The following is a 135,231-nucleotide window of genomic DNA, read 5'->3' as shown; positions in this document are numbered from 1 at the left end:
TTTCTAAAAGTTGCAGTTTCACAATTTCGGAACAATTATATCAATGTGTTAAAAATTGAAAAGAACAAAGCCCTGAGGAAAAAGATTATGAAGCAAGGATCAAAGAAGAAGAAACCTATCACTGCTAAAGAAATTCAGGAAGATAAATCAGAAGGCAAGGAAGTAAGTCAGCTAAGATTAAAAGCTCTAGCTATGGAGGATCATCAGTTTTACAAACAATTCACAAAACAAGAACTGAAAGACATTGGCAAACTATATGGACTATCTTTTAGCACAAAAAAGACTGTAAGTGATATTGGTGAAACAATTCTTAAAGTTATTTTAGAGAGTAAGCAGATGTCTGCCAGTACCTCATGTGCTGCTGTTTCTTCGGAATCTGTATCTTCAGAGAAAAACAATGATCAAGTCACACAAACTTCCCAGTCTCCAGTTCAGCCACTATCCAGTGCAGAGTTACATTCTAATCCTGTTCAAAGAGAAACAGAAAAAACTGTTGAAAAGCCTAGTCATCAGAAGAGGAAGAAAAAATCAACATACAGTACTAAAGGAAGAAAGAGAAAAAAGGTTTATTCTGGAAGGAAAAAAAGAAAATCAGCAGAAGAATGTGAAAAGAGTGATGAGACTTTGTTTTGTTCAGTGTGTGGAAAACTGTCTCAGGAAGACCAAGACTGTATTTGTTGTGATGATTGTGATTCATGGTATCACAGGAGTTGTGTAGGACTGGAGGATGAGAAACTGTGGGAAGAGTTAACTAGTGAAGATAGCAAGTACATCTGTCCACTATGTTTATAGGTATATTTGTGTATGTGTTATTTTTGTGTATTGTGCATATAAAAGAGTTACATAGTACTTGTACTTACATTTTAGGCAGTGATACTGTTTTCATTGGGGATGAGTTACTTTTTCTTTTCAGATGAAATGGTTCACAGCCACTACCAGCTGACCCCCCTGTATTACTTTTCCTTGAAATTGGAGTTTCCCCAAGAATGATAGAGTTCATGCTGCTACAATAATGCTGGTATGTAGGATTACTGTTGCTTCCATTATGTAAACCTCTTTGCTGTGAAAAAACATTTTCAATCACATCACTGTTGATTCTGTATGATAGATCCCCCGCTCACTTTCAGTTTTTCTTTGCAGAACTCATCAAAACCAAGCAACAATGATGCAATATCTTCCCTACATTGAAATGAAAGCAAGGATTTCTCTTTCTCTTTAATTTCATCATTACTTTTATTTTCAGTTTCCCAACTCTGAAACCATGAGAGGACATCTCTATTCTGTTGTAGTCGAGAATCCCCATAGTCTTTTACCGGTCTACCGTCTCTAAAAATAGTAACCAATACTGATGTGTTTTGTAGAAGTTCAATGGTGCCTTTTAATTCAGCAGACTTTGTGGCATCTGACAAGGACTTTTGATAACAAATCATCAGATGCAGCATATCCTTATCCAAGACTTCCTCGGCCAAATGGTTCCTCATTTTAGACTCAGAGGTAAGGAAGAAATGTTCCTGTGTTAATTTGCGGTGAATTGGATAGGGGTTTTCAGACACATCCCAGTTAAATGCTTGCACCCAATGATCCCACAAAATTAGTGAAGAACTGTGAGTCAGTTTTCTCTTATGTGCAGATCTCATACCACTTTTACAACAGTTGTTTCGAATTTTCTTTATAACGTGAGAATAGTCCATTATTACAGAGATTTTTGGTAGTGAAGGTCTGAATATATTTGTTACTAACATGGTTTTAAAAGAGTCAGTCTTTTTCTCAAGAAGTAGCATTTTCATGAAATCTCTATTTGTTTGGGCACCATCCATGCTGACATAACGTACTATAAAACCGTACAATGCAAGCATTTTCACAGCTTTCCAAAATATGATGTACAATTCAGATGCTGAGATCTGCTTTGTGGGGAAATGAGCAAAGGGAAAACGAAACCCACTACTGCCTAAAAAAACCAACTGCAGCACATGATTTGCCAACTGTACTTCATTATTATTTGTCAAGATTTTTTGTATGGCAAAACTTTCATGATTTCCATCTACAAAACCAATAAGTTGAAAAATGCTACCCTTTTTTTTGATTGCCAGGTCTTCCTGAATGGCCATTTCGTCGATGATGAGCCCTCCTTCATAACCCTCTGTGGGCAGATTTTGGACAGAGGCTTCATTCCTCATCCATTCTAGGTTTTATATATTTGAATTAACCTGCTTGATGGGAGGCACAAGAATCCACTGTTCCGCATATCAACATAAGATCTTGGTGAACGGCAATACAGTGTAAGACAAAGTCTTATTATTTCAGGTTTCCATCTTCGTGCATGTGGTGTTGATTTTAGATTATCACTTTGTGATAACAGAAATGTCTTTGCCTTTTCTGGGCAATTGGGTAATACTCTATTCAAAATAGTTTTCATGTCATCATGATCTTTTTCATCTAACTCCACTGTGTCTGTATCATTATCAGCATTAATTTCTTTACCAGAGACATTCTTCATCTGTGTGACCCCCTTAAGTAATTTTCTGCACTTCTCACAGTAGGGCACCTTGGATAAGAATGTGACACACTGCAGACATGACTTAATTCTATAGAAAACAGAGCCTGAATTCTCATCATTAGAAAATGACCTATATTCTTTGATATAAGAATTGGTGTCAAATATGGTTAAATCTTTAATTTCTTTTTCAGGAATTCCGGGACACAGCCGTAAAGTTTCCAAGACATCAAATGTACTGCGCACACTTTCCTCACTTAAAGAAAACTTGTCAGATATATGAAGCCTTCCAAGATCAATAATTCTTCCACATAGTTTAATTTCATAACTTTTGTCCCAAGAAAAAGTAATTTCACTTAATAAACGGTTTCCATTGATGCAGTGTCCATTGACATGTCCCATTGTAATTTCCTTGTCAGTTTCTTTAATTTTAAAAACCTCATCCCCACCATGATATTGAATATCGGCAAAGTTTGTCAATTGTTTTTCTTCTAAGTCTTTAGATATTGATTTAAATGAAATGCCCTTGTATAAAACTGTTGTTTTGGTCCAATTGAATTTGTTTCTAACTTTTTTAGATGTTATGTTTGGATAAAGCTTTTTTATTATGCCACCTATGTGAGTCGAAGAAAATTTATTTCAAGCTTGTGGTGAATTTCAGAAAGTTGGATCTCTCCATCTGTATTTGGTCCCACATTTTCTGTCATCCTAAGAGACAGTAATTATACATATATTTTTAAATGCAATTACACTGCACAGTTATAGGAGGAGAAGAAGTAAAAATGTATTTGTAAAGAAAAATAAAAAATCTGCATTGGTTCCCTTGATAGTTGCAGAAAATCTTAGAGTCTAATCCTATCTGTCACATAGAGATTAACTAACAATAAGTAACATGTCTGCAGTTGATTTTCTTGGGTTTGAAGTTAAGGAACCTCAGTATTTTTTTTTTTTTTTGACTTAAAGGAAATTATATGAAGATGTAAATATGGAGCTTATCTATTTAATTTTCAACATAGGGTATCTGCCATGCATTTACCCCCAGGATAGTACTCAATGACCATGATGACTATGAACTGTTGGTGAACTGTAAATAACTGTTTCTTTCTTAACTTGGAGAAGAACATGCAAAGAAAGTGTTGAGTTAATTCCTCTAGGCCAAATGAAATGTTCAAAATGCTTCAATTGATTACAAATCCAGTAATAAACTTAAAATATTAATTTATTTCATTTTAGATCTAAGGGCAGATCACTCTTACTTCTTACAAGTTCATGTACATGTATATAATAACCATGGTGCAATATATATAGGGTTCCCACTTAACTTCCCAGCAATGATTAGTAGGTAATACTTGCATTTACTGATGAATGTTCAATACTTCATTGAAGTTCAAATTCACATTTCATTGAAGCATAATTTTAAGTAAATTTAAAATTGATTCATTTTTTTTTTGTTTAATTCAGATATTACTGAAATATTCTCTAATCACTGCCTATTGTAAGTACACATGTAGAAGGACACTGTAAAAAAAAATTCATAGTCTTCACAAATGTTGAATTTCAGTTTCAGTTGAACGTAGAGTATAGGGGATAAATTTATGAATTAGTTGAAAGTAAAATTGGGTTTCAATGAATAGCACCTTCTTGTCATTGCCTGAGCATTGGTGTTTCTTGATTAGACGAGTACATCTACTATAATAATTTTTCATTTTAATACTCATGGAAATTAACAACCAATAATTTATTTATCTTTTATAAAAACCACATATATAAATGTCTTGTTGTAATGTGTATAGATTCTGAGTTCCAACCCTTACATCTGCATCATAATTTGGGAGTGTGCCTTTGTATGGAGTCGGTGGTGGTGGTGGTGGGGGGTCTCCACATAAATTAAAAAATACTCAAATTTAACATGTTGTATATGTGTGTGTGTGTTGGGGGAGGGAGTGGGGGGCTAAACCCACCCCCCCCAAAAAAAAACTTTGGGGGGCTAAGTCGTATTTTTCAGTGCCTATATTATGTCTATCTCAGTTTGCAAAAAAAAAATTAAAAACAAAAAAAATAAATAAAAAATAAAGGTTATTTAAAAATGTGTATTTTTTAACTATGAGTTATTAATTAATTAACATAGTTCCCTTATACAGGTACTTCTGATAAAAACAGGTGAATCCCAAGGCCCATGATTTTCGTCTACACACATTCAGTGTATGAATATAAATAATATTCATATTTTTATTACATACATGATAATTTACTGTGTTATAGGCAGATTGACCTCTTTAATTTTGGCCTATATTACACTTTTTGGCTTGGAAAGTATTTTCACCATTCATTTCTACCTACCATGTAACCAGTTTTATCGGGGTTTGATCTCCTACGAAAGTTGACGACATTTTGCACGTTTTAATAGTTTGAATATTGGCGCTCTTTCATATACGAAAATTATCTGCCCCTTACGTCGTTTCCATGTACTCAACCGCCAGGCGTCGCGTTTTTGTAAACTTCCGTTCTCTCCAGGTCGATTTGAAGAGACGGGATGCCGAATCGATGAAATCGTATTCGTTTTCTGTTGACTGAACGCGCATTGACGACTGACAGACGCATCATCATTTAGAAAAATCATCACTGTAGGGAAGGGAACTGTGTCAACGAAATAAATAAATGCCATAGAGTCCAGAAATAGGTGCTGAAGTGGGAGGGGGTATTTTTTCCAAGATGTCAGCTTGCGTCCCTTTGAGAGTTTATGTATATAGGTGTAGTACTTTTTTTTTAAACATTAATTTTCTTGCCTGATCATGTCAGAATCTTTATTAAAGCAACATTTAGAGTGTATTTAATGTAGATAACATTTTTTTTAAAAATATTTTATATTTAACAATCCGGAAGACAAGCCCCTATGGTGAAACGCACTTAAGTGCTACGACCTGTTAGTGAAACGGTCGCCTATGGTTGGCCGTTCTACTCACAATTATTTATTTTTACTCCACTAAAATTATTTTTACTGCACTAAAAATAAAACACTGGCCATTGCTACTCACAATTAAATATTTTTACTCCTGTAAAAATATTTTTACTCCAGTAAAAATATTTTTACTCCAGTAAAATTATTTTTACGCCAGTAAAAATCATTTTTACTTTAGTAAAAATAATTTAATTTCTCACTGAAGTATGAATACTTTTTGGCCACATTACTCACATTTAATTAATTTTACTGCAGTAAAAATAAAACACTGGCCATCTTACTCACAAATTAATTATTTTTACTCCAGTAGAAATATAACACTGGCCTCTACTCACAAATAAATATTTTTACTTAAGTAAAAATCAACCAATAACAAAGTTTGTTACAAATTAAAAGGTTCCCGACCCGAAGCACCTGTGTTTGGATATTGAGTTAAAAAACCAAAGTTATGATGTCAAAAATGCGGAACTGTCTTCTATAATTATGTTTATTATAGAAACTTTTTCAATCTATAATTTCACAAGAAAAACTTCTTAAATTATATACATAGTCCTACTACTGTTGGCACAGCCATATATTTTAAGTTGGGCACACTATCAACTACCAGAAATTCCTTGTCACGCGGAAAAAAGGCATACGACGTTTAATTGATCTCTCCTATAGTATCACTACATGTTTTCTATACTCTCAATATACTATGTTTTCTAAAGATTATATAGTATACTGTATATCGGCAAATCCGTACAGTATAGTCCATTTGCAGTTACATTCTCTGTCTTAGGCGTCGAATATGGTTGGCCGTTCTACTCACAATTATTTATTTTTACTCCACTAAAATTATTTTTACTGCACTAAAAATAAAACACTGGCCATTGCTACTCACAATTAAATATTTTTACTCCTGTAAAAATATTTTTACTCCAGTAAAAATATTTTTACTCCAGTAAAATTATTTTTACGCCAGTAAAAATCATTTTTACTTTAGTAAAAATAATTTAATTTCTCACTGAAGTATGAATACTTTTTGGCCACATTACTCACATTTAATTAATTTTACTGCAGTAAAAATAAAACACTGGCCATCTTACTCACAAATTAATTATTTTTACTCCAGTAGAAATATAACACTGGCCTCTACTCACAAATAAATATTTTTACTTAAGTAAAAATCAACCAATAACAAAGTTTGTTACAAATTAAAAGGTTCCCGACCCGAAGCACCTGTGTTTGGATATTGAGTTAAAAAACCAAAGTTATGATGTCAAAAATGCGGAACTGTCTTCTATAATTATGTTTATTATAGAAACTTTTTCAATCTATAATTTCACAAGAAAAACTTCTTAAATTATATACATAGTCCTACTACTGTTGGCACAGTCATATATTTTAAGTTGGGCACACTATCAACTACCAGAAATTCCTTGTCACGCGGAAAAAAGGCATACGACGTTTAATTGATCTCTCCTATAGTATCACTACATGTTTTCTATACTCTCAATATACTATGTTTTCTAAAGATTATATAGTATACTGTATATCGGCAAATCCGTACAGTATAGTCCATTTGCAGTTACATTCTCTGTCTTAGGCGTCGAAAGCAAATTGAAAAGGGGGGAGTAAAACAACAAAGAAAAGTAAACCCCAATTTTTAATGCCTATAATATAATTGTTTGATACATTAAAAAAAGGGCGGGGGATAAGTCCCCCCCCCCCGGTTCCGGCGCCTATATATTTCATGTTGTATATTAGACCCTATAAACTCTATCCTCTATAGTTTCTAAATGTCATGTGTAAACACCCTGGGGAATTTTCCCCGTTTAGCTATCTAACATGGAATGTGATTGGTTGATTTTCACTTAAGTAAAAATATTTAATTGTGAGTAGAAATGGCCAGTGTCATATTTTTACTGCAGTAAAAATATTTTTACTTGGGTAAAATTAATTAATTGTGAGTTAAATGGCCACATTGTATTTTTACTCCAGTACAGAGGTAAATTATTTTTACTGGAGTAAAATTAATTTTACTGGAGTAAAAATATTTTTACAGGAGTAAAAATATTTAATTGTGAGTAGCAATGGCCAGTGTTTTATTTTTAGTGCAGTAAAAATAATTTTAGTGGAGTAAAAATAAATAATTGTGAGTAGAACGGCCAACCATAGTCGCCAGCTCCGGGGTGTTGCTAAAACGCGGAACGGAAAACGGAACGGAACGGAAAACGGAAAATTAATGTCAAGAAATAACCTAGATTTGATATAAATCACACATAAAAAGCAATATTCATGATATAAAAGGCACCTCTAATGAAAAATTATAGTAAAATACGATATATTCATTAACCTGATGCACCCCTCAGAAATGGCTCATGTACATGGGATGGTCAATACATATAGCCTGTGATATACTTGCTAGACTCAAATCCAGGGTAACCATGCATCTGAAGGTTTCGTTCAAATTATTTTTTTTTTTAAGAAAGCTCATTCATGAACGAAATATATGAATAGGCGGAAGGAAAAAACTACTAGTAAATACATACATGTATCTGTAAACATTGGCGTCGGAAGCAAATTGAAAGGGGGGGGGGGGGGGCTAGGTGTAAAAAAAATATATATATACCTTCAGGAAAACCTGACAAGCAAAAAAAGGAGGATATGATGAACATTTCCCAAACACGGGAATCCTATTTCGTGGGGGAAGGGGGGGGGGGGTAGGTTCGAACTTCAATGGCAAAATTTTTTTTCCAAACACCACCACTTTCCCCATTTTTAACCTATATATAATGCCAAGTGTTTGTGGAAAGTGGGGGAGGGGGGTTAAACCTACAAAACAATGTTCAATATCTATACTAGATATATGTTTGGAAAAAAAAGTTAGCCCCCCCGGTTCCGACGCCTATGAAAGACAAAAAACATGCACCCGTTCTGACATTCAGATTATGCATGCAGTGGCGTATCCAGGAATCTTGAAAGGGGGGTGGGGGCAGTTTGGGGTCGGAATAGGTGCCCTCAGCAACACAAAAATTGATTTAATAAATTTCATGTATATTATGTCACCAAAAATAGGTTAAGGGGGGGGGGGTCTTGGTCCCCCTAAATCAGTGACATGATATCAATGCATATTGAGAAATTAAAATATGAACATAAGAAAAAAGTTGTTGCAAATGAATTTAACAAATGAATTTAACAGCATGTTCAACTGTTTTCTTTAGTTGCTACAAATCAGATATGAGACGAAAAACAGGGAATCTGAAAATGTTTACGGGGTCATTCATACCCAACCGTCACCTCCAAACACACTTTAATTTCATTGACTGTACAGATGATACATAAATTTTGCCACAGTTAAGATTTATGACTCTTTCTATATACCCAGGATTAGATAGAAAGCAGCTCTATTTTGTACAAAATTTTAACAAGTTTTACACTCGAGGTGTTTATCCGAAAGGGGTACTCTAACAGTAATCTTAAGATATTTTTTTTAGATGTTTATTTCTCTTACTAATTAATATGATCCATTTAGATATCAAATGTTTGCCTCCCCCTCCCCCTTTTTTCCAGACATAAGGTTTTCATTATAGAATTGTTCATTGAAACCCCCAACACTTTCTGTTAAATTTATGTAGTAAGTTAGTGTAAAAATAAGTACTGAAAGAAGTTTGAGTCGGAATTTACCCCCCCCCCTTTCGAATAGAACAATTGTTTTCTTTTTTCGCTTGTCCAGTTCTTTTCAGGTACTAGTAAATTGATTGTTTCTTCTCCGACACCCCCCCCCCCTTTCGTCACTGCTATGTCAGCGGTTTTCGTGAATAAGAGACTTAACATGACTATAATCAACTTGCATTAATTAATGTGGGATTAAATATGCATAAGTTTACCGTTTCTGATAAAATCTGTGTAATCTGAATTATTTAATCTGAAATTATATTTTCCGTTTTCCGTTCCGTTCCGTTTTCCGTTCCGCGTTTTAGCAACACCCGCCAGCTCCGTACATCCCGACTCTTAAGTAGGTTAGCGGCTGCATGTAGGGCGTAGAGCTTGTCAAAATTGATAATTTGTAGCTATTAATAAAGAAATTTAAGGTACTGAATCATATTAAAATGCACTTTTTAGCAAAGACAGACATTCAATTATAATTGAACTTCAAAGGAATTTAAATTCCATAAATACTGATATCTTCGATCGAGGACTTAGTCGTCCGCGAGGCGCAGTGGTCAGAGTACATGTTCTAGAGTCGCGGAGTAAGGAGTTGATCCTTTGTATCCAACTGTAGGACTTGTAGACCGGTCCTTCAGATGAGACCGTTCAAACCGAGGTCCCGTGTCGTACTTTTTTTCAATTTTATGCAACCATTCTTCACGATTGCGAGGCTTTTTTAAAACAAGTTTTGCTCCATCTAAATCAGTAAATCAGGTATCAAAATTGCTTTGTTACTTTGCAAGTACTGTTCCTGCACAAAAAATATCCATACGATGATAATAAAAGGCTGCTGAAATTCCTTATCGACTACATTCATGTTCTGTAATAGTTTTTATTTGTATAACATTTTACGTCCCTCTCAAGAATTTTCACTCGTGGAAACGTCTTCACCACGAGCTGCAAATTTTGTCCTGTACCCGGCACTTTTGGTTATTGAACTGAGGGATCAAGTAATTCTGTGCCAGCACCAACTGCGACACGGGGCCCCGGTTTATGCGGTCTTATCCAAAGTACCAGTCTCCATGTGCCAAAGTGAGATTCGAATCCGCTGACTAAGAAACAACTCCTTACCTCGCGACTCTGCAGCAGATCGACGCTCCAACCCTTGCGCTTCGCGGGCGACTCTTTGTGAAATATGCACAGATGTGTTATAATGAAGGAAATGGAGATGGCGAATAGTATTTAATATGAAAGTTCATAAAACAATACAAAATAGAAGCAGAGCAAACCCGGGACCACCGAAACATCAGATGTGGGATCAGGTGCCATGGAAGAGTGAGTCCTAGTGGAGAATTAGTTGGACCAAACAATAAGGCCAGATAAATTCAAACTTTATATTCTCATCCTAAATTGCTAAAAAGAAATAAGGGGACCGACTGTGGTTTTCATTGCGCAATATTTCGCGCATCATAGTAAAATGAAGCGTATTTACTGTTTTAAAGCAACTTTTTTAACTTAAGTAATAAAACAAAATTAAGAAATTAATGGTTGCAAAATTTTATTATAATTTCAAATAGCTGATTTTTAAAATGATTTTTAAACTGAAAGGTATATTGGCGTCGTAGTAGTGTGTTTTTGACGTAAGATAACGCTACGATCTTAAAGATAGAGCAATAAAAAAAAACTAAAGTTAAAAAAAAAGTAATAAATATATTCTCTTGACATTTAAAACATAGGAATTTGATAACCTCTCCGTCATATTTATAATTTTTTGTGTAAATTCTTTGTATGCGTCATATTTTGTAGACGTAAGTACTCTATAAAAACCAGGAAATTCGTTATTTTTTGGCATTCTGAGATGCCCCCTCTGAAAACAAGGCGGTAAAATTTTGTGGTTCCGACATATAATGTACAATATAGTATTACTCATCATATATTGTAGTTTGAGCAAAAAGTCTATTGTAGTATTTGTATAATTTGCTTTAACGTGCGAAAATTTGGCATTTTTTCTTATAATCCTATAGTAAATGTACCCGTATTTTGAGACGGTCCCTTAAAAATACCTGGGCGGTAGATTTTCCCCAAATTTTTCTTATACACTAAAGTTAATGCAAGTTATATATGGTATAAAAATGAATAGCTTCGCTATTGTAGTTTTCACACAATAAAAGCCCAGTCGGCCCCCTTAAATTGGGGCGGGTGGGCTATTTTATGCGCATCGATCCGAGGCGTATAATTGATTTTGTCCTGTCTGTCTGCAACTTTTAACTTTCGCCATACCTTTTGAACCATGAAAGTTAGGTACTTCATATTTGGTATGCTTAGTCCGCTAGTAAAGCTCTTTCAAGTGACACCTAGATGATTGACCTTGTGACCTTGACTGTGACCTATATGCTAAAGATATCTTTGTCTTGTCAGCAAACTTTAACCTTCGATATGCCTTTTGAACCATGAAAGATAGAGACTTCGTTTGGTACATGTATGTATATTCTACTTATTAAGTTCTTTCAAATGACACTAATGTCAATGACCTTGACTGACCTATTTGCTAAAAATAGCTTTTTCGTACCTTCGTCATAACTTTTGAACCATAGGAGATAGAGACTGCATATTTAGTGTGCAAACTACATTAATTAAGCTCTTTCAAATGTCTCAAGAGGTCAATGACTGTGACCTGTATGCTAAAAATAGCATTTTCGTACCTTCTCCATAACTTTTGAACCATGAGATACATATAGATACTTCATATTTGATATGCATACTCCACGAAGCAAGTTCTTTCATATGACACCAAGGTCAATAACCTTGTGACCTTGACTGTTACCTATATTATTATTATATTATATAAAGTACTATGAAGTTGACATCAAGAAGATGCTTGAGTTTCTGATTGACAATATCTATGTGGTTTTTGGAGATCATGTATTCCAACAATCTATTGGAATTCCCATGGGTACAAATTGTGCTCCGTTATTAGCAGACTTATTTTTATATTCATATGAAGCAGAATTTATGCAAAATCTTATGCGTGAAAAGAAGAAAAAACTTGCTTGGCCTTCAACTCGACATTTAGATATATCGACGACGTATTGTCAATTAATAATGATAAGGCCAGCATTTTTTTTATTTTTAGGTTTACGAACATCAGAATGAAAAAGTCCCGTAGGAGGAGGAAATAAAAAAAAAATAAAATTATATTTTGGATACATTATCGACTTTTCTACATTAATTTTTGCTTCCTTTTTTATGCTCTCCTAACAGTCTTCTTGCCACTGGACACATAAGGGTTACAAAGGGGAAAATACAACCTTTAATTGTTTATTTCATCATCTACCAGTTGGGGGCAGTGATATAAATCTTTTGATGTTGGACAAAATACAGATTTAAAAAAAAAAATCAATTTTTTAGATCTCTTTTAATATATCTTCATTTTTTTAATGTGTATTAGGTAGAAATTATTCTAAAATATTAATATACTCGAGACTTATTAAAGTAATAATTCCTTTCATAAAACAGACAGGGAGTATTCCCAAGGAGTATTGAGGAGTAGGGTGGAAGTGTAAAATAATTTTTCTGGCTGCCATAAACGATACTACATGCCTGTATATATTTGTATATTCTTGTTTTTAAATAGTTGAAATATTTTATTTCTTTAGGCTATTGTTTATTTCTTCCTTAGATGGACTTAACTTCTCCCATAGTTTTATTCATTACATCTGATGCATAAGCAACTCTTTTCTGAAGAATGATGCTAAGACTGTAAGCTATGACAGAAACCTAAACAATGTCTCTGACAATAGCTACCATGGGCAGTTTTAAACCTGTGGGAGGAAAATAATTTACAATTACAGACAGTTACTTTTGAATACGCATACATAATTATCTCACCAACATGTCACTTTGCAACAAAGTCGTCAGCATTTTATTGTTCTCTGAACGGGTGAAACGTTTTGAATGGCACTCCTATCGATAAATGTTTACATTAAACCAAGCTTTAGTGCTGCTATGGACTTGACACAAATCCCTTCATTACCCGCCATGTTCACTTAAAACCGGAAGTACGAGTTCGTAAATTTGAAATCTCGATCCCGACTCAAATTTGACATCGGAAAGAAAAAATCTGCTTTTCTCAATTTTATTTTTTTTCTGAAAATTCAAAAACTTGAGCGGCGGGTTTGTAAACCTAAAAATTAAAAAAAATGCTGGCCTAATTTCCATTCCTACGTCGATACGATATATCCTGGTGAGCTTGAGATAAAAGATACCACAGAGTCCGACACTTCTGCTCATACTTGGATATTTTACTTGAAAAAGACACTAATGGTAATCTAACAACCGAGCTATATGATAAACGTGATGACTTTAACTTTTCTATCGTCAACTTCCCTTACTTGTGCAGCAATATACCTTCATCACCTGCATACGGAGTATACATGTATATATTTCAGTTGATTCGATACCGCTCTACGTATGAACAATTTCTACAACAAGGCAAATTATTGACAAGCAAGTTGATGAAACAAGAATATCAGCAGTCTCGTTTAAAGTCGTCATTTCGTAAGTTCTATGGTCGATACAATGACCTTGTCAGCAAATATAATTTATCATTGAGTCAAATGCTGACTGACGTTTTTCATACCAATTGTTAGTCCATTATTTGTACACTGAATTGACGAAGGATTTTTTCCGTTATTTCCTGATCATGACAAGGAGCACACGGCGGGTGTGACCGGTCAGCAGGGGATGCTCACTCCTCCATGGCACCTGATCCCACCTCTGATGTTTCGGGGGTCCGTGTTTGCTCTGCTTTTATTTTGTAATGTTTTATGGACTTTGAGATTGAATACTGTTCGTTATCTCCATATCCTTCTATATGTAAAAAATAACCTTTTTGTCGAATTCTGTAGCTGCTGGGCGCATAGTGTTTCACAAACACATCTTGTTTTATTGTGAAATATGAAAGTTTCATTTTCATACAAATATTTGACATTGTTTGAATTTCAATATGGAATATAAAAGAAATTATGTTCGCCATAGAAATTTTCTGTGAACTTTAAAGACACCTGTAATTACAAAAAAAAACAACTGATTTAACATTTTAATACTAAATATATATCTGATTAAAAAGTATTCTGTTTTAAGTTTTCCTATTAAACACAAAAACGTATCCTGAAATCATTTTAAATCTGATTTGTTGTTGAATGTAACAGTTTAATTTGTTCTCGTTTCCCCTAAAAGCGGGCAATTCCATTTTTTTTCTCGCCGTTCTCCAGCATTTCCCACATGCTCTTGTGCTTTAGAGCGGGAAACAACTCTAAAAATTGACTGAGGTTTGAGATCTCTTTTTAATACTGAATGAAATAATATACTTTTTGACAAAAACGCCCTCTCTCACACACAAAAATTACATTAAAACAAACGACAAGGCTTTTGGAGGGGCAAGCGGGGATTAGAATATTTAAATTTAATTTTATAGGGCTTAACTGACCTGTCATCGTAGAGAATTTGTTTATTTTAACATAAATATATCATTCATGTGTACAGTTTTCCCGAATCCCGTGGTTTCGCGCATTCTTAGCGGATTCCAAGCCGATGAAGTTTGTGTTGGTGGTTCCATCTTACTAGAGATTGTCTGTATTGAATAGTATCTAACTATTAGGTCTACCGATGGTGAATAGTGTACACCCTACCGTATCTCTGTGCTTTTGTAGATTTCATTTGAACCGATTTTTGCACCAATCGGTGTCTCTTTGCCTTCTTGTTTGTTCCCGATTTTTTTCTTCTTCTCTTTTCTTATCCAGTTTATCTTTCTGTCCTATTGTGAACTTTCCGGGCGATAAGCCGTCATGATTATAAACCTATTTTAAGGTGTTTCATGCTTTTGTAAATTATGAACTTTTTACTAAAATAATCAAATAAATAGTACATTATGTCGACAAAATAGATTAAGAATGGTTGGCAGATTTTGTCATGGCTTTATTGATTAATAGTCAAATCAATCATCAATACAATCAATAGTCAAAATCAATCATCAATATAATCAATAGTCAAATCAATCATCAATACAATGAATACAATGATGTACACAAGGTATCTCTACAATGATGTACATAAAGTATCAATTCAATGATGTACACAAAGTGTATATTGAATAATTAATACACAATGGGTACAATGATATTCAATGATAAACAATGATATTCAATCAATGATGTACGCAAAGTGTATACATGTATTTACACAATGGGTACAATGATATTCAATGATATGCATTGATATGCAATGTTATGCAATAATATGCAATGATATTGAATGATATTCAATGATATTCAATGATAAATGAATTGCAATGAGCAGGTAGCAATGTATTACAAAGACAATGGTCTACGTCGACTTTATCAATAGTATATGACGTAGAATCAATAGCAATGGCACAATGACGGAAGCTCAATTATTGGCCACTGGCCCTGGAAGATAACAGGATCAGCAGCGAGCTTCTAGCAAAATTCGATTCAGCATTAAAAAACAGCCTGTAAGAAGACCATATACTTTGCATTTCAATGAGACGTAACAAAGCCATGACGCTAATAGGTCCTTTTGGTATCCAAGGGAACTGAGGTTACGGGTCCTATCGCTGGTAGCCAAGGACGGCGGAAATGGATTCTTCTGCTTGAGGACAAGGGAATGGATGTAATGGATTCTTCTGCTGGTAGTCAAGAGAATGGATGTTAACTGAAAAAGGAAATCAAAGACAGCAGCAACATTTTGTTGACACAAGAGAACAATTCATCAAAATCTTGTAAATTGGGAGAGGTGGGTGGGATGCTTAGATTCAATGGCTGACGGAAGATGGAAAGGAAGAGCAAATGCACATGCGTAATGGATATGACTAAATGAAGTCAGTGCATTTGAGTGAGTTATCTCCCCTGAACTTTTTAACTCTATTTGTCTCCATAACGGGACTTAACTCATATTGAGTTAAGTCGGATTATGTCGACAAAATAGATTAAGAATGGTTGGCAGATTTTGTCATGGCTTTATTGATTAATAGTCAAATCAATCATCAATACAATCAATAGTCAAAATCAATCATCAATATAATCAATAGTCAAATCAATCATCAATACAATGAATACAATGATGTACACAAGGTATCTCTACAATGATGTACATAAAGTATCAATTCAATGATGTACACAAAGTGTATATTGAATAATTAATACACAATGGGTACAATGATATTCAATGATAAACAATGATATTCAATCAATGATGTACGCAAAGTGTATACATGTATTTACACAATGGGTACAATGATATTCAATGATATGCATTGATATGCAATGTTATGCAATAATATGCAATGATATTGAATGATATTCAATGATATTCAATGATAAATGAATTGCAATGAGCAGGTAGCAATGTATTACAAAGACAATGGTCTACGTCGACTTTATCAATAGTATATGACGTAGAATCAATAGCAATGGCACAATGACGGAAGCTCAATTATTGGCCACTGGCCCTGGAAGATAACAGGATCAGCAGCGAGCTTCTAGCAAAATTCGGCCATATGTCTTCACATGGGAGCTAATAAAGCGCAGCATGTGAAGACATCCGCCACATGCGGCAAATTTTGCCCACACCATGACAAAACTGCTACTTATTACAATTATGTAAAATTAATTACTGCTTTATATATATGCAGTATACCGTAGAACTAGGGAAATTTTTTACGAAGATCAATAATATATGTAAATATGTAATGATCAATAACTTTTCAATAGATCAATAGTTGCAAAGATCAATTATGTAATGATCAATAACTGTTCAATAGTTCAGTAGAACAATAGTTGCAAAGATCAATAATATATGTAATGCTCAATAACTAAATGGAAATGGTAGGTAGCACTGCAAATTTTGACAAATTATTTTGATTATGTCACACTGAATGGTATAGAGAATAATGGTAGAATGTGCTATATGGGAAAGGTGAACACCCTCTGGATTGATGAGCCCTGTTGAATATTGGGGTAGTGACTATACCCCCACCCCTTGTGGCAATGAACCAATATAATGAGCTATATATCCTAATGCAAATTGTGTGACAACATGGGCCTGAAATAATTTCTTGGCAGCATTTGTGACCCAATAAATTTTAACCTTGGTATTAAACATAATTGAAAACAAGACAGTCAATTTCATAAACTTTTGTAGATGGCAAAGGGACATGGAACCAATACTATTACCCACAATGTATCATTATGACATGTGGGTTGTTGTATTATGACACCAGAGTTCGAATATTTGAATGGTGGGACCTTTTTCCAGGTCATTCCTTGTTGACCAAACCATCTGATATGGATGTTGTATTGTTCTAAGTCCGATTCGCATTATCTAAATTGATGAATGTGTGATTTTTTGCATAATACTATTAAAGATGATGCAATAACCCATACAATGACAGAAGTGCCTGCAAACTTAGAATAAATTTAAAAACAGTAAAAAGGTGTTGTCAAGTGTGACTGTCAAGTGTGACTGTGTCTGACTAAAATTGAATGAAAGTCTGAAATGCATAGACTTCCATCTCCCTTTAATCTTTATATAATCTTCAGACCAGCCTGATAAATTCAAGTGTGTAGCACCCCCCAATTCTAAGAGTATTACCCTTAATGTTTTAGTGTCAAAGCCAAGAAATGAAATAAATTTCTGTAGCATTAAAGTACAGTGTAATGGAATGACGAGAAGACTTCACGCCAAATTAAGCAAAAACTGAACGTGGAATGTTGGGTCTAATTGACAAGTAGCTGTGAAGTATTTTAAATAATGAAGATGTTTCTTGAATGAAGATGTTTCTTGGTTTGACAAAATGTGGAAGATATATATACATGTATAATAATGCTTTTGCTAAAGCTGCATTTAAAATCAATCATTTTTTATTTATTTATTTATTTTTTTTTTTTTTTCATCTATTAATTAATTATTTATTTATTTATATATAATTGCCTATTTATTTATTATTATATTATAAACATAGTTTTTTTAAATTATGGGCTAAAGCTGCATTGTGAAATCTTCAGCTACATGCCACACTTCCTGATAAAACTTTACTGTTTAAAGAAAATTGAATGACAAATGCCACAGCATTGAACAATACTGCGTTTGAAAGGTGGGCTTATTGAAATTGACAATAATCAGCTAAACAAATTTTAACTTTTTACAAATGTGCTCTGGGATGAATATGTTTTGGCATAATTATATGTTTGTTACTCATACGAAAATTAATTCCGCCATTTCACGTGTATCTTGTATATTATTTTTTGTATATATTGTACATATATTGTTGAACGTCATGTACCATTTATATGGTTTGAATGAATAACTTGAACTTCCACTTGGCTTGTGGAACATTTGAACTAGATCAAGAAATGTTAAATTAGTGGTTGGGCCTTAATTTTAACCTGAATTAATTGAAATTTCTATTTCCTGACAAGTTTGTTAGTGTTTAGGTACATGTAGTTTCTAACACACTAAGGAATCCTTGAAACGTATTTATTCGTTTTATCTATTTTATGTTAAATACAATATGTGGCCTACAATTTTAAACTGATTAAATTGTAATTTTTTATTTCCTGAATTTATTTTTGTTCCTGTCCTGGTTAAATGTATTATAATATATGATTATTGTTGTCTATCTGCAGTTGTTATTTACTATTTAGAAAAATATTTAAATGTATTGTGACATCTGAACAATGACAAAATAGAGAAGTTTTGTGAACAATGCCATACGATCCCTTTATCCCATTACAGCGCGTGTGTCAATCCCGTGCATCTAAATCCTGTGCATCTAAATCCTCCCTATTTGTTTCCATTTGTATGTGTATCAATTATCGGTAATCTAAAACAAGGGATTGAAAACTGGATTAATTGAAATTTCTATTTCCTGACAAGTTTGTTAGTGTTTAGGTACATGTAGTTTCTAACACACTAAGGAATCCTTGAAACTTATTTATTCGTTTATCTATTTTATGTTATTATAATACGATATGAGGCCTACAATTTTAAACTGATTTAATTGGAATTTTTTATTTCCTGACAATTTTGTTGAAATGTTTAGGTAGTTTCTAAGAGTCTAAGGAATCCTTGGAATTTATTTTATTTTAAATAAGTGATTGGGCTTTCAATCTTAATCTGCGTTAATTGGAATTCCTATTTCCTGACAAGTTTGTTGAAATGTTGTAGTTTCCCACACTATTTATTTATTATTTTTTATTATTATTAATCCATTAATTAGATTTTATTTATTTATTATTTTATCTATTTAGTTATTAATTTATTTTTATTACCTACTGACTGACAATCCAATGGAGTTTATAGATGAAAATTTTTCCTAAAGTAAGACGTCTTTGAACACCCAAGGAGCATGCACTTACAAACGCTGGGCACTTAATATTTTGCTCAAGGAAATCATTCTATTTTCCTCGTAACTTTTAAGGATCGTAAAATAACATTTCATGCATTATATTATGCAAATCATCATAAAATACTTTACTTTTCACTATAAACATTTCAATTCCTAGTTTCCAAATGAAATTCTATTTACAACACAAATAGACATCACAATATACACAAACTTGCTAAACACAATCTTACCAAATCTATGGTTTATGAACATGATCTGTAGATGGTTCCCTTCTCAATTAGCCATAGCTTACCCTCAACTCTCACACTCCCTGTCAGATCTGTGACTCTTTCTTCAAAGATATTTCTCAACCAGTGTACAACATGGAGGCACAAACAATGGTGGTGATGATCGATGTGATGTCAATGCAAAAATAAATAAATAAACATTGAATAAATGGCATATATCAAGACAAGCACAAGTGTTACAACAAGACTGTCAAGATATGAGCTGATTGATGCACAAATAATTCAATTAAATGGCAAGTAAATATTAATAATTAAATTAACATAGTGATAAATGCAACTATGGTTGAATTCGCAGAAAATGTCTTTCTTAAGGTTCATTCACAGCCAAGTTCCTCGCTGCACTTAAAAATTAAAACAATTTTACCGACACATTTGTTTACACGGAATCCATGATGGATTGAATATTTTGCAGTCCGAACCCGATGATATGTGACACCGATCTATGTCGTGGCGGATCCAAGAGGCACGTGATCACTGCATAGTGGCTATTGGTAATGTCCAATGTATGTGGGCACCATTTGTAAAAGTTGGTTTTAATAACAACGAAAAGTTGGTTTTGATTTCACCAATGTATTAATACACTGAGGTCATGTTCTCAAACAAGAGTTCATCTACTGCGGTGGTTGCTGCACACGTGGTTAATATCGTCGTTGGGGATGTTGATACTTTAGATATGCTATGATAATATTCACACATCGGGTAATATGGATGGGCCCTTAGTCCACGATCTATTTGCCCTGATTATGTTCATATTTCCGACGTTGGATGGTCAAAGGAACACAAGATGAAGATGAATATTGTTGAGACTAAACTCGATGCTTAGATTCAATGGCTGACGGAAGATGGAAAGGAAGAGCAAATGCACATGCGTAATGGATATGACTAAATGAAGTCAGTGCATTTGAGTGAGTTATCTCCCCTGAACTTTTTAACTCTATTTGTCTCCATAACGGGACTTAACTCATATTGAGTTAAGTCGGATTATCAGTAGTTTTTTGTAATGTGGATACGGGAGTAATTATTTCTGTTGAAATTTTTTCTTCTTCTTTTTGAGTTTGATTTTTTTTTTTACTTAAAGTATTGAAAATCATAATTTTAACAATCGAGGGGACAAGCACTTTTTTACATGTCTGATTTATTTTCGAACGCAGTTTTTCTGCGATACCTCCTGTCGCGAGTCTGTGTGCTCTTGGGGCCTCAGTAGTTATAAGATAATTTATAGGTTTGTTTGCTTTTAACAACTTTTTGAACAATTTTAGATTACATCTTATTAAAGCACCATGACTTTTACATGTTTTACGTCATTAATGTTAATGTGACGTAATTTTGCAGAGGTTTAAAATTATCCGGAAAATTTAGCCAATTTTCGCGGGAAACGGCAACGATGTCTCAAAGAACATAACGTTATGAAATGTAGTCAGAAATCATTTTCTTGACCTTAGTCTCTTTTTGTGGCAAGATTGCATTAAGACTATAACTATAGGGTATAGCTTTAAGAAAAAAAAACAACGGAATTTTCAGTTTTGGTTTCCATGGCAACATCATTCATCAAAATCAATAAAAACAAAAAAATACAATTATGTATCTCAGTGTAGTCTACTTGCATGCCACATAATATTATAATCAGACTAAAACTGGATTTAGAGTACCATTTTTAAAGTATTCACAGAAATGTCTATTTTTAGCGACACCGGCAACACCGTTAAACGAAATCACAGTCCAATAAAAAGAATTATTTATCTTTATGTAGTCTACTTAAATGTGTCAATATCTATTTGAATCAGACCAAAACTGTAGGAGGAATAGCAATTTGAATGTATTTCACAGAAATTTCTGTTTTAGTAGCCACAGCAACACGGTTCATCGAAATCAAAAATCGATATACAGAATTAGGTATCTTATTATAGTCTACTTGTGTGCCAAGTTCTATTGAAATCAGACCAAAACTGTAAGGGTAGTAGCATTTTGAAAAATTGTATACAGACATATGGACGCATTACTATTGCATAATCTCTCCTGGTCTCTGACCAGTAGAGCTAAAAACTGCCCATTTATTAGAAATGACCCAATCTTGGCAATAGAATGGGTGTATAAGCATATCATTTCCAAAAATTAGCATGGCGACCATCAAAACCCGAGTCGTCTGTCTCTGTAGAGTCTAGTTCGAAATATCTTACCTTTCCAAGGCCTTTTCACGATTTTGATATTTTACTTACCAGGAAAACGTCAGAACAGGAGCCATTACGAAAACTTGGAATTCGCTGCCTCCACCTGGAGGTGGCACTTTCGGGTTGATTTTCGATACTTGCGAACCGCATTAAATACTGAATTCACAATTTATCAATGGCACAATTAATGCCTTTAGTACTCAACAATATCGTTATAGCCCCTGTTGAAAAGCGGCAGGGTATACAGGAATCGGTATGTCCGTCCGTCCGTCTGTTACGCTTTGGGGTACATATATCTTATCCGCAACTCCTCTCATACCACTGAATGAAATTAAATGAGACTTTCACAGAATCTTTGTTACATAATGTCATTGTGCACCTCCTATTTTACTTTTTGATCAAACAGATATTTTGGGTTTTCCAGAGCAAAACGGGCGAGGCCCGTTACGCATAAATTATCTCATGTTTCCCACCAGCGTTGATGTCCCTTGCATATACAGCAAAACTCAATAATAACGAAATCGCTGGGCCCTTCGAAATTACTTCGCTATATCCGTAATTCGTTATAACCGTATAAGATATTCATAAAATTTATATGGGGTCCAAAATGACTTCGATATATCCGTGAATTCGCAATATTCGTGTTCGTACTAAACGAGTTTTACTGTACTATACTAAGACAGTGATTCCTTATTTTTCCATTTCATTGTGAAATAAAATTGTAGATTTAGACTTTGATCCACTCCTATGCCAATTTCAATAGTCCACGCCCAATGACGTCAAACACAAAGGCAACCGCACGAGATTTACATGCATATTTGGCATCGTTAGTATCAGAGACAGAAGCGCATGAGATTTTAGTCCTCCTTAGCTACTGACCTATCGACCTGCTTGATTCACATTCCGGTATTTTATCAAAAAATCAACTCTGCTAACTTGCTAAGAGTTATCACAGAGAAACAAATCAGAAATTGGAATATTGGAGGATTTTTCAAATATCAAGCATGTTTTATATTAATTTTATATTTCGATTGATTGATTGATTGTATATTGTTTAACGTCCCTCTCGAGAATTTTTCACTCATATGGAGACGTCACCGTATGCCGGTGAAGGGCTTCAAATTTTGACCTTTACTCGGCACTCGGGGCCATCGAGCAGTGAGGGATCTTTATCGTGCCAACGCCTGCCGCTGACACGGGGCCTCGGTTTCTAAGGTCTCATCCGAAGGACCCGCAACTTTCACTTCATAGTGCCGAGCGCATGGCGAAGGAACAGTTGCTATCCATTTTATCAACTGGGTCAGTCGCGGCCGAGATACGAACTCACGACCTCCCGATCACGGAGCGAGCGCTCTACCGATGAGCTACCGTAAACGGTAATTTTATATTTCGAATTTCAAAATGAAAAAAGAGAATATGACAACTTCATCATGTCCATATAATTTTTTTAAATACGAGGGACATTTGGAAATTAATGAATACTGGTATTAAATAATAAAAACTGTTTAACATAGTTTTTCAGGAAAATTGATTGAAAAAAAAAATCAAAATTTAATCAATTTTCTACAAAAAGTGAAAAAATTAAATTTTCTAAATAACGCGAACCCAAGATCTTGACATGTGACGTAAACGACGTCTGCGATACTATAGCACGAAACAATGGCAAGTAAAGTTCCTAATTATTTAGAGCAAAGGGCATACTTTAAAACAAGGGCGCTTCTTGGTTATAACCCGACAGAAAATTAAGCTGATTTGAACAAAGTTTATGGCCCTTCTGCACTCTCCTATCCAACTGTTCTGAGATGGGTATGTCGATTTCAAGACGGTCGGCAGACGCTTGCAGATGACCCTCGTAGTGGAAGATCTGCATCTGCCATCACCAAAAATGAAATTGACACTGTGAAACAGATCATTGAAACTGATGCAAGATACACCATGACATTTCATCTTTCACTGGGATCAATTTGTCAGCAGTAATTGAAATATTAAAACACAGACTAATGTTGAAAAAAGTTTGTGCTCGATGGGTCCCCCATATTCTGACAGATAACCAGAAGAGGGTACGGGTAGAAATTTGTCGGCAGTTATTAGAAAGATATGAACATTGCGATTTCAGGAGTTTAAACGAAATTGTCACTGGTGACGAAACGTGGATTTTTTTTCGAACCAGAAAAAAACGAAATTATAAAGTTTGGGTGACTGATGTGAAGGACATACCACAAATTGCACGGCGTAGCCGCACAATGCGGAAAGTTATGTACGCTATTTTCTTTAATTCGAAGGGACCCGTCGTACAAATTCCTTTCCCAGAGTCTACCAGTGTCACTGGTAAATTCTACAAAGAAAAAGTATTAACCAAAGTTGTATCACATTATGAAGAGAACCGCCATCGCACTGGAACACGTGTCATACATTTACTACATGACAATTTCAAAAAATTAATGCATTTTCACTATATAATCAATAGAGCCCCGCCCTAACACCAGAAACCCTGACCCTGGGGCCATAAAATTCACAATTTTGGAAGAGGCACTCTTGCTCATCATAACTATGTGCTTACTTAGTTTATTTAATACCCAGGAGCAGAGAAGAAGATTTTTAAAGAAAAAATGCATTTTCACTATATAATCAAAAGAGCCCCGCCCTAGCACTAAAATCCCCGACCCTGGGGCCAAAAATTTCACAATTTTGGTAGAAGACTCAGTGGTCATTACATTCATGCTAATAGTTTGACTGCTTGATGTCCAGGAGTAAGGAAGAAGATTTTTAAAGATTGCTTTAATTTTAGTGGTTTTGGCCCCACCCCTAAGGCCCCAGGGGGGCAGGGACCATGATATTTCCCAATTTTTGTTCCCCTTTACTCATAGATGCTTTATGCCAAATTAAGTGTAAATTGGTTGAGTGGTTGCAGAGAAGAAGATAAAAATGTTCAAAAGTTTACGACCGATTGACGACGTACGACGACGGACGAAAACAGATAGCAATAGGTCACCTGAGTGACTCAGGTGATCTAATAAAAAAAAAAGAAAGAGAGGGTAAGAAAATGGTGAGAAAGAAAATAACCTGGGAAAGGGGAGACATAGGATATGGATATATATGGATAAAGAAGGGAAACTTTTCCTTTTCTTTTTACCTGCGTTAAATTATTCCCATGTCTTCTCGATTCCCTGCTCTTTGTTGGAGTGGGGAGAAGATAACTCTCTCATTCCCTTGCTGGGAGAGGGAGACATAGGATAGGGAAAAAGATTGGAAACTTTTCCCTTTCTTACCTGCCCTATTCCTATGTCGTCTGGACTCTCTGCTTCTGGTTCCCATGCTAGGAGAGAGTTCGGGGAGAGTGTGTGGGGGAAAGAGAGTATGTGTGGGGAGAGAGAGAGTGTGTGTGGGGGGAGAGAGAGTGTAAGGAGAGAGGAATGAGTGTGGGGAGAGAGAGATTGGGGAGAGAAAGTGTGGAGAGAGAGAGAGTGTGGGGGAAATAGGAGAGAGAGTGTGGGTAGAGAGGAAAGAGTCGGGAGATGAAAGAGAGTGGGGAGAGAGAATAGAGTGGAGAGAGAAGGGTAGTGGGGATAGAGAGTGGGGAGACACTCGAGAGAGACTAGTCAGGGAGAGAGGAGAGAAAGGGGGATAGAGAGGGGAATAAGGGACAGAGTGAAGGGGGAGAGAAGAGACATGGTGTGGAAAGAGAGTGAGTCGGAACAGAAAGAGAATAATGAGAGGGTTGTTTGTAGGAATATAATGGAGCAGGAATAATACCAAGAGAGAGGTGGAAGGGAAGAAAATAGAAAGCAGTTGGGATTGAGGAAGTGGTAGAGAAGGGCAAGTGGGAGAGAAAATTGTGGGGGGAGGGGGGGCAAATTCTACAAACATTGATTTCAAAACCTTACAGAAAGCCGAACATTTGAAAGTGTAGCTCTTCGTGTGTTCTTATACTATAGCTAGTACTAACAATAAAGGAAGAGGAAAACAGCAACTGGATCTGAAACCCTTTTTTCAGTCTCCTGTACCCAAAAGAGAGACAGTGTTTGGGATAATAACTGTCTGAATGTCTGTCGCTCAAATCTTTTTGATGTTCATTCTGTTAACTGTTCACTCAATACGGAACTTCCGAGATACGTAGTTACTGTCGTTTTTGGTTCAGTAATTAGAATATCTGTCACGTGATAATACACCAATTGTTAGGCAAACGTCATCAGAGAAAGTGAAAGTTGGCAGACGCGCGCTAATGCGGTTTGAAAGGCAAACGAACGGACGCAGACAAAGAAATCAGTGGATGGCCCCAGTTCATATTGGTGCTCTGTACCTGGCTGTACTGCCGATGATCGGAAGAAATCTAATTTGCTGCCTATCCATGGATAAAAGGTATGACATTTCATGTCTACCCCAAACCACATCGCAATGAGGCAATCCTTCGCTCTGACACAGATAAGTAGAATATAATGTTAAATAGTGTGTTTGGTTTTTTAATTAGTCTTTAAATGTTTTAATTCACTAAAGTTGATGACCAAATAATGCACCACGGGCACCTGATATTTTGTCAGTAAGCTGGAAAATAAACTTCAAGTCTTATAAAGCCCTACATGAAAGATTAAAAAACACGCAAAATATACACAATGTGTTTTTATATATTGAGGTCATTTGTGGAGTAGATTTTTAATATATTCGATCAATGCATACTATTTATGCAAGATATATTACTGTATTCAGCGGCGGCTCACACAAATTGGTCCGACCAAAATAGTTCCATCATGATAAGTAGATACAACATTATTGTTCATGATAAGAGTAAAGTTGTGTATGTCATACGTTAAAGAAATCAAAAATAACGTCAAAATATTATTAGAAAGTCACTTTCCCCCCAAAATGCAAATAAAAAATATCAATATTCCTAGGCTCGCTCCCTCCTCAGCCTTTTTTTTTTTTTTTTTTTTTTTTTTTTACATGTTTGATAACAGAGAATAATTAGGTCACTCTTCGATTCATATCTTTTCACCGATGAATTGATAATACTATATCAACAATTGTATTAAGTACATGTTTATAGTCCGTTAATTATCATACAATTTGCTCTTAAAGAAAAAATTAATCATTCTCTGTGTGTGTATTATTAAATGACGGAATTTTCAATCCCTGGCCTGCTCGTGTGTACACTTTGTAAACTGTAGGGTATGTGTGGCAAAACGAGAACTGGGTTGGAGATTCGGGTTCGTGTTGAAGTTCAGCATACCATTTATAGAACTTGAATAATGTAAGTAATTTCTGCGACAAATACATTAGTATATTTCAGTAATTTTCAAAACAAAAAAGTTTTCAGTTTAGAATTTTCCGACCCGGTCCTGATTTTCCCAACCCGGCCATTTTAAACACAAGTTGTTTCAGATGCAAATGTTAGAACAAACTAGATATAGTTCAGCAGGGATTGTATAATTTTTATTAATCAGAATTCGTATTTATATGATCTAATTAAGAAAAGAAAAGTTTTGTCTGCCATCGTAACTTCTCGGCAAAACAAAACGTGTTTCTCCGAGCTCGCTGGATGCGTTTGACAGCTCCATCGCACGTGTGTAGACCAAGGCTAATGTTGGTCTTGCGGACACAGGTACATGTAGGCCTATGTGTACTGTTTGTTAGGAGACTGGGTGACCGTAATGCTATGGACTCACGAAATTTACAACAGTTCCATAATTAGAAAGTGCAGTTTTTTTTTGATTAACGTCATTATAAACATTGTTAAACATATTAAATCTAACAGTCGAATATCTTTGGATATGGGGTAACCCATATCTATTCTTGTTTATTTAGGGCATTACTTGCAATTTATTGTTGAAAATACAGGATGTTTGTCAACACAGAGACCTTTGACAGAATTTATACATACACTACAAATATTTTAAATGAACTTCCAGTGCCCATGGTACATGCACATGTATTTACCACATTTGTGTATAAATCCTGTCACTTACTCACATTAAACAGAATGATAATATGATCGCAGAGGTAGACAGACTACTCGGCCCAACGACACCTCGGCCCGTGCTGGTTGACACCTCGGCCCTGACAGGTCGGCCCAAAATCGTTGACACCTCGGCCCATACCGAAGACAGCTCGGCCCAAGGAAAAAATTAATTTAGGTTATTTGTTTATATTGGTTTTATTTATATTTTTCGTATTTTTTTGTCGATGTAGATGTATGCATGACTAAACACGATACGTTTACTATAAATATACGATAAACAGGGGCAGATAATATCAGTATTTTCGAACAAACCACAGCACAACATCGAATTACAGTAAGTTGATTCCCAGGTCCATTTAATAATTTACTTTGTTGCTTATTACAATGCAACATTATCCATTATTGATATATTTATTAGCCATCTTTAAAACGTGTTTGGTTGCCCTCTCCCAAATGATCTACTGCAGTATATTGTACAGTTGAATTTACCGATCATTGTGTAATTAATATTATGTGTAAATCATCCAGTCTACACAAGTTTTTTTCCTGGACCACAAGATGTATTGTTTTGTTTATTTCTGATTTCTGATTTGTTTAAATCAGTTCAAAGAAATTTTAACAATGGGAATCCTTCAAGGAACTTTTCATTAACATACTCTATCATGATACTGTGTACCAGTTTGAAAACTGAATTAAGGACTTATGGTTTATGAAAAAAACACATGATATTAATATTTATTATTTATTATTTCAATAACAATAACAATATTGACAAAGAGACATATTGACATAAATATAATATTTTCATAAAGTCATATGAAATGATTATTATGAAATAGTCATTTAGTTACAATCACCGTCACAAAATTCACAAAACTTTTCTTGATGTGGTCACATAGGCACAACACAGTCAATGTCACAATTCATAACGGCACTTCAGAATTAATGTAACAATTCACAAAGTCAGTTAGTCACAAAGTTACACTAACAGTCTGCCAACATCCGAGAAATCTTCTTCAGTGCTTTCCTGGCAGAAAGCTCCCCAAGCGCCAGTTTATCCCACACACCAAACAAACGTCCCTGAAAACGTAGAGCGTTCTTCTTCTGTCTACGGCGCAGCTTCTCATTGGAGAGTAGACGAACTTGGAGGTTGACCAGCCGGGATTCCTCTCCAAGGAGCTGCACCGAGCAGTCTTTTGTTTGGGCCGAGCAGTCTCTTATGTGAGCCGAGGTGTCTGCAAATTTGGGCCGAGCCGTCGGGGCCGAGGTGTCAATGGGCCGAGCAGTCGTTGGGCCGAGTAGTCGTTGGGCCGACCAGTCTGACATTCATTGCAGATTATGCAGTGTATAATAGTTGTTTAGAAAGTCATAGTTTACAGTGCATGTACAAAACAAAAGGAACATAATAAATGAATTTTGGTTTATGATGTAGTAAACATTGAAACAAATATATGTAGTTTTTTTTTTCCTTTTAGGTGGGTGGCTCAATCAGATTTTCCAGGAAGTAAAATATGATCCTGGAAGTGTTTTCCTTATATTTCATTGATGGCTGCCCTGCCTGTCCATCTAAAGGATGTCAATAATAATGCTGCAGATTGCCAATCTCTGGTTTCAACATTGGTGTGTACTTTATGTAAAAGATAAGTACTAGATTTATTCAGAAACAATTTAATTAAAACTAGATGTAAGATCCACTCGCACACTTGCTCCACTAACATCTAACAACATCCCATTGAGGGTCACGTCAGAGGTCAAATTCTATTCACTACTCAAATTGTCGCCTGCAAAATCATTGGTTATTTGTTGAAGCGAACAAGTCTAGAAATGTTTCAAATATGACCTCAATGGGATGTTGTAATAGATGTTAGTGTAGCGAGTGTGCAAGTGGATCTAACATCTAATTTTAATTAGATTGATTCAGAAATTAAGTACATCAATTCACATGTTCAACCTACATGTAAGAAATGTTCTGTTCTGTTAATAGACCATAAAATTAAATGCAGGTTAGATTTTAATTTGATAAACAGTATTGATGTTATCTTTCAGCATTAATATTCTCTATGAGTATGTTGATTTTTTCAGAGTGTCACTGTACTTAACGATGGAAGTGTAATCCATTTGCCAACATATCAAGTGCACAGTCAGTACCGCCAAAGTGCAAGACTTCGCATTCATGTTGAGAGAGCCAATCAACGACTCAAGACCTTTCAATTTTATCGGATGTCATGCCTTTAACTTTGAAGTCAATCGGAAACCAAATCTTGGGTGTAACTGCTTTTCTCTGCAACAGTGATTCTTCACTTGTTAAAAAGTGAAAAAATGTACATTTTCCATTTAAGATTCTACATGGGAAACATCTGTTCTCCCTTGCATTTTCCTTGTTTACTTGGATATAATTTCTATTGAAATTTTAAAAATACATTTTTTGACTGCTGATAGTTTCTCTACATGTTCTAATGTAGTGTACAATATTTTGATTATATACATTCTTTTACAAAAATGGTGATGCAAGTTATGAAAGTAAAAGACTGTAAAACTATATTAACAAATTTTTATTACATCTGAAATTTTAAAAGTGGAAAAGAAAGCCATTCAAAATACAACAAGTTATCACAATCTAAGGCACGCCAAATTCACAAAAATGAGATAAACATAGTTTCACAGTCGATAAACTAGGTTTATCGGTTGCAAACTATAGTTTATGGACTGTAAACTATAGTTAACAACGTTAATCTATATTTTACATCCGTAAACCATAGTTAACGCGATAATCTATGTTTCACAACCGTAAACTATACTTAACACTGAAAACAATCATTTGCGATTGCAAAACATAGATTATCTGATAAATACAGTTTCACGATTTGTAAACTATAGTTTACAAACCGTTAACTATAGTTAACGATCTGATAAACATAGTTTCACGATTTGTGAAACTATGATTAACAACTCTTAACTATAGTTTACGATTGTAAACTATAGTTTACGATTGTAAACTATAGTTTACAAACGTGAATCTATGTTTATCAACAAAATCTATTGTTAACACTTATTACAGACAGATAAACTTAGATTATCATTCGTAAACTATAGTTAACAACCGTTAAATATAGTTTTACAGATGAAAACTATACTTAACGAATCGTTAACTATAGTTTACGGTTTGTAAACTATAGTTTACGGTTTGTAAACTATAGTTTACAGTCGATAAACCTAGTTTATCAATTGTGAAACTATGTTTATCTCATTTTTGTGAATTTAGCGTGCCATAATAATCTTATTCATTTCTGATCAAGCAAGTTATTTTTGATGTGGAGTTGTAAAAAAAACATCAGAATGTCAGTTTGTAAAAAAAAAAAGATCTTGAGTAAAAATTATCAATTGGACATATTATTCTCCCTTCAACATTCAAATCATGTTATGCTGTCTGGCTATATCTGGAAATATGGTGACCAATAAAATATTATAGCAAGCTATTAATTTGTTTTTCTAAATTTATAGATTGTATCAGAATGTGTACAGGATTATTGTTAAAACACAAGATGGAAAATTCTCTGTTTTGATGCTTCCTACAGTTATAATGAAATCCCTGTTATAAACATTAATGAATCCTGTTAAAAAATACCTTTAACATCTGCACAATGAAGGAAGTAAAACTTGAAGTCTCTGTGACCAGTACGTTTAACCTCGTCTTACTGTATTGTATACTTTATAAGTTTTGAATTTCTGCAGAAATATCAGAGAAGATGTACCGGTACATGTAATATAAAAAGTTGAAATATACTAGTAAACCATACCAATTAAGAATTAAGTTATAAACCACACCAATTAAGAATTAAGCTAATTTGTGTATTTTAATGAATGCATGGTATGCTTGAAAGAAAAATGTATACAACTTTTCAAGTAAAAAAAAATAATGATTTATCATGTCTATGATGCATAGATTTATTCATCCTGTACGCATTTTATTTTCTCTGTGATAGAAAAGTATTAATGTAAAGTCACACTTCAAAGAAAAATGTACACTTTTGTACAATGGAATTTAAAACATCACAATCAAATATTTAAAAACATTACAATTAAATTAAGTATAACTTAAAGGTAAGTAATCCTTGTTTGGTAAAACAAAATCGCACTATGACAGGGAAAGGATACCTAAATTTGAAGTCACAAAAATATTCTTTATATTTGCTTCATGTAATCCTAGAATGTCCTCACTAGTAATTTCATAATCAGATGGTAGGACAAGTGTCTGTAGTAAAAGTGAATTAGAGTCATTGCACAAATCAAAGAATATTTTTCAATTTACAATTCCGTGTTCATTCTAAATACTTTTACAAGGGTTGAATACAGTATGACACGGACCGTGTTGATCATTTTCAGTTGAGTTGGAGCTATAAACCTGTACATTCTGATTTTTTTCAGTTCGTGATGCAGAGTGTGATTTATCCCATGAACATAAGACATCAGTTCCGACTAGTGTGTTTCTGTCTCTGTAATTAAAAAAGAATATGGTTTTTAAATTTGTTAACATCAAGGAAATGAATATATTTCAAGAATTAAAATAATCTTAAACAGTTTAGTATTGGTGACCTTTTCTTTAAATGTAAATGATTCTTACGCAACACGAGCATCCACCTGACTGTATTTGTCCATTAAATAATGACTTTGGTGCTTTCAACGTGGTATGCTGAACAGTCAATAAAGTTGTTTTACCCCACATCAAGGATATTTCTGCCGATGAATGGTTGTCAGACTTAAAAACAATACCTGACATTGAGATTGGAGAAGTTCTGGTTTGGCTAGGCCTACTCCGCGTAGGATGGGATTCCCCAGGATTGAAACATGACAATAGGTACAAACTGTTTACAAGCTCTCATGTTCATATTGTCAAAATTCACCATTTCGCAAATGCAGCATGATTCTATGTTACGTATCAGACAGTTCCAGAGACCAGACAAGCAGCACCCTAGGCCTACACAGTACCCGTCATGGATTCTTGTCAGTGAACTGGTCAGCTGGTGTAGGTTATTTACGTCTTGATCTTCTAAATTAATTTCGACCGCCAATTTACATAATTTAATAAGATGTCTCTTCCGATAGATTGAACATGTAATACCCTTGGTTGATAAAGAATGCTTTAAAGCAGGTACTTGCCAGGAATCGAAATCGTTCAGCGATGTCGATGCCATGTTTCTGTAAACCGGAAGTGAGTATGCCTAACAATTAACACAAACAAAGCATACCACCCAGATCGGATACGTATCTCGGAAGTTCCGTATTGTTAAACTCTTATTGACCCTGAAGTTTGGCCTATCTTTCAAAAACTTATCCTTGGCTTTAACTTTTGAACAGGTGGTGCTAGGCCTTCATATTTCACATTTCTTATAAGAAGACCTTACTTTGGGTACCGACATAATTATTATACCACCCACTTGAAAAGCGGGAGGGTATATAGTAATCGGTATGTCCGTCCATCCGTCCATCTAGCTGTACGTCCGCCCGTCCGTCTGTTACGCTTTTTGGTGCCCATCTCTTATCCGCAACTTGAATTCACATAATCTTTATTACATATTGCCATTGTGCACCTCCAATTTTACTCTTTGATCCGACACATATATTGGGTTTCCCACAGCAAAACATGGACAGTGACATCATATTCATTTGGAAGGCGGGGAGGGGGGGTCATTTAGTGAGTTTATTGCTCACAATACCTCTTAGTTTAATTTGCATTTAAGAAAATAGAAAATTCTAATCTTCGCTATGTTGCCATACGAGGACATCAGTGTTCAAGACAAACACATCTTGTTCTTTATAACTTTTGATTGAGAGAGGTCTTTCATATTTGATATGTGCATTACCTGTGACAAGTACGGAAGCGTATTAGTGCCACTTGCACACTTCACTTTTTTTTGAATTTTTACACTTTAATCTGTAAATTTTACACTTGAAAGTGTAAATTTTACACTTTAAAGTGTAAATTTTACACTTTAATCTGTAAAATTTACACATTAATCTGTAAATTAAAGTGTAAATTTTACACTTTAAAGTGTAAATTTTAGACTTTAATCTGTATATTTTACTCTTTAATCCGTAAAATTCACACTTATATCTGTAAATTTTACACTTTAAAGTGTTAATTTTACACATTTAATCTGTAAAATTTACACATTAATCTGTAAATTTTACACATTAATCTCTAAAATTTACACATTAATCTGTAAATTTTACACTTTAATCTGTAAATTTTACACTTCAATCTGTAAAATTTACACTTTAATCTGTAAATTTTACACTTTAAAGTGTAAATTTTACATTTTAATGTGTAAAATTTAAATTTACACTTTAAAGTGTAAAATTTACAGATTAAAGTGTAAATTTTACAGATTAAAGTGTAAACTTTACAGATTTAAGTGTAAAATTTACAGATTAAAGTGTAAAATTTACAGATTAAAGTGTAAAATTTACACTTTAAAGTATAAAATTTACAGATTAAAGTGTAAAATTTACAGATTAAAGTATAAATTTTACACTTTAAAGTATAAAATTTACAGATTAAAGTGTAAAATTTACAGATTAAAGTGTAAATTTTACGGATTAAAGTGTAAAATTTACACTTTAAAGTATAAGTTTTACAGATTAAAGTGTAAATTTTACAGATTAAAGTGTAAAATTTACAGATTAAAGTGTAAATTTTACAGATTAAAGTGTAAAATTTACACTTTAAAGTGTAAAATTTACAGATTAAAGTGTTCAAATTAAAAAAAAGTGAAGTGTCCAAGTGGCACTAATACGCTTCCGTAGACAAGATATTTCCGAGCATGCGTTGATTTCTGACCCCTTCACTTTGATCTTCGCGATTGACCTAATTTTCAAAACAATCCACGTCGGTGATAACTTCTGAGTGACATACATGATAGGGTTTTCATATTTGACACAATATGTCATAAAAATGACGTCTTCCACAAAGACACGGAAAGCAGGGGACCACAATTCATTGATTTTGCTTGTTGTTACTGGGACCAATGCATCATGTTGTAAATTGATTTTGAATGAAATGCAAAATGTATCATGATATTAATCATGTAAATTTGGCATTTAATTTTTTTTATTTTTATTGAATGAGGGTCCATTATGACCCACCTTCCACTCGAATTTGTAAAGCCGCTAATCGAAGAATAACTCAGCATTAAAATCTAGTTTCCGTTGTAAAATTAAGTATATGATTTATATATCGTAGAGTTTTTTTTCAATCACATAATTATATACAATGTGATTTACATTTTACCGGATTTTGCATTAGGAAAAACTCTATTGGGAAGTCATGCGCGGATCTAGAGGGGGTCGAGGGGGGTTAGCCCCCACCCCCCCCCCCCTTGAATTTTAAAGGTTATTAAATTTATATACTAAAGCAAAAAAGTTACCTTGGACCCCCCCTCGGAAAACGCATACCCCCCTGGTAAATGCGAATACGTGTTAAATTGGTATGAAAAGTAAAAGGTTTCTGTTTCAAGCAGTAGAAGTCATCGACTACCCCCCCCCCCCTCCACCCCCCGACCCACCCCACCCCATGAAATAAGTTTTTGAAGTTTGGGCGAGTTTAGGTTTTTATTTTTATTTGGTCTGGGGTGTTCTGGATCCGCGCCTGGAAGTGGATTGGGATTGATGAGGTATTGCATGATTTTACATTTTCATTTATATTAATTTTAAAATTGATATCAAAATGAATGACAACACACCGTCAAACACTTATAATTATTTTTCTTTAATTTTGTATATACGTGGTTTTTCCAGTGTAGCTTCCCGATTTTAATAGTTTACACTGGGAAGATTGCGCTAGCTTTGTCATAAATAAAGCAATATCCAATATATATACCAGGAAAACTATTATATTTAAAAAAAAAATGAATTTCTCAGTTCATTTTAAAAAGACTCCTAACAACTTAAAGCTATATGAGCAAGTGGATGCAAAATTTTCCCCAAAATAAAAAAAAAAAAATTATTTAATTATTTAAAAAAATTATTTAATTATTTAAAAATTAATTTCGGGAATACATGCACTGTAAGCCCCCCCCCCCCCCAGAAGAATTAAAGTAAAATAGACATAAAATTAATAAACTGCATAGCTATTTCAATAAATAACTGAAACGTAAAATAAAAAAAATTAAAAATATCATATCATACATATGGTCAGAGACGTATGTCTCTGATATGGTATAATGTATAAAATAATCCAAGACACACAACCAGTGTTTAATTTCCTGTCTAATTACTTTTTAACGATCTAAAATTCATACATGTAAATACGTCTTTAATTTTTGTTGTATTAAAAACTTATGGGCTGTTGAATGCGGATATTTATTGAATTATCTGCCCCTTAAAAACCGGCTTCCGCTAGGTGTAAAGAAAGTCCAAGTGCCACAGAAGCATTTGGATTGAAAACCCGTTGGAGGGTTATAATCCATTCAAGGTATTGTATAGTGTGTTTTTCTTGCTATTAAACACGAATATCTATATCAGAATCTACAAATAATCCCATGAAATGTATTATATAGTTCACACTTTACCAAAACATCCTGGACACCCAGATTTATATGCGTGTATATTGAGGATTGCACATGCTGTTGACACATGGGTGTAATGACCATATTTCAATAAGTTATTCATAACCAAGGAGATTGGAGCCTTGTTAAGGTATCGGTATGAAAATCATGATTTTCATTTATTATTTCCAAAACAATAACACGAAGAAAATGATAAACTTAACGTAGATCTAATTTATGTATAGCAGCTGTGTACCCGAATTTCCTCAATGATTGAATATTGCAAGGGAAAGTTTCATAAAATCCTGCTCCACCTGAAATCTTGAAAGTACGTTCTTGCAAAATTTAATGAATCAGCCATGTTACCATGGTTTTTTCCCACAAAAAATTAAAAACGCAGAGCGTCTTGCTCTGTATATATGAAATAAACTGGAAGCTTTTATAATTCAAATAAACATCATAAACACAAGGAACTTAGATCAAACCAACAAACAACAAGGAAGCAGCTTAATATCCTAATCTTACATAACAATTGGAAACGATGTTTATTTTAATGTAAAATGGTGTACTTGAGACCGTGAGATCATCCCAAGCCAATTGACAGGAAACTCCTGCACAACTTTTACCATTGTTTACTCGAAAACATATGTTAAATTATTTACAGTGAATTAAAAATAAGAAAGGGACATTTATTTCACTGTCTATAAATATTACAAGTTGGAAATGTTTTAATTTTACTTTGAACTCATAGACCAAGTTTGAAAGATGAATAAGCAGAAAAATGTAGAATTTCTGAAAGTATTTTTGACATGAAAATATATATTTTATTATATTGTTGTTATCTTTTTTGTAGGCAAAATGTCCAGAAAAAATGACAAATCGACAGCTCCGGCTGACAAACTGACTCGTATAGCCATTGTGAGCAATGACAAATGTAAGCCGAAAAGATGCAGACAGGAATGTAAAAAGTCATGTCCTGTTGTTAGAATGGGTAAGATCTCTAAACCTAAATGAAAAGAGAGGACAATACTAAGTCACATAGTTTAGATGTGCTTACTTTTATAATAAATATCTGTATTTAGCATTAGGTAAAGTTACAGTTCATTAAAGAAGATTTGATTTTAAAATTGAAAGAATCTAATTTTAATTACTTAACATCTGACTGTTTAATATATGTTATTGAGACATTGTGGTTTATCCCAGTTTGAAAAAAAAGATTAATGTCACTTCTTTTTTAATCTTTAATAATAAAAATATCTCTTTCTACATGTTGTAATGATAAAGTTCTTCTGTAGGAAAATTATGCATAGAGGTCACTCCTGCAGACAAAATTGCTTTCATTTCTGAAGAGCTCTGTATTGGATGTGGTATCTGTGCAAAGGTAAGCTATCTCAGAAGATTTTTTTTATACATTATTGTCTTGTTATTTTAAATATTCTTAATTGACCATCAATATATCTGATATAAATTAAAAGGAGGCATCTTAAGAATATGCGATAAATCTACAATAAATGCACAGACAATTTAATTTGAACATGCAGATAGAGAATCATTCTGTATATCCAAGGTATGTAAATATTTCTTGAATATATTTTCTACTTCTTATGCGTTAAATTTAATATAAGATATCCTATAGAATTATCATAAATGCTTGTGAAACTATGGACTGATCATTTACACAGAAGAAGTACACATGTCTCCAAATCTTTTTTTTCAGAAATGTCCTTTTGAAGCTATATCCATCATCAACTTACCCAGTAATCTGGAAAAAGACACAACCCACCGATACAGTGCTAATTCCTTCAAACTTCACAGGTAAATCCTGCAACTCAGTAACAGTTTAAGATCTCATTATCTCATTTTATAAGTGATGTAATGGCCTAAAAAAGTACAATGCTTATCACACACAGTAAAAAGGGTTAGGTGGGGTAAATAGTGATGGAATGTTTGTTGGTCTACATTTATCAGTTTGTTTCAACTTGCCATTATAATTGGTATGGTAGTAGGGTATCATTGTAAGCTCATTCCTTACTGTAACACTGGCATTCACACTGACATTTATTTAGTTTATCAATTAGTTTAGTTATATGCACAAGTATTCTATCTTAATCAATATTTTCACCTTTTTTCTGTCCAGACTTCCGATTCCCAGACCTGGAGAAGTGCTGGGATTGGTCGGCACCAATGGTATTGGAAAGTCCACAGCGCTGAAAATTTTGGCAGGAAAACAGAAACCAAACTTAGGCCGTTTCAATGTAAGAATTAGAAACCATTTAATGTAAATGGAATGCATGCCATAGGGTATCCTTTTCTGTATTAATTCTTAAAGACCAAGGCACAGTTAAACTTGGTTACCAAGAAATTGCCTGTAGGAAAATGTATGTTATAAGGAAACTTTTATGAATCCTGTTGAAGGCTTTGCACTTTGTTTCTTATACAGATATAAAGATCTTTGATATACACTTGAATAGTTAAGCATCATAAGGAAGCAAAATTGGACATGCATAATTACAGGCATGAAAATTCATATTCAGTTGAAAAAAAAATTGAGAAATGTTAATATAACAAACATAATTTTCAAAATCTTTTCACAGAGAAAACGGTGGGAAATTATGATAATTTCTTATATTTAAGGAGTTTTACTGGCTGTGTTAATTGTATAGTGTTTATGTAGAGGTTGCTAAATGTTTTACATTTTACATATATTTCTGTGTTGTGTGTTTACACTTATTTTATCTCACTAACAGGAACCCACCCCCACCCCCCTCGATTTGTACATATATTTTTATACTGTGTGTTTACACCTATTTTGTCTCATTGACAGGACCCCCCTGACTGGACAGAGATCCTGACCTATTTTAGAGGGTCAGAGCTACAGAACTTCTTCACCAAAATCCTGGAAGATGACCTGAAGGCTATTATCAAGCCCCAGTATGTAGATCAGATCCCAAAGGCTGTTAAGGTAATTATCAAGCCCCAGTATGTAGATTAGATCCCGAAGGCTGTTAAGATAATTATCAAGCCCCAGTATGTAGATCAGATCCCAAAGGCTGTTAAGATAATTATCAAGCCCCAGTATGTAGATCAGATCCCAAAGGCTGTTAAGGTAATTATCAAGCCCCAGTATGTAGACCAGATCCCAAGTAAAGGCCGTAAAGGTACACTGCCCAGTTCTTCTCACATTTGTCTTCTTTCTAATTTGATTTCTTGGGGGGCTGTTTTATTACTTAATTTCTACATAAGCATGAATGTTTCAAAATGAGGTAGTGAAAATGTCTTTCTAAAGTTTACATTACCTCCCTTCCCCCTGTATAATGTGTTTTGAAATAGAATAACTGCTCTGATCATTACTATAGCATCTTGTTAACTTTACATTTCCACTGTTCTGTAAATTTTGGAGTAAGGTGGGAAAGAAATAATTTTTGTGTCTGGTTTTCAGGGATCTGTTCAGCAGTTACTAGACAAAAAGGATGACCTGGGAAATCAGACAGATGTGTGTGAACAACTCGGTAAGCTCAGGTTCTTAGGGAAATTACCATAAAAAAAGTACTTGTGCCTATAAGAGATGCATATTTTTTAAAACAGGAAATACCTGGTTACAGGACATATTTACCTGGTAAAAAAATATATGACCACCATTTAAAGTAAATAAATCAGTTCAATTAAGCAAAAATAGTGGTCTTGAAACCAATTATAAATTGATTATTTAAACTTTGAACCTTTGATGTGTATTAGCTTCTCAGCCAGTTAAATTATACAATTTTGTGAGGAATTGAATCTTTCATTGCATGTACATGTGTTGCCAGAATGCCAGTGAAAAATGTAAAAATATAACGACTTTACAGATTTGGTTAATGTAAAAGACAGAAATGTGGAGGATCTCTCAGGAGGGGAACTACAGAGGTTTGCTTGTGCCATGGTGTGCATACAGAAGGCTGATATGTAAGTGGTCTGTCCAACAACTTCAGGGATTATTTCCTGAAAATAGGGATTTATAAAACTTGATTTAATCACTTTCTTTGTTTGGTGTTTGGCCTATGAAAAAAGAGTTTTGTTTGTTTCCTCTTTCTATTCCATATACCCACTCCAAAGAAAAAAGAAAACAATAAGAAATGCTTTGAATTTGTAAATTATTCCATGAAGTAATTTGATATATTACTTACCATTCCCAATATTTTTCGTTATTTCATGAGCTAAAAAGCTCCTTTTCTTCCATATTGCATAAATACCTAGCATACATGTAGGTCAGTATTGTAAATTAGAAAGGGAAAACAAATTACAAACCAGACATACTGTGATACAAAAAAAGACAAAGAAAAAATGTATCTGCAGAAACAGACATCTACATCATGTAGATATTTTTTTCGGACCTCAAAATTTTAAAATTTTATGGACATGTTTTTTCTCTAATAGAAGTACAATTTTCTACTAGAACATACTAGAATACAGTGTACATTTATGCTTCCTCTACTGTAAATTCAAAATTTTCTTGCTGGTGATGATATGATAAATTGCTGTTCACATTCATAAAAATTGTGTTGACAACAATTGTAGCCTCTGAAGCAAGTTCCTATTTAATCAGATACCGATTTCAAATTGAAATTCTGCTGGTAGTTCTTTTGAATTTTAAGCGTTCTTGTTCAGAATTGTAGAATATTCTAACAGCAAAAATTGAGGGAAAACATTTCCAGAGATTCTTGTTCATTTATGAAGGGTGCATTAATAAGAGATGTGAGATAAATATTTGAACTTATGACTTTGATTCAACATGTCAAAGTTTCAACTAATCATAATACTACTAGATCACAAAACCAGTTGACTGCATACAGTCATGTACCTGTTGCATCAGATATTTGTTGGAGAAAATTGTAGATGAAAGCAGTGACATAAATAAATATTGAATACACAGTACGGTGTGTAGTCTAGTATAATTCTAATGTTTCCAGCAGCAGCAGCTTGACTGAAATTCTGTTAATTTTATGACTCTTGTAAATTTCAGTTTTTTGTGTTTAGTTTCATGTTTGACGAGCCCTCTAGTTACCTGGACGTTAAGCAGAGATTGAAGGCTGCCTTGGCTATACGACAACTGATTCATCCAGACAAGTTCATCATCGTGGTAGAACACGACTTGTCGGTGTTGGACTACCTCTCAGACTTTATCTGTTGTCTCTATGGAGTTCCCGGAGCTTATGGTGTTGTTACTATGCCTTTCAGTGTTAGAGAAGGTATGAATTGTTATCAAATGAACGTGATATTCAGAATTAAAGAATTTTTGTACTTGTATACTTTCAGAATATATAGACGTACCAGGATTCATTTTGTAGAACTGAGTCTGCTTTTTCATGCAAATATCGTTGAATTTTGTTGTTTTATTTTTGAAGGTTAAAATTTTTAAATTTTGACTAAGATCTCTGTAAACATGTTATATTGTAATGGCATTATATGACTCAGCTTATGGATTTGAATCAAAATTCATATTTTAATATGTTTTAAGTTCTTATGAACGTAAGAAAATACATCTTAATCCATAATTTTGTTTTCAGGAATCAACATTTTCTTGGATGGATTTGTTCCAACAGAAAATCTAAGATTCAGAGAGGCATCCTTGACATTCAAGGTGGCAGAAACAGCCTTGGAGGAAGAGATCAAGAGGATGTGTAGATATGAATACCCAGACATGATGAAGAAGATGGGTAGGTTTATGCGAGAAAATGGATCAAAATATAAAAAATTCACAAATATCACGAAAATTATATTTTTGTACCAGTTTATGTATTTTAAGTGTCCCCTCACAAATACCATATCTAGAAATTAATGCAGCATTCAGCATCAATTTCGATGCAGATTATTTCTCTTCCACCTAGCATAAAGGACAAGCTAACCTACAAACACACAAGTGGATCACTTTATCCCCTCTGACTTTGTTGCGAGGGGATATTCATGTCATGACAGTAGCATTATCTGTACTATTAGGATGTTGCATGGTGTTCCAGTATTTATTAAGGTGTATACAAGTATACTATCCACATTCTTGTTATTGTAGGAAGTTTCGAACTCCGAGTTGGTTGTGGACAGTTCACAGATTCAGAAATCATTGTGATGTTGGGTGAGAATGGGACAGGGAAAACAACATTTATCAGAATGCTGGCAGGAAAACTGACACCAGATGAAGGAGGTTTGTTATACATGTAGATAATATCAAATATATGTCTGACTGTATGCAAATACATATAATTTTAATTATCTTTAGGATATTATTGAAGTTCAAAGGATTACTACATTCAGTTTGGATTTTTTGCTCTGACAAGTCATTTGTTTTGCAAGACATTTCCTTGTCACCTTTTTCCAATGGTCCACACTATTTATGAAACTAATGATGAAGGACGAAATTCTCTGATGTTATTCATAGGTTTATCTTAAAAGGGTTAGAGAGCCTATTGAACTGTTGATTTTTTTTATTTTATTTCTTTTTCACATTGTTCATCCTTCCCACAGGGCCTTGTCCAATGTTGAATGTGAGCTACAAGCCACAGAAGATTAGCCCCAAGTCCCAGGGCACAGTGAGACAGCTGTTACATGAACGAATCCGGGATGCTTATGTCCACCCCCAGTTTGTGACTGATGTCATGAAGCCTCTCATGATAGAAAACATCATAGACCAAGAGGTAAGGTTGATTTATATTGTACTGTAGTTGTGCCTGGAACAGGCTACATTGCAGTTGGCATGTATCTACAAATAAGCAACATAATCATAAGTGAAAAGAAGCTTTTAATGAAGTGCCAGAGACAGTCAATTCTGCTATCATAAACAATTCATAATATCCATTTAATATGTTTATATCATATTTTAATGAAAGAAAGTCACTCTGCTATAGGCATCAGTTTATTGTTAGCATGTTTGCTGAAAGTGTGGATTTACTGTATCTACATACATGTGTATTGAAAGAAATGAGCTTTTCTTCTCTCTATAACAGTATATGTATTGTGTCTACAGGTTCAGAACTTGTCAGGAGGAGAGTTACAGAGAGTTGCCCTAGCTCTGTGTCTGGGAAAACCAGCAGACGTGTACCTGATTGACGAGCCGTCTGCCTATCTGGATTCTGAACAGCGTCTGCACGCTGCTAAAGTCATCAAGAGGTCAGTACAAAATTATATGTTGATTATATGTACACATGTATAGGGTTCTAGTTTTCTTTATACAAAATTTGGTTGAAATTAGCAGAAGTAAATTTTGTTACTTATACACCTGTACATTTGAAAGAAGCAGTTTAAAGTCACAATAAGATAAGATTGTTATTGCTCATCAATTAGCATGCTGAATTATTTTTGGAAAACTTGATTTGAATTTTAATATCTGCATTATTTGTTAAGTGGAATACCTGTAAGTTTATCTCTGAACAAGTGTAATATGTCTATTACTACATGTAATAGAAATTGTCTCTTTCTTTAGGTTTATTTTACATGCCAAGAAGACTGCCTTTGTGGTGGAGCACGATTTCATCATGGCTACCTACCTTGCTGACCGAGTCGTGGTCTTTGAAGGAACTCCTTCTATCAGTACAAAGGCTAATAGGTAAGGCTTTCTTCCTTCAGTTGTGAATGTGAAAATGATTAGAATTGATCTGAGCTTGAGGACCAGTGACTGGTTATTTATAAACTGGATTATTGTTTTACAGTCCTCAGTCACTGTTGAATGGAATGAATAACTTCCTGGAGTCCCTGGACATCACCTTCAGACGAGATCCTAACAACTTCAGACCCCGCATCAACAAACTCAACTCTGTCAAGGTAACAGGCCAGTCAAAGAATGTACATATTATAAATAAGAATAAAAAGTGCTAGGTCTGATCCATGAAAAATGAATGTTGTTCATAATGGAGCTATATTTCCTTTATCAGTGTTGATTTTAAGGATAGAAGTTACTTCCAAGTCCCATTCTATCTTTCAAAGGGAGAATAAAGAATAAGTTAAAAATTTATTAAATTTCAACTCTTACAAATCATTTTCTCAAAAAAATCAATGAATCAGAAAAAAATTGAACCTTATGTGAAAGCTTCATTAACAGTGTTTGTACACTTATGAACCCTGTGGACAAAATACACGTTTTGATACATGAACATATAAATGTTTAAGCCTGGGTTGTTTTTTTTCGCAGGACACTGAACAGAAGAAGAGTGGTAACTACTTTTTCTTGGAGGACTGAAACTAGGTCGCTGAGACCATGGAGCTCGTTAGCTTGGGCTCTCCCAGCTCTTACATTGTGTCCTGGTGCCTGGCTGTTATTCTACAAGAAAATGGTGGATCAGTTTGTTACATGTACATGATGTACAAATTATAAAAAAAACAAAAATGAAAATTTTTCAAAACTTGATATTTAAATTATTATACCTGTAATTTCACATTATGCCCAAAAATATCATTCAGGTGTCGTTGAGAACTAAAAGATATATAAAATTTACAATAGTTCTACATGTGTATGCACTCGCAATAAGGAATTTTCATATGAATGTGCAAAATAAGGAGAAAAAAAATATGAGAAAACTTTACATGTAACATTTTGCTCTCTTACCAACAAAATATCAAAAGAGAAAAATTTAAGATCTTGACCATAAATACTGTACATGTATGAACTTGATATGTTTTGAGATTGGTAGATATTATGTATTTTTCTTAAATCCTTTTTAAAATGAACTGTTGTAGACCGAAAGGGCATGGCCAGACACAATTCTGTTTTTCAATATTATAATAATGGTTATTGCAAAATGTTTGGAAAAAATATGGTTAAAAGTTATAATTGCACACTGTGTATGTGCTGATCTTTCTGCATTGTGATAGATGTAATAATGAATTGCAGAGTCAATGACTATATCATGTTTCTATTTTTATCTCAATTTTTGCATCTGAACTATATCAAACAAGATTTCCCCAAAATGATGCTGTAATTTTTGGACTCATGAATTGCCCCTTGTATTTATTTCCAGTAAACAGTTACATTGAAGGTGCAGTTGAATCTTAATTTATAAATTGTGACTGGATATATTGGTAGGTGCAATTGTGAAAAAAATATACAAAGAACTTAATTTGATATTTCAATAAATGACTTTACAAGTAAAAAAAAAATTACTTATAAACTGGCCAAGAATCATGTGATATGAAAATATTTTGCCCATAAATTGGGGTGATGAGCAGTTACACTGGTTTAGAATATAAAATAGGGCAGGTATCATCATATTTGCACTGAAGGGAATGGTGTCCATTCCATGAAAAATAGCTTTATACTTGTTCTTCTCGGACAGGGTACATTTTAATATTACACGTACAGAATATGATTTATAAGTAACAATATTTATTGTGTGTAATTGAGGGAGATGTTGATTATAGTTTCAGGCATTTTTTTCTCTCCATGTTCATGATGTTCCTATCAACATTTAATTATATTACCTGTATGTTTCAGTTAACATGAACCCTGTATAGTTGCAAGAGTTAAGAGATATAATTTACACCTCTATAAATAATGTATCTATACTGATACTTTACAGTCCCCAGGGCCTCCCTAGATTATACTAGGTTTCGTTTTGCTTTAATATCAAGTAGTTTTCAAATCGTGCACATTAAAACTGGCAATTCAGAACTGCCCGTACTTTTGCCATGATTATCATTTCCTTTGCCTGTTTTGAATGCTACATCTGTAAATCTTGCTTGCAATTGCATTTTATGCCACCCTACAGACCTATTTTCAATGGCCGGGGAAGGGGCACTTCTGAGAAAAAATTGAAAAGAAAAACAAACTCTGAAATCCCTTGGGTATTTCGTGGAGGCCTAGGAGAGAAATGTGATAGGTCTTTCTAACTTTTCAGTACAATAATTTCTCCCTTAGAATTCAGATGCTGGATCTTCAATCGTTCAGCAACAGGGGTAGGGGATCGAAATATTTAAAAAAAAAATTTTGCTTTGAAAAAGAGAGCCCCCCTTTTCTCCACCTACTACTGACCTTACCCATACAAACTTTTTCATATGGAATGAAATACTAGTTTTATGAAACTTTTTTTCTGAAGCATGAGCCTGTCGTCGTATGTTGTTACCAGTACATATCAGTTCCTCTAAAAACGTGCAAATTTGACATTTATTTATATCTAGCTTGACAACACAAACTGATCATAATCACATGGAATGGAATTATAATACAATACTAAATGAAATGTTCATAATTATAAACTTGAAGAAAATTTTATCTTGTAAGCTTTAATTTTTTTCAATCGTACAGTATAGACTTGCACACTTAGAATATATCTCCTTGTAATAACTTCAGATCCCATACCAAACCATTCTCACAATTTGCTCATGAGCAGCTCACGTGAGGACTAACCAGATTTCCTCACCTGAGTTGCTCATGTGAGTCTCATGTGCAATTTAACATGCAAATTAGGTGAAATGCTCACGTGAGCAGGGTTCTGCACATTAGAATTTTTTGCTCACGTGAGGAATCATTTTGCTCACCTAGAATTTTGCTCACATGAGGCTCATGAGTCTCATGAGACTCATGTGCAACAATTGCTTACCTGAACAAGCAACAATAGAACAAAATTCATATTACAAACATTATATAATTATGTAATTTTAAAATGTGATTCATCAGTTACATTTTAAATACTCTTGAGCAACATGTACATGTAAATAGATGCATGCATAATTATGTTCAGTCAACTTCCTTTTTTAAACTTAAAATGAAATAAAAAATTAAATTAAATTATCATAATTATGTACAGCACACATCAATCAAATTAATTATTTTTATTCAATAGTTCCATTTCCAGTAGATTAACATAGAACATCCAATGTAAATGTCCAGTCAACTTTTTTGACTGCACTAGTACTAAATGGATTAAAGTTGTCTTAAAGTTGTCTTGGAGGCTAAGTAGATGTTTCTGCCTTTGCTGAATTTATGAGTGGCAGTCATACTTGGGTGTAAAATAAATAATCCAGTGGTCATAAGAATCGTAATCAATTCATCCTGTTCCATTCTTTTTCCTTGCATTTCCTTTAAATGAGTGCCAACATCAGAACTCTGTCATGTATGCAAGCTCAGCTAGGGTCCGTGATTAATCTGCAGATCCTTTGATTCCAATTAACTTTCATCTGCAAAAAATTTGAAGTGATAGTTAGTTATATAATATTTTCAAGCTAGGTTCTATTGGTCATGAAAAGCCAGTCAATAGAAAAATCATATGCATCAATATTTAATTAGCAACTTAAATAATGTAATTCATGGAATACTGCACTGAGGCTGTCAATTGTACACTCTGACCTAATCTGTTCTTACCATATTTATAGTTCTTAATTAAACTGTAATTCCTGATAACATTCTGCATTAAATATATCAAAATAAAATACGCTGATAATTAACACAAAAACATATTATTTTTTAATTAGTATTATCTGAAATGAGAGGGGGATAATAAATTTCAAAGCACTTACCCTATTCTCAGCAAATCTTTTCTTCATTGTGGCTGCACCATATGGTAAAATCTAATTGATCTTTAATCATTTCCTCATCCCATGGACATACTGGATATACATTTGTAACTTTTAAAGGCTGGCATTTATTTCAAAATGGTGATGACAGACATGTATTTCCAAAAGCATATTTCAGATCTTTACTGTATTAATCCATATACTGGTACTTTCAATGTCCCTCACAAACATTTTGTATTGAAATTTTGAACTGGTCTGAGAAGGCGCACAAATCCTGACTGGCCCTCCTCATTGGATACTGCTGCACTTTAAGTAACAGTGGGGGACACAACAGGTTGTTTAGGAAGAGGAAGGCATTTTCAAATTGATGGGAATATGAAAATTAGAAGCTCAAGAAATTAAGATATTCCTGCCTGGTCCCCAATCATTTGTGATGCTATCAGCAGGAAGTGTTAACACTTAACACATGGTCAATTTGTAATAAAGGCTTGGGAAAGCTTGGACCACATAGAGTGTCAGAGTATTGTATTTCCTCATGTGAGCCTCACGTGAGGACTTGTAATTCTTTGGTTTTGGTTCTACTTGTAATAATGAATTTTGACTATGTACAATTTCCTCACCTCTTGCTCACTTCTTGCTCACGTGAGAAAACTGAACTTAGAAAAATCACTACCAATGCTCTATCTTAAATAAGGTTTTTCTTAGGTGAGCAAATTGAATAGACTTTTGCTCATGAGCATTGAGGTGAGCATAATTTTGCACATGTGCATTTTGGTTAGTATTTTCCTCCCTAACAGAGACTAACAATCTGCACATGAGCAAAATTCAATTCTACCTAATTTGCATACAATTCTTACTTGATTCTCATGTGAGTCTCATGAGCTGCTCATGAGCATTTGTTAGAATGTTTGGTACGGGATTTCAAGATGCCAAAAAATGGGTCATTTGTAAATCAAGTATATTTTTCCTTATGACGACTATTCTCATCGTTAACACTAAGCTTGCATGTATTTATTTTGTTGTTGACTCATTGCCCTGCGACGTTCTTCTTCCTTGCATTTGAAACAATTAAAACAGAGACATGACGCCTCAGGGTCCGCATGATAGGCACACGGACAAAATTCACAGAAACACAGTAAAACCCTTAGTATCTCCAACATACACAATGTCATGTCAATTATAGCCACCACAGATGTAACAACTCCATACCACTCCCGAAAATCCGCCACATAAAAAATAAACAAGGCGTGGACGAAGGTGGTTATTTTGAAAGATACAAAAATCAGTCTCCATATTTTGGGGTGGTAGGCATTAGCTATAGCCTCCCATTTCTTGGCGGCTACCACAGACAGTGTTATTAACAAAGCAAGCACGACGCCCACGTAACATAGAATGGGGATCTTGTATGTGTCCGTCCATTCTGGGAGTCCGAGCTTGAGTCCCAGGAATAACACTGCCCCCGCGTCTATCACGTACCCTATCCAGACCCGGACAACAAATATAATGACCCACTTCTTTGGCTCCTCACTGAGTTTTTTATCCACATATCTTGATATAACACAGTTAGCTAAACATAGCACTATATCTCCATTATTTCTACAACATTCCGACATTGCTGCTTTCTCAAGTTACTGTCTATTTAAACCTATACACACTACATTCACCTAATGTAAATCATCTGACCCACTCATTATTAGTAATATCACTTCTTTCAGATGTCTTGATATTCATACTGACATACAGGTCGATTTCTGATATGTCGAATGTTTGCCTACGGACTGAACTTTTCCTTGTATATTTAGGAAATAAATCTGTAATGACCCCAAGTCACAATATGTATGGTCATTATGAATTATTTCCTTTGTACTTTCACTTTTATTGTTCTGATCAGTATACAGCTGGAAAATATTTACATGCTTCAATGTTTGCTTTCTGGTTTCTAAGGACAGCGAAAAATAAGTATTTCGATCCCTATACATTCAATGAAAGTGTACAAAGTCTTAATTAATATTAGCTAACTAGTGTCTCAATTCCTACAATTTTTTTTCTTCTTAAAATAGAAAATTTTGTGTTATGACAACAATCTTACCCAGAGTGAAACATGTATAACTAAAAATTTAATTAATTACTTGTCAGGAGGAAGTATGATATGTATACCTATCCAAGCATGCGTAAGTAGTTATGTTCCCCAAACGGAGTTTGGGAACATATTGTTTTTACTCTGTTTCTTATTATTATTATTTTTTTTCTTATTTATTCTCCGGTACTTTTTTGTCCGCGAGTGTTCCCAGAAACTGTTCACCCAACTGAGCTAAAACCTTTTTAGGGTTAATAGGTGTGTAGTGTAGGTGTGCGGAACGAAGGTCATTTTGCGCGCATACGCCTGCACGTGCGTGCGCGTGAAACGAGTGAATTGACTGATATACTTAATATAGCTATAACTTTAACATTTTTTAATGAAATGCTTTGAAACTCATTACATAAGGATATATCAATAGTGTTAATGATATGACACTGTCAAATTAGCACGAACTCACGCGCATGCACGTGCGCCATGCTCTGATTGGCTGAAACAAATATCTCAATATCTATTTTGTTTTCCGACGAAATGCTTTGAAATTTTTAACATTGTCATGAATTAGGATATCCTACAATATAATATGGAAAAAATTGCATAAAATCACGCGCATGCACGTGCGCTGCAATTTGATTGGCTGAAACTTTAAATGGCTATATCTCCTTTGTTTTTTGACGAAATGCTTTGAAATTTAAAACTTAGTTATGCATTAGGATATCCTGCAATATGATATACAAAAAATTTCAAGAAATCACGCGCATGTACGTGTGCTGCAATCTGATTGGCTTAAACTTTAAATGGCTATATCTCCTTTGATTTTTGACGAAATGCTTTGAAATTTAAAACATCGTCATGTATTAGGATATTCTACAATATGGTTTAGAAAAAAAATCTTGAAATCACGTGTATGCACGTGTGATGCAATCTGATTGGCTGAAACTTGAAATGGCTATAATTCCCTTGGTTTTCAACCAAATATAATGGGATCTAGAACATAGATAGATATAAGGGCCTCCTACAAGAAGGTATGGTCATCATGCACGTGCACGCACGTGCGTACATTTGAAACGAATGAAATTAAAAATACACTTAAATGAGTGATTTTTCATACTTTGGACTAAATGCTTTAATATAAAATATATTTAAATATATAGAAAGTGTAGTCAAGATTATATGATCATTATGCACGTGCATTCACATGGGCACGCGTGCAATGTTAAAAATTGAATATAATTGGTATCCTTTTGGGAAAACGTTGTTAAAGTCAAAAATGCACAGGTATTTATTATTTAATAAGGCTAACAGGGAATATGGCATCAAAACGGAGTTGGGGAGCGTTTGGGGAACATCTGTAACGGTTCCCGTTACAATTAGCACTAGTTTTGGTTAACATGAACGTTAATATTTAATTGTGAAAAAAAACTTAAACAAAAATCTAAATTTACTTTAATCCATATAATATGGTTTATTTATATATATAATATTTATTATAAATACATAAAATTCTGCTAATGCATACGTGGAAAATTCAGTATTTACCTCCAACCTTCTTTCTGAGAATTTGAGATTAAATAATAATATGACTTTTTAAAAACATTTTAAAAATGGGTTTTATTGGCTAGATTGAAATATTCAACATTTAATATTTTCCTTTCTTTATATTAGTTTTAAAAAATAAAGATACGTGGTAAAATCGGTTAAATTTTTACAATGAACTATTCTGATTAAACTGCAAAAAAAAAAAAAAAATAAATAAATAAATAAAAACGCAATACACCATCTATAAAACATTTTTATTGACTAGATTATAAATAATCCATGATTATTCATTATACTCATATATGGTGATATACGTATAGCGATGTTTATTATTTTGACAAAATTAAACATTGAGTGTGTATAATATGGCAGATCTTAATTGGTTTTGAAAAGAATATATTAATTCCCAGTGTTTTCAAATCAATCTAGACATAAGGACGCAATCGTCATGATCTAGATTATCATCAAATCTTTTAATCATATTGGAAATGGCATCATGATTAAGTGCCGAAAATTCATATCTTCATCATAAATAATATTTAATGTTCGTTTCATGCAATTTCAGATCACTGCCTTCTCCTTTGATTGGTCCTTGAAAAGAATTTTCTGATTCGAGTGAATAATCCAGGCCTTTCTTCGGCTTTTTCTTTAATTCTCTGATAAAAAAGAAATACATTCGTTTTATACTTGGCTAAATATATACAACATATACGTATATTGAAAGTCAAAATGAGTTAAAGGTGTATCATTTTCATAAGAATTATCTTTTAATTTTTTTTTAAGTATACATGGTATATGAAGTTGAAAAGTTATGAAACTCGCGAGATCTGATTTTTACGAGATTTCGTTGCTTACTTGTGCTCGGTTTCTGTAGAGACAGGGGAAGCAACACAGGTACATAGGACCGGTAAATGACTCTATACTGTCCTCCTGATTCATTTCAAAGCTTGAAGGGCACACTTCATTGTCAATTGTCTTCTACAAAATATAGTAAGCATTAAAACAAACGTTGACATAATAAGAAAACTCCTTACATACATTGTATGCACAGAGAGAGAGAGAGATAGAGAGAGAGAGAGAGAGAGAGAGGGAGAGTTTTCCTGACATTTTCTGCAAGTCCACAGGGGATCTTTTCTTCTTGCTCATCATTCTACAATTTATAAAAGTTTTAATTCAATTTTCAAGAAAAAAAATTAAATAAACAGTATCAAATTTCTAAAGTTTTAAGCAATTGGGAGAGATTGAACAAGTAAATTAATGGAAAAATCTAAGTCTTACTTCAGCTCTGTTTCTGTTACAGCAAGGAAAGCAAAGCGATCTGCGCCTTGTGCGTGACTCGGCACTATCTTCATCTTTTACCAGCCTGGAATTTTCTTTGCCATAGACAGCTGTCTGCAAAAACCGTCATTGAAAAATAATCAGTGTAACTCATGTACAGGACTATAAAGAACGAAAAACTTAAATTTTAATTAAATTTTAATTAAAAAAGAAGTTAAACATCTTTCTAATAGATGATGATCTCTTTTGCTCTGCAAGGTTAAAAGTGTTTACGTATGAAATGATTTTTCTTTTATTTTAAAAGGAGATATCCTATAAACATTAACAAGACAAGACTGCAATTATGAAGTCCCTTCATGATGTCCGCGGAGTTTACTTTTCAGAATATTTGAATTGATTTGTATACTAGTGTACTATAGTAGTGTGTTTAAGTGAGCAAAACAGACCTTAGGTTTGGTAAAAAGAATATTAAGGGTGCATGAGACAAGAAACCTTAGTACCTGTTTTTCTGCGGCATAGCTTTGGCTTTGTTCATTGCTATTGGCGTCTGGAAACCCAGCTCTCAATAATCTACAAGACGGTTGCAAAAATTATAAAAGTATATTTCGAATCCTCTTGAATATACCGGGAGTGTCGGTAAAGAATTCTTTCGTATCAGGTATATAGAAACATTCTACATGTAACACTCTTAATTCAATTGTTAAATTTTTAACGAAATTATATACACAATCGAACAATAAATTAACTCTCTTAATTTATTTTTTTTGAATATTTAACGAAATTAAAAATACAATCTAACAATAAATTAACTCACAATTTTATTTCTCTTTCTCGGACCTGCTGAAACAGCTCTTCCACTGATAGCTCCAGTTGGCTTTGTGTTTGTGTTATCTGGTCTTTTCTCGTGACTTCGTTTGCTTCTTTTGAGAGTACGGATTCCTTTTCTCCCGGTGGTGTAACTGCCTTTTCTCCTGTTGCCCCTCCTCTTCCTAACTCAATAGGTGCTTCTGTCCCCGGAAGCAAAGCCCCCTCCTCACGTGGGGGTATGGTCACCGCTTCTTCTAAGCCTCCCCAAAGGTTTCTGTTTCATAAATTGAATAAATGCAAACATTCTGTTACGTTCATATAATTTCATGTTAAAATAAAAATATGATTTCCGTATACATTAACAAGTACATGTATATAAATTCCAATTTTCATACATTACAGACTGTATTTCTGCCTTATTTTAAATTTTCAATTATACTGTTTATACCTTGCAATGATGGAATTCCTGTCTAAGGTCTCAACCCCTCTCTTCACATCGTTTTCCTTTTGCTTTGGAAAAATAAAAAAATCATTCACAATTTATCTATATTTCACAAAAACAAGAAAAACATATGCTTTGTTTTAATTTTTTTTAAAAATGAGTATATGACTCAGGTCGACAGCGAGAAAATCCAGTTGCGAGGCACGTTTTCTCTTTTGTAAACGTAATTGTGAACAAAATGTCTCTTTAATTCCAAAAATGTGGACGTAACTTGGGGAAAAAAGGGGGTAACCGGTTGAAAATAAAAATAAAAACTCTTAAAACAAATAAAACTCTTCCTTTTCGGTTTCAAAATACGCATTGGAATAATCTGTTTATTTTAACAAGAAACTTACCTCCATAATGGAAATTCTAAGTGAAGATTAAAAAAATAATAATTGTAAAAACTCTTCTGACAGCCAGAAAATGTATCAATATTGATGACGTCACAATTAAATATATTACTCCGCTCGCTAATCATGACGTCAAAGAGCGCAGTTTAGTATTCCATAGTTACAGGTACTGCGCAAGACAATATAGTGATTTTTTTTTTTTTTTTTTGCTAATATTTTTCATTCGTAGAATTAAAATCAATATTATATTATAAGATCTATCTTCAATAAGAAGTGCGTCAGTAACAATAAATCACATCAAACTCAAGCGCAGATATTTTCTAAGGGAAAAGGAGGGGGGTCCTAAACGAACTAACTTTTTAAGGGCTGTCAAGCGGCGGATCCATGAATTTCATAACGGGAGGTGGGGGATGGGGGGGGGGGGCTGTGGTAGAAGGTAGGGGGTCTGGGGATGCATTGAAGTTCCAATATTAAGTGGGTCCAGGGCAAAGATCTGGTAGGGGTATATATGGGGGCTTTTTTGCCCCGGAAATTTAAAGTAATTCCAACAAATAAGAGGTGTTTTACATTAAATTGATTTTAAGATACCAAAATTTTTAAAAAAAAAAATAGGGGGGGACCTTGGATCCAATATTAAGTGGGTCCAGGGCAAAGATCTGGTAGGGGTATATATGGGGGCTTTTTTGCCCCGGAAAACTAAAGTAATTCCAACAAATAAGAGGTGTTTTACATTAAATTGATTTTAGGATACCAACAAAATTTAAAAAAAAAAAATAGGGGGGACCCTGGATCCGCCTTTGCTGTCGGTCTTATAGGGATCAAGTCCTAAGTTTAACAAAGGAATTAACAATTGAAAGCTGAAATCGAGATAAAAATGAAAACGTCAAATCTGAATGGCCCGGAGGCTCAGATTCAGATTTATTGAGTAGAACCCCCCCCCCCCCTTGATATGCGCTTCTTTTTTATATTCGATGGATGTACAACAAATAAAATATTTTATAAGTTCTATGTATATAATGTATTTTTCTCTTTTTTTAGGCTTAAAGCATATGAAAGAATAATCGCTTCTGCGGGGATACAAGGGCCTATCGATGTACATTACATATTTATTAGTCTTCATATGAAATTTTGCAAATTTATCATAGGGTCAGGGAAAAGAAGTACCAATATTTCAGTTCTATCTGAACTAGGTAGACAACCGATATTTTATTCTATTATTATAGCAATTATATCTTACTGGCACAGATTGGAAAACATGCCTGAAAACTCTTTGTTATACAAGGCATAGAAAGAAAGCTTTATCTTGGACAGTTGTATTGTAAATAGTTGGTTTTCAAATGTAACATATTTCTGTAAAACAAAAAAATGGGCATAGATTGGTCAAGATGTAAATCAATGAAACTAATAACTTTAAAGAAAGAACTGAAAAAAAAATATTAGAGAGGATTTCCTTCAATGTTGGTTTAAAAAAAGAGATGATGGTTGCCTATCGGGTAATCTATGTAAAAAGAAGTTTTGGAATTGAAAAGTATTTATTATTAAAAAATTTAGAACAAAGAAAAATTATATGCAAATTCAGAGTAATTTCACATAATCTCAGAACTGAAAGTGGAAGATATGGAAAAAAAACTCTATAGGACAGCAAACTACCCTTGCAAGAAATGAAAGAATTTGTAGAATGTGTAACATGAACTGTGTGGAAGATGAGATCCACTCACTGATTGAATGTCCATTATATAAACATGAAAGTCTAAGAGATGAATTTTTTAAGGTTATTGCTAAAAGTAATAAAAATTTCGATACTTTAACAAATAAAGAATTTTTTTTATGGATTATGTCTAACGAAAATGACATGTTGCTTATCAAGCTGGGTAATTTTTTAATCAATATCTTTAAAATATGAAATACGAATTATGCAATGTTAAAAAAAGAAACAAATAAATGCAAAAGAGTAATAAAGTAATAATGTTTATACTCTAGTATAAAAGCCTTATATGTACAGAATGTCGATTATATATGTTGTAATCCCCAACTGCTGTATCATCATTAATCTTTTGTTAGTTGCTACTATCAATTTTGAATTTCTTCTTGTATGTTTTTATCTTTACTTGTATGCTCTGAAGGGCCCCAATTTGGTAAAAACCATGGAGTGAAAACTGTCTAATCCGACACCTGAATAATCCGACACACTGTGAATTCCAAGGTTTAATTTCTTTCCCAGTTTACTATTTTTCCATGCATGTTTTAACACTGTGCAATCCAACATCCTGTCTATTTCCATACAAAATTTGTCTCCCAGTGCATGTCGGATTAGACAGGTTTCACTTATTATAATCACTTATGTATTAATAAATCTTATCTTATTTATATAGGCCTATTTTGGATGACTTCTCGATCGGAGCTTCAATCATTTTATTTTTGCAGAAAGAAGAATATTTTCTTTTGAGTAAGAAAAATTTCTTCCCAGATAAGCGCTGTTTTGATAAGACCAGTTCCAAGAGAGCTGAATGGTTTCAACTTATCAACTTTTAAGCTTTTATTACCGTATACAGTACATATTGATAATGAAAATCAGTTTATTTATTTTTTGTTTGAAAAGAGGGAGGGTACATAGTAATCGATATGTCCGTTTGTACGTCCGTCCGTCTGTTTGTTATGCTTTGAGGTACCCATCTCTTATTCGCAACTCCTCTCATACCACTGAAGGAAATTTAATGAAACTTTCACAGAATCTTTATTACATATTGCCATTGTGCACCTCCTACTTTACGTTTTGATCTGACATATATTTTGAATTTTCCAGAGCAAAACATGGACACTGTCATTATATTCATATGGGAGGCGGGGTTATCATTTAGTGAGCTCAATTTTCACAAGTTTGCCTTTAATTTAATTAAAGATCGGGCTCGGGGTTTATTACGTAAAATCAAAGATGGCAGCTCTCTTGTCGAATTGTGTTCGGGGATGTTGCAGAATTTCACGGTATATATTGGGTTAATAAACGCTGAATTTCCAAAAATATATATGGGGAAATTATTTTTTTAATTTTATGTTTAATTATTTCTTAACATTTTTCGAAGAAATATTTTTTTCAACATTTTTAAGGACGTAGAATCTTATGAAATACGACCTTACACTAGATATTCATGCTATATTGACACGCCTTTTGTCTTTAAAAAAAACTTCTTAAATTGTTAATTTGAAGACATGTTTTAAAATACTGGAGTAAGTAATGTATTGGTTCAACTGCCATTTATTTATGTTTTTTTTTATTCCACAAACCTATGTCTTTTTGAAGAGTTTGTAACAGTTGTTAAACTTGCTCAGTTTTAAAACTGTATGTCCTTTATAATCTTCTGCATGGTCATTCATTCATAATACAAAGAACTTCAACTTGACTAAAGTCTCAATGAATGGAGGTACATTATTACTAATTCTACATGGTAAGTTTCAGAAAGAAATACTGTATACAGGGTTATTATCGCCCTGTTTTATTTTCGTCCTTTCACACTTGCAACCAATTATGCCTCGTTTTAATTTCACCCAGTCACCGTTTTGTTTAAGAAAATATAATGCATATATTGAATTCGCCCCTTTTTAAATTCGCCCAGACGATGTAAGGGCGAAAGGGGCGAAAATTATTTCCCTGTATACAGTATTCTAAAGATTATTTTTAAGCAAGGAAGAAGGAAATAGAGTAAAAGAAACCAAGTTTGAGCTCACTCTAATAGCATTTAAAAACAAATATTTTGTAAAAGAAGGCATAAGATGGTATTTTGTAAAAGTTTGAGTGAGAAATCTTGCAATTTTACATCAAGTTTTATTTTAAATCTTTGAGTTTAAAATGAAATATGCTATTACACAATGGTACCTGAAGTTAATTTCATTTGAAAAATGGTATATTCTTTGTTGGGGGAATTGATTTTTTTTGTTGGCACTTGAAATATAAATTTACAAATTGTCTCTGAGGCCATCTTTAAAAAGATGGGTGCCCTCTCCCAAATGACTGACCAAAATGGCCCAATTAAAAACTTTAATCTTACATTCCAGGACACAATATTTTTTTTTTATTCCTCTTATCCCTGCAACGAATATATTGAAATTTTCTGGGAAAAAGATTTTCACACCTTCCTATCAACCTAATAGTTTTACCCTGAGTGGGCAAGCACACATTTTTTTAAAAGATGGTCTGATGTAGATAAATTAATTTTTTCCAGAGGAAGAAAACCAAATTTAAGAAGGTTCTCGACAACACAACACAGACTTAGAGATGAGGACACGCCACTGAGTGAACCGCTGCCAGAATTTCCTCAGCTGAAATACGCCACTGCATCACCAGAAACGTACGACACCCCAGTCACAACCCTGGAGAACGGACTCAGGGTGGCATCACAGAAAGTGTTTGGACATTTTTGTACACTAGGAGGTAATGTCCTAAATGACATGAGAATTAAATTTTGTACTGGTAAATAAAGAATGAAAAATGTCTATGTAAGAAAGGAAAGGGAAAGTCTTTTTTTGCCAAACTTTTCAAACTCTTTCTAATAATATAATGCACAAATAACACATTCCTTGACACAATGTACATCATACATGTTGCTTTAAATCTTTTGTGATTATTTTCATGAATATATTTTGTTCATGTTGATATGCACCCAGAAATTTTATAAAATGTAAAACTATGCATTATTACAGGAAAATCAATAGAGAAATAGATTTTGCAAAAATGAATTCTCATTTGATTTTCTGGCATTGAAGCATTTACAGTTTTAAAACAGGTAGATAATGCCTTGGCTTCATTTTTTTCTTATCTATTTTTTCAGTTTTGATTGATTCTGGCAGTAGATATGAAGTAGCCTATCCCAGTGGTATTTCACATTTTATCGAAAAATTAGGATTTTGTGTCAGTATATTTTTATCCTTGTTCGTTTTACTTCTATTTTTACTTCAAATTTATCTTAATTTACTAGGATACTGTTGTAAATGAATTGATTTATGTATGTTTTCTTTGGCAGTCAACGACGAAATACAGGAGCAATGATGAGATATTACAGGTTTTAGAACAATATGGCGGAGTCTGTGATTGTCAGTCGTCAAGGTCAGTCAGATAGAGGTTATATTTAGAGTAACAAAATGTTTGTACAGACTACAAATTGAATAAATTTCATGCTCACAGTAAGGTTTTTATTTTGTACAAGTACACAAGTACTAAAAATTGAATTATTTACTCCATGGGTAAGCATTAGATTTTAATGATTAAGCAAGTTCAGCTGATTTTGGAAATAAACTATAATTATTATGATTTAAATTATTATTTTGCAAATATGACGTCATTAATGTGATGCATTTTAATAGCATACAGTACTATGGTGTTAGACTAAGGAGTATCTAAAAAATGCTGACATCCTTAGCATTATAAGTAGAGAAGTCTTATGGTCTCAGTTTTTAGGTTGAAAACTTAGCACTAGCATGATATTGATTTTATATTTAACTCTGATATTTACCAGTGTTAATTTATCTAATGCCCTTTTTGAATTGAGATTTGTCTTAAAATGTATTCTATAATAAAAGTATTTTTGATTTCAGGGATGCTCTTATATATGCAATGTCAATTGAAACAGAAGGCTTAGAGAAGGGACTAGATATTTTGTCAGAGGTGGCTATGAGGCCTGTCATCACAGATGAACAGGTGTGTATAACAAAGATTGTATTTTCTCTGGCACCTTCTGGACTTTATACATAAAAAAGTAGACAGACTACAAGAGATTCAGCAAAGGGGAGCATAAAACTTGTGTATATTTAAATCAAATAGTTGTATAAAATATAAATTTTTCAGAGTTGTTTCTTGCAAGCAACTTTTTAAATGTTTTTTTTCTTTATTCTTATAATGTGTTGTGCATGATTTTGTTATTTTAGATGGTAACTATCAACAAAAACATTTATCTGTTTGCAGATTGACTACTGTAAAATGGCAGTAGCATTTGATCTTGAAAACATTGAAAGCAGTCCACAGCCAGACGTACTCATGACAGAATTAATACATGCTGTTAGTAGTTTTGCCTCTTTCTCATTTCTCTATAGAGTATCTCCCTCTTTTCTTTTCAATACTTTCACTGCAAATATTTATACAAATGATCAATTTTATAAGTTTTTAGAGTTTTCTATAACATAGACCTTGTTGATTGTCACTTCTTTGATAAGCTGAAGAAAAAACAAGGATACGGTGTGCTTAAATTAAGTTATACTTAAGTTTAATCAAGAATCGTTACTCTATTTTCTTGGTTTAATGTTTTCAGATAAAAAAATTCCACCTTAATACATTTAAATCAACTGTAACGGAGCTTCATGCAGAGTTGTATCTTGTATTATTTTGCAGGCTGCTTATCGAGACAACACATTGGGTCTTCCAAAAATTTGTCCCAAAGAAAACATAGACAAAATAGACAAAGAGACTCTGTATACATTTATGAACAATTTCCATGACCCCTCCAGAATGGTTCTTTGTGGGGTGGGGGTGGAACATGACCGCTTAGTGGAGCTGGCCAGGGAACTCTTTGTTAAGAAGACACCCCTCTGGAAAGAGGATCCATCCCTGGTAGATCACAGTAAATCAGTGGATCATTCTGTAGCTCAGTACACAGGAGGAAAAATGTTGGTATGTACTCCTCAGTCAGAGATGAGTTTTTTTTTTGTTTTTTTTTAAAGTTTGTTTCAAGTTTTTGTTTGTAAATATACATATAAAAGTTGGGATGCATGTTTCTGAATCAGAATTTAATGTAATTCTGCATTAAATATTTGTCAAATAATGTAAGTACCAGTGAGAGCTGAAGGTCATTTTAAGTACATATATTTAAAAATCTTTAGTTACTCAGTATTTCTTGATACAGAATGTACGTGTCTCATTCATATCAACTATTTGTCACTAAACTTTATCCTTAAAAAGGTTTTATAGACCCCATGTTTATGTTTTATTAGGTCACCTGAGTAACTCAGGTGACCTATTGCTATCCGTTTTCGTCCGTCGTCGTCCATCGTGCGTCGTGTGTTAACATTTGAACATTTTCAGCTTCTTCTCTGAAACCACTGAACCAATTTCAACCAAATTTGGTATACAGCATCTATGGGTGAAGGGGAACAAAAATTGTGAATTTCATGGTCCCCGCCCCCCTGGGGCCTGAGGGATGGGGCCAAAACCACTAAAATTAATGAAATCTTTAAAAATCTTCTTCTTTACTCCTGGACATCAAGCAGGCAAACTGTTGGCATGAATGTATTGAGCATTGAGTCCTCTACCAAAATTGTGAAATTCATGGCCCCAGGGTCAGGGGTTCTAGTGCTAGGGCGGGGCTCTATAGATTATATAGTGAAAATGCATTATTTCTTTGAAAATCTTCTTCTCTGCTCCTGGGTATCAAATACACTAACTAAGCACATAGTTATGATGAGCAAGAGTGCCTCTTCCAGATTTGTGAATTTTATGGCCCCAGGGTCAGGGGTTCTGGTGTTAGGGCGGGGCTCTATAGATTATATAGTGAAAATGCATTATTTCTCTGAAAATCTTCTTCTCTGCTCCTGGGTATTAGATAAACTAACTAAGCACATAGTTATGATGAGCTAGAGTGCCTCTTCCAAAATTGTGAATTTAATGGCCCCAGGGTCAGGGGTTCTGGTGTTAGGGTGGGGCTTATAGATTATATAGTGAAAATGCATTATTTCTTTGAAAATCTTCTTCTCTGCTCCTGGGTATTAGATAAACTAACTAAGCACATAGTTATGATGAGCAAGAGTGCCTCTTCCAGATTTGTGAATTTAATGGCCCCAGGGTCAGGGGTTTTGGTGTAAGGGCGGGGCTCTATAGATTATATAGTGAAAATGCATTATTTCTTTGAAAATCTTCTTCTCTGCTCCTGGGTATTAAATACACTAACTAAGCACATAGTTATGATGAGCAAGAGTGCCTCTTCCAAAATTGTGAATTTTATGGCCCCAGGGTCAGGGGTTCTGGTGTTAGGGCAGGGCTCAAAGATTATATAGTGAAAATGCATTATTTCTTTGAAAATCTTCTTCTCTGCTCCTGGGTATTAAATACACAAACGGTCAGGGGTTCTGGAGTTAGGGCAGGGCTCTATAGATTATATAGTGAAAATGCATTATTTCTTTGAAAATCTTCTTCTCTGCTCCTGGGTATTAAATACACTAACTAAGTACATAGTTATGATGAGCTAGAGTGCCTCTTCCAAAATTTTGAATTTTATGGCCCCAGGGTCAGGGGTTCTGGTGTTAGGGCGGGGCTCTATTGATTATATAGTAAAAATACATTTATTCTTTGAAAATATTTTTCTTTGCTTCTGGGTTTTAAGCCAATGATCCAAGTATATATATATTTATGATGAAGAAAGGTGCATCTAGCAAAGTGGTTTTTATGCCCCCAGGGTCAATGGGGGTGGGGGGTGGTTACATAGTCTGAAAATAAATTAATGCTTTGAAATCTGCTCTTTGATATTAATCAACCATTTTATGATAAAATTTGCAAAATTTTGAAATATATGGCCCTGGGTCAGTGGTTCCTTTGGGGTGAGGTTCACAACTGGTTATAAAGTGGAAGTGCATTTTCTCTTTGTTACTCTGATCTACCTCTGGGAAGTAAATAGAGTAAGCATGCTAAGTTAATAATTATGATAAGCAATGGTGCCTCTTTCAAAATTGTAAATTGTGAATTTCATGGCCTCCGGTTTAAACACGAACCAAATTTAATTGTTTGAAAGTTGTTACACAATACTCAGGTGACCTATAAGGCCCGTGGGCCTCTTGTTTTTATTTTACTCTTTGTTCATTATGTTAATCCCATGGTGTTTACCCTATTTTTCAGATTGATAAAGACCTGTCCAGCGTGAGTAAGGGACCCAATCCATTCCCCGAGCTGGCCCACTTAGTGCTGGGATTAGAGAGCTGTTCTCACAAGGACGACGACTTTATAGCTTTCTGTGTCCTTAACATGATGCTGGGAGGGGGGAATGCTTTCTCTGCTGGGGGGCCAGGGAAGGGGATGTATACAAGACTCTATACCAATGTACTGAACAGGTAGAAATTAGCAAAGGCTACTTGTTAGAGAAGCATGGAAAATTCATTTATATTTGACGAGGTTTAATATTTGTTGTTTCTAAGGCATAAAAGAACTGAATTTTTAAGTTTTAAAGTTATGATATTAACATTCTTGTTTCTTTTTCAACCATAAAATCAAATGGTTAGATCCAGTATAATTTTACTCAAACAAAGAAAACCTGCCCAGTTGAAAACAACATATTAATATGTTTTAATGTAAAACATATCAATGTATTGTGGTTCAAAATGCATGAAATGGTGTTTTAAATATGCTACAATGCTGTTTTTCAGACACCACTGGATGTTTGGTTGTGTTGCCATGAACCATGTGTATGATGATTCAGGGGTGTTCTGTATTATGGCCAGTTCTCATCCTAACCAGGTAACCAGGAGTTCTACCTGTTGTGTTTATTTCCTCTGTATTATATAGGCTACTCTGTTTTCTACAAACGTTATCATTAAGGGTTAAATCTCAAATATCAGTACATGTATATGCAAGTACTAAAAATTGTTCAGAAAGTGGCACACAACACTATACATATGCTAGAACGATAACATCATATATTTAAGTAAGTATACAATTTTTGTGTCATACATGTAATATTTAAATACATGTATTCAAAATGAAGTTCATGGCATGTTTTATAGCTAATATTAGTTGTCTTTTTTTAACTCCTTATTGTATCATTCCATATAACCCAATGTTAATTTTACTGATAGTCATGTATGAAATTTAGAAATCTTGTACATCTTTCTTTCAGTTGGATGACCTAGCAATAGTTGTTTTATCAGAGTTTCTAAGGACTCCAGAAGAAATAACCAAGGTTAGGAAATTTTTAAGTTAAAAGTTTTATATGCTTCAGCTTTACCTTTAAGACACTGCAGTCAGGGGCATTTTATGAAGCTCCAAGTGCTTTTCTATCTTAAATTAATGACACATGTACATGTATCTGGGAATAATTAGTTTTTATGATATTTAAGTTTTGAAAGTAATGTGTACAAATTAATTGCTCAGGAGAAATTAAATCTTGAAAAGAAGCAGCAGAAATAATGAATTTAAGTGTTATTAAAGTTTTGAAAGTAATGTGTACAAATTGACTCAGTTTTGAAAGTAATGTGTACAAATTGACTCCTCAGGAGGAATTAGATCGTGCCAAGAAGCAGCTGCAGTCCCTGCTGATGTATAACCTGGAGTCTCGTCCTATGATGTTTGAGGACGTCGGGAGACAGGTGCTCAGTCGGGGATTCAGAAATCCAGCTCAGTTCTATCTGGAGGAAATCGGTGGGTCATCAGTATTAGAAGTAATACTGTCATTTACTGGTGTGATGAACTTATTCTTATGTGGACATATCTGCATAGATTCTTTAAAAATCAGAATCATGGATGTGAATTTTTACGGAAATGTTACTTCTATACATATGATTTCATGGTAAAAATAACTTCAGAAAGTTTGGATGACACATGAGATTAGTTGTATATGAAATAAAAAGCAAAATAGGTTCTTTTAATATTCATTAACGTGTGGTTTTATATACATAGAAATATATTAACTTCTATACATGCTTCAGTTGTAAAGCAAACTTTTTCAAGTTGACAAACCAAAGAAGATTTTGAAATTATTTTTAGCTGGAAACTTTGGGTGACATGTCAGATAAAAGTTGTATATAAAATGATAGACAAAACAATAATTAGTTCTTTAATACATGTATTTCTTTAATTCTTACAGAGAAGGTAACAAGGGAAGACCTACAGCGTGTAGCCAAGAGAATGCTTCGTTCTAAACCAGCTGTAGCTGCTTATGGGACATTAGACAGACTGCCACCCTATGAAAGATTTCAGGAGATTCTTGCCAATGGTGCCATTATGAAAAACAAGAGGAGATTTGCATCTTTTTTCAAATAAGTTTAAAAAATAGTGAACTTCCTACGAAAACATATACAGTGCTTATAATAGGACAAACATGCTTCATACATTGTTGGAGGAGTTCGATTTTCTACTCCAGTATATTAGCTGTGTTACATTGTAATTGTTATAGACGTGTTCATACCATGACGTGATATATCTGGTAGGTAATACATACATGTAACAAAACACAGCTGATCACATGGTTTTTTGTCAGATTTTCATTTAAGTGTTGATCATTTTAAGTAAGTGCTGTCATCAACATTGAATCCATTTCTATACATACCAGTATATGTGTATGACATTATAATTATGGATGCCTATTGCTATATATATATACATCTGTAGTGGTGGGAAGCTATTACAGATATCAGTTCTGTTGGTGTAGCCCCACACTGGATAAATATAGTGTGTTTTATGTTTACTTTGTTGAAAATTAAATCAGAGTAAGATTGAGTGAGATAATCTTTTTACAGACTTGAGAATATAGAATGTGTTGACTTTTCTTCAGAAGCCCAGATTTTGTCATACACTGTAAGTTAATATTTTTTAAGTGTGCATACTTCACTTTTACAGCCATATTGTATTTTACAATTAGTCTACATTTCCAATTCTTGCCTGTATTACTTCATAACATTTACACTAATATGTAGTAACAGGGATGTCCTTCCATCTTTCTGTCCATCTGTTATGCTTCAGGGTACCCATCTCTTATTCGTAACTCCTCTTACCACTGATTGAAATTTAATGAAACTTTCACAGATTCTTTGTTACATACATCCATCATGTACCTCCTATTTTAATTTTTTTGATCTGAATTTTGAATTTTGATCTAGAACAAAACATGGATTTTGCCATTATAACCATATGGGAGGCAGGGGGTATCATTTAGTGAATTCAGTGATCACAGTGCCTCTAATTTCCTACTACATGTACATTAATTTTTTCATTCAATTATAAGAAGCAATTTTGAAATACAAATGCTATTCAAGTAATGATGATTTTATTGACAGCAATTATGAAAAGTAAAAAAAAAAAAAATCCCGACACATAAAAAAATAATCCAGGATAACTGAAAAACTAAGGGTTTATTAGACCCGTCACTTGAAAAGCAGGACGGTGTATAGTGATCAGCATGTCTGTCCATCTGTCTGAATGTGTGTCCATCTGTTGCGCTTTGAGGTACCCATCTCTTATCCGCCACTCCTCCTATATCACTGAATGAAATTTAATGAAACTTTCATATTTGTTACATAATGCCATCGTGCATCTTTTATTATACCCCCTGCTTGAAAAGCGGGATGGGGTAGGGATGTATGTTATATAATATTCCGTCAGTCTGTATGCCCGCCTGTCTGTCACACTTTGAGTAACCCATGGCCATCTTTTATCTGCAACTCCTCTCATACCACTGAATCAGTGAATGTAATGACGTGAGGTGTGGTGGCTTCTGAATAACATGGAACAACACGAGATTCCTCTTGACACGTTACCATAAAACAATATAGAGAGTACAAGATATGCTTGCAAATGATAGATACATTTTATAGATACTTACTGTTCCAAAAGATAGATACATGTAACAAAGCTTGAGCTAGTGCTTTTTGATCCGATACATATTTTGGGTTTCCCATAGCAAAACATGGACACTGCCATTAAATTCATATGAGCGGCAGGGGTAATACCGTATCATTTAGTGAGCTCATTGCTCACAGTACCTCTAGTTTTACCTTATGATTGGACACTTATTTTGTTTCTAATTGCAAAACATCAAGCGTATGTATGTATGAAGGTCACGCTTTTTTTTGAACATGGATAGTTGTTTTATCTGGGGGAGACTTAGATGTAACATAAGAGTTAGGTACTGTATGTCACGTTCTATATTAGGAGCATCTCGCCCTGAGGTCCAAAGCGGCTTAGAAATTCTATAGTCCACTTCCTTTTCCCTTATTATTTTTTTCTGAAGAATAATTGGGTATCCTCTTCCAGCAACTAATCTTTAAAGTACAATCAGTTATAAAGTGGGGGGGGGGGGGGGGAGGGGGTTTTACATAGTAATTGGGTTGTCTGTCCGTCTGTTACGCTTTGGGGTACCCATTTCTTATCCATAACTCCTTTCATATGACTGAATGATATTTGATGAGATTTTCACAGAATCTTTATTACATATTGCCATTGTGACCTATTTTACTTTTTGATCCGACACATATTTTGGGTTTCCCATAGCAAAACATGGACATTGCCATTATATTCATATGGGAGGCTGGAGCATCATTTAGTGAGCTCATTGCTCTAATAGAATTCCATTCAGTGGTATAAGAGAGTTTCAGATAAGAGATGGGTACCCCAAAGCGTAACAGACGGACAGATCAAGGGACAGATGGACATCATGCTTACTATATACTCTCCAGTACTTTGCAGTACTGTCATGTGAGTAAACTAAAATTATTTACCCAAATCGTAATAAACTAGAGGTACTGTGAGCAATGAGCTAAGTATTAGTAAATGATATTCCAGCCTCCCATATGAACATAATGGCAGTGTCCATGATTTGCTATGGGAAACCCAAAATATGTGTTGGATCAAAACGTAAAATAGGAGGTGCACAATGGCATTATGTAATAAAGATTCTGTGAAAGTCTCATCAAATTTCATTCAGTGATATAAGAGGAGTTGCGGATAAAAGATGGGTACCCCAAAGCGTAACAGACGGACGGACGGACATCCGGACTACTATATACCTCCTGCTTTTCAAGCAGGTGGTATAAAAATCAACTGTACAGTCTAAAGGAAAAAAGTAACTTGCAGTTTAATGTACACAACTGTTAAATCCATATTTGTCAATAATTTGCAGAAAAGGAAACTAGAGGTACTGTGAGCAATGAACTCACTAAATGATACTCCCTGCCTCCCATAATGTCCATGTGTTGTTATATATTGTTTTACGGTAATGAACTCGTCCTATCAAATGTTATCCAGAAGCTTCTATATGTGACGTCATAGGTAAACATATAATGCAAAGCCCATGTTTTGCTATATGGGAAACTTAAAATACGTGTCGAATAAAAAAGTAAAATAGGAGGTGCACAATGGCAATACTTATGTAATAAAGATTCTTTCATTAAATTTCACTCGGTAGTATAAGAGGAGTTGCGGATAAGAGGTAAAGCGTAACAGATGGACGTACAGACGGACAGAAATACCGATTACTATATACCCTCCCACTTTTCAAGCGGGGGTTATAATGAGATGTTAGTATTGTAATCAAGATTTCAGAATAAACAAATGAAATGCCCCCAGCACATAGACAAAATTTTAAGTGACAAAATAAAAAAAAATGTGATTGTCTATCATTGTTAAATACAAAGTATTCTAAACATGTTATATTTGCTCATAATGTTATTTTCCTTTGCCACAACGTCAGACACAGACAACACTATTAATTTTAGAGATAAATGTATACTGGTGTCTCATAATATCGCGGTACTTAATTAATGTGCATTAACAAATGATATTTATAATTCTAACTTTGGCCCAACTTTTTAGTGTAAAATTATTTCCCAAGCTTTCATCGTTTAATTTGTGGACTAGTTTTACAATAGGAAGTCTAATTCACCTTCTAAATTGGAGAGTCCCATTGTATCGCGGTATGGGAAAACATGGAAACTTGTTCATGATATGGACCTAAGTTTTTATTTTTGAATTAACGATGTAATTCTACTTGAAAAATAAACAATTGTACAAACTAAACACTTTTTAAAGATGAACTTTATTATAATTTTTACTAGGTTATAAATTTAATGAGCCAAATATAATAAAACCTGGACTGGAAATCTGTAAAATTACGTTTTATTTGAATATTTTTTTTTCAAACGGATGTTCAATACCTTTCAATCAACAAAAAAGTGAACATTCAACCAACATACATATTTTCCATTAACAAAAGGAATATAGGCTGTGTATCCAAATTTTTACAATATACCGCGATACAATGAAACCCGCGATAAAATGGGAATCAAGTATATATAATTTTTTCAAAGAATCAACATAATTTTGGCACATGAAGAACGGCAGTTTTTTTAGCTTTAGTTTTAATCATCATAATTATCAAGATACACAAATAAAGAAAACAACATCCTGAAACAGCCACACCAACTGATCGCAATCAAAACATTACATCGGGAGCAGCTTATCGTATGTTGGCGAAGTCTCCAAACCATGAGCTACAACAGTTACTAAGACATTATCAAAAGAGGTATTGAATGAAACTGGTTGGATATAAGGCCACTTCTCTCTGTTTATCGTGTTGTCTGACAATGCATCTTTCACCTATTGAATGTATTAGTATTTCATTCAATACCTCTTGATAATGTCTTAGTAACTGTTGTAGCTCATGGTATGGAAATGCTGGATGTTGGAGCATCACATAATACTCAAGTTAGAACTATAGGTACTGTGAGCATCGAGCTCACTAAATGATACCCCCGCCCCAATATGAATATAATGGGAGTGTACATGATTTGTTTTGGGAAACCCAAAGTATGTGTCAAATCAAAATGAAAATTGGAGGTGCACAATGGCAATATGTAATAAAGATTCTGTGAAAGTTTAATCAAGTTTCATTCAATGGTATGAGAGGAGTTGCGGATAAGAGTACGCACAAGGGTAACGGATGGACGGACATACCGATTACTATATACTGTAAATGTATTATATTTAGAGTGTACGATATTTAGCGTGAAGTGATTTTCTATCAAGTTAGCGTAGATTTGATTTAGCGCATTTCTTGATATTCTTATTTATGTATCGGAAGTATCTTTCCGCCAAAAGCGCTAAAAAGAATACACCGCCAAATGTAATACGTTTACAGTAACCTCCCGCATTTCAAGCGGAGGGTATAACAACTGTTGATAAATTTACCAAATCAGATTTTAACTAGAAATACTCTGAGCAATGAACTCACTAAATGATCCCCCCCGCCTCCCATATGAATAAAATGGCAGTGTCTGTTTTGCTGTGGGAAACCCTAAATACATGTATGTGTCGGATCAAAAAGTAGAATTGGAGGTGCACAATGGTAGTTAAATATGTAATAAAGATTCTCTGAAATATTCATAAAATTTCATTTAGTGGTATTAGAGGAGTTGCGAATAAGGGATGGGTGCCCCAAAGCGTAATAGACAGACGGACGGAAATCCCAATATACCCTCCCGCTTTTCACGGGGTATAATACTGCATAGTTCAATCCACACTTTGCAAAAGTTGAGTCCGTTTGCAGGGTCAACCAAAAGGTCAATAGGTAAAGAAACGACATTTCTCCGCTTCATGCTACCAAACATTTTGGCGTGCTCCAATAAATACATGTACATTGTGTTTTAATTTTTTTCCCTTCAATATGTGGGTAGCCCCATCTTGGGACAATCAGTACACAAAAGGCAGAACATTTTTAAAGTTAATTGTCGAAGTTACAAACTTGAAAACTACAAAGGCTATTGCATGTGAAGATTCTAGGGAGTTTTCCACTTTGATGGCGGCCAAGGGACAACTTTTGAAACTTTTGCGGATTTAACTAGTAAATATTCCCTGCAGGATGTCAAATGAAATGTAGGTAACTATGACCTACTTTGAAATTATTTGGCCATATTTAAGGAACTGCATTTACTGACCATTCTCGTCTTTTTTAAAATATGGATTTTATACCCCCGCTTGAAAAGCGGGAGGGTATTATATAGTAATCGGTATGTCCGTCCGTCTGTCTGTATCTCCGTCCGTCCGTCTGTCTATCACGCTTTTGGGTACCCATCTCTTATCCGAGGCTCCTCTTATATTGCTGAATGAAATTTGATGAGACTTTCACAGAATCTTTGTTATAGAACGCCATTGTGCACCTTCTATTTTACTTTTTGATCGGACACATAGTTTGGGTTTCCCAGAGCGAAATATTGACACTGCCATGTTTTCTATAGTATTGAAGGATCCGCAACTCCTCCTATACCACCGGACAAAATTTAATAATACTGTCACGGATTCTTTTTTACATGATGCCATTGTGCACCTCCTATTTTACTTTTTGATCTGACACTTATTTCTGGTCTCCAAGAGCAAAACAGGGACTTTGTCATTATAATCATATGGAAGGCGGGGGTTATAATTTTTAATTAAAAATGTTTTGGATAATACTAGAAGAAAGACAGTACGTCCAGTTCAGGTAAAGAAATTCCGTACGTTACTTTTGGAAATGATTTTTCTTTCTCATTTTAATTGCTCTTTTGCTCGTAGTCCAGCTATATAAAACATACATACAATTTGACATTACATAAAAATGTAATAATTATATTTATTTACTTATTTGTTACAATATGCATCACTTCCTTTTTTTGGGGATGAAAATGACTATCAATGGTTATTTCGCTGATAAATCAGAGTTTTGGATTATATTTTCGCTCCTTCAGTGACATCTGTTGTAAGAACATAATGTACTTGATCAAATACAATATGTGGCATAATTGTACCATAAGTGAATTATAAATTAAAGTTTACAAAGTCTCAACACCCCCTTATTGAATTTCCTTGATAGATTTTAACGAAACTGTGCACGAAAAACCACAGTGACAGCTGTTTGATCCTCTCAACATTATGGGCATCTACATATATGTAAAAGAAGAGGGGGATCAACGTTGTGCTCATTGACAGATCGTCTTTATATAAATCACTTCATTATTACAAGTTTCAGTAGGGTATTTCGTAACGGAGGTTAAAATTATTTGTTTTGTTTTTTAAAATTTAAATGTATTTGCCTAAAAAAACATTAAAACAAATATTTTTTATCCTTTTTTTAAACAAATAAATATTGTTTTCTAATTGTTTTTTTATTTAAATTCACAATTAGATAAACGCATTCACACCGATTCTTCGAAACGAAGGTTGTATATTTTGTAACGGAGGTTATAGAAGTTTAAATCTTCACTTTCACATTTGCAGTTAAAAAAGACAATAATATATTAATAAAGATTTGATTAAGTTGATTGACCCTTAGTAATGCTGAGCTACATAAGTTTGTAAAGCCAATAGGAAGTCTAAAATTCGGTTTACTCTTTTTGTAAATATTCAGAATAACCTCCGTAACGAAACACACTTTCTGGTAAATTGCTTTAAAAAAGAGGAGGAAACTGTTTAGTTCTTCTCTTAATTGTGTAAATACATTCTTTTTAAAGTGTGTTTGACACGTTTTACAAAGTATTTTTATCACTTAATCTTCAAAACGAGTTTGTGTAACCTCCGTTACAATTTTGGAGCAATTTGTATATCAACTTTTGTTTAGTGGTCAATTAATAATCAGAAAAGGTCTTTAACTCTAAAGATATATCCTTTCATTTTTCAAATCAAGTGGTCAAGTAATGTAACAATCTGTTTGCTTGACAATATTCCTACTGGAAAATAGTGTTTATTTTATTGTCCAAAAATTCTGTTCTCTGGATTTACACATATTTAGTCAATATTTTTTATGTTTGCAGTTCAGAATTTCTTCTGTTATAATTTAGTTGTATATTGATAAAGCTTCGAAGTTCAATAAAAATTAAAACATGAACAAAGACTTTAATAACTTTACAGCTGCTTTTTTCTGAGTTATAACCTCCGTTACAGAGTTCTTGCATGTGGTGAGTTGGAATAGCCATAAAAACTAAACGAAGAAAGATTAACGTGTAAAATTTCATTTTATTAATAAAGGATGTTTACTTTATCAATCAAACACAAAATTATATCATTGCTCTTAAATTCGTTTTTCAGTACTATGGACTTGGTAAATGTATGAATTATACGGGAATGACTGGTCTGGTTTAGAATTAGTTAAAATTACTGATGTGTTTCTTAAATTTTGGAAATTTTACCTGAAGAGTGTAATTAACCATGATCTAGATCTTTTATTTACATGAAAGTTGCATTTGTAATATATTGCTATTTTTAAGCTACAGTTTTATTTTGTTTTGTTATTTATTTAGTAAGGATACATTACGTGGTTGAATCATAATCGGGTACTCCTGGGGATCATATATGAAAAGGTAATATGTTCCTCGTTTATTTCATATGTAAGGATACATGTATTTTAATTACTGTATCATTGTAGTATTGAAAACTTGATAATTTTGATATATAGAGAATGTACATGTAGAAGCTTTAATTTGATATCATGCATTTAAATCTGACGGGTAGAAAGGCGTTCAACACACATGAAAATGTCAACACCGTTAAAGATTCAATATCAATAATATTTCCGTTAATTTATTCCATAGGATTTTGTTTATTTGGTTTAATTTGATACAATTGAGATACCAGTAACAGCAAGCAAGTCAGTATGTCGACAGAAGAAAAAGAATGATCTTTTTATGTCTGATTCACATTCATAGTAACATGTGCATGTGTAACCTATATAGTTATAGATAAACATAAAGAAACAAAATTGGTACATACTTTTAATTTAAAATATATAATTGTAATCTTTACATTGAAATTGTTTGCGTACAGGTAGAAGATGTTTTCTGAAGTATACATCATACATGTGCTTCATAGCAGTGTCTGTGAACAGTCTGTCTGATCATTCTTGGAGAAATGACGTAACTATACAGTTTTGAAAATACCATGCATGATTTCAAAGTCCTATCAAACATAAAGATGTATACCACTGCAATTTCTTTTTAAATAATATGTTTTTATTTGTTATATACCTGGCGTCTGAAAGATGGTTAGAGCAACAAATGGAGACAATTTAATTCGGAATGTTTTGGAGAAGCTTTTTATGGAGAAATCAAAAGGAATAGAACTGGAGAAAATGATGATTAAAATGAAATATATTGTCGGCAAAATGAAGTCCACGATTGCCTCGCTTAAAATGGAAATGGAAACACGTATGGAATTTGTTTAAACATATTTTCATCCATTATTATTACTAGTAATTTCAAATTACTGTCTTTCAGTCTGTAACATGTTTTCTATTAACAAGTATTTTAATTTTTTAGGCAAAAGTTTTAGATGTAAGTATTTATTTTTATTCTTTGCATTTTTTAAAATATAAAACTAGAAAAAAGAAATTAGAAAAATCATAAATAGAATGATTAAAAAGTGTTGGGGTTTGAAAATTATATCTAGTTAATTAAGGCAGATTAGCGATTTTTTTTAAATACAACAAAAGTAGTAATATCTCAGATAAATATCTTTGGTAAATCCTCTAAATTTTGTTCAGATTAAAGTTTTGGACAATAAACGTCGATCGAAATGTTTATGGAAACATATACATGTATATGGAAAATACTTTTTTTTGCATTTTACCTTTATGACCAATAATTTTAACCCAAGAACCTCTAGCCTTTCGAACGTTTATATAAGAAGAGGCCCATTGGCCACATCATTCACCTGAGTAACTTTGACTATTCTGTCATTTAACATTCCTCTCTTTGTAATTGATACGTATCTTGCCCTTGACAATCCTAAAGCGTTATGATTCGAACAATTAAGAATCTACACTACACCAGAATGCTTCCACATAAGTTTCGTCTTTTCTGGTCCAGTGGTTCTGGAGTAGAAGATTTTTAAAAAAGATTTTTCCTATATATTTCTTTGTAAAACTTGGATTCCCTATTGTGACCCCGCTCTACCCCAGGGGGTCATGATTTGAACAATTTAGTATTTACACTACACCAGAATGCTTCCACATAAGTTTCGTCTTTTCTGGTCCAGTGGTTCTGGAGCAGAAGATTCTTAAAGTTTTTTTTTCTATATATTTCTATGTAAAACTTGGATTCCCTATTGTGGCCCCACCCTACCCCAGGGGGTCATGATTTTAACAATTTCGAATCTGCACAACAACTGGATACTTCCACATATGTTTCAGCATTTCTGGCCAAAAAGTTCTTGAGAAAAAGATTTTTTAATGACTCCACCCTATTTTTGTATTTTATTGATTATCTCCCCTTGGAAGGGGCCCTTCATTTTGACAATCTAATTTCCATTCATCCAAGGATGCTTTGTACCAAGTTTGTTTTAAATTGGCTCAGCTGTTCTTGAGAAGTCGAAAATGTGAAAAGTTTACAGACGGACAGACAGACGGAGTACAGAAAATATGTGATCAGAAAAGCTCACTTGAGCTGAAAGTAAGCTTTTAGCTCAGGTGAGCTAAGAATTTTGGCAAAAGGACTCACTGCTTGTTATAATAAAGCCAAAATTTCCTTGAATTTTTTGAATATGCATTGACTTTCCTGGTTTTGACTCACTCGTCTCGAAGAAGGTAGGGGCAATGAAATTCACATTTTTGTTTATCTTGCCTGCTCTATACCAAAATTGGTTGAAAATAAATGAGAAGAAGCTGAAAATTTTTAAAATTTACAAAATAAGGACAACAACAGATGAAATCAGATACTGTAACTATTGGTCACTTGAAATAGCTAAAACATAATTGTCAACATTTACTGATATTTTTTTTTTAAAATTCCTACAGGTGAATCTGTGTTTTTGAACAACACGTTTACCCGCCTCCCGTTACCTGGCCACTTGAAAAAAAACCCAGCAGGCATACAACATTGAATAAAACTTTGAATCAACGTTGATAATATATGTTGATTCAATGTTTAGTTTATATTAGATTTAGATTTTGAAAATTGAGTTCAACGTTGAAATCTTAACGTTGAATCAATGTTGAAAATCAATGTTGATTAGACATTGAATAAACGTTAATTCAGCGGTTTTTTTTTCATTTTTTCCGGGAGGTGGGGGTGGTCATTACTTACTTAATATTTCAACCGTTTTATTACAGGGTTACTAAGATGCCTTCCTAATTGTTTAAGGGATAGCAACCCTCTGATAAGACAAATAACTTTCACAGTACAAAATATGAATACTACTCACAGTTTTCTTAATTAAAATTTTCTAATTGAGACTTCTATATCTGAGTAGTCAATTTGATGAAATTTTAAAAATGTTTTAATGTTTCAAATGTTTCAAGTACTTAATACAGTATTTTTATTAGTATGACATTTTTTTTCACATGAAGAAATATTTAGAAGAAAGATAACTCCTCATCACAGATTTATTATTTTACTTACAACCACATACAGCACTGTGATTTTCTGACTTAGGTAGCATCGCTCCATGATGTTTTCTAACATGATTTAAATAGGTATTATAGTAAGAGTATTATTTTCATATGCACCTCATGTATTAAATTTAATGTTGTGATAATAAATCGTTACTCTTTCTATTCTCTGTGTTCAATTTCGTCATATCATGATCTGACATAAAATCCTTTCTAAAAAAAAAATAAGCAGCGCTTCATACTTCAAACTATTTTCCATGTGACTCTAATGTTATTGTTGTTTATGATCATGAATGTGTAAAATTCCTATAATTATCATCCTTGTTAGTTATAATAGTTAGTAATGATATACGGTAGTGCAACTTTGTCAAGACCGACCTCGTTATGGTCCGACAGTGTTATAGTCTGACACTATTATATTGCCCGAATTATAGTCGTTGAATCAATGTTGGCAGCTCACCTCAATTTGAATTCAATGTTGAATCAACGTTACATTTTCATCGTTTAAAAGTCAACGTTGAATCAATATTGTATCTAGATATATCAACGTCTAAACCCAATTTCAACTAATATTCAACGTTTAAACAACGTTGTGTGCCTGCTGGGAACATCGTGTTCAAGACAGCATTTCAGGAAACACCAACCTTGACGTTATTTACTAGATTCCAGCAACAATACTAATCTGCGTGTGGATACTTTTACACGAAAAGTCATCCGGGAGGGATTTCGGTTAGGCCTAAACACTTGGGCCGGTGTAACGACGAAAAGTGACCCCAGTAGAATATTGACCAGGGGGTAATTTTTCTACGTAGAAAAATGACCCAGGGTCAATATACTACGACAAGTGGGGTCATTTTTCGACCGAAGAAAACCATTCCAGACCAGTAATTCTACGACTACACACACGTTGAAAAATGACCCCCATAGAAATTTGACCCCGTCCTTTTTTTTTTTTATAAAATAAAACCTTATATCTGTGTCTCATGATATATTTTTTTTATACTTTCAAACTTTCAACATATTTGATAGCATAAGTTAAAAATAGCATCGTAATCGATGTACCTGGTATAGAGGGTTTTTTTGCTTGCAGAATCCCAATGAATAATACTAGTAATTCATTGAGGAGCATAAATTTATGGCTATATTTTGCGTGTTTTGTCTCATTAAAAGATGTTGTTCCGAAACTGGTATGATGCGTATGTTTCTGATAACCATAAGCTTGTATGGAGGCCTCCGAAATTAGCAATTTTAATCATTTGAATTCAATTTTTAAAATGTTAACTAAATCAAAAAAGATCGCATAGAAGTTAGAAAAGCAACGTAATTTCACAATATACTAGTAAATTGAATTCCCTTAGCTCTTACATTTAACTTACGTATGACTGAATGCATTCTGCTTTAAAATATACATACTTTTTAACTATATACGGGAAACCGAGATATCGAGAACGTTCTGATAATGATACATGTATTTAAAAAAATCTCCCAAAACGGGCAAATATTTACATTTGATTAAATAATAGTTCAACTTTCACAGATATCTAGAAATTCCTTAAAAACTTCCTTTTTCAACACTTTTAGCCCACACACCAGACAATTGGTTGCTGCAACCTCCCCCCTCTTTCTTTTGAGATTTTCTTAGACACTAACTTTGCAAATAAAAATGAACTCAGTCTATCATGCCATTACTTCGATATCTAATGTCATTTTCCATTTCTGTTACATGTAATTTGTTAAGTTTCAGATATTATTCTTTTACGGTAGATAAAAAAATACCAATATACAAATTCTTGTTAATACACATGATGTCCTATTTCGAGGAAGATATTTAATTCGAATACAGATTTAGCAATTATGCAAAAGACAGATCAGTGAGATTGTTGTTTTAGAAGCCTCTTATAAATTACGGTACACCCATTCATGAGAATTTGCTACAGCTTGATCAGAAGGTCATGGTTTCGAGTCCCGTCTTATTTCGATAAAAACTACGTAGCAACTTCATCTTTCCAAAGCGTTTATCACTTTGAAGTGAATTTTTTGGAGGGGGGGGGGTCCTTTGGATGAGCCATTATAACCGAGGTCACCTGGCACTGAGGTCTGGCATGATAGATATTTTACTGCTCAATGGGCCTGTGTGCCAAGTAAAGCACAGGCACTTGGAGGCTGGACCCCACTCAACTCCTTTTCATTTTGTTTTAAATCTGGGATAGACACACCTTTTTTCCCTATTTTGGTAGTCTAATATAAACTACGTGGTATGGATAATGTAACTCTTTTGTCATTTAAAATGTATCGTTTTTGATTGATACATTTAAAGAGAGTATATGCAAGTAGTGCATATTAGACTACCAAAACAGGAAAAAGGTGTGACGACCCAAAATTTTAAAAGAAAAAATGAATAAGGGAGGTCAAGTCCCCCAAGTGCCTGTGGCTGAAATACCCATAAAAGACATATCTTTGCAAGTTAATTTCATACAACATGTCTCAGAGTACATTATACCTCTTAAAATTCAACAGCCAAAATTGATATATTTTATGCTATGCACCAAATCACATCATATTCATGTTAAAAGTTATGAAAACCAATGAAACATATGGAGATAACGAATCGAATTCAAGATCAAAAGTCCATAAAACAATACAAAACAGGAGCAGAGCTAACACGGATCTCCAAAACATCAGAGATAGGATTAGGTGCCATGGAGGAGTGCACATCCCCTGCTGACCGGTCACACCCGCCGTGTGTCCCTTGTCATGATTAGGAAATAACAGCAAAATCGGATGTCAATTCAGTGTATGAATAATTGACTAACAATTAGTATGAAAAAGGTCAGTCAGCATTTGACTCAATGATAAATTGCATTTGCTGACAAGGTCATTGTATCGATCATAAAACTTGCGAATTGATGACTTAAAACATGACTGCTGATATTCTTGTTTCATCAACTTGTTGTCCATTTTTACCTCTTTTTAGAAATAGTTTGTACATATAGAGCATGTTCTTGTATTCTTTTATTTGCCAAGAGAATATTTGAAAAACATTAACAAAGTGATGTGGGATCTGTCCACGTCTTTCAGAAAAAAAAAATATCAAAATATTTTTATTTTTTAAAATACTCAAAATCTAAACGGTTTATATGCCATTTTTTTTAAAACTCTAAAGAGTTATATCTGAAGTTAACAAAAACACATACTTTATTATGGTTTACCACGTAAATTTAACAAACCAGCCTTTTGAAAACGTATACATCCCCATTCTTGGAATATTTTTTTTCAATTATTCTTTGCAAACTTAAAAAAACCCCTAAATTTAAAAAGATGATTTAGCCTTAAAATTGATAAAAATAGATCTTAAGTTGGTTTCTTAAAAAAAAAATCAAAAAGCTTTGGGTCCATATAGGCAATTAAGAACTTTGTGTCTGTGTATGTACTAAATGACATATAGATCCTATGTATAAAGTGTTAATTTCCATAAATAATGTACTAGTATATTAAATGCTATGTAAATACAATAACACTATAATAAACAAATGTATACTTGCTCAATTATTTTGAATCAACCAGAGCAATGAACATGTATACATGTATGTCATTCTGAAATAAAATGCATGCTTAGTAAAGAAATATATATACTTAATTCATCGATCAATAAACATGTATACATGTATGTCATTCTGAAATGAAATGTTTAGTCAAGAAATATATATATATACTTAATTCATCGTCATATCTGTACATTTGCAAATATCTTTCTTAGATGTACATATTGAAGAGAAAATACGTTCAGTTTTTGTAAATTTCATTTGGGGTTCAGAGGTTATAGCTCGACCCAATCACAGAGCAAGGTGATATTTTATTTACAAATTTCTGTCACGGTACAACTTGTTTTGGAATATTTCCAAATTAAAAACGATAAAAAAGAAAAAAAATGATAAACAATATGGATATTTTTCAATCACAAGATGTTCCATAATCTTATTTCTATGTGGATACGGTTTTGAATACTTTTGAATAATTAGCCTAAAACCGCACTTACTTTTTAAACCTGAAATTCCGTTGGAGTTATGTAAAATAAAACAAGCGATACCATTGCTTTTGACTTCAAATATTTTACGAACTTATGAAATATTTAGATTATTCTCTGCAGCGATCATTGTTCTTTGACTGTGTACTGATATTTTCTGAACTAGACTGCTTAAAGGGGCATGGACACAGTTTCAGCTAAAATTTCAAAATTTATTTTTCCATTTTTACAAATATTTAATTAAGGTCTGTCTAATGATCATCAAAAATTTGAACGCCAGTTGTCAAGAAAGATTTAGAGCTCGGAGCCTTTGTTATGTAAAAAAGGCTACTGTCATGATTTTGTTTACACAGGTTAATATACTAATATATGTTCGTTCAAAGTAGAAAGTTTCAAATAAAAGTTAATTTTAAATACAATTTGACAGTTACTATTTATTTGCTGAACTTCATTTTGTTATAAATATGATATTTTCTATATGTAAACAAAAACAAGACACGAGCCTTGTTTACATTATGAAGAACTTAAAGTTCTGTATCTTCTTTGTTAATCAACAAATGATGTTCAAATGTTTTTTATCAATAGATGATGCCTTAGGTAGGAATTGTTAACATTAAAATTAGTTTTTAAAAATCAGTTGAAACTGTGTCCAGGCCCCCTTTAACATGAATGTCAACATTCAAATATTGGAGCGAGGTATACTACTTTCTAGGTCATTGAGCGTCACAACATAACAATACGGCGGCCCCTTCATGTAATAAATGCAATTTTCCTCGAAATTTATTCTTCTCAAATATAAATATAAGTAATAAACAGCAATGTTAAAAAGTTCACTGAGAAATGAACTTTTAGTTGGTACATGATCAAATCTACTAATTATAAGATTTGATCAAGTGACCAACTAAAAGTTCATTTCCCAGAGAACCTTTTAACATTGTTGTTTATTTCTTAGATATACAAATTTATGTATCACTATTTGCAATGACACATTTCACCAAAAAATTCAAAACTACATTTAAGGTGTAATATCCCTCTGAAGTGAGGTAACGTCGTGACATTAATTTCTCCATGAAATTAATTGTCTCGTCAGAATTACCAAATTTGTTAAAGAGAACCAATTTTTACAGCCGTCTCAAGCAAATCTAATTCGTTGTACAGACGTTGATTGAAAGTTTCTATTGGCAATATTTTTATTAATTATATTTAATGGTTTGTTTCAAACATTTATGCAAGTCTTCTAATTGTTACAGAAATATCAGATACAAACTGTTTATGATCATTTTATTATTAAATATATTGTTTCATTAAAAATAATATCAAAGGCTATAATGGAAAGATTAATTTTTTTATGCTTGTATATTATTTTACAAGCATAGATTTGATATTTTGATTCATTATGTTTTCTAATGAGAATTAGATAGGTATGATGGTAAATACTAGTACACGCATCATTTATATATATATATATATATATCTCATATTTTTTATTTTTTAAAATTTTATTGTGTTGCAGAGTATAGACAAAGCACTAAATAATGCGGTATTTTGGCTATCAAGTTCGCAACTGAACAACTATTCATTATAATTACAAAAAGGATATGGAGCTAACGAAAGTATTCAATCTCAAAGTCCATAAAACAATACAAAATAAGAGCAGAGCAAGCACGGACCTGCAAAACATCAGAGGTGGGATCAGGTGCCATGGAGGAGTAACCATCCCCTGCTGACCGGTCAAACCCGTCGTTTGCTCTTTGTCATGATCAGGAAATAACGGAAAAATCGGTCGTCAATTCAGTGTATATATAATGGACTAAAAATTGATATGAAAAACGTCAGTCAGCATTTGACGCAATGATAAATTGTATTTGCTGACAAGGTCATTGTATCGACCATAGGAAATGATGATTTTAAACGAGACTGCTTTAAAGAATATATTCACACATTTCTTAAAATCGCTAATTTATTAGTTACACAAATGGTATGCTCGTACATATTGATAAAATAACAGAAAAGAAGAGGAAATTCTAGTCGGTACAGTCGAAGTACTGAATTATTTGTCAGTTTTCTTGATCGAATTACAAAAAAAGAAACTTCAGAATAGTAAAATACATTTTAAAAGAGTTACCTGAACATCTTGAACATTTTAAGCGATTTATTTTCATCAATTTAATGACTTGGTATGATATTATGTTATGTTTGACTTCCAGTGCTAACATACTTCTAGAACCATGGCTCTATAGAGAAAAAAATATATTCAAATACTTTTTAAAAAATAATAAACATATTTGGAATTTTAAAAAAAGGTGAAATTTGGAGCAGAGGGATATTTCACCAGAATACATGAAGAGAACAGATTTAAAAAACATCACATTTTTTTTATGCAAAGTAAATGATATACCGGTATGAGGGCTGCTCAATATATAATGTCCTGATCTCTGTGTCCTAATACATATATCATACGACATTATGCTTGACTTTTTCTCATTATTTAATATTTAATGAATTGATATCAGTTTAGGTGACCACTTTTCATCTGATATATTTCTATTGTGAGAAGCTGGAAAAGAAGGGCTATTCGAGACACTGCATTAAAAGGAATGGTGGTGAATCAGTAAACTACAATGCAAGCTAATTAAAATTAGATGTTAGATCTACTCGTATACTCGCTACACTAACATCGATGTTAGTGTAGCGAGTATGCGAGCGGATCTAACATCTAATTTTAATTAGATTGACTACGATGTCGAGTGAAATTAAACGCTTCATTAAAGCTGCTGTAAATTTTGTTAAGAATTCCAAAAAAGATCCACTCACATTTGTGAAATTTACGGTTAATTATGTCTGTTTTATAGACAGATGAACAGGTGAATTTCAATGAACAATAATGATGTGAAATATAATAATCATTGCTTTCATTTTGGTATTGAAATTAAACAAACAAGAAATGTTATTTATATAATTAACAATTATAGTTTATTATATACACGATAATTACAGATGTTTGCGTCTCTGCTTATTATGTATAATATTTATTTCTATATTCAAAACTATGTATGCTGTAAAAAAACCGCTTTGTAAACAATATATTGTATGATATTCATATAAATAAATGAATAGAAAAAGAATTAAAACAAGATGCACAAAAACAGCAAAGGTCTTTTCACAAAGAATTACAAGAGGACAAAAACAGTTCTATGTGCCATTTTCTTAAATACTAGTAGTCTTATTGTTAAAATTCTTATTCGAGGAGGCAGTTCAATTTCTGGATGGGCCAAGAAAGGAAAGTTTTTGCAAAAAAAAAAAAAAAAAAAAAAAAAAAATTCGAAAGGATAATGAGAGAAAGGAGCCAGAATCAGGAGTCTATTCATTAAATTTCTTCATGATAGCGTCCAAACCCACACACCCTGAAAAGTATGTGTTTTTGTTTTGGATAACATTAAGACTAAATCAATCAAAAGCACCTTTTGCTTCTTTCCGAGCACCGGGGACATTATTTATTGAAACAGACCTCTTATGAAAACACGCATCCTCTGTATTCGAAGACATACGATGAATATATATAAATCGCAAAATCATGCATGTTTAAATGATGAAAAAATCTATATATGTTTGCCACAATTCTGTACAATAAGTATCATTTTCACAAATATGCTTTGTACTAGACATAGTTAGTTAAATGATCTTTCATTTTAAACTATTAACATGTATTATTAATCTCTATGACAAGATACAGTAATATCATATCAACTAAACTTATCTTTTACTAGTACTCACTAGCTGAAAACAGACCTGCAAATGTGCGTTATTTTTCTGAAAACTAAATTGCTAATTTTAATTTTAAGAGCGCATACAATTTAGGTTTCTGATTTTCTAACATTTGTTGTCAATTACAACCTTGTACTTTCGCACGTAGCTTCAAAACATTCAGATACTTTTCTTCTAAGAACGGCAATCCAAGCATCTCGCTTTTTTCGATCTTTTATCAACAACCGTTGTTCAGATGTAATTGTTTTTATGTAGATTCCATAGAAATCTGTAAAAGAAATACTGCAAATTAATGCAAAACCTGTAATTTAAACAATTTAATATAGACAATCCTAGTTTTTTGAATCCACCATTTGCATTTACTGACTATGCCAGAAATTTTAACAAAATGAATTACATGTGATGTTATCTAACAGAAAAATCTAGCGTCTTATATTTCAATTTGCTCAATGAACACTTATAATGAATGAGTGCACTTTAGTACGTCATTTGGAACTTTTCCAGCTACCCATTTTAATCTTTACATTATATTCTTCTACGATTATTGCCGATATCAAAGAAACGCCGCGGACTTTATTCTCCAATAAATGAAGAACGTCATCAAAAAATCATCATGATATCCGAACACGTATCAAACCTGTGCAGCTGAATTGACATTTGATTTACGAATGAAATACATATTTAAACCACATCGATGTGTCGTCTTTTGCAATTGAAACACTGTGTATTGCAGAAAGTAGCTGATGAATTCTGGTTTCTAAAGCCAAGCGGGGCTGTTTCACGATTCTCCCTATTCTCCCTACACCATATTTAAACTCCGTGATTTTAAAGATAAAGCGGTAAAATAGGAAACTAATTTTGTTTTGTATATTCAAAAGATTAAGCTATATGAGCTACAAAACAGATTTATAAATAATAAAATGCTAATTTTAATGCAGCGAAAACACAAATCGTCTGCATTCTATTCACAGGTAAACGAATTTACACTCTGGTGCTAAATGCCACAGCGTTATCGCAGCATGGTGACTTAGACTTAATATAGAGAGAGCTGCTAGTACATGAAGTAGAATAAAAATAAAGTCCTTGTTGTTGTGAATGATGCAGAATAACCTCCTCGGTCTCGAAATGTTGTTTGATATATAAAAGCCTTGGCTAACGCCCCAGTCGGCTTTTATCTTTCAAAAAACATTTCTGACCTCGGAGGTTATTCTGCAACATTCACGAAAACGCGGACTTTATTTCTTAAATATATTGCAAAATTAATTTATGATTATTGTGTAAGCATACGCTTTAGATGTTTATGCCCTGAATTTTTTGTTATACATATTTTTATAATTATAGACAATGCCATTGAAAAGAACATGTATAAGCCTTAAATTCCGGAAAATTGAACCACTATTGGGACCAATATCGAATTTAAGATACCCGCATATAGACGGAGACATACAAATCGCATTGATGTGGAATGGTGCACACATAATAAATGATTCTAGTGTTTAGGGATGGGGTAGATGTATCGCCCTGCAGATCATTATACAGAGGCGACATGAGCCTATATTTTACTAATCTCACTATCAAAATCAGAATTCTTTCAAAACACCCCTAACGAAAAATATACACTAAAATAAGAGACATATAATCTTCGAATCTTATCAAAAGACAAGTGCACTTAAGCAATACTTAATGGGCCCCTTTTCTGTTCCGATTTTCCGACGAATATATTATCGAATCGTTCTCTTTTGGAAATAGATAAACACAAATGGATAATTCTGATTAAAAATCACGTTAAGCATCACCTAACTCAGCATTGGATTTAAAACAACTGAATATTTTTAGATACCTCTATATACCCAAATCCGGAAAAGTTGTACCGAATCTACTTTGAGTTTCGTTTATTTAAATCAAGGGTGGACACAATTAAATCGACACTTGAACAAGGTGATGACGGATGATCGACGGGCGCGTTAACCGATTGATACTTCTTCCTCTGTTTTATATGTTTAAAAAAATAGAATGAGATTAAGTAGATGACCGAAGCCATAGTGAGCAAACTAAAAAAAAATATACCAGAAGTATTTATGTTAGTTTCTTTGAATTTCGATATTTAAAAAAAGAAAATTTAGACGAACTTCAATACTGTCTCATTGGCTTGCATGGATGATAAAAATGTTGACATTTTCATGAAAGACACTTAACTCTCTTTACCCTCTAATGTTTCTAAAACCAAATAGACATATCTCTAAGCAGCACGACTTTAATGATACAAAGTCTGGCTATGCAGTGAGCACCTTTAAAGAATGTTTACTTGGGTAAAACTCACGTGATTATCAGTATTTTAAATAATTTATTCCACAGATGGGGTCAACATAGGTCATACAAGTAAATAGCTTTCGTTTTCCGTAGGAAAACATCGAACTTTTCATACATTTTTTAATATTTTAGGTACCAGTTTAATCTTGTGCAAACTTCCAACTTTCAAACATGTTGTTTAAATATATGAAGCGTCTTTTTGTCATTCGCACAAAATTGCAAAACGTTGGGCTCATAGTAAACAAAAGCTTAGTATGAATGTCCCTTCTCGAATAAGTATAGAAATCGCAAATGTCGGGTGACATCTACCACATTGTGTGGCTTTGCTCTTTACAACTTAAGTGCACTCATCCTTTCATATCAAAGTTCGATATGTCGGCGAAAACGTGCTTAAACATATTAAATTGCAACCGTTATTCAACAATATTTTTACATGTACATGTATGATATGCCTTACCTTGAGCATTAAATCCATTAATGCGGACCATTTCTGAAACGGATATTCTTTCATTACGCTTTTTACCCCATTCCAAAGCAAATGCCGGATGGTTTACGATAAATATTTGCTTTTTCCTTACTCTGCCGCTGCGGTTGTACAAGAAGAAGTATTCTGTGAAAAAATAATGATGGTCAACTGGTCAAAAAGTTATAAAAACGTTTTCTTTGAAAGCTGGACAAATATGAAATTGAATCACTTACCATCAGAGGAGTTTTCTATCTCTCGTTCTACATTGTTTGCACGCAAGGTATTGGTACTAAAGTACATATCCGATACAAACTTTTCCAAGATAGCTTCAAAATCTTCTAAGATGTTCTCTGCAAGATACCTTCCAACTTTTTCAACTGAGTACCTGAGTTTTAGCTCTAAAGACTTGTTGGGATGAATAATTACACTAAGATTTGTTTCATAGCTTGAATCTTGTTCCACGCCAAAACTGGATAATTGAACTTGAGAAGTATTGAAAACACTCCAAAGAGTCAAATCTTCCATTACAATTGAGTGCACGCCATGTATGTCTTCTACAAAGGCTGGTAATTCTTTCATAAGTTTGAAAGGAAAGAGACTTTTGGAGATTCCTTGAGCAATAATATTTTTATTTTCCTGAAGTATGTCATAGAAAGATGAACTTAGTGCCATCATATCTGTTGAAATAATGGGAATGTAATTAACACACAAAACAGGTCTTTCCCGGAATTCTGGGAGATGCATTCTGGTATCTGCTGCTGTAATTACACATGTTCTGTAGGAATTTAATTGTTTTTTAATTGCTACTTGAAAAGCAGTACAAAACAAGGTGAACAGCGTACTTTGACTTTTCGTAGACATTTCCTCCATCTTTTGTAATTGATCCACATTCAAGTGCCTTGCGATGACTTCGCTCGTTCTTCCGGAGCTTATCTCCTCCACTTTTTTAATCCTTTTAAAACTCTGTGATTCTCGACATTTGGAAAGTTCCATGTTCCAGTAAGTTTTAAGTTCTTCCATTTGCTCATTTAACATCCTTTCCATTGCCAACGCTGGATCAACTGGCTGATGGGGAAACGTATCTGGAGCATACTGATGAAAAATGTATTGATTCAAGATATAACTAAGATCTTTTACAATAGCTATGACACATCCGTTATCGAAGCAGCAGTGATTTATCAACAGTCTGATAATTCCAAATGTAGGAGACTTCCAAAATACTGCTTTTAATGGAATGTCTACGAATGGATCGAATTTTGAGATACTGTCAGACGCCTTTTCAAAATCCTCTTTCGAGGAAACTGTAATAAAATGGAAAGTAACGTCCTCAATGTCAATTATGACTTTTTGTATGTTAGCACGCTTTTTACCCTGTTCTGTCTCTTGAAGCAATGTTCTAAATTCTGGGTTGATTGAAATAAGATTCAAGAGAGAACCTTTCCATATGTCTGCACTTTTCAATTGTAATGAAACACGTAAATCCAACTTAATTGTTAAATGAGGGTTATCTGTGTCCTTTTTTCGCAAGTCTAAATAGTGTTGCTCCAAGAATGAGATACTTTCAGAAACGAAATTATCGTTATCGGTCGTGTCATCCTCAGTTATTTTCAACATGAAGTGTTCAGCTATATCACTAACAGCACTTTTTCCTGCCATAAGATAAACAACGGGTAATCGGACATGACTGGATGCATATAAGTAGTTAATAAGTTCTATTGCTTTCTGAGAATCTAATCCAAAATCTAGAAGAATTGATGTTTCTTTAATATCTGTGGGTTCAACTGCCAGAACTGATGCTGAGGCATACCTTATAGAATCAATCCACGATTGAAGCAATTGGTGTTTATTTTGAAATGATTCATTACTGCCAGTGTTTTTGCTATGAATGTCAATTTTAAGACGATTTTGTCTCTCTTTTCGTAACTTCTCTTCTTTTCTCTCTACACGAGATATATCAATGCTTGCAAATGCGAATTGTACTCTGTTTGTTATCAACGCATGGTTTAAGGCAACTATTATTTTTTCTTTCGGCAAAGCATGAAGACCCCCCATTGCATTTATTGACTGAATATCTTGATCAGCTCCCATTCCAATTGAAAGCAGACCCCAGTTGATAACCTGTGCTGCTTTACCTTTTGATCTTCTATAGTACGCAAATGCATCCATAAAGGCATTTGCTGCTGCGTAATTAGTTTGTCCGTTGTTTCCAAAAAGTGATGCAATACTAGAATGCATGACAAAATAATCCAAATCAATGTCTTTTGTCATTAAATGCAAATTCCAAGTACCTAATATTTTTGGAATCAGTGGAATATCAAAGCTCTCATTTGTGAGCCTTGTTACAGGTAAATCTTTGAGAACACCTGCGCCTTGAAAAACTCCACGAATCCTTGTATTACCTAGATGACGCAAAAGACCCGAGAAAACACGTTCTAAATCTTTTATTTCTGTAATGTCAACCTTTTCATGTATCATTAATGTATTTCGAATATTTTTCATGTTCTCTAGTCGATTCCTCTCTAATGAAGACGGGGTCCTTCTTGAAAGAGTAATGACCACTTTTGCGCCTCGAGCGGCTAAAAATTTTGTAACTTCCCAACCTAGACCTGAAAGTCCTCCTATAACAATATATGCCGAATCCGGTCTTATCAAGAACTTATTTGGCACTTCTACTTCTGTAGTACTATTCCAAGAATGTAAGTTTAATATGCATTCTGAACTTGGAGCGGTTATTTGGCTGAAAAAGTCTTTATTGTCAAGCATTAATCGCTTTGCTAGCAGAAATCTCTTTTGCATTTTCGTTTGCTCAAATACTTCATACATATCAACAGCACAAGATTCTATAAATGGATACTTGGCTTGATTATTCAAAGTTGTGGACAATGGCAGAAGACCTTTAATACTCAGTAATTGTTTCATGTTCGGAAACCAGAATACAATAGCTTCAAAAGAACACACAATTTGATTTGTGAGTAAGACAAGACACGTCGTTAATGGGTTTTGCGTGTCTTTTTTAGCATTGAATTCTGCAGCAAAGACTGAACAATGTTTTTTTCGTAACATCATTTGTATCAGTTTTGTGACGTTTTCGTATTGCTTGTCAAATAATATCTGTACATTACTCTTCCTTCCTATTTTTTCTGCCAAACACATTGCTATTACAGTGTTGGAGAACATTCCAATTCTGTAAAATGGTAAGTCCGATAATTCACATGTACATAACTTGTTTACTTCCACGATGCTAGTTACATTGACGAGACAACAACCTACAGCATGCGTCCCATTTTTCATGAAATGTCCCGTAAACTCACAAGCCATTACATCAAGACCTGTGTCATAACTGGAACTCCAGTACTTTCCGATTGGAATAGTTTTTGGAGGAGGGAATAGGTGATTTTTTGAACATAGCAGTACTTCATGAATCAATACAGTGCAATTCTCTTTTGCACAAGTAGATTTTTCCAGGTTTGGGACTTTGAATAATGTTTCATTATCTCTAGCAGATCTTGCGCGCACAGAAAAATTCTTTTCTCTGTTTGAATCAATTTTCTTGACAAAACTTTCAAAAGAGAGGGCAGGCATATTTTGAAGCTGTTTGGTGAGGACTCCATTTGACGTTATGATATATTCCCGAGGTAGTAGATTTTCCTTGTCTTTATTCAAAGCATTGATAATGGACAAAAATAAATCCTGGAGGTCCGACAACTGGCCATGTAGATCAATCATATTCAGTTTAAAGTCGGGGCATTCCTTCTGAAATGATCGACCCATACCCCAAAGTTCCGATCCAAAAACACCAAAGACATCTCTTTCTTCGCCACCCTGTGTCCATTCTGTAATAATGTATAGGCTTGTGTTTTTAGAATCTATCTCCTGAAGGACCTTCAGGAGAAGATGGGAGGACTTTGTTACAGTTTCTAACACATCATTTCCATTTAAATATCCGTCTGCATTGACAAAACCAGGAATGAAGTAAAGATGAAAATGCCTTCTTTCCTTCAATAATGACAGAAACGCCTCTCTTTCCCCCTTGTGAGATAGATCGACAGTCTCTAAGTTGGAGCAAGTCCTACACAAAATCTTTCTAGCCTCCTCAAGGACTTCGTGTTGCCAAGAAAAAATTAAACTTGGAATACTATAAGAATTATCACTAACTGGAAGAATGGTATTCTGCCATGCTTCTTCTAAAAAATATTTCTGAAAATCACCATCTTCTGAAATTATTTTCATTTCAAAACTTTCCATTTCTGCTACAACGATTCCATTCTCACGCAAAAGCAGTGTGTTAAATAGTAATTTTGAATTCTGATTTAACATGAATCTTGAAAAGCAGGTCATCTTTTCTACTGGTGCTTGTTTGACCCTAAACATTTTAACACCTGTGGGAAGAATACGCCATCCTTTTGAAACCCCTGATAACATATTTGGATTAAAAGATGTCTGAAACATGCCATCGATGATAACAGGATGGAAACAGGTTCTTGGCAATTCCGTCTGAACATATTTTGATAAGTTTATTTCTGAGAGACTATCGTTCATGGATGTTCGGAAATCTGATACTATCCGGAATGTTGGTCCATGCTTAAATCCCAAGGTATTTAGAATTTTGTAGATGTCTATATTTGGCTGTTGTTTTCCGAGGGTCATTTCAAATCCTGAAACGTCAAATGTCGTTGAATCTTCTCTCTCTATATGTTCTGCACTCCCGTCTGCTAATATTCGGGAACCTGGTGATTCTCTAACTCTAAAATCAACTTTCCGTGGCGAAACAAAATCGGTTTCAATTAGAAGAGACCTTTCCTCGTTCATAGTGATTTCGAGAGGTTTCCAAATTTTCCATGAAACTTCAAGGTTTTCTATATAACCAGTCAATAAAATTCTCCCAATTTCAAGTGCTGCCTCTCCATACAGGGCACCAGGTATAAGGATTTTATTTTCAACGACATGTTCATATACAAAGGGCGTATTTGATTTTGAGATAAGAATTTTAAATTCTCTATTCGTTCCTGGTACGGCACGAATCATTCTTCCAACATTCCCCTCTAAAATGTTTTCTTGTGTCCATCTATTAACCATTTCAGATTCAAAACAGCAGTCATGCTTGCTAAGAATATATCGTGGAAATTTAGAGAGACTACCATTTACTTCTGTGAGATGTTCCCATAAAGGGTTTATGCCCTTTTCAAACAATGTGTTCAGCGAGCTAAAAAACGTCTTTGTATCCAATGATTTGTTGATTGAAGGCAATACCACGATATTTGTGTTCGGAAACACCGTTGACTGATGTGCCATGAATACAGGGCGTGGGCCTATTTCTAAAAATATAACATTCTCTACTTCATCTTTGACCAATTTCATTGCTTGCTCAAATTTTACAGGTTTCAAAACATTTAATGCCCAGTATGTTGGGGATGCAAATTCATTTTTCATCTCCATTCCTGTTACAGTTGAAAAGAAACGAACATGTGGCTGTTTGGGTCGTATAGTTTTTAGCATATCAAAGAGACGCTCACTCGCTTCTTTTGCATGATGGCTGTGGTATGCGCATGAGGTTTTGAGGGGAATAAACACAGCCTCATCTTTCAATCTAGTTTTTATTTTTTTCAATGCTTCTGTATCACCTGATACCGTACACGACTCGTTGCTGTTGTAAACAGCAATATTGGCTTTACATTTGAAATTGCTAAGAATCTCTGCACAAGCTTGACTAACATCTTCGGTCGAGCAGTTACGAATGACCATCATTGAACCAGTTTTACAGGCTGATAATGCTAGCGAACGGTTATAAATAACGGTTACGGCATCTTCAAGAGAAAGAGAACCACATTCGTATGCTGCAGCCACTTCACCTACTGATTGTCCTACGATCGCTGTCGGCTGAATTCCTATGTGTCTCCAAGACGCAGCTAGAGCAACCTGAATCGTAAAAATTGCTAAATGGGCTTTCATTGGATCTTCATAAACCTCATCTTTGTTTTTGATGGTTTCATACATTGATATGTTTGCATTTAGGTTTTTTAAATACATGTCAATGCCAAGAACTTGCTTTCTGAACACGGAATTCATCGTGATAAAATCTGCACACATTCCTTTCCAAGTCGTTCCTACCCCACAGAAAACAAATACTACTTTTGATTGCTGGAAATGTGTAACAGAAATGCTTTGATCGCTCTTGTGTAAAAATGTTTTCAGCTGACTGTCGAGATTGCCAATCGAATCTGTGACAAACATTCTGCGATATTTAAAATGATCCCTACGAAGAACAGATGTATACGATAAATCTTCTAACTTCATTCCATTTAAATTTTGTCTTAAGTCCTCAGTTAAATCTTGCACTGATTTGTTTGTAATTGCTGACAAAACAACAACTTTATAGTTTGGAAATAAAACATCTGTCATGGTAACTTTGTGTTTATTTGGTAGAGAGAAAAGATTTGGCGTACTGCACACTACTGCATGTGAATTTGTGCCACCAAAGCCGAAGGAATTGACTGAGGCTAATCGTCGACCTTGAGTATCGTACTTCCATTCTGTGTTATCTTGACTGACTACGAGTCCATATTTCTGAAATGGGATGTTTTTGTTTGGTGGCTCTGCGTGCAATGATGGCACAAATTCTCCATGTTTCATCATCAAAAGAACTTTGATAAGTCCCGCAACTCCTGCTGCAGATTCAAGATGCCCTATATTAGTCTTCACGGATCCAATTTTTATGTTGTGATTATTGCGATGGCTACTAAAAAAATTCCCCAAGGCATTCACCTCTATTGGATCACCCACCGGGGTTCCAGTACCTATAAACAAATTTTAGTGAAAGTTTGAGTTTTTATGCACCCGAATCAAAAGATCCGAGACGTATTTTGTTTTTGTCCTGTCTGTTTATCTGTTTGTCTGCAAACTTTAACCTTCGTCATAACTTTGGAACCATGAATGACCAACATGGTCAATGACCTTGTGACCTTGACTGTGACCTATACGCTAAATATAGCTTTTTTGTCGGCAACTTTTAACCTTCGCCATAACTTTTGAACGAAGAAAGATAGAGACTTAGTGTTTGGCATGCATACTCCACTAATTAAGCCCTTTCACAAAATACCAAGGTCAATGGCCTTGTGACTTTGACTGTGTCGTATATGCTAAAAATAGCTTTTTTAACTTCACCATAACTTTTGAACCATGAGAAATAGAGACTTCATATTTGGTATACATACTTCACTAATCAAGTTCTTTCAAATGACAATGACAAATGACCTTGTGACCTTGACTGTGACCTATATGCTAAAATATGTTTAGCTGCCCGGGCATAGTGTTTCACAAACACCACTTGTTCTAGAAAGAATTTGCCTCTTTTCGCGAAATACTTCTGTCATTCAATTTGCTATCTTCACCATAACAAAAATTGGAATCTGAATTCTGATATTATTTATAACATTCAACATTATTTAAAATAAATATAAGATGACTTGCTCAATGAAAGTTTATAACTGTGTCAGTGAGTCGAGCTGAATTGAATAAGAATCCGGTTTTTATGAAGAACATAATAAAATTGATATTCTTGTCAGGTATCATTTTCCACGCTTAACTTAGAATTGGTTCCGTTTTTTAGATTAAGTTTGTAAAGATAAAATAAATTACCTATTCTGGTACAAAATCTGTCAACACTTCTCTTACTTAAAACAGGACTAAAAGATTAAAGTTGACCATTGGAGGATTTTTTGTAAAGTCCTGCTTTATTCTTGCCCATAACTGAACACTTTTTTGTGTGCAAGTATGTGAAGGATACATGTACCAAAGACTTTAAATGTTTTGTTTGTTTGTTGTTTAAAGTCTCTCTAGGGGTTTATTCTCTCGTATAGAGACCCAAAAACTTGCCGCTGGGAAGCTGCAAATGAAGACCTACATTTGGCATTCAGGGCCATTGAGCAGTGAGGGATATTATCCGTGCCAACACCCACTGCAAAACAGGACCTCCAAATGACACAGTGAGATTCATTTTAATCAATACACTACACTTTATAGTTGCAACAAGTTGAAAGAAGCCAACAGGAAAAGCACCTTAAATTCATAGTATTAATATACAGTAATTTAATTTACAAAAAAGCGCATATCATTGAACTTTTGAATTGACATGTACATTGCGAGTTTTCTGAAAGATGCATTATCAAATATCATTTTACATCATGTGATATGAAACTTTATAATGTGTCAAGGGTTGCTCACGAGTATTTTAAAAGAAAATCTTAAAAAAAAACTTTTAGATGCATTAACTTTGACCCCCAAAATTTGATGTCATAGGTGCCAAGATCAAGACATTGACACCTTTTGCCTGATCTAAAAAGATTATTTTTCAATCAAATAGGATTTAATTACAACCATTGAGAATATTCCAAAATTAACCATAAATGCATAGTTCTCGACCGACGACACCGTTACTATTTTTGAACATAGAAATGAAAAGAGAAATGTTCATCAGTTTCGTTATTTGTCAAATTTCAATTAGATAATAATTAGGTAAGTTTAACCATAACATGAAACATATGCAGATAACAAACAGTATTCAAGATCAAAAATCCATTAAACAATACATTAAATAGGAGCAGAGCAACAGAGGCCTTCGAAACATCAGAGGTAGGATTACGTGTAATGGAGGAGTGAGCATCCCCTAGCTCACTCATCAGTAATTAGTAAGTTAAACCATTCTTTTAAAATTTAAAAGAGAGATTTGACATACCGTGAGCTTCTATGTATTGTATACTGCTGGGATGAACGGCTAATTTTTCAAAGATTCTCTCTAAGAGTTTGACCTGCTGAACACCAGCGGGCGCCGTGATCGGAGAGTTCTCGTGTCCGTCTTGGTTGCAGGCAGTGGCTATGGTTGCCCATACTTTATTGTTGTCACGAATAGCCTAGGGATGATTTTAAAAATAAATCACATACTATAAAATCAAATTTTTTCAAGCATTCAAATTTTCGAGGGTTCCAAATAGAAAAATTGGTGTATGGGAATTTGATTTCGAGGTCGGAGAAGTGTTGAGTAGTAATGTTAATAAACATTTTACATTTCGAGGTGTTCAGGAACTCCAGGGTCTTTTCATGCCTTGAAAACAACGAAAATTAAATCCCCACAGAAATTAGTGATTTCACAGTAATCCTCATGTCCTCCGCGTTGCGCAGTGGTTTAAGCGTCTGCCCTAGAGTCGCGAAATAAGGAGTTGATCCTTAAGTCGCGGGTTCGAATCCCACTGTGGGACGTAGAGGCCGGTATTAGACAAAATTTGTAGCTCTCCACTGCAAGTGGTGGGGTCTCAATATGAGTGAAAAATTCTCGATAGAGACGTTAAAATAATATCAATCAACCATAATCCATTAATAGCTTATACCAAAACGAGTTGGAAATAGTTCGTTATCAAATGCAAATGGCAGAGAAGTAAATAGGACATAAGTATTTTGCAGTCCAGAAAATTTACATTTCCGATGCATTTCATGAGATAAAAGTACATTTGTACAAGCAGTTAAAATACTTTATTTCTACATAAATGTTTTTGTTCATCGATAGGCGCGGTCAAAGAAAATCACATATGGGGTAGGACAAATAGAGACGAGCGTGTAGCACGTGAAATTACAGAATCAGTATCTTGAAAATGTAGAAAATTGTCAGATTTTTTGGTTTCATGACAATGATCAATCGATTGGCTTGTGTGATAAATTTATGCATAAGCGCTGTCGGCGTTTGTGCAAATTACAACGCAAGCCACTCGATTGATCACATCATAAAACCGAAATATTCAAAAAAAAATTCCTTAATCAAACAATTCCCAAAAAGTTAGTTCACTGAGGATATTTCCATTATAATATATGGTATAATGGATGTGATGGAAAAGCAAATAGATTAGCCCACAGGAATGACACATAGGCGTACTTTTGATATGTTTGATATGTACGTATGATACATTTAAAATTCATTCTTTTTGTACGATAAGTCATTTCATAAAAAGATTTGACTTTAAAGTGGACCTGTTCCAAAGATAGCTCTTTTTTAAACCATGAGTCTTAAAAAAAGACAATGCTTCATTCAAAACATGAGGTGTGACATGGATAAAAAAAGCAACATTCTAGTATATATGCAAGATTCATTAAAGAACGACACATACAGTTCAATGGATCTGTGGAAAATACATGTCTACTTGAACATACATTAAGAAAACGTTAGTCAGATGCAAAGTCCTCTTCTTCTCTTCATTTAAAGTTATCAGACTTGGTAGCATATACATGTATGCATTATTTAGGTAGAATTTAGTAGGTTTTGAAATGATAACTATAAAGAATAGATCTGCTACAAGGGTTGACTCTTGATATTTATCTGAAAACAAACAGCATTTACAATCTGTCAGCAACCTTCCACTCAGTGTATCTTGAATTTTCAAAAGCTAAAATGTGTTGAAAAATACTACAATGGAGAGGATTCCATTGCTTTGGAAGTCGATACTTTATGTATTTTTGCTTCTTTGTTAATTGTTTAACATACCTAGCGATAATTTCTCAATCATATGGAGACGATAACGTTTGCCAGTGGTGAGCTGCAAATTCATACCTATGCTCGATACTCCGAGCCATTGAGCAGTGAAATTTCTTTTATTGCCAACACTTGTTGCGACAAGGGGACCAGTCTTCACGTCCCACAGAGGGGTAAGCAGCAAGCTTATTTTATATAAATAAAAATAATTTTATATTTCTTTTCAATTTATAGCTGTTTTTGCGAATTTAAGTTTTATTTACTCATATCTTTACCGAATTTTTCCTTTAAATTATACTTATTGATAAACCATTCAAGTACAATGTACTTATAACTTTAATTTAGTTTTCCTAATAAAACAAGTATATTTTCGCAATAAAATGCATACATCACCAAGTCGTTTCAGAATAACAATTCCACATCCCTCCCCTCTTACGTAGCCATCAGCATTCTGGGAAAAAGTGTGGCATTTTCCAGTCTTCGATGCCATCCGTGCTTTAGACAAACCTATAGACGTTGATGGACTCAACAAAACGTTCACACCCCCACATATCGCCATCTTCATTTCACCTTTTTTAAAAAAGAAAAAGGTGTACGCAATACAGTAAAAAAGATTAAAGCATAGTGCCATGTAAATGTACCTGAAGGACGGATTTTTCTACCTTATAATTTAAGTAATGCATAATATTTGTCAAATAAAAATATACTTGGAAGCCATTGAAAACAAAAATTACTCTGTCGTTAGCGTTTGCTCGATTTGTTATAAGCGTATTTGCTATAAAAGTATTTTACTGTATAATGGAATGATGAAACAAGATGTTTTTGTGAAACACTGACACCTGACTCCTTTGTGAAACACTGACACCTGACTCCTCCCCTCCCCCTGTATGGGAGCTTACAGCGAGAACTGAATTCTCTTAACTGCATGTCAATCTCCAAAACTCAGTTTCAATAAGTCAAAAAAGTTGGTACCTAAAGGAAGGTTTTATTACAAGAAGGATATGGAGATAACGAACAGCATTCAATATCAACGTTTATAAAACAATACAAAATTGGAGCAGAGCAAACAGGGACCTCTGAAACATCAGAGGTGGGATCAGGTGCCATGGAGGAGTGAGCATCCCCTGCTGACCGGTCACAAGGAATACACCTTTGAAACATGAAAACCATAGATCCAACTGGTTAAAAGTTCTGACCAAAGGTAAAAGTTTTTAAATGTTGGTCAAACTCTCAGGTTAAGGTCAAAATATTTATACCAGTTGAAAGGTCTTGTCACAATGCATATACCTGTAAAGTATGAAAGCCCTAGCTCTAACTTCAAAAGTAATGGCTAAGGTTTTAAATATGGGTTTTTTTTTTTTTTTGTAAAAGTACCGTTGGTCAAACTCCAAGTTCAAGGTCAAAATGTCAAATTTGGTGGTACCCAAAGAAAGATCTTCTCACATGGAATACATGTACACCTGAGAAATATGAAAGCCATAGCCCCACCCACTCAATAGAAATGGGCTAGGTTAAAGTTGACAACAGACAAACAGACAGACAGGACAAAAATGATTTACCCCAGGGAATTTTCGACCCCAGGGCATAAAAATATGCATACAGTAAAATATTAAAAATGTTGATAACAAACTAAACATATTTACATGTATTTACCAGTTTTAATGGCTTGTTCAGCGGTATGGATGGCTACAAGTGAAGACGAACAAGCTGTATCTATAGACATAGCCGGTCCATGGAGGTTTAAAAAGTAGGCAACCTGCGCGGATATAATACTTCTGCTAATGCCTGTTACCGAGGTGTTGGTTAACAGGTTAGGATCTATCCCAGTGATTGCTTCAAACTCTCCATTCATCACGCCTGCAGAGGAAAAGAAAGAAATCTTTATTAGATATAAAAATTGCTTTTATTTTCAAAATTATTATATTGATGTAGCTACGTTTAACATTTTATCACTTTTTGGACACGCTTCATGAATATTGAATGTCGACATCATACACTGAAATATATGTATGGGGCGATCTTTAGCTAATTTTGAACCTAAAACGTCACATCAGAAACGAAACGAACTATTCAGTACAAGAAGCATAGACTATTAGTACCGTTCACAACACAATCCGTGCACAAAAAGAAACGTATTGTTCACAAACCGTTCCGTACCGTTTACAAAACACTAGGCCATTTTCAACTAAGCTTGGCACAAAGCATCCTTGGCTGAAGGGGGTTCAAGTTTGTTTTTTTTTAATTGAAGAGCCACATCCTATTTCAAGGGAGGATAATTAAGAAATAGTGAAAATTTGGTGGCATGTTTCAAAAATCTTCTTCTCAAGAACCACTAGGTCGGGAAAGATAATGTAGAAGCATCGGACTTCTCAGGTTGTGTAAATTCAATTTTGTTCAAATCATGCCCATCCGCGGGGTAGGAAGGGTAGGGTGGGGTCACAATGGGGGATCAAAGTTTTACATAAGAATTTTTAGAAAAAAAATCTTGAAAATTAATCTCAAGAACAACAAATCCATGGTTGGTCATATTTTTTGCAAGCATCCTGAGGTAGCGTAGATTCAAGTTCGTTCAAATCATGACCCCTAGGGGTAGGGTAGGGCCACAATGGGAGATCAAAGTTTTCTATAGTACAAATCTTTTCAAGTTACATTTGTCATGCGCTCAAAAGTTTTATAAATGCATTGGGATTTATAAAAATGAAACTCATTTGTTTTGCGTCATAAGTATAAGTACATTTAAAGAACAAGAAAATTCATATAGAACAATAAGATCAACAAGAAGAGTCCTTACATTTGTAGAGTTTGTATAAAATGTTAACGATATCCTTCTTTCATTTAATAAGAAACAAGATTATTATAAATAAATTAAGAAAGAAAGACCCTTCATTTGATAGCCAATTATAATATGCTACTACGTATCTATATGCTCTCCCACTTTATTAACAAAGCGTTCTGCAAAGCGTACCATTCACAAAACGAAAAGAACCGGTTGCAAAACAAACCGCCGTTTACAAAGCATATCGTACCGTTCTCAAAACGATCCGTGCTGTTCACTAAACGAAACGAACTTGCACAAAACGAAACGTGTCATTGAAAAAGTGCACCGCACTGTTCACAAAACAAAACGAACCGTACCGTGCAAGTGGTGTAGTAGCACGGTTTTTCGTCTGCAATTTACCCAATCAAAATCCGGAAACACTACCTCGTCCCCACATGTTCACGCAAGAATAAACCTTTGTTTTCTTCTACAATTACAATAGACCCTTTCCTGTGACATATTTTGCTTTGGAGTTGTTCTCCTTAGCTGCCATATTGTAGGACAACTTTCCCAGATCCCTTCATTATTCAACCAAGTTTAATTTGTTATACTGGTTACTGAGGTAAAGATAACACTATTTTTCTTATTAGTACTCAGTATACGCTTGTTACAGCCGTTATTAATTCATAATTTTACGATTGGAAATATTATCCACCACATATTTCTTGAATGTGTGTTTAAAATTGGTTGCTCAAAGAAGTAAATTCACTAAATATTTTGCCCTACAAGATCATGAAGATGGCGTCTAAGGGGAATATCTCCAAGGCACATCTATTCCATTCAAAGATTATGTGTTTAAGGGACTCCGACCCTCAGCCAGGAAGGATAACTCTTTAATTTATGATTTAATTCAAAAAGTCTTTAAATGAAGCTTGAAAATTAAATCTTTTCGTGCAACAAATTTCATTATATGCCTCTCAATGTGCTTCAAGGTTCTTTGAACTTCTCAGAAAGGTCTAATTAAAAGTAGAAATTTTTATCCCGAAAAAGCATTTTTAGATACCAATGTTTATTAACATGATATGAAATTAGAAGTGATTTATAGAGCTTTGCAAAGAACGAATGAATAGTTAAAATACGATTATATAAGTACAAATAACGTAAATTAAAACGAAGAACACACCTATATATACTCCTGTATCCGACTGATTCAGGGATATTTTGGTGATTCCGCCATCTTCTAGGGCTTTGTAGGTGCACTCCAACACTAATCTCTGTTGGGGATCCATTCTCTTTGCTTCATTTTCTCCAATTCCAAAAAATTTGTAATCCCATTCGTTGATCCTACAAACATGAACGAATAAAAAAAATCAAAATTGATATCAAAACACTTCTCGAATGATAAAATTATGTAATAAAGATAAAAAATGAAAAATAAATAAATAAATAAATAAATAAAGTGAGAGTATATTTCTTAAATTATTCTCATTTGATTATGGTTATGTTATGGTAAGAATTTTTTTTTATCAAATCTATTTAAATTCTACAAAATTAAAATTGCAAAATAGCTTCATGTTAAGAAATAAAAAAAAAAAAACATACTTTACTAATATTTAGTCTTATTTTTAAAAATACATTTATGCCGAAGAATTAATTTAATGATTCCGTATACCCTGTGACTAATCCAGCTTTTCTGATGTATGTTTTACCGGGCGTGTCAGGATCGGTATCATAAAAAGCCTCAACATTGAACCTTTCCTTTGGAATATCTTTAACATGGTCTTCACCATTTTTAAGAACATTCCAAAATTCATCCACATTCTCAGCTCCGGGAAATTTGCAACCAATTCCAACGATTGCAATGGCATCCTCAGTGTCCATTTCGCATGCAGTTTTAAAGTTGAAAGACTTTACATGTAAACATTTTAGTATATTTTTTTCCAACTGAGGTTAAGCTCAGTCGTGAATTTATCTTTATATACTGCCTCTATGACGTGGGGTTAAGTCACAAATAATATGACTGGATAGAACTATTTTTGATTGACAATTTTATTTAAATATACATATCTGTAACACCAATGTGACCTGCATTAAAGTCAAAACATAATGCACAAACACAAATTCATTCAAATGATAAGAAAAACACGTGATAATCGAATGGTTATCTTTTAGGTACTTTCCCTAAAGATTTTTATTGAAAACTTTGGAAAACCCACACGCACTGCAGTGTATGCTAAATTTGGGCATGTTTTTTTTTTGTGGAAATTTTATGACAATTGTAGACCTATGTACTAAATTAAATTCATAAACAAAACTTGAATATCTCATTTCGAAAAAGCTAAACACTAAGCACTAAGCATATTTTTTTCAGTAACTATCTAGCAGATTGTCCATCTTAAATTTAACCCCCCAAAAAACAAAAAAACAAAAAAAAAAAAAAAAAAAAAAAAAAAAAAAACAACAACAACAACAACAACAAAAAAACAAAAAAAAAAAAAAAACAAAACAAACAAACAAAAAACAAACAAACAAACAAAAAACCATATTTCTCCTCTCAAAAGATCCCATGGAATTTTTAAAATTACGATTATTTACATGCATGCAAAAGTAAATTAATGTAGAACAAATATGACCTTCCCTATATGATTATGAGAAATTTTTGTTTCTTTGTGTTAACTCTTTCCGATGAAGCGTTTCAAATTTAGACCTAAGCTCGGCACTAAACTGCGACACAGGAGATCTAATTTTATTTGAATGACTGTTTTCCATGTCCAGAAGTGAGATCTGAATCTGCGACGTAAGGATTCATCCTGACTCAAGAGTAAATCCCACGCAGGAGAGAAATGCCATAAGTAGAAGAAATGAGTGCGACACCCTAGAACTTTACCAATTGTAGCATTTCTTTTTTTAGCTCTACTGGTCAGAGACCAGAAGAGCTTATGCGATAGAAATGCGTCCGTCGTCCGTCCGTCTGTCTGTCTGTCTGTCTGTAAACAATTTTTCAAAATGCTACTTCTCCTACAGTTTTGGTCTGATTTAAATATAACTTGGCACACAAGTAGACTACACTAAGATACATAATTCTGTGCATCGGTTTTTGATTTTTATGAACGGTGTTGCCATGGTTAATAAAAAATAAAAAATTTTTGTGAAATTCTTTCAAAATGCTACTCCTCCTACAGTTTTGATTCGATTTCAATATAACTTGGCACACAAGTAGACTACACTAAGATACATAATTCTTTGCATCAATTTTTGATTTCGATGAACGATGTTGCCATGGTTACTAAAAATAGAAATTTATGTGAAATTCTTTAAAAATGCTACTCCTCCTACAGTTTTGGTTTGATTTCAATGTATCTTAACACATAAGTAGACTACACTAAGATGCATAATTTTGTGCATCAGTTTTTGATTTCGAAGAACGATATTGCGATGGTTACTAAAAATAGAAATTTCTGTAATTTTTTTTTCAAAATGCTACTCCTCCTACAGTTTTGGTCCGATTTCAATATACAGTTGTAACTTGGCACACAAATAGACTATACTAAGATACATAATTCAGTGCATTGGTTTTTATTGTGATGAGCGGCAAGGATCATTTTTCTATTTATTGCTGTTTTAAAGTTTCCCAACTGCTACTTTTCTCTTCCTTTGTCTTAAGTATTAACCTGTAGAGCTACAGTCTCGACAGAGACTTCTGGTGTATCTTAATTCTCGAGGCTATATTTTTAAAAAAGTTTTTTATCTGCAAAAAATGAAAATAATTTCGTATGACTAGATCATTTATCTTGATGTTCGATGGTGTCACATTTGGTGACTGAATTAAAAAAAAAAATTCAAAAAAGCAAACATCTCATTTCTGTAGCAATATTTTGTTTTCTCCTGCACATTGTGTTTGTCCCTTAGCTTATTCGATACTCAAAAGCATACATTCAACAAAATCATTTCTAACTAAGATTTTATAAGCAGAGAGCTGCAAATTTTGAATTACTGGAATTTAATTCATCGAGAAATGTGTGTTTAAAACACTTTATTCCAATATACAATTGCAACTATTGCTGTTTAAAGGTCAATACGATGATTTAGAGACCTGAATAGTACAAAATTCACTGAGCCCGAGAAGTGAATATTGTTCTTCGAAGGTGGCTAAATCATCGTATTAACCACAAAAACAGCAATAATATGTTTTATCATAGGATTAAATGATAGCAAATTCCTACAATACTGTTTTTATTGCTTTTAATTGAAAGTTTTTAACAAGAAATTTCATTGTAACATAAAAAATGGAATAGGAATTATTCCTTATATTGCTCTGCAATAATTCTTTATATTGACCTTGAAGGTCACATGCAGGTCAATATAACGTAATATTTTTCTAACATTGTTGGATCTTAGTCAGGGAGAGGGGAATTATTCAATCATACTGTATAATAACAACAATTATTGCCCTAATTTTGTTCTCTCTTGAAAAAAACAAATGTTTAATTTCATGATAATATGTTTATTTTCAAACAAACATAAAACATCTGAAAGCAAAATGCAGTAAATTGATTAACAAAAATTATTATAACTCACATACCAACAATTGCATATATCAGGCGACACAATTAAAAACAATACATTTCCGTAAAAATCATCTGCTGTAAATATTTTTCTGCCTTATTCATACATGTAAGTTTACATCCTCAAGTAATTGTTCTAAAAGTTATATATTTCATGTAATCTCATGTACTGTAAGTGAAAAACATCTAAAATTATTAAATTAATATCCGTAGAAATTTATACAAACAAACATAAATGCTACAACAGTATACTGTATATTTCATGATAAATAGAAAAACATGCACAAACTGAAAATAAAATTAAATTAATCTTTGAATATCACACATCAATTTTTACTGATCATATGTTTTCATGCGAACTGATTCTTTCATGTCCTGAATATCTGAAAATTAAAATATTAATCAGCGCATTTTTTCTCAAGAATTCAAAGTTATGAAATATCATTTCAAATTACTCTATTTGCTATATATATTAATATAATATTTGCTGTATTGATTATCATTCAAAGAAAATTAAATTGGACACATTCAATACTTTTCAACTGCAAAAGTTGTCGTCCCTTACAAAGAAAATTTCTGAGTATAATTGCTGTGCGTGAAAATGTTACACAGATGGAATCACTTTTAGGTTTGCGCTATGTGGTCTTTATGTGATCCTCAGAAATATAAATAAGTGTAAAAAGTATCAAAAAAGTCACAAATAAAAAATCAAGAGCGAAAAGGTTCATACTTCATGAAACCATTGCCAATATGTGTTGTTCTTCCCAAACGTTTATTACTGTTCCCTTTGTGCATGCGCATGTCTTCCTGTATATCCGGACATGACCGTCTTTGTTGTGAGGAGGAAAAAGACTGTAATCTAGGAACCTGAAACTCTTGGCAAGATAATGACCTGAATTATAAACAAAAAGATAAATAACATGTTACCACAGTAACTTTGAAAGAAAGGAACAATTTCCAAGGAAATATAATTTCTAAGAAATACACGTTTTGTTCCAATGTTTTGAATGTATTTCTGGTAGGCAAACATGTTTATCGTACCTATTTTCTATGTCCATAAATGATTCATTTTTTGGAATAGAAGAAACAGCCTCTGTGGTGTGTATTCCACCATCCTCTGCTTCGCTAACTTTTGTCTTACATAAGTTACGTGCTTTCAAAGAATATAAAAGTAATGGAAGAAAAAAAGCACCGTGTAATAAACCAAATGTGATGACCAGAAACATAAGCTTACCAAAAGAAACAAAAATGTAACTGCTAGAAAATGCTAGCATTATAATTCCCAAAAGTGTAGAGAATGCAGCATTAACGATAGGGCCACCTGCACGGTCCATAGCATTTTGTAGAATTTCGTTTGGATCGTCCCCTTCCACCGAAAAAAACGCATGACAGATATGAACACTGAAATCTACAGAAAAGCCAACACTCATGACAAGATGGATCATGGTAATAGAACTCAGAGTGAGATCCCAATAGAACATGAATCCAAATATTCCAGCAAGGATACTAATCAGAGTTATACATACAATCGATACGACTCTAAGATCTGGCACGAATATGAATGTAACAAAAAGCATAACAACTACAGCAATGCCTACCGTTTGGAGAGTACTGGGTAAAACTTGAACGTATTGTTCAAAAAATACAAAAGCCGGGGTATAAATTATGCAAGGAAGTTCGGTACTATCCGTTATTTTTCGCATGCGGTTCATAAAATCTCCTTGTTCATCCGATGTTTTCATGTTTTTCGCCTTTAAGTAAAATCTGGATGAGAGTAGTTTCAAGTTTGAATTATCCAAAACTACATCATTTGTAAAAGATTGTCCAGAAGAGGATGCTAAAAAGTGAGCAAGACCTAGAACAAAACTAGATTCGGACGTGGCATTATATGATGGATATGTTTTGTAACTTTCTAACCAGTTTATCTCAATGTTGATGTCGATATAATTGTCCAATTTAGTTTTATATAAGACAGAATTTATAAGGTTTTGTGTCTCACTCCGGTGGTAGTCCATCGTCTGAGTCACTAAAATCATAATCATTGGTTCTGTGGTGTAATATTTTTCGTCCCATAAACTATACTTGTAAAAGTATGAATCTTCCGAGGCTAAATTGAAAAGCTGTAAGCCCTGCTGAAGATGTATACAACCATAGATCGAGAAACCCAAATAAGTTAAGAATACAAGAACAATGCTGATTTTTCCCCAAATTCCATTTAAAATAAAAAGTATTAACTTTTTGGGGTATTTTTCCAAGGGACTTTCTACATCACTTCTTGTTATGGGGATAGATCCAGCGATACATTTCAAAAAGCATTCAGAGCTTTCTGCGTACTCTTCTCTTGGTTTGACAACTTTACTACACAAACAGAAGTGTCTTTTTTCCATAGTTCTTTTCTCATTAATTCTTATAGCCGGACTGAGGAAGAAAATTTGGTTTAGGTAACAGAACAACACAGATACACCTAAAATATATAAAAAAGACTATTTTTAAAAGTCAGCGTTTTCAAAGTTAAGTCATGTTTTATGATGAAGTAATCTAATATTCATACCTGTATAAACGCAGAAGTTCTTTATACTTTTAAAAACGGACGAATATCCAATAGCAAAAGCCAGGAAGTCTGTCAAAGATGTAATAGTTATTGCAACACCACTCTTTTTCATCATAAATATCATCCTCTTCCTTATATCATTGTCGTTGGGTTGTTCAGACAAAGATGGGGCATCTGCCATTCCAGACATTAAAATGAACATATCATCGATTCCTATTCCTATATCAATGAATAAACCAATGAAAAGGAAAATATATCCTTTTTTTTCAAAATATATGAAATTAGATATGTTGATTATGTTTTATTTTATCCCCTTTTTTATCGCTGGCCATTTAAAGTGAAACTTCTGTCTGAATTAATATAATATATGAATGCTTCTAAATTGATTAAGCATGTCTGTTTATCTTTAAATTCAAGCATCTAGGATACAAAAGAAAGTTACGCTCTAATTCAGTTCGGTGCTAAATTTGCTTTTTAGGAGCATTGATTTGTACAATACTCACCGACAATTAAAAATGGCATTACGCCGACGATGTTTGTGAATTCCACTCCTATAGCACTGACAAACCCAAAGGCAGAAGCAATGGCCAATACAGGTGCAAAGACGCCTGCAAAGCCTAAGTTCATACGATTAGCAACGTTGTTAAAATTTGCATTTAATGATGCAAGATTCGCATACGTCATCATAAGTGAAAACGTAACAGCAAACAATGGTATATCACTGTTAATATTCTTGTTTAATTCTTTTTCAATGGAGTCTGAGTAAACATAAGCAATCTGTGTTAAGTTAGTCTTCAAGTTTTCCATTTTGGATATGAAAGCCTTTTCCCATGTCTTTGAAAGTTGAATGACGGATGCATTGTTTTGTCGCAGGTAATATTGTAGCTTAATACCAACAACAGAGGTCAATTTATTGCTTTCTGAAATGGCCTGAGCAAGAAAAGGAGATAAAAGATTTCTGCCGAATAAAGGGTACGTGATATTATTAATAACAAAATTGTCTTGAAATGACTGGGATAATATTACGGAACCAGATATTCCCTCCAAAGGATCTGATCCAGGGGCTAAGTCTGCGTATGTCTTATTTTCAACTGTTATGGCACTTACAATACCGTGAATATTGTTTATTTCGTCCACATAAGCCTGTTTTTTTATGTCACTTAGGTTTTTTGAAAGGATCATAACAGCTCCATAGAGTCCAAAGTTACTAAGTTGGTAGGAATGAAAATGTCTGTCTGTTGGGTCTCCATATAAGTTTTGTACAGTGTCTCGATCTTGTATTGCCTGGCTATCAATAGGTGTGTAGAGTTTTTCTATGTCGTTTTCCACTTTCATTCCAAGTATCCCAATTATCAAAAGCAAGTTGACAATGATACAGAGAACCATTATAGGAACTGGGTAAATTGAAATTTTCTCCGCGAGTTTGCCAAAAAGGTTCTCTATCATTGTCTCCCATTTTTCGTGACATCTTTTACAACCCTTTATACATCCAGATCTCATTTTGACCTACAGGTAATTGATTGGTTAATTTAAAAAAATTGAATTGAATTAGTTTGTATTGTATTATAAATGTTTAAATAAATAAAATATTAATCACTATTACAAGATTTTTTATCTATTGTTTTAAGTTTAGTAACCTCCTGGCAAAATGATTATGGAGAAACTTTCATGAAAATATTTGCGTTGTAAAAAAATAAATATTATTATTGTTACTTTTTAAAAATAAATTATCATTATTTCTATTATAAAAATCACTATTCTATAAATAATATATTAATTATTTTTATAAAATAATAAATGTACTAATTTCGACTTACAAATGATCTGCTTTGAATAACAACTAAAAAATTAACACTCGTGCTCTGGTTTAAACTGCACTATTTTTTAAAGTTCTTTTTATTTTCAATGGAACTTAAACTAGTTGTGTAAAGACATTATTTTTTTTTTATCTTACTTGTAAACATAAACGCACCTCTCTTTTGAAAACGGTAAAGAAACTTAATCAGATCTATGGATGTTTCACATCCATAACATGCACGTGAATCATAAAATTATTTTTTTTTGCAGAGTTTATAACAACGCAAACTGAACTGGGGGATATAATTTAATCAGATATCAAAATATTATATCATTAAGCTTATTCGAAATCTGTTTTATTTTAAATTAAATAAAATAAGATCTAAGTTCTAACATAAGAAAATTTGAGATCAATTAATATTTGAATGGATAGAAATTCAAAATAATTTAAGTAACAATTGTTTCCTCCTTACCTTTTGAAGTATGAGTATTCTAGTTTGAAATATAATATTTACCATCTTTTATTCCGTTTCCAATCTTGTGTGGCGATTTTTTTCATTCAGAATAAAACAAACAAAATTCTACATAAAAAGATATGCAAGAAGGCCTATACCAGAATTAGAAAGAAATGTCCTCTAATTATTGCACATTGTAAGTTGTCACATCCACGACCTATATTCTTTTTTAAAAATCTCTGATCCACCAGTCTAATCCATTGGTTGATATCGACCAGGTAGTATAGGTAAGAATGGCACAGAATCACAGATTTTCCAAAACTTTCAATATTGAATTCGTATCAATTGTCTTCATGCAGACTGAAAACATTGCGGAGTTTTCAATTTCTATGTCAACATGGCAACATTTTCCAAATTTTAAAAACTGAGATCAAGACTGACTAAATTGAGCAAAAAGTAATATATAATAGCTTAATTGTTACCTTTGTTTTGGGAAAGATGTCCACGTCTTTTGATATTTTGGTTACGTCAGTTGAACATTATGATTGTATAAATGAACATGGAGTCAGCTATTACTATTGATTTTTGATTATAATGCACCATCCTTTGCTATAATAATAAAAATGAATGCAATGTAAAGGGTTTTCCATGACATCAGAAAGATTGTCGAGTCTATGGTGCACCATAGTCGTCTTAAAAAATTTCATGATAATTCCAATCTTCATTTTATATATTGATTTCCTGTGATTTGATTGGACGAGAACAAGTTTAAAGCAGTATGAGCTGCATTTTTGAAAATTTCAATTTGCTGTTAAAAAGGGTTATCATGATAAATTTGTAGGTAACTTAAATCTTTGTGATCAATTAGACTAAAGTAAAGCAGAAGAAAGACTTCTGTATACAATCCAATATACAGATTTATATAAGAAACTAGTGTTAAATCTAAAGCAAACTAGCATGGGGCGGCGCCATGCCCCTTTTTCTCGGCGCCATGCCCTTTTTTCCAGCGCCATGCCTTTTTTCCTAACCCAAATTTAATAAATATGCCCAGTTTAGGCAATATTCCTTTGCTGCTCTTTTCATTCAGTGCATGCTGATAATCCCTTTGTTTACAAAACGACAGGAAATCACTTCACGCTTGAACGCACGCACACAGCCACCTGGCTAATTTACATGCCTCAGGCATTGTCAACTGTCATTTGATTAGCATTGATCATGCAAGAATTAGCCCAAGACCAAAGATAAATTAACTAAAATATTAACTAATTAAATCCAGCATCGTTTTTTTAAAACCGAAAGTAGAATAAAACACATAGTTGAACTAGAAGAAAAAACTGATATTTTTTCTGAATAAAATACTTACAGTGTACCAAAAAATGAATGTAATGTGATAAAAAGGCTTAAAAACAACAAACTAAGTTATTTTCTTTGATTGAACTGATAGATTTCACAAGCTGAGGGTCAATGTTTCTAATTAAAGCCAGAGTTTTTTTTAAACATATAATACATGGCATAAGACCAGTTTTCACTCGATCCTGTTGGTAGAATATTTTCCAATTAAAGAGAATGGTCTCTACATGTACTTTTCAAAATGCCCCTCCCCCCTTTCCTGAAAAAAGTATTTTTGTTTAATGTTTAAATTGACTATGCTAGCTAGTTCACAAATAACACAGTCCAAGCAGGTAAAAAAGTCCTACCGCCAAACTTAAGTAATGTTTGCACATGTTTCAGCTAGATTAATACCATTACTTTCTCAAGTGTAACCTTACTACTTTTTTTTATTAAAGAAATTGGATGTAAAGGCCCTTTTTTCTGAAACATTATTGTACAGGACGACATTAAAGTAATTTTGATTCAGTCAAAGCTTATAAATTGTTCTTCCGTCACAAATATGAACAACTGAGGTTTATTAACGTTATTTTTTTTTCTGTCATTGAAAAAGTTATTTACAAATTTGCAACAAAAAACCCCCCAGAAAGAACGGATTGTATAGTGGCTTCAAAGAAAAATAATTGCAATAATTTTCAAAAATTAGTAATTGGAATTATACGCATTAAACGTTCTTTTTGAAAAAAAAATTATCGATGTGTAAACTCTTGACATTTTACTCACAAACTTAACATAAAAGTGCTTCGCACTTTTATTTAGTTTGTGAGTAAAATGTCAAGAGTTTACACATCGATAATTTTTTCAAAAAGAACGTTTAATCCTATAATAAATCTTATAAGTAAAAAAAACTTGTTCATACGTAGATTTAAAATCATTTTCCGAAGAAAAGAAAATAACAGTTGAACAGGATTCATAAAATTTTAATATTGAAAATAAAAGTAATGGTCATTACAAAGAAATGAAAGTTAAAAAAGATATCAAGATGAACTGAAAATGAATGTCGAAAAGAAAAGTTATAACTATATCTGTAACAAAAAAAACCCTTGCAACGATAGCCAAAACCGAATTTCAAGAAAACTTTGTACAAATTTTTAATTTAAATTGAACGATCAAGGAAAATTTCTATATAGCAATGTATCCTGGTAGAATATTTTTAGTTTTTACATTTTTCTATCTTGAAGTTCTTGTAATTCTTTGCTGTCTTTTATCTTTTAGATTTTAATCTGGACAATAAAAAGGAAGCAGATTTATTTCAAATTCAAGATAACCATGCAATTTACGAAAAAGTTTGGAAAAATTTGGAAAAATTTCCAATTCCAATATTATTTAGATAATGCCAAAGGATATGATGAATTATTGAGCCTTTTCTTTCTTTGCTGTAAAACTATCTAGTAATGTGATTTAAATCAAATCAAGCGAGGATCCAATCAGCATTTACATTAAAACTTTTAAAAATTACATTCTTCATGAGTGATAACACAATTCAAGCAGCATACATTTTAAAGGCTCTAGGCATGAATATCAACATATATATACAGGGTTAAAATCTTTGATTTCCTGTATTTGTCCTATAATTATCTACCCCTGTAGGTCATGAATTAAACAATGTAGAATTTACACTAGTTTAAAATGTTCGCTCTTTAAGATTTTCTGGCCCATTAGTTCTTGATATGGATACTTTTTTTAATTACTCGAGTATTATATTTTTTTGCTTCCTCTAAATAATCTGACTGTGGAAGGGGGTTTGGCCCTTCGTTTTAATTATTTATAATGTCGTTTACCGATGGATGCTTTTAACAATTAGATCAATTAAATTTTAAAATGTCCCAGGTTTTTAAATATAATTAGTAAAAGTTGAAAATGTGAAAAGTGTATAGAAAGATGGACGCTGGACACCGTGTGATGAGAAAGGCTCATGTGCGCTTTCAGCTAAAGACACAAGACATTGGAAAATCTGAGCTGCTATAAAGTAGTGTCTAGGAGAAATATGTATTCCCTTTTAATATTTCACACCTACAGTAGGCCCTCTGTATAGATTTATTAAAAGATGATATCCTTTGTCACAATTGGTGCATAACAATTAACTAAATGATTTAATTCATAGATATAATTAAAACAGTGATCCGACAAGCATCACGTCGAGTTGATAGGTCAAACAAGACGCAGAGCGAGACAACTAAATTTAACGTTAACGAAAAAAGAAGCAAAAACAATAATAAAGGTTGTATATTTACAAAGTAAAGATGAATAATAAAGATTTTAAAAACAACACTCGATTTATCAAGACTGAAAACATAAACTCCTAATAAACAATATATATATATATATATATATATATATATATATATATATATATATATATATATATATATATATATATATATATATATATATATATATATATATATATCCAAAGTTTTTTAAATATATATATGAAAATTATTTTAAATAAATAAAAACACAGAGAACGAGTAAAACATAAGCGCTTTCATTTCTTCTTCATGATGTTTTACAATACTCATGGTAATGTCTATTGTGACGTCATAATAACTTAACGTTAACAAGTCTTTGATTGACGTCATATTTTTCCCGTACTTTCACAGAACAATGCATTAACAAAGCATACAATAAAAAAGCAATAAATGTGACTCAGTAACATAATTTACATGTAAAGAAACAATTCTTTTACATTAAACTATTTAATTTAGGTTTGAAAGTCCTTATAAAATGTCTTTCTTTATCACGTCTTTCGATTGTGTTAGAGTTGTGCAGTTTATAAAATGGAAAGACAGTAGAAGTTCTATTTCCGCACACGTCTAAGTGTTCACTGACTTTTAGTTTGCGATATATAAGTTATTATGACGTCACAATAGACGTTACCATGAGTATTGTAAAACATCATGAATAAGAAATGAAAGCGCTTATGTTTTACTCGTTCTCTGTGTTTTATTTATTTAAAATAATTTTCATATTTATCACCGACCACTGTGATTTTTCTTGGATTTATCTATCTATATATATATAAAACGGGAAATTTAACAAAAGAGAATAAGATGCGATGTAAAAAAAAATATAACACGATTGAATGTTTAAAAAAATCAATGATTCAATGCCCTTTAAAACGAATGCTCGTAAAATTTTTAATTTGCTGTCCACTTTTCAAGTTACATGAAAAAAATCAATGCTAATTAGATAAATGAGAAACAAATATTGTTCACAAGTCAGTCAATTGTTACCCCCCGTTCACACAGAGCTGCGATTCTACTGCGATCATACCGATCAAGCCACGATCTGAAAATTTTTTGGATCGGGGCAGATCGCAGTCGATCGGCGTCTAAATAGAGCAAATTTTGCAAATTATGGTCTTCGTAACGACCGTGCTACGATGTCCCTACGTCAAACACGTCGCTAACACGTTTCTACTACGATGTTACGCAGACTGTTGCCGAGAAGCGGCCGTGTTTACTGCGTTTACGCTACGCTGCCACTACAACATTGAAGACCATACTACGAGGCTACGCAGACCTAGGTGACTGTACCGCGATGTCGCTACGGTGGTGCCGATCATATTACGATTGCATTGCTCTTCTAGTACGATTTTTGCGAAGATTGAAATATATCTTGCAACCGCAGATTTTTGTTGTACGATTTTAGCAATGCGACCGCAGTTTTTTTGCGGCCTTAACCACATTGTTTACGGGCATTTTCAATTGTAACTGTAACAAGATGTGAAAAGTCTCAATTGCAAATGATCATCAAGTATAGTGTCACCCTTAACATATAGTTTACAGATGATGATTGGTCAAATATCAGCGCTATAAGAACAAACTCCTGTTTGATAGGTCGCGATATGATCGGCGTAAGGTCATTGTAAGTCTTCGTGGGATCTTCAGGAACGTAGAGAGATCGTAGTGGGAACGTAGTACAAACGTACAGGGAACGTTGTATGAGCGTAATTTGTTAATTTCCTACGCTCTTACGGCGCTTAAACTACGATCACGAAGATCTCTCTACGATGCTTTCGCGCTGCTTGTACGATTACGGCGCTTCTACTACGCTCCTTTTACGACTCAACCCCGATTCATGTTGGTCACGATCCCGCTACGCTTGTTTTGAACATGTTCAAAATAAGCGTGGTGAGAGCGTAGAGCTTTCCGATCATGAAGACCCTACTGCGATCATACTACGCTTATGACAACTCCATGACGTTTCTCCTGCGATTTGTTACTATCGGCCACGCTTTCGACCAAGCTTTGATCGTAGTAGAAGCGGCGTCTATGTGTGAACGGGGGATTAAACCCCTGTCACACAGGAGCTGCGTCCTCACGGCGACTACACGGCGTCCTAAAAAAATGCAAAACGCCGAGGTGATCGCAGTAGAGTCTCCTACAGCGCCGTGACAACGCGGCGAGATCACTTCTGAACGCCGTAGGATCGCGTATGGTCTCCTAGAACGCCAGGGGACGGCGATCACTTTGGGTTTGCATAAAATACGCGCCGTGTGATAGCGGTCTGATAAGAACGCAGTAGAAACGTAGTATGATCGCCGTAACAGCGCGGTGAGATCTTCAACAACGTAGTGGGAGCCCCGTACGAACGCCGTGAAGACGAACATGATCGCGGCACAAACGCATTAATCAACAAAAAGTGTACATCCAAAAATGCAAAATTTATGCAATTTTGATTTGATACTTTGGAATAGACCTATATAAAAACTTAAACTAGTTCTTAATTATGAAAACATAATAAAAATCCAGCATCTGAAGCAAGTTTGAGAGTTTTCATCCCTTGATGCATCATTTGTGCAAGTTTGGTTTATAACTTTTTCGAGGTCCATTATCTGGAAAATGTACGTTGAATTCAGCATCTGAAGCAAGTCTATTAGTGTCCATCCTAAGATGTATCAACCATGCAAATTTGCTCAACATAGAGCTCAAAGTTACTTGCAGATGAAAACTGTAATAAACTAACCTTTTCACTAATCCAGAAAATGTAGGTCAGATTCAGCATCCGAAGCAAGTCTGGCAGTATGTATCCTAAGATGTACCATCCATATAAGTTTGATCATTATATGGCTCATAGTAACTTGGAAATGAAACCTGCATCAAAAACTTTAACCTGTTCACTCAGCCGAAAAATGTAGGTCAGATTCAGCATCCGAAGCAAGCCTGGTAGTATGCATCCTTAGATGTGCCATCCATGCAAGTTTGGTCAACATTAGGCGTATAGTTACTCGGAAATGAGACCAAGTTTGGTCACTATAGCACTCATAGTTACTTGGAAATGAGAACTGCACCGAAAACATAAGCCTGTTCACTCATGCGGAAAATGTGGATCAGATTCAGCATCCGAAGCAAGCCTGGTAGTATACATCCTAAGATGTACCATCCATGCAAGTTTGGTCAACATAAGGCGTACAGTTACTCGGAAATGAGACCTACACCAAAAACAGCACCAAAAATGTTAACCTGCTCCAAAAACATTAACCTGGTCATTCCTTTGCTGAAATTGCAGCATCTGAAACTTTGACTGGTACAATGAAACACAATAGAAACATCTTCCATGCATGTCTAATCAATATAGGACAAGGTACTTAAAAAGAAAACTGCTCCAAAAAACTTAACCTTAACCCGGGACGCTGACACCGACGCCGAGGGTATGACATAAGCTCCCCCAACTTCGTTGAGGTGAGCTAAAAATATTCTTAATATTTAAAAATAATAAAGTGGCAATAGTGGTTCATTATACGAGGGTTGATCCAAAAGTAATGTCACTTTGTCCATATCTTTAATATTTGGCGTCATATTATCAAATATAATGTACCAAAACATACATAAAGATAAATCTAATCAAAATTGAAAATTTCATTTAATAATGTTTTATTAAATTAATTTTAAAGATTCAAAAAATTAAACACAAGGGGTGTCGCCGCGTCACTACTAAACGTCACGTTTTAAAGTGTATTTTGTTAGAATGAAAAAAGATAAGTAAATTAAAAGCATCTTAAAAAGACGTCTAATTGCCAAATATTTTAAAAGACAAAATTTTACGACATTTTCTAATCTTTAGTTGAAAATAAAATGACGTCATTGCTTTTTGATCATAAATATTGTTGTTTTAATCTGATTTATTGACCAAGGAAAATGTCGAAATGAAAAATTCAAAGAATTGTGGTCCCCCGCTTTCGGTGTCTTTGTGGGTGAGATGTTATTTTTTATGACATATTGTGTGTAATATGAACATACTATCATATGTCATTTATTTAGAAAGTAACACTGAAGTTGATTTTTTTTGAAGGATGAAAACCCTAATCCTGACCGTTAAAAAGTTATGGCCAAAGTAAAATGTTTTTTTTAAAAGTAGGTCAACTCCAAGTTCAAGATCAAAGGGTCAAAGTTGTTGATATCCAATGAAAGGTTTTCTCACAAGGATTACATACATGTATGTGAAGTATGAAAGCCCTAGCCCTTTCTGTTCAAAAGTTATGGTCAAGGTTAAAGTTAATTTCATAAGTACGCAAATCTTTAAGGTCAAGGTCAAAAGGTCAAAAGTGTTGATATCCAATGAAAGGACTTGCCACAAAGAATACATATGTGAAATATACAAGTCCTAGTATCTACCGTTCAAAAGTTGTGACCAAAGTTAAAGTTTTTTTTTAAAAGTAGTTAAAACTCCAATGTCAAGGTCAAAGGGTAAAAGTTGTTGGTATCGAATGAAAGGACTTCTCAAAAGGATTACATATGTGAAGTATGAAAGCCCTAGCCCTCACCGTTCAAAAGTTATGGTCAAGGTTAAAGTTTTTTCATAAGTACGTAATCTGAAAGGTCAAGGTCAAAAGGTCAAGGTTGTTTGTATCCAATGAAATGTCTTGCAACAAGGAATACATATGTGAAATATAAAAGTTCTAGCATCTACTGTTTAAAAGTTGTGACCAAGGTTAAGTTTTTTCATAAGTACGTAAATCTCCAAGGTCAAGGTCAAAAGGTCAAGGTTGTTGTTATCCAATGAAAGGTCTTCTCACAAGGATTACATTTGTAAAGTATGAATGCCTTAGTCCTCACCGTTCAAAAGATATGGTCAAGGTTAAAGTTTTTTCATTAGTACGTAAATCTCCAAGGTCAAGGTCAAAAGGTCAAGGCTGTTGTTATCCAATGAAAGGTCTTGCTACATACAATACATATGTGAAATATGAAAGTCCTTGTACCTACTACTCAAAAGTTATGGCCAAAGTAAAATGTTGGAATTTTTGTGTAAAAGTGGGTCAAACTCCAAGGTCAAGGTCAAAAGGTCAAATTTGGTGGTACCCAAAGAAAGGTCTTGTCACAAGGAATACACATGTGAAATATGAAAGTCATAGCTCTACTAAATCAAAAGTTATGGGCAAGGTTAAAGTTTTTGTGACGGACAGACTGACAGACTGACCGACTGACAGACTGACGGACAGACGGACAGACAGACAGACGAATGAGATTTAATGTCCCCTCGCTTTCGCGAAAGCGGGGGACAAAAAATAAACTGAAAGGAACTGGTGCATTTCGCTTCGAAATAGGGAAATTACTAGAAGCTTAAGAGACAGTTTTGATGTTTTAATCAGACATACAGAGGAAAGAATGTAAATAAGAAACTTGTTTATAAATTGTTTCACAATTTTTGAAGGATTATGGGTCATTTAAGGATCAGCAGAGGACAGTAAGACCTGAAAAAGAAGGTCGGTCGAAGGTCAAAAGTGTCGTACATCGTCAAAAAAGATAGACGTGTCACGTTTAGAGCGATATATGAGACACTTTAAAGTTTGTCTTATATTTCTGTTCAAATAATTCTGACACAGGATTAAATTTTATCTAGAATGATTTTACAATGGGTACCGAGAATTCCTGAAAAAAGTGAAATATGTGAATTTGCTACTGAATCTCAATTTTTTTTCAATAAAACGAAGGGGAAGTGGTATAAGTGTATGATGGTGTGTATCCGTTATACTAACATATGACGTTATTTAGGTGCGGCGACTACCATAATTACACTTTGCATATAATTCGATATTTTGAAAAGGAGAAATCATTTTAATTTTAATTTTTCAGGACTGATTTGTAATAAATAAAGCTTTAATCATGTATAATTATATTGATTTACATTGACATTACTTTTGGATCAACCCTCGTAAAAACATGACTTTTGTTTATCACTTTAGATTGCGATGTTTTCAGTTTACCTTTTGTTGTCACTCTTTTGTTTTGAAAAATGTTCATGTGGCACGATAAATCGAACGTTCATAGACCTACCTGAAATAAAACTGAGAAAAATCATTTTCTAATTTACCGTACCAACAATATCTCTGTCTTTAAAGTCTATTATATCTCACAGTGTCACAGCCAAAATAATAATTTACAATTTTTTTTCAGATAGAGATATATACAAATTATACAGATAGTAAGTTACATATATAATTTAATTAATATTTCAAAAATAAAATTTTGCACGTATATATATGCCATATCAAGACTGAAACTAGAATTAGTGTTCAATAAATCTGTTTTCAAACCCCACCCCCACCCCCCGCAAAAAGTTAAAACTCATATATCACTATTTTGCATTCATGTGATAAATTATTTTCTTTAATGCATAATATGAACAAAGAAATATTTTAACGTCGAGATTTTTAAATCTATTACTTCAAAATATGTAGATAAGATAGTTAAGACATACTAAAGTTACCTCTACCGGCCGCCTAAGTTTTGCTAAGATTGTCAAATCTTAACACGCTTTCTAGCTACGGTCTCAAGGCTAAGGCTGCACCTAAGTCAACATGGTCATAGACTTAAGTCCCTTTATGTTACGACCCCTGGTCTTCATTCGTTAAAATTTCTTTTTTCATATAAATTTGAAACTATTATATAAATTATACCAAACAAAATTCAAATATTTGTTCCTTTATATATTTCTTCAAAACGCTGGACAGAAAATTCTGATTTATTTATATATTATTTTCAAACTATACTGAAAGTGAAATTATTTGTCTTCTGGGTCAATCAGTAATAATGTGCTTTCCAGCGTAGAACTCTGAGGTAGATTGAAAATGAATTTCAAACTAGAATTTCAAACCAATGTTTTGTCGTCCGTCCGCGCTGAATTGACTGATTATCATTGAATGTTTTGATTGTAACAATAAAAATGACGTAAGCTGCATATTTCTAAACTAGCTTGGCAGTTAATGTTCCGCGCTCTTATCGCCAGGCTTTTTATTTAAAAAATAAATAAAAGAGTATTTAAAGAGTACTCTTGTCAAATGCATCCTAACTATTACCCTTGTGTGTAATTTTTTCTGTGTGTTTTTAAAAATTTTTTTATACACTTATTAAGGTCTTCCGTTTCCAACGGAAGACCTTATTGTTTTCGTTCGGTTTCTTTTCCCTATTATTATTATGTTCCCCAAACGAAGTTGGGGAACATATTGTTTTTACTCTGTTTCTTATTATTATTATTATTAGGGTCTTCCGTCTCCAACGGAAGACCCTTCTATTATTCTATTGTTTCTTTTTCACTTTTTTTCTTATTATTATTATTTTTCTCCATACCAATTTTTGTGCAGACGATTTCTCAGAGACGGTTTGGTCGATTTCCTTGAAAATTTCAGAGATGATCTATAATAATGTGAACCTTATTCATTTTTCTTAATTTTTGGAAATTCACTTCCGGTCACAAGTTATCGCCCTTTAATCGATTTTTATATGACCTTTCTGTCCGGACAAAAACTCAAAAACGATAAACGCTAGAAGGCTGAAATTTTCAGGAGTAATAGACGACATATTGTAGATTTGTACCTATGTTTTCAAAATTTCCGGAAGTGCCTAGTATGGAAGCTCGGTAGGGGTCAAAATTTAGGACACGAATCATGACTGATTTTTTGAGACATTTTGCACCATATCTTTTGAAGTATAATTATTTTGTTAAAACATATTGAACAATATTTGTGCAGAATGACAAGATCTTTAATATGATATCAAGAAAAAAGTGCTGACTCATCACATTAGGGGCCGAGAGGGGCCAAAAGGCTTAATTCGATAACTCTTTAGCAGTCAATATTTTATTATACATTACTGAAGCAAAAATGTTTATCTCAACAATCTACAACTATATATTACAATTTGAATGTCGTATGGTACATAATTAGGGGCCAAAAGGGGCCAGAAGGCTAAATCTTTGACGCTTTATATCTCAAAAGTGGGAAATATTTTGATTAGTAATATTGAGCAAAAGATGTTCAAAATAATGTTCTGAGCAATATGCAACCTTTCATTTTTTGCTAAACGTCCCCATTAAGGAGTTGAAGGGTTGGCCCCTAAATTTTTCTTTTACCAATAACTCGAAAACGAAAGAGAATCTCTGAATAGTTGTTGAACAAAAAGTGTTCAAAATCTTAAGTGCTTTAAGATGAGATCAAGAAAAAGGGGCTGGGCACTCAAATTAAGGGCCGCGAGGGGCCAAAATTATTTAATCGATAACTCTTTAACAGTCAATATTTTGTTATTAAATACTGAAGCAAAAATGTTTATCTTAACAATCTACAACTATATAATACGATTTGAATGTCGTATGGTACATAATTAGGGGCCAAAAAGGGGCCAGAAGGCTAAATCTTTGACGCTTTACATCTCAAAAGTGGGAAATATTTTGATAAGTAATATTGAACAAAAGATGTTCAAAATAATGTTCTGAGCAATATGCAACCTTTCATTTTTTGCTAAACGTCCCCATTAAGGAGTTGAAGGGTTGGCCCCTAAATATTTCTTTTACAAATAACTCGAAAACGAAAGAGAATCTCTGAATAGTTGTTGAACAAAAAGTGTTCAAAATCTTAAGTGCTTTAAGATGAGATCAAGAAAAAGGGGCTGGGCACTCAAATTAAGGGCCGAGAGGGGCCAAAAGTCTTTAATCGATAACTCTTTAACAGTCAGTATTTGTTATTAAATACTGAAGCAAAAATGTTTATCTTAACAATCTACAACTATATAATACGATTTGAATGTCGTATGGTACATAATTAGGGGCCAAAAGGGGCCAGAAGGCTAAATCTTTGACGCTTTATATCTCAAAAGTGGGAAATATTGTGATAAGTAATATTGAGCAAAAGATGTTCAAAATAATGTTCTGAGCAATATGCAACCTTTCATTTTTTGCTAAACGTCCCCATTAAGGAGTTGAAGGGTTGGTCCCTAAATATTTCTTTTACAAATAACTCGAAAACGAAAGAGAATCTCTGAATACTTGTTGAACAAAAAGTGTTCTAAATCATGAGAGCATTAAGATAAAATCCAGAAAAAGGGGCTGGGTACTCCAATTAGGCGCCGAGAGGGGCCATAAGTCTTTAATCGATAACTCTTTATCAGTCAATATTTTGTTATACAATACTTAAGCAAAAATGTTTGATGGAATTCTAGAATATTTTTTCGTTTTTGATGGAATTGAGTTATGTTAAGTAATATATGAAATGCTTTGTTAAGTATTTGAAGTTCCGTAGAATGTCTCCTTTATATGTATATATATGAAAATGGGATTTAAGTGTATGTTGAGATGTGCCGTGAAAGTGGTATGAGAAGTGTTGTATAGGGGTTATATATATGTTGGAAATAATGCCGCGTAGTAATACACTGTTCTGATTGGTCAGTTGTTGTCATGGTAATGATGACGTCACTTCCGGTGCGGGAGAATTTGAATCTAGTAAATGTGTAATATTCAGTGTCTGTGTTTAGTGTGTTGTAGAAGATTTGTTGTATGTTTGAGTTGAATTTGTTGGTATTGATTGTTATATGATTTTAGAAAGTGTTTTGGTGTTTCAGAAATGTCGTGAGAGCTTTAAGATGATATGAAGAAAAAAGGGCTGATCCCATATATTAGGGTGCATGAGGGGCCAAAAGTCGAATTTTTAAGTCTTAATGTTCAATGTCTGTTTAAAGATTATGGAGGCAAAATCGTTCTTCTTCACAATCTTCATCATTATTTTATATATGAAATTCTCAATCAAAATCTTATCTTATCAAGATCGTGCCGGAAAGTGGTTGCTCGCAACGAGATCGTATCTAGTTATTATTATTATTCTTTTTTCTTCTTATTTCTTCTCCGGTACTTTTTTGTCATGATAATGATGAAGTGTTCTCAGAAACTGTTCACCAAACTAAGTTAAAACCTTTTTAGGGTTAGTAGGCATGTTGTGTAGTGTGTTGAACGAAGGTCATTTTGCGCGCATTCGCATGCACGTGCGGGCGCGTGCAATGAGTAAAATGACTGATATATTTAATATGGTTGTAACTTTTATATTTTTTGATAAAATGTTTTGAAACTCATTATATAATGATATATAAGATGTGTAGATAAGATGACATGGTCAAATTTTCATGAACTCAATGCACGTGCGCTTTGCTCTGATTGGCTGAAACAGAAATCTTAATATCTTTTTTGTTTTATGATGAAATGCTTTGAAATTTCTAACATAGACATCCATTAGGATATACTACAATACGATATACAAAATTTTTCATCAAATCACGCGCATGCACGTGCGCTGCAATCTGATTGGCTGAAACTTTAAATGACTAAACTGTTTGGTTTTCAACCAAACAGCATGAGATTTAGAACATAGATAGACATAAAGAACTCTTACAAGATGGTATGGTCACCATTCACATGCATGCACGTGCGTGCACGTGTGCTTTGCTCTGATTGGCTGAAACAAAAATCTCAATATCTTTTCTGTTTTTTTACAAAATGCTTTCAAATTTAAAACATAAGCATACTTTAAGATGTCCTACAATATGATATATAATAATTGTCATGAAAACACGCGCATGCACGTGCGCTGCAATCTGATTGGCTTAAACTTGAAATGGCTATAACTCCCTTGTTTTTCAACCAAACAGGATGGGATTAAGAACATAGACAGACATAATGGACACCTACAAGAAGGTATGGTCATCATGCACGTGCGTGCACGTGCAATGAGTAAAAAGTGTAGACAAGATGATATCGTCATTAAGCTCATGCAGTCACATGCGACGCCTGCAAAACGCAATTTTTCAATACTTGGTATACTTTTTTAAAACTTTTGTTTTTTAAATGCATAGATTTTGACCTTCTTTTATGAAACTTACAGGGAATTTGGAAAATCGAGAAAGCAGTTGGGGATATTTGCATTTGAAAACGGTTCCCGTTACAATTAGCACTAGTTATTCTTTTTTTGTTTTTCGATTTTTGTGCACGAGAGTTCTAAACGTCTTGGTCGATTTTCACGAAACTTTCAGATCTGATAGATATTGGTCTGAACCTTATTGGAAATTTTTTATTTGTACGTCGTCACTTCCGGTCGTGAGATATGGACGATTTCCTGATTTTCAGAGGGTCAGCTTGTCCAGGCAATCACTAAAAAACGAATGAAGATATTGATTGAGATTTTCAGTGAAGATAGTCAGAAGGATGTTCTAGAATTGCTTTTTTGAATTTTTGTAAAGCGCAAAAGGATTTGAAGCTCGCATTGCCCCTAAATATTTTCATTTAGCATATCTCCACAATTTTGATACGTTTTCTTTTATATCTTTGTACCAGTAAATAATTTGTTAAAGAATATATAATAAAAGTTGTTCAGAATTACAAGCTCTTTCATTTGATAAGAAGAAAAAGGTTCTGACCCCTCAAATAAGGGGTATAGAAGGGCCAGAACGTTTTGATTTATAACTCTTTAGCTATCAAGATTTTATTATACATTTCTGAAGCAAAAATGTTTATGTTAACAATTTGCAACAATATATGATACATTTTGATCATATGTTATGTAATAAGGGGTGTAAGGGGCCAAAATGCTAATTCTTTGACGCTTTATATCTCGAAAAGGAGTAATATTTTGATAAGCAATATTGAACAAAAGATGCTCAGAATAATGTTCTAAACAATATACAACCATTGAAGTTTTGTAAAACGGCCCCATTAAGGACTTTTAGGGCCGTCCCCTATATATTTTCATTAACATATCTCCAAAACGAGGAGAAATTTAGATAATGTTATCTTTATCAAAAGAATTTCATCAAATCACAAGAAGGCTTGAAATTATTATGTTGTAACAAAGATAATAGTCAAAATCATATCTCATTTATCGAAAAATCTCTAATGATCAATATTTTGTTATACATTACTGGGACAAAAGATCTCATCTAGTTGTTATTATCATTACACGTAATTATTATTTTCTGTTGTTGAATAAGAAAAATTTACTATGAAACTGAATTTAAAACAACACTTGTGTGTTTTATATTAGTTTAATTGAAATTATATATATTGCAAAAGATGTTCAGAATCCTTTTAAAAATGAAAATTTAAATAGGGAAAACTCAATGTCATTCTCTTTAAACAAATATCTCAGTCAAAATCACATCTATCAAAAAATTCAACGGAAGACCTACTCGTTGATGAAAGACAAAGGATTTAGTCTTCAGTCAGTGCGCGAAGACCTTTTGTTTTCGTTCGGTTTCTTTTTAAAAACAATTATTCCAACCGATTTTGTGCACGCAAGTTCTGAAACGTAAAATTCGTCCAAATTTCACGCTTTCAGATCTGGGGGGGGGGGATTTTATTGGAAATTTTTTTGATTGATGGCGTCACTTCTTATCTCGGATATTTAGGATTTTCTGATTTTTAGAGGGTCGGCTTGTAGAAACTCCTCCGAAACGATTTAAAAAAAATCGAAAGATTTTCAGTGAAAATAAAGGAAGGTTTGATGAGTTGTAATTGGGTCTTCAAATTTTTCTAGCGCAAAAGGCCAAACCTGCACACACAGTTTTAATGGTATAAATATCTCACAAAATTTGACAAATTTTGTTTCATATCTTTATACCTGTTCATAGTTTGTTAAAGCATATTGAAGAAAAAATCTTCAAAATTACAAGACCTTTCATTTGATACAAAGAAAATGGGGCTGACCCCTCAAATATATATTCTCAGAAACAATCTTTTATCTATAACTCTCTAATGATCAATATTTTGTTATACATTACTGAAGCAAAAGTATTAATCTTAACAATTTGCAACAATGCATGATAAACGTTTGATCATATGTTACGTAATAAGGGGTCACAAGGGGCCAGAATATCAAATCTTTGACGCTTAATATCTCAAAAAGGGGTAATATTTTAATTAGCAATATTGAACAAAAGATGGTCAGATTAATGTTCTAAACAATATGCATACTTTGAACTTTTGTAAAACGGCCCCGTTAAGGACTTGTAGGGGTGGCCCCTAAATATTTCCTTTATCAAAACATTACAATGAATAGAAATCCAATAAATACGTCTCAAAATTACAAGATCTTTCATTTGAAATGAAAATGGTTGAAATACTCAAATTAGACCACATCGATGTTCCAACAGTCTTTTGCAATTTAAACTCTCCATATTGATCAATATTCTGTTATACATTACTGTAGCAAAAGTATTAATCTTAATAATTTGCAACAATGCATATAAACTTTTGATGATTGTTACGTAATTAAGTGGTAAAAATGGAAACTGATTTTGTCATTTATATTAAAAAAAATAATTTATATAATATACAAAAGATTTATAATAATGTTCTAAATGTTTGTAAAACGCAAGGACTTGTAGGGGTGGCCCCTGGAAATATTTCTATTCTTTATCTCAAACGAAAAAATTCTCATTAGCTAAGTTTGGAAAATCACAACTGACCTTTCATTTTGATACCAAGAAATCAAGGGGCAGAATTTTCACTTTGCCCCTGTTTCCATCATGGCAACTATTTGAAAATTTGCAGTTTTATAAAGCAAAAGTACAATTAATGATTTGCAACAATATATTATAAAATTATGGTCATATCATACGTAATAAAGGTTGCATGGGGCCAAAATTCTATATTTTTTATGCTTTACGTTTCGAAAAGGGGGAGCATTTTTATAAGCCATATTGAGCAAAAGATGTTCAGAAAAGCGTAATAAAATCAGAAACTTTAAATTTAATGAAGAAAAACTTAATGTCATTCTCTTTTAACTAATATCTCAGTCAAAATCACAACTCATCTTATCGAGAAATTCAACGGAGAACAAAAACATCTAGTTATTATTATTATTCTTCCCACCGATTTTGTGCAAGCGATTTCTCAGAGATGGCTCGTCCGATTTCAACCAAACTTTCAGATCTGAAAGATATTCAATGTTTTAATAGGTTTTTTTCCATTTTGAAATCTCACAATTTCGTGAGATATGGACGATTTTCTGATTTTCAGAGGGTCGGCTTGTACCCAGAGGTACATCAAACGTACTTAGAGAAATGCATTTCTTTTTGAGATTTTCAGGGTCCCTGTGTAAGGTTTGGTGAGTTGTAATTGGGTCTCCAAATCTTTCTAGCGCAAAAGGCACCGGAGTTCGGTGGGCCACATCTTTCAAAATTTTGGAAATTTCTACAAAATTTATTTCATTTTGTCTCATATTTCACACCAAAGTGCAGAATTTGTTAAAACATTTTGAAGACAAAATGTGCAACATCGCAAGACCTTTCATTTGATGTCAAAAAAATAGGGCTAACCATTTTTAGGGGCTAAGAAGCAGGTTTGTTTGTCATAAATATCTACTGATCAAATTTTGTTATACATTACTGAGCAAAAAGTAAAAGATTTTAACAATTTGATGCTTTATATAAGTATTTGAAAATTGGCTTATCTGAATTCTAGATATTAATATTTGAAAATCTGAGCCCTGACCCAGGGGCGGCTGTCTTTAAAAAAATCCGCCATTTCGCAATTGGGGTTTATGTACATAGTTCATTGGTTAAACCAGGTCTGACATACGAAGATTTTTGTAAAAATATATATACATTTTCACGTATATTCGTTGCAATTCAGTGTCAATCTTAACACTTAATTTCCGTTTCACTACTTTAGTGTAACTGGGCTAATTACGCTATATGTAATGTGTATAAAGACTTTTTAAATGTCGAATTAAAATAAAGGCGATAAGAAGATTTTATTTAAATAATTCATTTTTACTATATAACCTATTTATAGATAAGTTCAAAGAAAATGCGCGAATATTTACCCTGGGCGTCATTAGATTCACAATTTGAGATAGTGACAGCCTTTTAACATAACTATGCATTTGGTTAGTTTATTTTGCACAAAGTATACACACAAGTATATTTATGCATTTTCACTATATAATCTATATGGTTTGCGCGTTGGGGATAAAACAGAAAAAGGCAACATGAGTTCACAATTTCTTTATGACCAAAATTTTGAATCACTTTTCAGCTCAATTTTACGATTTTTTTTTCCTGAATTAGAGAAGATGTTTAAAGATTGCACTAATTTTAGATCGTTTTTGCCCCACTTTTATTTCCATGTCAAATGTTATCGATATTAAAACGTATTTCAAGTTGAAGTTCAAATCCCATAAAGTATAATGTTAAATTTGGTTGAAATTGGTTCAGTGGTTTGAGAAAGTCGCGTATTGAAAATGTATTTGTAAATGTTACCTGCTAATTGCAATTCATTTATCATTGTCTATTGTTGAATATCATTGAGTTTATCATTGAATAAAAGGCTAATTTTATCATTGTCTTTCAAAAGCACATCATTGTATTTTTACACCATTGTGTAAATATACAAATTTACACTCAAGATTTAACTCCCCTTGAACAGCGTTGTAGCAGCATGGTGAACTCGAAATTTAAGTTTCGCGAATTTTTTGAATCTACTTAAATACAAAGTTTTATTATGAATAATACCCTTAAGTCTCAGTTACTGTTATATATATATAAATATACAACTGAACAAAAATAATTTATCAAATTTTAAATTTCCAGTCATTTCATGACTGGCAAACAGTAAATAATAAAAGAAACTGGCTTTGAAAGCAACTACCTTGCCTAATTTAAAAAGGTCAAATTTAATCTCACTGAGAAAGCATCACTTAGTGATAGTGACTTTAAAATCTATGAAAATATGTTTAATTTTAAAATTCAAGAAATATATTTTGGCTCCCTCTGTAACTTAAAGATGCTTAAAGGTGGCGTGAACGATAATGTGATCGTCATCTCCTGTTGGTAAATTGATGTCTAAATACAAGTCAGGATACGATATTATTCACATAAAGCAAATGTTCTTGTTTTTTCTTGTATTTTTGGAACTAGGGGACATCAACAAAAGAGTGCTATATATCTTTGTATTTGATTAGTCACTGCACGAAATCAAATTAGATAGGGAAGTTGTCAAGAGAAGCTGTCAAGAAAAGCATTAAATGATATTTACAAAATGAATAAGATTTACAACTGCTGTCGAAAAACAAGTCTGAGTCGCTGCATTTAAACTATCCCAGCATGATCAGAAAGTTTTATTACATCTGACAATCTTGACACTTTTATAGGAATATAAATTCTAAAGTTGCATAATGTCTGACTCTCACTATGAATATTAACATCCATAAAATTTCAAAAGACGCAATATAGCAATAAAATATTGAATTAACGAAGACATGTTTTTTTTTGGGGGGGGGGGTTGTTTTGTTTCTCAACAATTGTTTGTTTCATTTTTATGATAAATCGAGTAGCCTACATCTTTTTCTTTATCCTACTTGCTGATCATTTCTCATTTCATATATTCTCGTGTATCATGAAAAGAAACATTTAAAAAAACGATTTAGGAGGATAATCAAGGACACCTTATATAGTTGTAATCTTTTATATATCAAATAGGCACATACTTTTGACTAAATAATTAAGTAGGGCAATTAGCAATAAACATTCATTGTACTTAATAATATTTTAATTTTAATGAAGACCATCTTATTAATTCAAGTTTGCAGAAAAACGGTTAGGTTTGCATATTTTTAACGCAATATATATATTTTTAAATGAAGTGACACTGTTCAGTAAAAATGTACATTGATCTGATAATTGTGTTTGTTCCCATCTCGCCTTAAAGTAGGATTATTCTCTGGTTTCTGAGTAGATGAAATATCCAATGTATGTAATGTTTATATGTCTTATATATTTAGGCGAAAGAGATTTAAAAGACCATAATTTTTTATCCTCATTACAATTGTACAACTTTAATTAGAAATGGTAAATTGTGTTCGAAACTAGCAGGGACTATTTTTTTTTTGCGGAATGGTGGCGTATGAAAATATTGATCCTGGACACACATGCGCTCAATGGCTATCCCAAAATACTGACACCAAAAATTGTAACGCTATAGTGGTTCTAGAAGACAGGAGTTAACTACCCTTTTAAACACTGAGTCAACAACACTAAACTCGAAAATTAAGTTTCTTAAATTTATTGAGTCTGCAAAACAATATAACAATTTTAACACAAAAAGTAATAATATCCAGGCCTTTTAACCACCCTTTTTACTGACAAATATCACAATATTAATTGAACCCCAAATAAATAGCCGAATCTCGAAATAATCGAAATATATGACTAATATGACTAAAATCCTATCTTTTAAATTTAACTATCAATGAATAAAAGAAAAATTAACAACTGGAAATCTGAAATAATCAAGGATCCTGAAATAATCAAAATATATGATCGAAAATAAACCCCCAAAGCTGTTAAAGTTAAACTTACTTTCAATTAAATTAAACCAATTACCAAATTACAAATAACTGATTTAACAATTAGAAAATAATTACCAATTTCGTCTAAAAGCCCAAAATAATTATGTTAACCCTAACATCAAAAATAGCAGACTCCCCGATTTACGGAAGAATCTCCCCTTTTATACTCTAGTGAAAATTCGTATACAAAACTCTTAGGAATTCGTATAGATTCTTACGGAAATATACGAAAAAAACGGAAAATCTTATACGGAAAATAGTTCCATTCAAATAATTATATCAATAATAAGTATTTCACCATAAAATAACTTGACTTTCATTCATTCAACAATAATTAATTAATTAACTACCTTATAACTGTACATTTTCACTTCTTTACAAAACCCCCAAGGGCGTATAAATATACACCGCGGATCAAGAGTAAAATAAACCGGAAGTATACCATAATGCAATTCGCCGCCATGTAAATAGAAAAATAAACTGTCTGCAAGCCTACAACACGTGTCTGCACAATACAGGTAAAATACTAGTGAAAAACGTAATTTAAACAAAACATCTAGTGGTTCATACTCTTTTAACAACAATCATGCAATTATTTCAACAAGGACATCATTAAATACGAAAGGATATGCATGTATTACATGTATTCGTTCTACTTTCACTTTGCATACGATGACATGAACAGTTGTGAATCCAATTTTAGAACATCACATAATAAATCTACAATACATACGACCAAATTACTCAAATTGTGAACCATATAAAGTGTTAAATTAATATGCCAAGATATGTAATTTAAATACAAATAAAACATGGGGACTTGAAATGACCAAACTTTACAATATCTTTTCTGTTCCTCAAAAATATTATAGAAGTACGAGTTTAATTATAATTTTTACACAATCAACGACTAGAAGAGTTTTTCAAATGTTAGCTAAATTAATAATAAGGAACTAAAGTTTTCAAATATATCAAATAAATATGAATTTCCAAACAGTCTACAATTATGTTAGCTTTTAAAAGCTTCAACTCTAAGTACAGATATGAGCCAAAAATCCATAGAAAGTGTTTTTACTCTCTTACTAAACGGTCAAAACTTTTTATTTTTGTATCATTTTGTATCTCTATATGACTGCTTTACCACATGTAAAAATAAGAAAAGTTTAAATACAGGGCGCATATAAAATCAACTTAAATATAATAAAAATTAAGAAAAACAGAGAAAATTCGGATTAGCCAGAATCCATTTTTGTTAAGCTGTTTGTGTCAATTTGGTAATATCACCTTATAGATCCTATATGGATATATCTTTTTATGCAAAAAGAAAAACATTTAATCATTTGAAATAGAAGACCCTATCTCATGATTGGATGCAGTTATTTTTATACTTAATGACCAGGGAATAGGTAATGACCTTGACCTGACCTTGACTCTAATATAAAACGGTCAAAACTTATCTTACTAATAACATCACTTAGTAATATTGTCTTCTTGACTCTGTGAAAATTTCACTAATTTTCAAATACAAGAAATACAGTTTTGTGTGAGAAGAACCCTACCTTAAGGATGACGTTTACTCAGGATTCAGAAAACAGAAAGGAAATTTTATAAAGTAAAATATGTTAAATCAAAATTTATTCTAAATGGATAAAATAGCTAAGTTTTAACTCAATATCAATTTAAAAATTCAATATTTTATTATTTGAAGAAAATATTCAGGAACAAAACTTACAAATGTCAATGTATGTTAATGCAGAGAAAATTCGGACTAAATTTTTAATTTTTTTCAGAATCTTTTATTTCTTGCAATATTTTTCAGATTTTTAAGGTTACACATATCTTTAGACATCATTTTGCAAATATTACAAGTGTTAAAGCTCATAAATTATTTCAAGTAATTGAATGCTATGAAATAAAGCAATTCAAAAATGTGAACAAAAACCATTCCAGACAACAAATCTCAATAATTTGATCATTGACCCCATATGATGTTAATACCATGAGAATTAGGGCAACAAAAGTAACCTGAGGCTATAAATAAGTTAGAGTTCCTATCATTCTGATTTTTGTAATATTCGATTAAAATGCGGAAAAATATGAATATGACAGAGGAAATTCGGACGGTAATAATTAGTCAAGTTTATGGCCCAAACTCTAATCTTTTCCTTATATAAAGCAAAGCTATTCCATTCCTATAATATTTCATTGTTTAAATACTTAAGTTGCTTGTAATGTTTTTTGAGTAAAGAAAAAATTGGACATAGTGTGAAAAATTTGAAAAATTGAGGTATTTCCCGAAAAATACTCAGGGGCCACTAGCATGAAAAGTAGGTCATTGATCTAGTTATTTGAAATTGAAATTTAACATAAGAACTATAGGTGTACAATGTGCAATAGGTGGTTTTTCGTTCTTATCAGTGGAATTTTAGTCATCTGAGTAAAGGTATACCTTAACTGTAAAATTTAGCATTTCCATTTCGCCTTAGTAAGCTCTCAGGTGCATTAAAGTGATGAAGATTTAACATATCTATCATAATTTTTTTTAATATACTTGGTATTACATGTATTATTTCATTTTCTGTATTCATAAATTCCCATTAATTGTTAAATTCAATCTAAAAAATTTTATCATGAAATTATTATAATATTTACAAATACTAAGATTCCCATTTCGCTTTAGTACTTTTTAACTTTTTCTTACCTGAATTTCACAGTTAAGGCGAAATGGGAACACACCATGTACTTGAGACTTTTTTCTTTCGAAAAGGGTAACAAAAAGACGCACTTTAGATCAAATAGCAATGCGTTTGAGTCCACGGTAAAATTTCAGAGTTGATCGATTAATTATTAAATTATATAAATTATCAAAAATCAAATTATGTTATTACCCTCTATATTTTGTAGGTACACTTGTATGCCTGCTGACCGTTATAGTGTGTAACATTGCTGTTGACTGCTGCGTGTGTTATCCTCATCGTTCTTAGCGAATTAAAAGTACTATATTACATGTATATAAAATGTAAATACCGCAGCAAATGTGTATTATGACTCGATTTTTATACTTGGACTGTTAACTTTGAATACTTGATTATTAGATGAAGACTGGGGAATTGTTTCAATTTTTGTGAATATGTGCGATCATGTATTACAAGTGTAACCACGGTAACATGTGAAAATATTTGTAAATTAGAAAAACTTCGTCTCATTTAAAGGAATAGTATTAATGCTACAAAAATACGGACTTTTTTTTAATGATGACGAAATATAATATTAAAACCACTGCTGGACCGGCGATGATAAAATTAAGATACATGTAGTACTTGAAACTTTGTATAAGTTTCAAGCAATATGTAATCGAAGAAATAAAGTGAAATTATAATAATAAATAAAAACTATAAAAAAAAAATTTAAAAAGATACTCAGAAACACAAAAGACTAAACTAGCTAAACGAAAATTATTTAATAGTCCTTTTACTATTTTTTTTACAACAGATCTAAGGGTTTTTTTTCGGTTTCCTCCCCATTTTGACGTCTTCCTCGTCTACTTTGCTTTACATGTTTTTTAAATCTAATTTTAAATCTTTTTATTCTTTAAGAATAAATTTTTGCCTGGACGGTTTGTCGTTAGTACATTTTCTTTGCTTCGGTGCATTTAATCAAAGTGCATGCAGCGTCAGAGCCTAATGGGAGTCGTGCAAGTTATCCCCACAGGTGCTCGTGGACAGGTTTATCCCTATCCCCCCTTTTTCAATATTAAAAAAAATTCTGATTTTATACTGAACTTAACAACAGATGTTTCTTTCTTGTGTTTAACGTCCCATTAAGATTTTTTTCTCATTTTGAAATGCTACCAAATTCCAGTAGAGGGCTATAGCAAGGTTCTCTTACGGCATATTTGGTCTAGTAGATTTCTGAAAAACCAAAGCTAATCAGTTTTAGTTTATAATGAGCTTCCATACATGTATGAGGAAATTAGGTCGGACATGATTATAAAAATTAACATAACATGTTAATGTTGTACAGTATAATTTGTCCATAAAAAATTGACCGGATTAGAGAGAATCCGGAGTGCAGGAAAAATGCAAGAAATATTTGATAATTTCAGTTGTTTCATTTACAATTATAATGTTTTTGTTTGGATTAAATAATCAATTGATTTTTTGGAGTCTAGAAAATTTTCAAGAGTATACTAATCACTTAATGTTATTTTTCTTTTTCGTTCACAAACTGACAAAGTTCAAGACTTCATACTCAGAGTATGTAAAAACAAACAAACTCTGTAGTCGCTGAAAAGAAATACTTGTATTATCAATTATCGCACTGGCAAAAAGGAATAAAACGAGATATGGATGATGAATAGTTAACAAGAGAACATGGGCTTTAATCTCCTGGATCATGATCCCCAGGAGTACCCGAGTATGATTCAACCACGTAATGTATCCTTACTAAATAAATAACAAAACAAAATAAAACT

The 135,231-nt window shown here is 33.2% G+C and overlaps 5 protein-coding genes and 2 long non-coding RNA genes across 8 annotated transcripts; 4 read left to right on the top strand and 3 right to left on the bottom strand.

The window, feature by feature from the left end:
* Positions 1 to 669: 669 nt before the first annotated feature.
* On the top strand, positions 670 to 2,150 carry LOC134250299 (uncharacterized). Its single transcript, XR_009988465.1, has 4 exons — positions 670 to 792; positions 914 to 1,018; positions 1,362 to 1,494; positions 2,091 to 2,150. It is a non-coding gene; the product is annotated as an uncharacterized LOC134250299 (long non-coding RNA).
* A 27,257-nt stretch (positions 2,151 to 29,407) lies between these two features.
* Positions 29,408 to 30,633, top strand: LOC134250295 (uncharacterized). Its single transcript, XR_009988464.1, has 2 exons — positions 29,408 to 29,540; positions 30,003 to 30,633. It is a non-coding gene; the product is annotated as an uncharacterized LOC134250295 (long non-coding RNA).
* A 5,658-nt stretch (positions 30,634 to 36,291) lies between these two features.
* On the top strand, positions 36,292 to 45,461 carry LOC134250330 (ATP-binding cassette sub-family E member 1). Of its 2 annotated transcripts, none has more exons than XM_062732695.1 (16): positions 36,292 to 36,390; positions 37,317 to 37,454; positions 37,759 to 37,844; positions 38,181 to 38,278; positions 38,601 to 38,718; positions 39,288 to 39,425; positions 39,903 to 39,972; positions 40,309 to 40,405; positions 41,477 to 41,688; positions 42,007 to 42,156; positions 42,507 to 42,638; positions 42,959 to 43,128; positions 43,458 to 43,600; positions 43,914 to 44,036; positions 44,140 to 44,251; positions 44,619 to 45,461. In XM_062732695.1, exons 2-16 carry the CDS (start codon positions 37,322 to 37,324, stop codon positions 44,664 to 44,666), a joined length of 1,830 nt encoding a protein of 609 aa, XP_062588679.1. In that variant the 5' UTR covers positions 36,292 to 36,390; positions 37,317 to 37,321; the 3' UTR covers positions 44,667 to 45,461. The 2 variants fall into 2 exon arrangements, with proteins under 2 accessions (XP_062588679.1, XP_062588686.1); XM_062732702.1 differs by lacking the exon at positions 36,292 to 36,390 and adding an exon at positions 36,596 to 36,614.
* Positions 45,462 to 51,837: 6,376 nt separating this feature from the next.
* Positions 51,838 to 54,542, bottom strand: LOC134250310 (uncharacterized). Its single transcript, XM_062732681.1, has 8 exons — positions 54,474 to 54,542; positions 54,085 to 54,146; positions 53,644 to 53,910; positions 53,330 to 53,399; positions 52,830 to 52,943; positions 52,657 to 52,701; positions 52,407 to 52,529; positions 51,838 to 52,207 (listed from the first exon to the last, which is right to left on the bottom strand). The coding sequence occupies exons 1-8, from the start codon at positions 54,477 to 54,479 to the stop codon at positions 52,118 to 52,120; spliced, it is 777 nt and encodes a 258-aa protein (XP_062588665.1). The 5' UTR covers positions 54,480 to 54,542; the 3' UTR covers positions 51,838 to 52,117.
* Positions 54,543 to 57,387: 2,845 nt separating this feature from the next.
* LOC134250319 (mitochondrial-processing peptidase subunit alpha-like) lies at positions 57,388 to 65,622 on the top strand. The gene is made up of 12 exons (XM_062732684.1): positions 57,388 to 57,452; positions 58,688 to 58,896; positions 59,294 to 59,373; positions 59,486 to 59,568; positions 60,057 to 60,159; positions 60,424 to 60,516; positions 60,847 to 61,125; positions 63,340 to 63,551; positions 63,864 to 63,954; positions 64,334 to 64,396; positions 64,710 to 64,854; positions 65,300 to 65,622. The coding sequence occupies exons 1-12, from the start codon at positions 57,403 to 57,405 to the stop codon at positions 65,473 to 65,475; spliced, it is 1,584 nt and encodes a 527-aa protein (XP_062588668.1). The 5' UTR covers positions 57,388 to 57,402; the 3' UTR covers positions 65,476 to 65,622.
* A 22,129-nt stretch (positions 65,623 to 87,751) lies between these two features.
* On the bottom strand, positions 87,752 to 102,275 carry LOC134250302 (mycolipanoate synthase-like). Its single transcript, XM_062732668.1, has 8 exons — positions 102,067 to 102,275; positions 101,578 to 101,738; positions 99,290 to 99,493; positions 98,025 to 98,206; positions 95,855 to 96,029; positions 95,024 to 95,077; positions 87,966 to 93,917; positions 87,752 to 87,759 (listed from the first exon to the last, which is right to left on the bottom strand). Exons 1-8 carry the CDS (start codon positions 102,273 to 102,275, stop codon positions 87,752 to 87,754), a joined length of 6,945 nt encoding a protein of 2,314 aa, XP_062588652.1.
* Positions 102,276 to 105,523: 3,248 nt separating this feature from the next.
* LOC134250262 (patched domain-containing protein 3-like) lies at positions 105,524 to 108,956 on the bottom strand. The gene is made up of 4 exons (XM_062732617.1): positions 108,014 to 108,956; positions 107,511 to 107,729; positions 106,001 to 107,423; positions 105,524 to 105,851 (listed from the first exon to the last, which is right to left on the bottom strand). Exons 1-4 carry the CDS (start codon positions 108,954 to 108,956, stop codon positions 105,668 to 105,670), a joined length of 2,769 nt encoding a protein of 922 aa, XP_062588601.1. The 3' UTR covers positions 105,524 to 105,667.
* Between the last annotated feature and the right edge of the window lie 26,275 nt (positions 108,957 to 135,231).

Source organism: Saccostrea cucullata, unplaced genomic scaffold (genome assembly GCF_032062105.1).
Source record: "Saccostrea cucullata isolate Sc308-1 unplaced genomic scaffold, CSIRO_AGI_Scuc_v1 ctg1984, whole genome shotgun sequence".
NCBI lineage: Eukaryota > Metazoa > Mollusca > Bivalvia > Ostreida > Ostreidae > Saccostrea > Saccostrea cuccullata.
Note: the sequence above shows the minus strand (reverse complement) of the source record. Positions and strands in the feature narration are given on the sequence as shown.

Excerpts from the sequence above, each read along its gene's own strand:
- LOC134250319 (XM_062732684.1), top strand. The coding sequence starts at position 57,403 with ATGGCAGCTCTCTTGTCGAATTGTGTTCGGGGATGTTGCAGAATTTCA. Across the intron at positions 59,374-59,485 it reads TCGAAAAATTAGGATTTTGT|TCAACGACGAAATACAGGAG; the intron begins GTCAGTATATTT and ends TTTCTTTGGCAG. Across the intron at positions 60,160-60,423 it reads CTGTCATCACAGATGAACAG|ATTGACTACTGTAAAATGGC; the intron begins GTGTGTATAACA and ends ATCTGTTTGCAG.
- LOC134250262 (XM_062732617.1), bottom strand. The coding sequence starts at position 108,956 with ATGATAGAGAACCTTTTTGGCAAACTCGCGGAGAAAATTTCAATTTAC. Across the intron at positions 107,424-107,510 it reads GAACTTCTGCGTTTATACAG|GTGTATCTGTGTTGTTCTGT; the intron begins GTATGAATATTA and ends TATATATTTTAG. Across the intron at positions 105,852-106,000 it reads TTTATGGACATAGAAAATAG|GTCATTATCTTGCCAAGAGT; the intron begins GTACGATAAACA and ends TTTATAATTCAG.
- LOC134250310 (XM_062732681.1), bottom strand. Across the intron at positions 52,944-53,329 it reads GCTATGCCGCAGAAAAACAG|ACAGCTGTCTATGGCAAAGA; the intron begins GTACTAAGGTTT and ends CGGTTTTTGCAG. Across the intron at positions 52,208-52,406 it reads TCTACAGAAACCGAGCACAA|AGAATTAAAGAAAAAGCCGA; the intron begins GTAAGCAACGAA and ends CTTTTTTATCAG.
- LOC134250330 (XM_062732695.1), top strand. The coding sequence starts at position 37,322 with ATGTCCAGAAAAAATGACAAATCGACAGCTCCGGCTGACAAACTGACT. Across the intron at positions 41,689-42,006 it reads GCCTTTCAGTGTTAGAGAAG|GAATCAACATTTTCTTGGAT; the intron begins GTATGAATTGTT and ends TTTTGTTTTCAG. Across the intron at positions 42,157-42,506 it reads AGACATGATGAAGAAGATGG|GAAGTTTCGAACTCCGAGTT; the intron begins GTAGGTTTATGC and ends TTGTTATTGTAG.
- LOC134250302 (XM_062732668.1), bottom strand. The coding sequence starts at position 102,275 with ATGGACACTGAGGATGCCATTGCAATCGTTGGAATTGGTTGCAAATTT. Across the intron at positions 101,739-102,066 it reads AAAGCTGGATTAGTCACAGG|GATCAACGAATGGGATTACA; the intron begins GTATACGGAATC and ends TCATGTTTGTAG. Across the intron at positions 99,494-101,577 it reads GGATACAGGAGTATATATAG|GCGTGATGAATGGAGAGTTT; the intron begins GTGTGTTCTTCG and ends TTTCCTCTGCAG.